The sequence below is a fragment of the Haliotis rufescens genome, unplaced genomic scaffold (assembly GCF_023055435.1).
Source record: "Haliotis rufescens isolate VD_foot unplaced genomic scaffold, xgHalRufe1.0.p SCAF_17, whole genome shotgun sequence".
In the NCBI taxonomy this organism is placed as follows: Eukaryota; Metazoa; Mollusca; class Gastropoda; order Lepetellida; family Haliotidae; genus Haliotis; species Haliotis rufescens.
Genome location: NW_025963857.1, coordinates 23043168 through 23187346, shown reverse-complemented (window position 1 = coordinate 23187346; position 144179 = coordinate 23043168). Strand labels below are relative to the sequence as shown.

The 144179-nt window shown below is 38.6% G+C and overlaps 1 protein-coding gene across 2 annotated transcripts; it reads right to left on the bottom strand.

The window, feature by feature from the left end:
* Positions 1–57080: 57080 nt before the first annotated feature.
* On the bottom strand, positions 57081–107087 carry LOC124133992 (acetylcholine receptor subunit alpha-like 2). 2 transcript variants are annotated; one of them, XM_048397723.1, is made up of 7 exons: positions 107003–107087; positions 105806–106054; positions 70555–70697; positions 69712–69756; positions 66534–66643; positions 65553–66094; positions 57081–60646 (listed from the first exon to the last, which is right to left on the bottom strand). In XM_048397723.1, exons 2-7 carry the CDS (start codon positions 105849–105851, stop codon positions 60162–60164), a joined length of 1371 nt encoding a protein of 456 aa, XP_048253680.1. In that variant the 5' UTR covers positions 105852–106054; positions 107003–107087; the 3' UTR covers positions 57081–60161. The 2 variants fall into 2 exon arrangements, with proteins under 2 accessions (XP_048253680.1, XP_046354560.1); XM_046498604.2 differs by lacking the exons at positions 105806–106054; positions 107003–107087 and having other exon boundaries at positions 70555–70861.
* Between the last annotated feature and the right edge of the window lie 37092 nt (positions 107088–144179).

The window sequence follows — 144179 nt, the reverse complement described above, 5'->3', positions numbered from 1 at the left end:
CACGCCTGAGTAAAGCAGAGAACATTACGTGGATAAAAAAATACATTTACCATTCCTTATCTCAAAATCATTTGAGCACGTCTGACAAATTTCAAAGTGAAAATCAATAGACAATTAAGTTGGAAATAATTTCAGACTGCTATTATCATTAATTATTGATTGGTATTATCATTTATTATTGATTGCAACTGGGAGTAGTCAATGTGAAATGGACAATTTTTGTTTCCTTTTTAGAATGATTTTTACGTTACAATACACTCGTACCACTCAATGCAGGATCAGATACGAACTTATTAAATGCCTTTATTGCATGCAATATCAGTTTCTTTTATCGAATTTACGTACCTCGTTTTCCCCATTTATAATCTCCATAGATTTTTTTTAAACTTTTCACGCTCTCATTTCCCTGTTAAACCTTTATGTAAGTATGCAACAATCGGAAACAGTGATATAAAAGTATGTGTGAATATCGATGTGAATTATATAGATTCGTGGAGCCAGTATTTATGGTATGTCCCAGTAGTAACTGAAAAGATTAATAATGTTGATATAAAAGTGAGAGATTCACAGAGAAAGCCTAATGCAGTTCATATCAGGACATCATCATGAGGAGGAACTAAGACATATATCAGTAAATATGTTAAGCTATTTTAATCACTTATTATATTCATATCTGATTTAAATAAACAAACAGTACCCCGTGAAGATCTGGGCTAGAATTTGTTTTCTGAAACACATGCTTGTTGTAAAAGGCGAGTAACGGGATCGGGTGGACAGGCTCCCTGACTTGGTTGATGCATATCATTGTATCCCAAATGCAAGAATCAATGCTGATGATGTCAATCACTGGATTGTCTGGCCCAGGATAGGTTATTCAAATATTTGAAATATTGCGAAGAGCGGCGTTAAACAATATACAAGCAAACAAACAAAAATATAGCCTAACAGAGTGGAAAATATATTAATAACAAGGAGTATTTTCTAGCTTAACACGATGTATATCATGTAGCTCTTGATGTGACACTTTTGTGAAAAAGATCATATTGTTATTACAAGATTGAAATTCAAATATGTGTTGAGTTTGTTTTCAAGTCCTTCCAAATCATGAATATATCTTTGAGATACTGATCTTGCTGTAGCTCGTGTTTCTTTAAGTTCCTACTGCTTCTATTGCTTTAGTTTCTCATTTACCGTTTCTATTGTTATAGATCCAAATGTACTGCTTCTATCGTTATAGATCCACATGTACTGCTTCTATTGTTATAGATCCACATGTACTGCTTCTATTGTTATAGATCCACATGAACTGCTTCTATTGTTATTGATCCACATGTACTGCTTCTATTGTTATAGATCCACATGTACTGCTTCTATTGTTATTGATCCACATGTACTGCTTCTATTGTTATTGACCCACATGTACTGCTTCTATTGTTATAGATCCACATGAACTGCTTCTATTGTTATAGATCCACATGTACTGCTTCTATTGTTATAGATCCACATGTACTGCTTGTATTGTTATCGATCCACATGTACTGCTTCTATTGTTATAGATCCACATGTACTGCTTCTATCGTTATAGATCCACATGTACTGCTTCTATTGTTATAGATCCACATGTACTGCTTCTATTGTTATAGATCCACATGTACTGCTTCTATTGTTATAGATCCACATGTACTGCTTCTATCGTTATAGATCCACAGGTACTGCTTCTATTGTTATAGATCCACATGTACTGCTTGTATTGTTATCGATCCACATGAACTGCTTCTATTGTTATTGATCCACATGTACTGCTTCTATTGTTATAGATCCACATGTACTGCTTCTATTGTTATAGATCCACATGTACTGCTTCTATTGTTATATATCCACATGTACTGCTTCTATTGTTATAGATCCACATGAACTGCTTCTATTGTTATAGATCCACATGTACTGCTTCTATTGTTATAGATCCACATGAACTGCTTCTATTGTTATAGATCCAAATGTACTGCTTCTATCGTTATAGATCCAAATGTACTGCTTTTATCGTTATAGATCCACATGTACTGCTTCTATCGTTATAGATCCACATGTACTGCTTCTATCGTTATAGATCCACATGTACTGCTTCTATTGTTATAGATCCACATGTACTGCTTCTATTGTTATATATTCACATGTACTGCTTCTATTGTTATATATCCACATGTACTGCTTCTATTGTTATAGATCCACATGTACTGCTTCTATCGTTATAGATCCACAGGTACTGCTTCTATTGTTATAGATCCACATGTACTGCTTCTATTGTTATAGATCCACATGTACTGCTTCTATTGTTATAGATCCACATGTACTGCTTCTATTGTTATAGATCCACATGTACTGCTTCTATTGTTATAGATCCACATGTACTGCTTCTATTGTTATAGATCCACATGTACTGCTTCTATTGTTATATATCCACATGTACTGCTTCTATTGTTATAGATCCACATGTACTGCTTCTATTGTTATTGATCCACATGTACTGGTTCTATTGTTATAGATCCACATGTACTGCTTCTATTGTTATAGATCCACATGTACTGCTTCTCTTGTTATAGATCCACATGTACTGCTTCTATTGTTATATATCCACATGTACTGCTTCTATTGTTATAGATCCACATGTACTTCTTCTATTGTTATTGATCCACATGTACTGCTTCTATTGTTATTGATCCACATGTACTGCTTCTATTGTTATAGATCCACATGTACTGCTTCTATTGTTATTGATTCACATGAACTGCTTCTATTGTTATTGATCCACATGTACTGCTTCTATTGTTATTGATTCACATGAACTGCTTCTCTTGTTATTGATTCACATGTACTGCTTCTATTGTTATTGATCCACATGTACTGCTTCTATTGTTATAGATCCACATGTACTGCTTCTATTGTTATTGATCCACATGTACTGCTTCTATTGTTATAGATCCACATGTACTGCTTCTATTGTTATGGATCCACAGGTACTGCTTCTATTGTTATAGATCCACATGTACTCCTTCTATTGTTATAGATTCACATGTACTGCTTCTATTGTTATAGATTCACATGTACTTCTTCTCTTGTTATAGATTCACATGTACTGCTTCTATTGTTATAGATCCACATGTACTTCTTCTATTGTTATTGATCCACATGTACTGCTTCTATTGTTATATATCCACATGAACTGCTTCTATTGTTATAGATTCACATGTACTGCTTCTATTGTTATTGATCCACATGTACTGCTTCTATTGTTATAGATCCACATGTACTGCTTCTATTGTTATAGATCCACATGTACTGCTTCTATTGTTATAGATCCACATGTACTGCTTCTATTGTTATAGATTCACATGAACTGCTTCTATTGTTATTGATCCACATGTACTGCTTCTATTGTTATTGATCCACATGTACTGCTTCTATTGTTATAGATCCACATGTACTGCTTCTATTGTTATGGATCCACATATACTGCTTCTATTGTTATATATCCACATGTACTGCTTCTATCGTTATATATCCACATGTACTGCTTCTATTGTTATAGATCCACATGTACTTCTTCTATTGTTATTGATCCACATGTACTGCTTCTATTGTTATATATCCACATGTACTGCTTCTATTGTTATAGATCCAAATGTACTGCTTCTATTGTTATAGATCCACATGTACTGCTTCTATTGTTATAGATCCACATGTACTGCTTCTATTGTTATAGATCCAAATGTACTGCTTCTATTGTTATATATCCACATGTACTGCTTCTATTGTTATAGATCCACATATACTGCTTCTATTGTTATTGATCCACATGTACTGCTTCTATTGTTATAGATTCACATGTACTGCTTCTATTGTTATAGATTCACATGTACTTCTTCTCTTGTTATAGATTCACATGAACTGCTTCTATTGTTATAGATCCACATGTACTGCTTCTATTGTTATGGATCCACATGTACTGCTTCTATTGTTATAGATCCACATGTACTGCTTCTATTGTTATAGATCCACATGAACTGCTTCTGTTGTTATAGATTCACATGTACTGCTTCTATTGTTATATATCCACATGTACTGCTTCTATCGTTATAGATCCAAATGTACTGCTTCTATTGTTATTGATCCACATGTACTGCTTCTATTGTTATAGATCCACATCTACTGCTTCTATTGTTATAGATTCACATGTACTTCTTCTATTGTTATTGATCCACATGTACTGCTTCTATTGTTATAGATCCACATGAACTGCTTCTATTGTTATAGATCCACATGTACTGCTTCTATTGTTATAGATCCACATGTACTCCTTCTATTGTTATAGATTCACATGTACTGCTTCTATTGTTATAGATTCACATGTACTTCTTCTCTTGTTATAGATTCACATGAACTGCTTCTATTGTTATAGATCCACATGTACTGCTTCTATTGTTATAGATCCACATGTACTTCTTCTCTTGTTATAGATTCACATGAACTGCTTCTATTGTTATAGATCCACATGTACTCCTTCTATTGTTAAATATTCACATGTACTGCTTCTATTGTAATATATCCACATGTACTGCTTCTATTGTTATAGATTCACATGTACTTCTTCTCTTGTTATAGATTCACATGAACTGCTTCTATTGTTATAGATCCACATGTACTCCTTCTATTGTTAAATATTCACATGTACTGCTTCTATTGTAATATATCCACATGTACTGCTTCTATTGTTATTGATCAACAGGTACTGCTTCTATTGTTATAGATCCACAGGTACTGCTTCTATTGTTATAGATCCACATGTACTGCTTCTATTGTTATAGATCCACATGTACTGCTTCTATTGTTATAGATCCACATGTACTGCTTCTATTGTAATATATCCACATGTACTGCTTCTATTGTTATTGATCAACAGGTACTGCTTCTATTGTTATTGATCAACAGGTACTGCTTCTAATGTTATTGATCCACATGAACTGCTTCTATTGTTATAGATTCACATGTACTGCTTCTATTGTTATTGATCCACATGTACTCCTTCTATTGTTATAGTTTCACATGTACTCCTTCTATTGTTATAGTTTCAGATGTACTGCTTCTATTGTTAGTGAGTGAGTATGGTTTTACGCCGCTTTTAGCAATATTCCAGCAATATCACGGCGGGGGACACCAGAAATGGGCTTCACACATTGTGCCCATGTCGGGAATCGAACCCGGGTCTTCGGCGTGACGAGCGAACGCTTTAACCACTAGGCTACCCGACCGCCCCGCTTCTATTGTTAAATATTCACATGTACTGCTTCTATTGTAATATATCCACATGTACTGCTTCTATTGTTATTGATCAACAGGTACTGCTTCTATTGTTATTGATCAACAGGTACTGCTTCTAATGTTATTGATCCACAGGTACTGCTTCTATTGTTATTGATCCACGGGTACTTTTCTTTTGTTAAAGGATCCACAGGTGCTGCTCCTATTGTTGAAGATCCATGAGCACTTTTTCTAATGCTGTGGCTTCATGTGAACCGTTTCTTTTGTTATAGATCCACGTGTACTGCTTCTTGTTTGATAGTAATTCAAATCGAGCATACATTGATTTTGTTGCCATATGTCTGTTGTTACCGCGTTTATTGTTATACCGCAACGTATCCTTCTTCAAGAGTTCCTGATACCTCTTAGCATTATGACCCATGCTCCATCGTACAGCTTATATTGCTGAAGTGTTAAACGTGTGCAGCTTTTATTGATTAATGTCCATGTGTACTGCTTTTATTTGCTCGAGCTCCATGTTTACCGCCTCCACATGTTGTAGATACTTAACCTGTTGCTGTATATATCTTGCACGTAGGTCCACTTGTACTGCTCTTTTTTCTGCAGCTTCATGTATACAGCTTCTACTTGTTAGGTTCCAGGTATACAGGTATGCAGCTTCTTTTCTCTGCAGCTTGATATATGCAGCTTCTATTGTGGTAGCTCCACGTACACAGCTGCTATCGCAGAAGCTCCATGCATACAGTTGCAATTGATATAGCTCCATCTTTGAAACGATTATTTTGCAGGTCCGTGTAAACAATTTTTGTTTTGGCAGCTCCATGTACACAGCTTCAGTTGTACCAGCTCCATGAATACAGCTTCTTTTGTGGAAGCTCTCTGTGTTAAGCTTCTATTTTGGCAGCTCCATGTATACAAATGCTATTGTACCAGCTCCGCGTATACAGCTGCTTTTGTGGCAGCTCCATGTACACAGCTTATATTGTGGCAGCTCCATGTATACAGCTCATATTGTGGCAGCTCCATGTATGCAGCTTCTATTGTGGCGGCTCCATGATACAGCTACTAATGTGGCAGCCCCATGTACACAGTTTCTATTGTGGCAGCTCCATGGTACAGCTACTATTTTGGCAGCTTAATGTATACATCGTCTATTGGAGTAGCACCATGTATACAGCTTCTGTTATGGCAGCTTCATGTACACAGCTTCAATTGTGGCAGCTTCATGTATACAGATGCTATTGTGGCAGCTCTATGTATACAGCTGTTATTATGGCAGCTCCACGTATACAGCTTCTATTGTCGCAGCTTCACGCGTACAGATGCAATTGTGGCAGCTCCCTGTATACAGCTGATATTGTGGCAGCTCAATGTATACAGATGCTATTGTGACAGCTCAATGTATACAGCTGATATTTTGGCAGCTCAATGTATACAGATGCTTTTGTGGCAGCTCCCATTATACAGCTGATATTGTGGCAGCTCAATGTATACAGATGCTATTGTGGCAGCTCCCTGTATACAGCTGATATTGTGGCAGCTCAATGTATACAGATGCTATTGTGGCAGCTCCATGTACCCAGCTTCTATTGTGGCAGCTCCATGTATACAGCTTCTATCATGGTAGCTCAATCTATACAGCTTCTATTATGATAGCTCCACGTATACAGCTTCAATTGAACAAGCTCCATGAATAGAGATGAGATTGTAGCAGCTCCGTGTATACAGATGCTATTGTGACAGCTCCATGTACCCAGCTTCTATTGTGGCAGCTCCATGTACATAACTGCTTTTGTGACAGCGTCACGTATACTGTTTCTAATGTAGCAGATCTACGTATACAGCTTCTATAACTGTAGCTTCTGTTGAAACTGCTGACGTTCCTAGTATTCTTCTCCTGCTCCTCTCGAGACTTTCCACTTCGTTAATACTGCAACTTTTTTATTGTTACCAAAACTACTTTTCTCAGGCACTTCATTTGCTACTACCAACAGCTCTGCTGCTTCTGCTTTGCCTTCTGTTTCGTCGACAGTAAGTAACGTCCATGTCATTCTATTTGCTTATATATGTACATTGTAACTGTTTATATTAATTTGTGCTGCTACCAGCATTGTCCCTATTGGTTGTGCTGCAGCAGTACCATTCCTCTCATTATCATTACGACTGCTGCAACACCAATAACGACTCCAAACACGCTACCACTGATAGAACTGTTGTCACCACTACTCAACTATGCTAGAAGATTGCAAAAATGTGAATGTGAGGTGTCAGGTGTTTCAATCAGCGTATTGTATTACTTAGTCTAAATTCGCATATCTTGTCAAGCAACCTATTGTACCTAATTGGATACATATGAAGTTATTCTAATACTCAGAACTGACGTCTGTTCCTATTGATTATCTAGTTAGTCCAAATTGGAAGGAAATTGATGTCCAGCCTTGCAGGTCGAAATGGAGTAACGAGATTGGCCTTTCTTGTCAGAATATAGATGTGAGAAAGTTAACAATTATTCTGTCGTATTAATTGCCCTGTTTCTTTTCATCCCCGTGATTCACGAATTTAGGGATTACACCTATCGTTGTTTTGATATAAATATAAGCGACAAAACCCTTTCGATAATCAAAAAGAAATATGGGGTAAAAGCAGACTCTATTATCCATTGTCTATTTCATTTCAAGAGCATATGTTTATGAATCACTATCAAATAGTGATAATACCAGGTGTTCGTGAAAGGTGAACGTATCCTGCCCCACCGGTGGCACCAGTTACAGACACATTTAAAGACAAAGGCAAGGTTCCCGGGATTATGATCCTATATGTTGACTCATGGTTCAACCAATATGGCAGCGTCTCTGGCCTGATTCATGTCGAGATTTCCTCAGACATTATAACTGAGCTCTTTATGCTTGACCCATCAGCGAAGTTATCAAGTCCCAAATCACTCCCTATCCACCACCATGTACTTCACCGTTAACAACTTTACTGCCGGAAAGCGAATATCCAGGTTGTAATCCTTGTCGATTAGCCAGTCATGATCACATGCACAGTATAATCAGTTGTATACTGATAGGCCATATATATGCATCACTACCGTCCATTAGCTAATGGCCCGTACACAATTGGTGAACAGCCTGTATCACAATTTGGTATTAATAAAATGAATTGAATAAACATATGGGAAATGGACTGGCAGAATGATGACACGACTGTTCGATGCACGAAAGGAAGTTCGATTGTGCTATTCGAATAAAGACCAGTTCACTGATCGGGTCAATACCAACATTCATTTTTTGATGTAAATTGTGTGTGGCGAGTGTTACCGGCAGGTCATGATCAGGAGATGCTGACCTTGTTCGCAAACACCAGGTGTCATTACTGATTTTCAGTGATCCATTCATACAAGTTTCATATAACTGTCACCGCAATTTTGCCTTTTACGTCCAATGGAATCGGTTTCGGTAGATAATCTCTGCGTTTGCGTTATATATGCCCGTGTTGTGCGTTTTCAAGCCCCTAAGACGTATTTCTCATTACGTGTCTAATAACAACACAAATACACTAAATTTAAGTCGTACATTTAACACTTGGATGGTCAAATGACCATGTCTTGCTAATTGTATTGTGATAAGGCCTCGCCGAGCGACACGAGTCGATCTGGCGCGATCTTGTTACCGTCACATGATTTCGAGGCCCTCCATTACAGTCAAGTTAAAAATAGATGCACAACGTGATCAGTCACACGATATAACAGACAGGAAGTTTACAAACAGCTGCCAAAACATCATCGGTGCATACGATTGTTCTAGTGCAAAATTATGATCAGATCCAGTTTGCTTAAAATGTGCATTAGTGAAAATAAAGTTTTTAGGCATGTTTTCATAACTGATTGAATATCTTAACTCGTGTAGCTTAATTCGTAACATTTTCAGCGACACGTTGATATCTTCAGTGCCTGGACTTTGAAGCGCCTACCTTGATTACGTTATTGGGAGCGTGGTTACGTGTTGTTTAGGGGCTCGACACCTGTGGCGTGGGGATATTGCCTACTGGTATAAGTTACACAGTTATTAGATAGATAGAAGTGGTGTACTTTCTTGTATTTTAAATATTCACAGCAAAACAGAAATTGATCACTTAAAGTTCTTACGTTACCATTACCGACAGTCAAATGCAACAGAGAATATTACACAATGTGTGTAAGGACTAGAGGAAGAACCATCACAATCAAAAGGAATCAACGAACACTGTGTAAATCAATGATTGTTTGTAATTAATAGTTAAAACAATTATCAAACTGCATGTAAATCCCTTTGTGAATCTTTTAACATGTATAAAGTTATGCCATGCACAACATTTATCACGGTGCATAACAGGCCACACGATCCAGAAACGATAGTTTTGATAGAACTAGGGAATGATATTAAACACTAAGCCCAAAGGCAGATTTGCTGTCTGGGTGAGTACACGTGTAGGCCATGTTATGTTTTATTTGATTCGTATTAACGTCCACACCGACTATATATGACTGTAGCCACTCAGTATGACCTAGCACCAATAGGATAGCCTCCTAGGTTAAAGCATCCGCTGGTCAGGAGGGAAAGGCCTTGTTTTGGATTCCAGACTGAGTTGAAGCCAATTTCCGGTTTCCTCCGCCGTGATGTTGCTGGAATGTTACTGAAAGCAGCGTAAATCCATACCCACTCACACATGCACTCACTCATACACTCGGCAACTTACTATGATGGAGGACTGATTGCGGCTTTAAACAACCAACACACAAAAAGCAATGTTTGTGCAGAAAGTGACAGCAAAGTTCAGATAACCCAAAGTTTTAGAAAAAGAGAGGACATAAATATTTCTTTTCAGTAGATGAGATCGAAATTCAGGAGTCATACATGTATGATTACACATGGACGTTGTTTTAATTTACAATTCAAATATGACAAAGCCTATTCTAATGAAAAACATTTATTTCAGACCATGATTACGCTCAGAGAAAATCTTTCAGACCGTTTCAGACACACGCTCAGAATTCATTGATCATATTAACTTATAAAATCTGTCTTTAGCATTTGTATGCTCGTTCATTTCTTCCTTTGTATGCTTCGTAACCATTCCTCCTCCTTTCCAGTTGCCTCTTCATACTCTATACAGTCGTACTTTTACATTTACTTCGTAAGTACTAAAGTACATTCCCACACATGGCCAAACAATGATCTCAAGCGATAACAAACAGTCTATAACAATGTCCTTCCGGGGTTTCAACAACGATGAAGCCGGCAAGCCAATCCCAACAGACTGCTAACAAGGCCAAATAGACGCGTGTGGAAAACAACCTACGCAGCGCCCAGCTTCTTGTTGAACAGGGATGATCATCCAGATCGCGATGGCCATTTAGTTTCCCAGATTATCAAGCTGCTACTGGTAACAAACGGCTTGAGTATGCAGTGGTGGCTGGATACAATCGGTCATTCTGTTCCTCTGGCGGTGCTAAACAGTTGCGCCCTTTAGTTGGACTCGATCAATAGTCTGAAGACAGCCCACTAGATGGCTCGTCTCTATGACTTGCTTGACCTGGGAGAGTCATCCTTTGTGCCTTCAGACTGGAAACTTGACTCAATGGACTTCTTTCCAAACAGTTGCCGATGTGTTCTCATACTTGATTTGGCGTCATGGCATTGGCTTGTCAGAAGAATTAGCAGCGTAAAATTTGTATCAGATAGGATTACTTCCTTTGGCTAAGTGGAATCCGGTCCATGCCTACATGTGTATGTACGAATAGTCCGACTATTCCAAACATCGCCATGCCTAATATCCCTACTATAATTGTATGAATATTCCCAGTAAACATATATTCCGAAATGTGCCTTCCTGAAAATTCCTCTTAACCTTCATGCACGATAATTTACGTAGAGGGGAATGTCCGAGTGACTCTCCATTCCTTAAAAATAACGGAGCAGACGCCCCGCAGTGTTACGATGATATTCCCCTAGTTAAAACTCATTCCTCCTTTTACACTTTGACAAAATATACTGTTGCTGAAATATTTGAAAAATAAACCAGAACTCTTTGTCGACTGTATTTATACTGCGTGAGTCGCCCTTGCATGATGCACGAGGAATGCGTTCTCTGCCGCTGTTGCACGTGCATCAAGCTCCGTCGCGAACTGACATTTGCAATGCATAGTACACGGCGTGTCATAATTTCGTTGTGTCCTGAACTAGTACTTATTAATCGCTTGCACATTGCCAAATACATGCTGACACATTTTTTCGGAAATAAAATGAACTTATTCACTTGTCAGTAAATGTAAAAAAATAGATCCGTCTATTCCAAGTGGGGGCGGTAGGGTAGCCTAGTGCTTAAAGCGTTCGCTCGTCACGCCGAAGACCCGGGTTCGATTCCCGACATGGGTACAATGTGTGAAGCCCATTTCTGGTGTCCATATTGCTGGAATATTGCTAAAAGCGGCGTAAAACCAAACTCATTCACTCAATCACTATTCCAAGTGGAAATTCATTCAAATGTTGATTGAAGATAATGTATAGTTGACAAGCAACTCTCCATTCCTGAAAAATAATGGAGCGCTCAAACAATGGAATGACTTCACAGATGTGTTTTAATTTACAGTAGTGCAGAGTTGTAAGTTCCCTAGTGTGTACCCGCGTACAACGCCAGAGGATTATCCGTCTCGAAACAGATTCCATTTAGCGTAAATGGCAAGTAAGTGATAAAACATGGATGAATGGATCACAAAATATCCGTAGCACCTGTCATTCACACACATTTCCTGAGAGAGTAAGTGCCAGGGAGTAAGGAGGTGTGAAAACGTCAAGTAAAGGTCATATGATGCCATAACATCGCGCATCATTTTGACACGCGATATGTCATATTTGGTGAATCAGTTTCTCTCAGCCTTCCCTTGTGACTGTGTTCTGAGTCAGAGCCAAGCCAAAGGATGCAACTGCATCTTAATAACTGACACGAAATTTCATCTTTTGAACTTTCCTTTACAGATTTGAGAAATGTTTGCATCCGTTTTGCTTCGTCACTTGTTTCTGTGCTAGAGACCCATGTGTGTAATGAATACCACTGAGGCAATGACGGCTGTCGCAGGCAGAGTTGAGACATAATGCCCATCATCCTGAGTGACTTCTCTGTATTTGAATGAAAACTTTATGTGGACATCCTCGATGGATTAGGAAACTATTGGGCCCTTTACCCATGCGGGCGTTCTCTGGTCAATGTGGTGAACCTCTACGACATTGGCCATGTTGGTCATTCCCCCAACGCAATACCGTTCAGAGCGGCGTTAAACCCAATTCGGCCATGACTTTTACTATCACTAAAAAGGACTTTAAAGTGTTTCTTTCTCAATCATTGTTTGTGGGGAGTTTCAAATAATGAATTTTAAAAATGTACAAATGTGGGTTGTACAAATGTCGCGGTGCGTATCATAGAATGTTATAAGTATCCGTGGCAGTACATTTTGTACAAAAAAAGACAGAAAATTAATTAATGGCGTCACAATGATATCACGCCGAGCCTGAATAACGTTGAGACGTCATCATGGTATTACGCGTGCGGAACTAAACATTGAATGGTGAGCTTTATTGACTTTGCGACTTAATCTTAGTTTACACAGTCGCCGTGCTGAACAGTTTTAATGCGTGTCGTACACAAGAGTGAATAGCATTGAGAGGGAGATATACACATTTTGAATGTAGAATAATATTGTTATGCCAAAATATGTTTGACAAATTTGTTTTTAAATATAACTTTGTGTTCATGACTTACATGTATAAATATTAACTTGTTTTTGTCGCTATATGGCTGAAATAATATCGATGCGACTTTAAATTGTAACTTACTCACTCACTGAATGTGGAGTTACGTGTGTTACTTAACTGAAATATTCACCCATGACGCTGTTGTTTAAATTAGCGTTCAGTGGGTAGAGTGTTCATCGACATTTCTTGAGGCCAGTGTTCGGTGCCCTCTTGTGAGTCAACTGTACTTGACGCTGCTTTCAACAGTATTTCACTTATACCACGGCGTATCATGTGATGTTGGAAATGCAGGCCGGATAGACTTTTACCAGTTACTGAATCCCATAAACATGGATATAGCAACGACAGACCTAGACAAATGATCAGGGCGAAACGGGATTCGAACCACTCTTCATAAGTTCCTGGCATTGCTAAGGGACGCAACTCTTCAGAATAAGTAGCAGACTACTGTGCCACCCGTGCCTCACTGTGAATTGTTGGTTTTAACGTTTTAATGATTTAATCGTAGCCAGACATAAGGCACGATATACGTCATGTGCCATAACGTCGAAGCAATGTCGATATACATGTAGCGATATATTTGATCAAGCACTTCTCATAAGTAATTATTGTTATGTGGTCATATAGTCCCGGTTTCATTACATCGCATACTGGCATGCTGGTAGGTTCAGTGAGTTACATTAATCGAATGTACACGCAGGTGTTTAATATTTCAGTTTTTTAATCTTCTGTTTCAGGTAATTTAGTGTAATGCAGGCAAAACAATGCATATTTCACGGGAAGCTGTAGGTCAATCAGTATATGACATCGCTTCGGTTGTTTGATTTGAATATTTGCTCTTCAATAAACAACTAAATCAATTACCTTTCGGACAAATGGTGTAGAAAATAAAACTTTGTTGAAAGTCCGTAAAGTAGATGAATTATTGGCAAGAGGATTGATGGAATAGTGCGGATTTAATTATTTTTGTCACGTTGAGGGACATCGAACAGAGGCTTCAAACTTTATGACTCAATAATGGAGTATTTTTACCGTAACGTCGTTTTTAGCAATATTGTGGCAATATCACTGCGGGGATTCCGTTATTTTGAAAATCAAGACACCTGTTTCTTTCAAAATCGGGTCTAGTATATGTCCTGTATCAAAGTGAGTTTTACCCCGCTGGTTGCAATATCCCAGCAACATCACGGCAGGAGGCATCAGAAATGGGCCGCACACGCAATACCCCGGACCTTAAGCATGACGGGCGAACCACCAGACTTCCCCAACGTCTCTCATAACACCTTGGCGATCTATCGCTTTTGTGAAAATCAAATATAAAGAATAACAAAGTTATTGTTTAGGTCAGCATGTATTGATGTATATTTATCAATTACTATGTTTCCCGAAATTACTTTTTTTTTCATATTTAGCTTTATTTGTGACCTTTATCTCAAGAACCAAATATGAACTACATGTGTGCATCTATGAAGTCAAGTTAGTACAATGTGCTGTGAGAACAGATTGTTATCGACTGGTACTAACTGGTGACTTTAATTTGATAGGAGCACCATGCCACTGTTCTGAATGAATGTAGTCTATCGGTCATTAATTTCAGTGCTTTAACCGGCTTACCCCTGACCGTGCGGCCTACACTGACATACAACAGGCGACAAATGCAATGAAGGTTGTTCCTTGCGTTCTTGCCACAAACTTTGCCAACAGTTTGTACAAAAAAATATAATACGCTGTATGGATCATACAAGTCATCTGATAAAGAATTATGTGTTTGATACATCGGGTATGATAAGAAAACTGATTATGAAACTTTTGAAAGACATCTCACGGGAAATGCAGAATTTAAATGTATCTCTCAAAGGAGGAGATGCTACAAAAGTCGCGCATATTTAAGAAATCACACGATACTCAAAGGAAATTAACAGACTATTAAACACTGACTGTCAGAACAAATGGAAACAAGCTGTTATTATCAGCGTCTCACAGGCAAACGTTATGAGTGGTGATTAATCGAAATCGTTTTACACTGGTGCTGTTATCGTGCAAAAACATATGTATAGGTCCCAACATATACACAATTTCATACCTCACGTCACATTGAGTTATGTGGTTTCAAGATGACATGTTCCAGATACAATCTGGAGTTTTATGTTCATTTCATCCTTATACAAGTTGAGCGTAGACCATCCTTGGAATTGCGTCTTTCTGGGCACCAATCAGCCAGTTGAGGTTTCGTTTATCAATTAGAACAAAGAATGCTCAGTAATATTTTTGAGGTATAATTACCTGCAAGTTTCAAAAACAGACAACTGAAGTCAAAATGCCAAATAAATTCTGAAATAGAAAAGTAATTTGTTGTTCACTTCAATACCAGTACGATGCTCAAAAGAAGTTGCTTTAATAACACGTTATCTATGTAGAATGTCATTTGGGTGATCAGCTATACCTTGCCAAAGCCACCAAATGATACGTAATGGTGTCTGTCTCAGTAAGATTATCTGTAAATCAGACTGAGCAAAGGCGTAATGTTTTGCACGTAGTCTGTATATATTTGGTAGTAACGTTTCCATAGTTATAAGAAATGTCTGCTACACGCAAAGTCATCTGCCGATTCCGACTACATCAAAACATGTGCTCATGAACCACGATTAAATAGTGATGGTAGCAGGGGTTCGCGAAAAAGTGAGCGTTGCCTGCCCCACTTATGGCACGTGTCACAAATTAAACACATTTGCAAAGGCAGGTCAAGTCAACAATCAAAACATTCACTTTATCATTCTTCCAGCGAGCATTTTTGTCATGAAATCTTTGCAGTACAAAGCGATCATTTTAACCTGAGTCACTTCTCGACATCTGAATCAGTGAGACACCCCCATCTGTCATCCATGGATATCCGTGCCTATAGCCATCGGGTGTGTTATTGACTTGGATGTGGAGGCAGGAAGAGGCAATTCTAGACGTGCTATTCATGGCGTCGATCTGTCATCTGGCATCACATGCACAAGACAAACTTGACCAACATTCACGAAGAGACATAAACGTCATTTTGACCATTTCATCCAATAACTGGGGAGTCTAGGGAGTTCCATGTCACGTTCTGGCATGGGACGAAACAACTTTCACAAGCCTATCTGCAGGAAAATAAATATATGAGACAGTATTGCAGTTCGATAGTATTGTCATCGGTGGTATTCAGAGCATTGTCATGTGTGAATGACAGGTAGATCAGGACATGCGAACCATGCATGCGTGTGATCACTGATTTCAGTGATCCATTCATACAATTGTCATCACAAGTTTACCTTTTACGCCCTGTGAAAAGTGGTTGGGCATATATTCGAGACTGATTAATCTCTAGCGATGACGTTTTGAAGTTGTTAACAGGTCAGGTCAATGTCTTGGACAGGTCAAGTAAAAATATCATTTCGACAATGTAAACTAAATCCGTCGTGGAGGGTTATGCTGTTCTAATGTCAGAGATCGCGTTGACGTTATTGTCATTTTTTTACTTTAAATAACATTTTGTGTTTTATAGGATTTTCACATTTCATTCGGTGTGCGTGTCTCACTGACAATCTCGAGTAATAACTGTGGCGCCAATACAAATAGTTCCTCAAAACCTCACGTGAGGTTGTTTCAACACGCACCCTTACATGACAGAATCAACAGAGGTAGATTTCATATTCAACCGAAATCTCTGCTAAAAGCAGATTATACGATTGCGACTTTATCATGAGCATGTCTTTATGAATCACCATCAAATAATGATGATACCAGGTGTTCTCGAAAAGGTGTGCGTATCCTGCCCCACCGGTGGTATCCGTCACAAACACATGCAAAGGCAAGTGAATTGTTCACCTGAAAGGCACGGGAACAAAGGCACAAGTCGAAATAGGGAATAGCATCGGACATCATTTCTGTCACTGACGCGTCCGGTTTGGAAATGTTCCCCCGAAACATTTCACCTACAAGCCTTCAAAATGTTCGATCAACGCGTTCAAAGTTTTGATTATATCTGTGTGTTAATAAGATGCTAAAGTAAATTCGTTGATCACAGCATTATACTGGTATTGGCCACGACGTGATCGTTTATTGCGTGCATTCCTTCAGTTTGTTATTGGATTGGTTTTAGAGGAAAAAATAATTTCAGGAATATAATCATTATGATCATGAACTTCAAGAAAAATTAAAGAATTCATTATTATTTCAGTCAGTGATCAGGATTTAGTGATCTAAATGGTCGTGAATATGATCGATTGATCCATTATACCGCTGAGGTTAAGTGTGGTTATCACTGTGAAAGTAGTCTCCTTTGATATGTCAGTGCACAAAATATTATTATAAATGATCAAACTGTTAATTCTATGTCAAGGGTTATGATGTTAATGGTGTATTTTTTGGCAATGCAAAGGATCGGTATAGTTCAATGTGAAAGTAATTGGTCCTGTTCCTTTTAAACCCTCATGTGGCGTTTACGTAAGCCATAAATACTTCAAGTTACAAAATTGTTGGAAATGTTCGATCTTATTAAGTACATAGGATGATTTTATGTCGTCCTCCTGGTTGAAATCATATGTCTCCAAACTCTCTCTGATACATATTGGCAATTTTGGAAAGCGGATATTTCAAATTCTGGTAAATGCTCGTCATACCGTATTTCTAAAATCACCAATAAATTTGAAACATATTTAATAACATTCCTCCCCATTTTAAATTGCTATTTTTTAAGACATCTTGTCACCGCCTGCAAATAGAAACCGGAAGACGGAATAAAATTCCTTTGAATGAACGTTCATGCAAGTTGTGTGAAAGTTTTGACATTGGAGAAGAAATCGACTATATCTTCAAATGTAAATATTCCTATACACAAAGGGAGATGTACATCCCAAAACACTATTCAAAAAGTCCAAATATGCTACAACTCCAGCAGCTGTTTAACTGCCATAAGATATCTGTCCAAAGAAACTCGGTACATTTGTTAACATTAAATGAAAAATTGTAAAAGCTCCCGGTTCACCTGTGTCCACCGCAATGTAATTTTAATACTGTTTGTACCTCATGTGCCGATGCACTCGGCCTGAGAGAAGTAAAGAGCTGTTCTGTTCTGGACCTTCAGTGATGCTCACCACAATGTTGAACGGGGCGGTCATAATATAAGCAACCGATGACTGTTCACCGACCCGTGGATCATACTGTATGATTCTGTAATAGAGGAAACGCTCTTTCCAAAACATGTACATGTGTATGCAAAATCACTATTTTCAACGTAAAAATGTTTTAAGCGATCACAACCCACGATTCTTTAGTTAATCCCTTCCGGAATATGGAAAAAGTCAATGTTATAACATATCGTGTATCAAGGCCGTAGTTAACATTTTTTGACAGGGGGGGCAAATATTTGTACAAGTATCACTTGTCCCCAACTTGATTCAAATAAAACTGTTTTCTGTAACATACTCCCCCCCCCCCCCCCCCCCCCCCCCCCGCCGGCTGGCTACGGCACTGTGTTTACTGTCACCTATGTCGTTCTTACGCTTATGGAAGTGTCCGGCTTATCCTCCAATCAAACGCCTGTATTTCCCCAGTATGCATGGTGGCCTACCTCTGGTTGCGGGTAATATATAGCCCACTTTTATATTGTCTTGTCATGAATAGTTATGTAAGTTTTATGGTCATAGTTTTGAACCTATATCCGTGATAATGATCTAGTTCTATTACTATCCTTTGTCGACAGGTTTTTATTCTATATTTATGTATTGTATAATTTGATATAGTCACTGTATGGCTGAAATATTGCCGATGTGACTTTAATATTAACTCACTTACTCATGAGCCAGGAAAATGCGGGGCGAAGGAGACAGATGGTTATAGATTTGCATTAGGTAATGGACCTTATGAAACCTGTTTTTGACGGAGGAGCAATTACCTTCTCACTCTTCTTAGGCTTCTAAACCATTACACGACAATGTTAAAGGAATGCATTTTCTAAGCAGTATGATAAATCCACACCAAGACAAACGACAAATACCTCTTAAAAGCATATACCATAAATATTCATCAAACGAAAATCGTTCCATACAGACGGGTGACTTTGTCCTTCTTGTAAAGTGCTGGACATTCCTCAAAGAGAAAATAATTACATCTTTCCAAATGTTTTCATTATATACGTACAGAAGCTAGACTTCGTGTATGTGTGTGACAAAGGGGCCTATAATTTGACCACTGGTGTGGTGTTTTACTTGGAATTGTGTTATTATCACAGTCATATACTTGCAAGAAGACACCAACCTTTCATTGTTTACGAAACGAGTCACTGTAATTATGTATATGTATGACAAAGGTGACCTTTTATTCTGTCATGGGTATGGCTTTCATACAGAAATATAAAGTTAACAATACGAAAGGCGAAATACATCTTTTATCTTAATGCCTCATATTTGACCCTTATGATGTGTGAGTGAGTTTGATTTTACGCCGCTTTTAGCATTATTCCAGCAATATCACGGCGGGGGACACCAGAAATGGGCTTCACACATTGTACCCATGTCGGGAATCGAACCCGGGTCTTCGGCGTGACGAGCGAACGCTTTAACCACTAGGCTACCCGACCGCCCCTCTTATGATGTGTGACATAAGCATGTTGACGTATTAGAATATCAGAGGCGAAACTTAATCAAATTACCACAAGCATTATTAGCATATGTTTGAACATGGTTTTCGAAATAATGTATTAGAAGGAGAGATGAACCTCAGCATGCATAGACTGGTTTGCGTGACAGCAATCTCCCTGATTATTTTATTATTTATGCTTGTAAGCACCATACGCATGCTCGTGGTTTTCATCAAAGTGATACAATCTAAGATCTGTATCGGATTGGGTTTTAGGATGATGTTAAACCAACTCACTCACTCACGACAGATATATACTCTGACGACTACAATAACAGTTTTATCCAAGGTTATTTTTCTGAATTTAGACATGTGAAACATAGACATCAATGGCGATTTGTCTTGAAATAAAATGCTATTGAATGTGAATCATCGAAACATTTCCGGAATGACAATAAAATGAATTAAGCTATAAATTCAACTCATATCGCTGGCCATTTCTTTTGAAATATCTCTCGATAATACAGTTAAAAGAAATATGATCCAATACATTTGTACAATAGTTGAGCCGCCGGTACTTTCTTTCTCTGAATCCACTAAAATATCAGCAAACCCATTAAATAAAACACATCTGCATGCTGCAGCGTATTTGCGATGACTTAGCAACAAATTGACATGATTGGATGAATGCACTTGAACCACAAGAATAATTCACACATCAGAACTTAAGATTGCATTGGCATGACGGGTACTTCATCAAACAATTCTTAACAAATCATAAACAACTACACAAATGAATGTTAGCATATCTCACCTTACATGAAAGTCGAAGTGACCAAAGTCAGTATCAGAAAAAATGCCACTCTATGGCACTAAAAATAGGTATTTCACAAGAAATTATCTGATGATATTTTCGGAGTGTGGCAAGTCCTTAAGCTAACTTAGCACGTTTGAATTTGTTGATAACCTTTTCCTTAACATAGACAAAGTTTGAATACCCACGACTGTCACATTGATTTGAATGGCAATTAAAGTTCTTATACTCGAAATTTTAACCCAACCCATTTTAAACATGTGGTTTAATTGTGGCCATTGCATATATGTGATTTTCTCACCTCTCGCTTCTGTTAAATGTGGGGCGATGTAACATTGAATACCACCGCAGCATTTGCATTCAGTTTTGTTCCGAATGGTCTCATTTCTACACATTGCTCTTATACAACTCAGCACTCTCAGTTTACAAAGATATCCGCCCACGTGTGTTGCGTGCGTTAGGTTTAACATACACATTGGGTATTGGAGGCCAGTCTAGTGTTCTATTTGAGTATAAGCATACTTTTTGTTAGCATGATACAAAGAAATACTGCATCCATTATTCTTGGAGTACCATTGCTCTTAAGACTTCCAGCAAGTAAGTCGTATCGACAGATCAGATAGAAAATCCTTTCTTCACATTCGTTGACAGCAATTGTTATTGACATTTTTTAAAAATCAAAGACTGTGAGTCGTGATTAGAGATTATTTCCGACTGACAGATATGTCATAAAGAAGTGACTTTCAATAAAATGCTTTGACATTGATAGGATTTATCTTTTGAAGCATTTCTAAGGAAATTATCATTTTTGAGGGCTTAAAAGGAAAAATAAAGATTTTGTAATTGTTTTATGAGCACACATCAAAGGCTGCATCGGACTTGAAAATTAATTTGGCTTTGAAATCGATTAATTGAAATTAGGTGTGCGTTGTATAAAACATAGTTTCATTTCATTTATTTTCATTTGTAGTCATATTAAGACATTGTCAAGTTTGAATGGATAATAAACAAAAACAGATTGGAGTTAAATCTTATTATGGAATTAACTACAAAAGTGAAATGTGTATGTCATCAGTATTTATTGTATTAGATGTGTCAACTTGTGTCCAGGAATGATATCATTGCACCTCTTCTTGTGCGTGAACGTGTTGCTGCTGGTAAAATGAACATGTGCTCATTGCTGTTACAGTTTTTCGTCTTAAAACAAAAAATAGCATATATTGACAGAAGATATTAAGATAGCTTTGATAGAAACACGGACATCCGAGATTTGTTTCTACAAATGAACACTGCCTGTTAACGACCGAAATTCAATATACTTCTTTAACGCTTGAAAAATCCTTGAAAAATTGTCTTTTGCAATAACATCCTTGTAATTTTAGTAAGGAATTTTCTCCATTCATAACAAACCAATAACTAGCCGTACTTTAATGGCATAGATAATCTATTCCTCAATTCCTTATTCCCGAGAGTTAATCCCTTACGCCTTCAAACTCGGATTTAATGCCCAATATTTTTTTAACACTCAGTTATTGCAGAGATATGTCTATTAATGATAAACCTACTTACTTCAGAGAGGTTTAGGTGCTGGAACATGATTGCCTATTTACACCTTATCCTGAATTCTCTATACACAAACGGAGTATAAACACGTGTATAGTTATTATTTTCATCCAGCGTTTATCTTAGGTATCAGCTGAAGTGAAAGTTATTGGATGAAGTATTGATTCGTCCGTCAAGAGTAGGCCAGTGCACAAAAGAACACACACCAGATGGGATGGATTTGGTTGAGTGTGACGCCGTTGAAACTATTCCGAAGACGTTACCGACAGTCAAGACTTAACATTAAGTATGTATGTGTATCAACAACGAGTCACATTTTTGTGATTAAATGTTCTTTATTCTTTAACGCTGCAATAGTAAAGCCATATGAAGGCGGTATGTAAATAATCGAGTCTGGATCATACAATACAGTGGTTGACATCATGAGCATCGATCCACGCAATTGGGATACTATGATATGCAATCAACCAGGTCACTGACCACCCTATCAATTCGCCTCTTACAACAAGTTTAGGCGGATGTGAATCTATCTCCTTACCTGGAATCCATTCGCCTCTTACAACAAGCATAGGTGGATGTGGACCCATATTCTAACCTGGAATACCGGGATAGGGTGGTCAGGCTCGCTGACTTGGTCGATGCATGTTAACCATCCCAATTGCGTGGATCTATGCTCATGATATCAATCACTGGATTGTCTGGTCAAGACTCGATTATTTACAGACCGCCGTCATATAGCTAGAATATTGCTGAGTGCGGCGTATAACAACAAACCAACCAACCAGCCTGGAATCCCCACCGTCTATTAACATGCATTAAAATGGGTGTATGTGGCCTTGTTGCCCTAACCAATGCCGGCACACAAATGTAGTAAACGTAAATGGTCTTCAGGGCTTCCTTGCACGCTGAAATGCATTTCGGATCGGCGTGAAAGCTCACTGGATTGATGTTTGCATTTCATATTCGCTTCTGTGGATGACCATGTACCCAGAACGGTTGGGTAAGCTAGGGTTTGAATGTGGGCTCGTACCGCCGACCCCCCGGGTTCGTTTCCCACATGAGATATCAATATTAATACAGCAAGGTACTTGTTTTATGACAATGCTGTAAGAACACACATACTCCAACATGTATAACAAGCAATTATGTTAAAATTGCTTTTGTTAAACAGCAAAGAAATGTATTATATCTGACACTGTTTGCACCTTAATTCTATTTCGTCTGTACAAAATTACCCGTGGCCTACAAGTACTGAAATAAAAAAAGTGAGTTGAGCATACAATATGTATACTCTATTTCTGGCGTCCCCGGCTGTGATATTCTGCAGTACATATTGACATTAATTGAAAAGACAATTTGAATGTTTCATGCATGCAGACATGTGAAAATATCAAACTTAATTTGTGACCCTGGAATGATGTAATAGGTAGATTATTGACATGATGCTAAACTATATTTTTATAGAATTTTCTTTTCGCCAAATATGTATGTACATGTACATCGAAATGTATCCATTTATTTTAATCAGTGCAATTTCAACTTCAGTAAACCCTCGTTAACTACGCAGAGCAGTCTCTATGTGGTTTATGAAGGGCCCTTCTTGGCCCACTGAAAGATCTAGAAGATAAGAAAAATGGTCGAATTGATGATACCAGTTTGTGATGTCAGTCGTGACAATCACATGCTAATTTCAAGCACATCAAATAATTATCTAGTATACAGGGTTTCCGGGGTCCTCGATAATGTGTTTTTTATCTGTACTTAACACATAATTGTTATGGTCATACAATTCATACATCTGGCAAAATAAAGGAGATACCTCCCCTTGTTTATTGTCATATATCCTAAACATACATGTAACGTTTGGAAACACATGACGTCGACAGTGACAACACTTTTAACAGATGTCAAAGATACCTCCCATACCTGATGAAAATGTGGTGGAGGGACACTACCCTTATAGATGGTTTGTTTGTTGTTTAACGCCGCACTCTGCACTATTCCAGCTATACGACGCCGGTCTGTAAATAATCTAGTCTGGTCAAGACAATCGAGTGATTGACATCAAGAGCATCGATTCATGCAATTGGGTTACGATGACATGCTTCAACCAAGTCAGCGAGCCTGACCACCCGATCCCGTTAGTCGCCTCTTACGACAAGCATAGTCACCTCTTACGACAAGCATAGTCGCCTCTTACGACAAGCATGATTTACTGAAGACCTTATCTCTACCCAGATCTTCACGGGTCAGGAAGTAACAATGAAGGTTCACAAAATGTGTTGCAAAAAATAGTGGAGACAATTGTAAGGGTAATGAAATAACGATTGCCAAGGAACAGCTAAAAATTGTCACAAGAAAATCGATTTCGTTTCCTGAATTTCAAGACAAGTATATAAGTTCGTGAACAAAAACATAATTAAACTTTTCGTCAGAAAATTGATACAGAATATGATTTTTTTAAATGACAAATTTATACGAAAGTAATAAAAAGGTGCTTAACTACTTTCCAGGTTGATAGTTTTATCACTGGTAATACCTTAATGAGATGATCTTGGCAGGGATTCCGATGAAACATAGGTCCCCAGTGCCTTATTCACGAGCAGACTGAAGACAATCGTGTGGTAACGCAAGGGAAATGACTGATTACGTGTCATCGTTGCTCATGTGCGTTTATTCATTGATTTGTCTGTACTCTACTATTTACAGCTCGCAGTGGTATAACTAGCATATAGCTGACTGTGGCGTTCAATATAAAACGTCAATGCCAGAGAATAACCAGTCTCGATTATCGAACAAAACAGATTCCATTGGGTGTAAGTGGCAAAATAGCGATGAAAGTCATGTGAAAGGATTACTGAAAATCAGTGATGACAGCAGGTGTTCGCGAAAAGTATAAGCATGTCTTGCCCTACCAAGAGCACCCGCCACTCACACAAAATGCATACATGGATGTCAACACCATCCATACACTCATGAGAAGACAGACTTTTACAAAAAGTCGATATAATCAAACTCCGACTCCAAGCAAAGCACCATCGGTATGCGTAGTGGGAGTAGGAAACGCAGTCAAATCATTGTCAGTTTACTGGGTAAATATTTCCTAACCTCTTGTAAAAAGCTAACGAACTCTTTCTGTCTACACTTGCCCCAGTTCGACGCAAAAAGGTCACAAAGAATAGATTTTTTGTTGGCCCTTGGCATTTTTTTCAGTAAAATACAATTAGTGTCACTAACAGCTTGGGCATACCATAATCATCGCGATATTTCGAGTCCTCGAAAGGGGTTTTCTTTGCTGTGTATAAACTGCTTACTATTGACTTCCCTTACCCATCTCAGCTAACTGAGATTTTATCAATATTCCTTTCCAAATTATAGGCAGAGGATTTAAGTCATCCTGGCAGAAATAAAGTCAAATTAATTCCTCGTGCCAATTTAAATCTATAAGAAGAGAGAAGTGTTGACTTTTTCACACGCAGAAGTACAATTGAATTACTTTGCGTACTTATTCCGGCACCAACGTTGTTCGGCCCTGTTTACAATCACCGCGTTTGGCGGGTTGATTATTTGACTAAATCCACTACTTCGTTGAGGAGATTAGCCTATCAACGATTTCTGTTAATTCTTGTCAAAAATTATTAACGTTCGCTTACGCCTTGTCTCATATCCTTCATACAGTACATATAGAGAGTCACTATACCCTAGGCTTTCATGTACAATTATCGACTTAATTACGTGTATGATTGCCACATTGTCAATAAGTATATGTGTCCAAACAAGCAAAGTATCCATTATACTAATTAACTAAGCTTCACAGACTGTCATACTGCTTGTCCACTCTGAAGGTCGTTTTTGATCATCTGCTTGATCACCCGCCAGAACTGTAGACAGCCATGTTTGTTGACAGCCTTCCCCATGATGGCCTCTTTCATAGGTTAATATGGACGGGTTGTCCTGATTCTTTTCATCCTAAGAAAATATGAAGGAATGGATTATTTTTCTTGACTTTACATACACTTCTTCAAAGAAAATAAAGAACACCGATTCATTCACATTACTATACTTCATCTGTCGTGGCATGACAGATTAACTATAGTGATATAAAGGAATCGAAAGTGTTTAAACTTATTTTGAGTAGTATACATCATTTGAATTAAGATATTTGAGAAACTTAGAAACCTAACCATGGCGAATGCATGATTCGAACCCAATGTGAATCTGTGGCGTCCTAGATGACTGGGCGACGGGGCCACTGGGCCCCATACTTAGTGAGTGAATGTAGTTTTACAGACACACAGACACACATAAACAAATGTGTATATATTCTAATTAAATGAGTTGAGTAAGCATGAAGACAGTTTCAGTTGGCTAGGGCTCTCAACTCGTACCTTATAAAGATACAAGAAAATAGCGTATATATATATATATATATATATATATATATATATATATATATATATATATATATATGTATGTGTGTATATATATATCACTTAACACGATGCATTTTCCTAGTCCCGCAGAATCCTGATCGAAACTAAAGTTTAACATTGTCACCAACGATGTCGGATAACTCGAAGTATTTGTGTGGTTCACATGACTTAATTTGTTGGCATTATTGACTTCGGGTAAATTATTTACATATTACACAATAACAGTACATAGCAAATATTTCTGATTCGTACGATTCGTACGTTTTGTAGCAGTTTCAGAACGGCGTTAAGTACAGAAGGACACAATTAGACGGAGCCATGTAATCAAAGGATTAATTATTCCTTATTGCTACTGACATCAATAGCATTGCATCAAATGGTTCGTGGTATCACTGGCGATTAATGTAGTGTCAAGTACATCTTAAGGTGGGCTGAGCCAAGAGAATAGAACAAGCCACTAAAGTCTGGAAACTTGCTCCCTAAGATGTGGAAAATTCAATTGAAAGTGTCTTGTAACAAGTTCTCTTCACTGGTTAAGACTGTAATCAGTCACTGCCCATGCGGTGGTCAGCAAAAAGTCTCAGGGGTCGGACGACAAAATCGATTCCCTTCACCTCGAGCTTCTCATCGTGTTTTTTCTGCATTAATGTCAGATCCATTTCTTTTGCATCTGATGGTTCCTTTCAGAATAAGTAAAAAATGTTTTGTAGATTAATGTTTAGATGAATAGTTGAAACGATCTGAAGCAATACAAGTTTTGCAATACGTTGGTGCGCAACAGTACGAAGGGGGGAATAACAAAAACTTCTTAATTTCATATTCTTTAAGTAACGTGTCTGTGTGGATCTTGTACTGATATTCGATGTAATCTCTGAAGTCTGATAATAATCCTTAGTCTGTTAAAACCATTACGGTTCTTCGTAAGAGGTGGCTTAATAGCGTTGATGATAGCTTTAACATCATACCCTGGATCGTTACTCATTATATCATATACTGAACAACAAAAGTTCCTGTGACATTGAATAAGATTTAATGCAAAGTTATTTTTTTCACCAAATCTGATACAATTGCGGTTTGCAACAGATTAAAGACTCTTGTAAGTGTTCAAATGGTTTAATTTGCCCTACTGTTTCAGAAAATGCGTAATTTCATATATAAAAAAAATGAACATGCCAAAATGTCAATTTACAAATCAATAGCGTGTGTGTCCACCTCTGTTTGCGATGCGATCTTCGTCTCATTGAATGGACCAGGCGTCGCACAAAGTCCTGTGGGATATCTGTTCATATCTGCTGGAGCATGTGTCGAAGTTCCTGGAGTGTCTGTGGAACACGTGATTGACGTCGATGGCGCCGATCCATCTCATCCCACATGTGCTCGATTGGTGAGAGATCAGGTGAGCGAGCCGGCCAGGTTGTTTTGTTGAAGAGAATCGTGAACAAGTCGAGCAATATGAGGCCGGGCGTTGTCATGTTGAAAGGTAATGCCTGGGCCATGACGACGCTAAAACGGTAGAACAACAGGGCCGATGATCTTGTCGCGGTAGCGCTGTCCATTGAGATTTCCCTCTCCCACTATCAAACGGGTCCTCTGTCTTGCTGTAATCCCACCCCATACCATAACGCTGCCGCCCCCGAACCGATCTTCTTCCATGACACCATGATTGACGTAACGTTCACCTCGACGTCGGTACACTCGAATCCGAGACTCGTCAGTGAATAGAACGTGTCCTCATTGCATGGCCGTCCAGCGTAGACGCTGTCTGCACCACTGTAGACGTGCTTGACGGTGGTTTCCTGTCAAAATTGGACGTCTGGCGGGTCTTCTGGAGACAATCCCTGCACATCTGAGGCGACGACGTACGGTTTGTGAAGATATTCGTCGAAAGCCTGGGATGCTTCTTGCAGTCACTGTTGCTAACTGGAATCGATTTCGTAGGTGTGTTGTTCGAATCCACTTGTCTTGTCAATTATTGGTTACGCGTGGCCTGCCACTTCGAGGTTGGTCTCTGCCTGCATTCGTCTGTTGCCAACGTTGCCATAAACACCAAATGGTGTTTCTGTGGACGTTAAATTGTCTTGCAACATCAAGTTGACTCGATCCTGAATGGATAGCATACCAATGGCTCGCAGACGCTCATTTTCTGATAGGCGTGGCATTTCATAATGCTGATTAATTGCGTAATTTTGTTGTTGTTTTTCTGAGTGGTTGTTGTCAGCACGTTGCTAAACAATGCATATGGAATCCCGTTGACGCACATGTTTTTTATACCCATGCTTGGGTAGTGAAATGCATGGGGCTTGCATAAAAGTCAACTTTTGCATGGAATGCATGCTTTTCTGCAGCAGTTGCGTTTTTGTGACTTGATTCCACACATGTACTACAATATTGAAAACCAAACTTTTCTTGTTTGAAAAATACACTAAAATATTGGTGTCATAGGAACTTTTGTTGTTCAGTACAATGGATTGTCATGATCTTGAATATTTACGGCGCGCAGTCAGACAGCGTTACTATTGCTGTTTGTTACGTTAAACAACACACACACACACACACACACACACACACACACACACACACACACACACACACACTCACACGCACGCACACACACACTCGCGAGTCACTTTGGATCTATCTCACATTAAGTTGACATGATGTGACACAAATGTAACTCAAAAACACATATTACACCTGCAACCACATTAATCAATCCCATACAATTCCCTCCGGATGCATAATGTCTCTGAACTGCAAATTAACATTGCCATTTAAGAAATTGTCATTCGAAGGATTACACTTATTAGACTCTGCCTTGTTCCCGTAGAAAAGTAAGGAGTGGATTGTAAAAAAGAGTCTATGACCTTTTATACAAACCCAATCCTTACGATAACAATGATTAGTCATCATATCCGAGCTATGCAAGTGTACTATGTACGATGCATTATGTCAAAGTAAATGCAAAGACAATTACGCATTATTTCAATAAGACTTCGTTCAGGACTATGGGGTTAATGGTAAATGCAGGAAGTAAATGGCCATCGAATGAAGGAAGGGCGTCGTGTTGTTGTGTGTCCTAAATAAAGATCAAAGAATGCATTTTTTACCAGGACATCTTTGCAACTATATTACACGTATGAACCTTTTAACTTTAACAAATGAAACCACACAACATGAACTCTCCTTCCATATACGAGTGGCCCAGTCGTCTAAGGCGCCGCTATTCGCTGTGCAGAGTTGCGTCTCTTGGGCACGCCACAAATCTATGATTGTGGGTCCGAATCCGGTTCGCTCGGATTATGTTTCTGGGTTTGCCATACCCGTACTCGTGGGTTTCACCGAAGTGGTCAACGTTTGAGACCTACATCACTTCGGGCTTTCCTCCCACATTAAGCTGACACGCCGACATGCCTTAATGTTACGAAATGACAAACTGAATCTAGTGTTACACTGACATAAATATCATTAATATAACGTACAAATGTCGAATTATACTGTTACTGAATTATAATTGACATAATGAATTGTACTGAAAGCAGTTGAAGGGTGCGCCTATACAGTTACAACGGGGGCAGCTTATTTGTTGACATAAAATATAAATTACGGATCAGAGCACCCTTTGAATTCAGCAATGTTATATTTCCACGTCACATTAACTGCCATCAAATGTATCAGGTAACGAACCTACACGAAATATGAGTTGTCTTCTGTAGTATTAATTAATTTGTCATCGTTATAGACGTTAATATGACAATCATTATTTTTGAATGCATTAACTCTGTCTACAGTTCAACCTAAACACAATTACATCTGATAGACAGTCTTTGTCCTATTCCAATATAAATACAAACGCGTGAACACACTCCAAAACAGCAGAATACCAAATATAAGGAATCTCAAGAATGTCATCAACCATTTGATCCAGTTTCGATGATGGACAGACCGCTAGTGTGTGCATATATGTAATGTTCTGACAGCGGCGTAAAGTAATATTTACTGTGTTCTTCCCTGAAATGCTCTTTAACAAAATTTGAAAAGCGAACAAACATTTGCATAATCATAAGACATGTTACATGTGGCACAAATTAAAATATGGAATTGTATCTGACATCATTTTGGTCACTGATGCGTCAAATATGGAAAAGGTCATGTCTACCACACAATCATGGCAACTGTTGTGTGTTTATATCAATATTTTTTACATGTATTTCAAGTACATGTGTACTCTAATGCCTTTTGTAGCATTTACAATGGAAGAAACAATTTACATATACACCAACATAATTGTTTTCTTTATACAGGTTAACACAGTGTTATAAACTTTAATGAACAACCACAAATATAGTACCGTAACGTCTCATCAAATTGCATTTCCTGTCATCGCTAACAGTGACCCTAGTTTAAGGACATGGTCAGAATAGCATTGTTCTCCTCGGTAATGATCATTGTTAGAACCAATTTCCAAGTCGCCAGAACGGATATCGGCTTAGTTTTGCTGAGGGCAAGTGATTACAAGACCAGCACTGGAACAAATCACACTAACCCGTCTGATTTAAGAATCGAATTAAGGCAACACAATCCAGGATTCTGATCAGCGCCTATGGCCAATCTCAAGACCTTCAAATGATGTGTGCGATTTCTCATTTATACATACTTTTTTCACTATTCTAACACAGATAAATGAAGAGCGATGTCCGAAAAGCAAAACTAAAGCAGTTCCCGTACTTAGTCATGTACTTTGCTTGCTCAATTACTGATTCATTCTTTCTGTAGATTATTTGAATTCATGTATTTCATCGCGCTCTGAAAAGATAAAATATTATGATTCGAATGTTTTTTTAGTTTTTATGTCTCAAAACTGAGTGAGTGTGTGAGTAAATATTTTAATTTACATCCACATTACGCCAAAGAATTTCCGTTACGTATGTATATACAATGGAAGCGACAAAAAAACATTTCCGTGATATATCTTTGCTGAAAGCACAGTCCATAGTATGATTCCAAGTACATCATAAGCATGTGTTTATCAATCACTAGGGAATGATGATACCAGGTGTTTGTAAAAGGGTGAGCGTCTCCTGTCCCACCGGTGGTACCCATCACACGCACAAGCAAGTCAATTGTTCACATGAAAAACACAGGATCAAATAGTGCAAGTCAAATTAGGGTATTGCATCGGACATCATTTGTTTTGTTGACGTGTCAAATTCGGAAATGTCCTCCAAATGCCTCCCATGAAATATTTTGAAAGTTTTACTGAGGACTTGAATTTTGTAACCCTTATCAAACAACTTTTGAGCAGGTCTCGCATGTTGCTCTGTGAATTCATTGTTGACAGAGCATGCTCGATTGTACCTCAAAGTTGTGAAATGTAGATACCAAATGCTGGAGCTGCTGGAATATTGCTCGACATAAAAGCACAGTCATCCCACTTGTCATGCAGTCTTGTGGATTATATTTTGTCCCTCTGAATCTTGGTGCATAAACCTAAATATGAAACAGAGGAGGCGGCATCACTGGTCTCTATTATTTCTATCGCTGATTGGTAAAATAGTGGACGGGAAATGGATCAAGCATGGAATGGTAAAGATGATCAGAATACGATAAGTAAATACAGTAATATTGCGTTCATAATCGACTGTGCCTTCACATGTTGGTTGAATGGCCTTGCATTCGGACCTTCGATGCATTTGGTGGTCAGGCACTGTGACTTCTTTGGTTTGGTGTCATTGTCACCGACCGCTTGGGACGCTGCACAACCATGAAGTATTTACATGCTGCCGCGATGGAGATAGAGTATTGCTTGCGGCAGCAAAAAACAAACATGCAGATTAAATTATCCTTTCGACTGTTCCAAAACTAATGGAAACAGTTACTTAAAGAATTATGTGCGTGGTGTCTCAGATCAAAACAAAGCTTTATGTTCACTCTGCAACCCGGAAAATACGTTACTGTAACAGTCCTCCATCTATAAGCTTCATTATCTCACTTCACATCCTGTAACACGTCACTAATGAAATTTGGCCGGAATGAAGCACCACGGTGTTCACAGTTACCTTGTTGTGATGAATTAAAACGGACTGAGATTCGATAACTGCAATGTTTCATGCAATATCACGTATGTATTCTTTTGGGACGAGAGGTTCCCTCGACATGGAAAGGCAATATATCAAATTATGCATTAGCTGGGCAGCTGCTTTGATAGAATCTTCATGATTGTAATTACAAAAAATTACGTAATGAAATACGTTTGGAGTTAACCACATCCAATACAATTTGTGACTTGAGAATGACAGATATATATTTATTCCATTGTTTACATGCAGGACATGCTTACCATGATCCATTCATTTACTATTCACAGCTATTTCGCCTTTTAGCCTAATGGAATCTGTTTTTGTGGATAATTGAGACTGGTTGGTGTTGAAGTTATTAAGAGGCCAGGTCAAGTATAAGTCAAATAAATATATCATTCCGACAATGTCAAACAAATCCGACTATGAATAATATAAATTAGTTCACAAACACTGTATCATGGTATATGGTACTCCACGTGTAGCCACTAACGTACTACATTGTGGCATTTGGTATGGACAGTCACATAAAAATGTGAAATCGAAAACCAATTTAGGCTACCACAAAGAATCTCCTTTGAGGACACTATTTAAAGGATACGACATTAGTACACAGGACCATCCCTCCCACGTTGGCGTCACATGGTTCGACAGACTATTTAGGTTTTGTACACGCCACGGGTTTGTAATTACGACAGGAATCCAAATACTTCATTATCCACTGGCGATGTGAACGTTAAAACTCGTGGACTACTTCCACAAAAGATTCGAAAGCGTGAAATGGCACATCCAATTCCAGACAAATCGTTTCCGTCTACCGGAAGTGGCCGTCTCCTCTGAGAATTCAGAACATCGGAGCTTTACCAGCCATAAACTGCAAGGTTCTAATATCGAAAACGTATCCCTTGGCAATGTCAATGAGCTTTGGCATTTTTACGCTATTTCACGTTTGCTTTGCTAATGGTCTATGTTATCTATTTGGGATGTTGTTAGTGGAAACGGTTTACTTCAAATATTTGTGAAAACACCTCCTTGAGTGCAACAAGTCCCCCAACCATTACCAATGTTCCTTTAAGACATATTTTATAAAACATGATCACAAGTCAATTCTGATATGTGACATATTTCAGAAACATGTATTAAAATATTTTTCATGAAATTCACAACGTACTGATTACGCAGTTAACGTAATGATGCATTTTCACCACACTGTGATTACCCAGTTAGTTCAGATATAAATAAGTATATTCGTATATTCTTTATAGACGTCTTTTTAGTTTTTTAGGCTCTTGCATGATACTCAGACCTAACACGTGTGCAACGTAAATTATGAACGCTGAAAAGATGTGCTTAACAGAAATTATTCCACTTTAAATGATTCTACTTTTGCCATAACCATGCCTCAGTATTCTCTATTTAGATCCTCTTGCAGAATCATGATCAATTTAGCTAATGACAATGACAGCACTGTTTACGTGTATGGAACTAATAACCAATGACAAATCACATTATTGGGTATAAATTTGATTAACAAGAACAGAAGGTAATTGTATTAGCAGGTAATGTTTAAGTTCAATTAGTTTGTGAATTCACAGTAACACTCTCAAGGAGAATGATGAGTTTCTTGTGTTGAGTTCGTCGAAATCGCTAATACAAGAGAGTAGCGTTTCTCTATAAGGGGCAGGGGTTTATAGGTATTTGCTTAATGACACTGAACATGCGATATACCACAATGACATCCTCAAAGGGGGGTTAATTTGTGTAGGAGTTTTGTCCCCATAAGAGGGTATATAGGACCACGTCTTTCAAAGTGTGTTTATTCTCTATCTAAGTTTTATTTGCAGTATATTTGACTATTTTAAGTATTGGCTAGACGTGCCAACAATCACCAGCAGCTTTTCTTTTCTTAGTTTTAAATATATATCCGAGATATGAACTAATTTTTAAACTGCCCTTTGTCCACGGGTTCTTTTCTGATATAAATCCAATGTGACTTTAAGGAACACGATACATGAATTTCATAAGGGCCCATTTTGGCCCCCATATATGCATAATTGTAAAGATTAAACAAAACATTAAGAAATCTTTATGAAAGTTATCAAATATTGTTCAACACTTGCATGACTGGACATTTTTACAACAATACATGTGTATAGGTAATGCTAAAATGTGTCAACATTGCTGCGTTATGTACTTTATTGTATTTGAACATGTCAGAGGTCCAATATCGCAAGTTTAATAAAGAAAAAAGGTTAGTGTCAGTCGTTTGAACATACCAATATTTCACTTTTCCCGCAATTTGACATTTCCAGTGGTCAAAAAGTGTCCCAATTCTACCATGGCCTTTTACCGGGAAAAAATGAGTGAGTGAGTGAGTTGGGTTTAACGCCATTATTCCAGTTATATCACGGCGTGTCAGCCTAATGTGGGAGGAAAGCCCGAAGTGATGCAGGTCTCGAACGTTTACCACTTCGGTGAATCCAACGAGCACGGGTATGGTGCTGACAAACCTAGAACCATAATCGGGGCGAACCGGGATTCGAACCAACTATCATAGGTTTCTGGCGTACCCAGGGGACGCAACTCTGCACAGCGAATTGCGGCGCCTCAGACGCCTGGGCCACCCGTGCCCCCTTACCCGAAAAAACAAATTATAGTCGGAAAAGCATGACATTGGTTCAGTTGTTGAACAGCAACGTTCGATATCTCGGTTATCTACACGATGTTTGGAAAGAACCAGACAGTTGCGTCCTAAACATCCGACTAAAATGAGTGAGTGAGTGAATGAGTTTGGTTTTACGCCGCTTTTAGCAATATTCCAGCTATATCACGGCGGAGGACACCAGAAATGGGCTTCACACATTGTACTCATGTCGGGAATCGAACCCGGGTCTTCGGCGTGACGAGCGAACGCTTTAACCACTAGGCTACCCGACCGCCCCTACGACTAAAGTGGGAAAGGAAGATTTGGGGCAATGAGATGCAGGAGAAATCTTATTGTTTTATGAAAATAATGTAACGTTATTTATATTTCCTTGTGGACTAGGCCCCCAAATATATTTTAAAACATCGGTTGAAAATTGCAAGTCAGTTTATAAGCACACATAAGTGTCAAAATTGAAATCAATATATAGATAAAAACATCCAGAGATCTCTTTTATTTTCTGAGTGGAAATAACGTCATATCTGGATCAATATCCCACATAGCTGAAAGCCGCCTCCTTGGTCCGGAAAGCGGAATGTGGGGGTTCGATCCCCGGCCGCGTCTTACCAAAAGACGTGAAAAGATAGTACTTGTTACCTTGCCTAGCGCTCGGCGTTAAGGGCCTAAGGATAGGATGGGTCGGCTCGGAGTTCGGTATGCTGTGTCTCAGTGGCGTATCGATGTTAAACTGAGGCATGTTATATCAGAGGGCTCGCACAAGTGAGTTAGTGTGTATGGTTTTACGCCACTTTTAGCAATATTCCAGCAATATCACGTCGGGGGAGAGAGAGAGAGAGAGAAACACACGTGCATGCGCGTCGCTATGTAAATGCAATATTCTTGAACGCGACGTTAACGCCAATTTCACCTCACCATATATGGTTGTAAATCGGTAAATATTAGTTTGTTATATGCATTTTGACTGTGCGAAATCTTGGATCAAGTCACGTGATCGTATCATGTTACTAGATATATAATAAAAGTGTGCACAGTATATTACTACGTTTATTCATAAAGATACTGTCTTCATCTGCAATTTCTTTCTTTGCGTTCTTTCCAACATCGACAGCAGAGACGCTTGAAACTAAGCGTCGATGATTAAAGCTTTACGCTTGCGGGGTGTGTCTGCCATCGTAATTTTATCAATACTGAATTTTTAATATCTTGCCTTCAATTGTTTATTGCAGCTTTGAACAGCCGCCCGTGGATACGAATGACTTTATAGGCTGATTGGCGACACGTGCGCAGCTCAGAGAGTAACAGTCGGCTATAATCATTAAGATTGTCGTTGACAGACAACACACGGGACCGACCACATAGTGAGTGTCCGTTGTGTCCGTTATTTCGTAATAAGCATGGTCGTTATATCCATCAATTTCTTATGATAAAATATACAGCAAATGGCCGGAACAAACAGTTCGATATATCCGTCAGTTCGTTCTAAGCGTGTTCGTTATAAACGTAGTTTACTGTACCATAAGGAGTGGGATATGCATGTATCCCCTTTATCTTTTGTGGACTCTTGTTTTCTTGTAAAAGACAGAACTAGATCATCGAGTGTTATCGTATCCTAACGTTGTGGGTCCATGTTCATGATATCAACCATTTGTACAGAATGAAAATGGAAGTCCGACTGTGTGTTGATAACTTTCGGCTATGGGAGCCGTGCCAATTTACACTTGTCAGAGGGGTACACAAAGTACGTGATCTAGACTACCAGTTGTCGGCCAGGCCACGCGTGACACACTCATTTCAGAGGGAATAAATCTTAAAGCAAAGGAAGACCGATGTTAAGCTAAAATTGGAGGTAGAAACAAGGAGAGCTATTTCTTATAATAATCCTGACGAAAATTGTTAAAACATTTTTTTATGATATGTACTTGCTGATGTCTCCTTTTTAGATGTGGTTTTTGAGGAAAATATGAGTACTGTTGAGATAAATATGATCCATCTTATTCATACGACAAATTGGTTCTACAAGTTCTTTTGGATGGTGTCAAAATGTCAACGTCAGAGAACAACCAAGTACGACCATCTGCCGAAAAAAACTCCATCGGGAGCAGAAGTTAAAGAGTACGCACTCTTGCCAAGAGAACATTTGAGAGAGTCATTTCAAAACTTCATTCACAGGATTCACAGTCAAAGTACATGATTACGAACATATGTCAACAACAAACCTTCACGGATAAGCTTCAGATTTGGGCTCAGTTTTGAGATGCTATACGTATTCAGTATCTCCCTCCAATGCACTAGGGTTCCTGCTAGAGGTGCACCATCGATAGGGATTTTCATTAGAGAAGAATTCGCCTTTTTATTGCAATCAGCAGTTTTCCTGTAAAGAGGGTCATATGGCTGAGTCTTCCACATTCCACTGTCTGTTTTCAACAGCATCTCTTCTCTTGTATTGATTTTCAAAACTACGTGTTTTTTATATATTTCTAATGACTTTTTGTAGAACTTAAATAAAAAATATACTGTCGATAAAAGTATCGTCTGTAAAGAGAAAAATACCAATAAGGGATATAAAGGAAGATAAAGAACTTGAAATTAAAGACTGAGAAATTGAAAAGAATGCTAAATTTAATTTCGCATTCAGCGAGGGCATATAATCAAATAAGATGTTTTATAACTTATTATTTACTGTGGCACAATTGAATTTAAATCTCACTTTATTGTCGGAATCATTCTGCAAAGGTGATTAGTAATCTAATGTCTGCCTAATAACTTATGTTTTATGTAACAGGCAATGTCAGTATCTTAGTAATTAACTATTGTCCATAACCGTGGTGTTGGTGTTAATTCTCAAATTGTTCAGTTTGGACAGGAATTAAAATGGTCGTAGTCACCATTCTTTGAATTTTCCACTTTTTAATTTTGATGTAAATAATCATAATGACAATATTTATTATCATGAAGTCATCTACATCTGCTGTGAGTCATGGGTTCGAATCCTAGATTCTTGCCGATTAAGAACCTTGGTCTGTCTGTACTATGGATTGTGAGTAGTAATAAAGAATATCCTTTTTAGATATTGACTCGGACACACATAGATAATACAAGCTGTCGGTGATAAAAATATATGGGACAAAACCCTTTCCATATTCACTAGAAATCTCTGCTTAAACAAAAGTCGGTTGTACTATTCCGACTTTGCCATGAGTATGTGAGGAATCACCATCAAACAGTGATGATACCAGGTGTTATCGTAAAGGTGACCGTATCCTGCCCAAACGGTGGCACCCCTCACAAACACATGCAGGAACAAGGCAATTGTTCACCTGAAAAACAAAAAACAAACGGTGGCACCCCTCACAAACACATGCAGGAACAAGGCAATTGTTCACCTGAAAAACAAAAAACAAACGGTGGCACCCCTCACAAACACATGCAGGAACAAGGCAATTGTTGACCTGAAAAACAAAAAACAAACGGTGGCACCCCTCACAAACACATGCAGGAACAAGGCAATTGTTGACCTGAAAAACAAAAAACAAACACGGGAACATATGGTACAAGTCAAAATAGGAATCCCATCGGACATAATTTTGGTCACTGATGCTTTTCAATTGGATATGTCCTCCACGTGTCAACCATACAACTTTTTTAAAGCTTTACTGAGGCCTTAAATGTTGTAACCTTGGTGCAACTATTGAGGAAGAGTCTTATGACACTCTTTGAAATCTTTGTAGAAAGAGCATGCTTGATTGTACTTCAAAAGTTGTGAAATGTAAACACCAATTACTGGAGTTGCTGGAATACTGCTCGACATAAAGGGAAAGTTGACTGTTGAAAGAAAGTTGAAGTAATCCCTCTTGTCATTAGGTCTTATGGGGAGTTTTTTGTCACTCTGAAAATTTATGAATGGACCTGACTGTGAAACAGATGAGGCTGTCTCACTGGTCTTTCTTGTCAAAAAAAAAAGAAAAAAAGGTTCAAGCAACATGTTCTCATTTGTGCATATTGGAATGGTATGCCAGTTTAACTAGAAAACCTAAACTTCAAAATTTAAATTAACATTGGAAGGGGAACCTTACTTCAAGTATATTGATTAAATCGTTTTTGCAGGCCCAAACCAGATTCCCGGTGTCACGCTCTAACAGTAGTAATGTGATGAAGAACATGTAAAGATGAGGAACAACGGCTGTGTCCTGGCTGTGTCAGATTTAGACTTGATCATCTCGAAAACTAGTATCACTTTCGTTTGGTTTGTCAAGCATATTCATCGTTAAGGAGGGGCGTCCTGGAAAGACAATAGAATAATAGTAGCCCATCATCTAATAAGTTTATAATCTGATATATTCAACCTTTAAACGCACCATCGTTCAGCTTTCTAATTATGTGCACCATACAATTTGAGTCATGTGATTTATGACATTTTATATTCTTTGATAGTTCCACATATTGTACCTCTTTGGACTGGTTATAATGTTATGTTCCGTGGGCTTGTACAATCCTATAAACCATGAAGAAATTGCTTACTTTACACAAATATGCAATTTGCGTAAAAAATGCTGAATTCCATAAGAGCAGACCCTTATCAAAAAGGCCTCACGACTCGTAAGTTCGATCCCCATATTCTCCCTGATTATGGTTCTTGGTTTGTCAGCATCATATCCGAGCTTGCGGTAATGGTCATAGTAATGACGATCTTTTGGACCTTATCATGTACCACTTTGGGCTTTCCTCTCACATGTCGCTGACAAAGCAGAATATAACTGAAACACTGCTCAAAGTGGCGTCAGATAATCCACCTGACACTCTATGGAAGCAGCGTTTCCAAGGCAAAGCAGGACATGGGTACCCTTTTCACAATTATCTGGTGTCACAGATTTTCAGTGATCTATTCATATAATTTCCATCATTATTTTACCTTTTACGGGGTATTGAATCTGCTTCGGCAGATATACGAGACTGGTTATTCTCTCACGTTGACGTTTGCCATTTGCAATGTCTAGAGCATCATGATCAGACCACAGAGGATAGCCTCCCTTAAAGAATATGTAACATCAACATCCGCCCACTGGAAAATCAAAGTACCACAACGTACTTGCAAACAACTATCATTTATCCACGTAAAAGCAGATATCATTACCAGTTCTCTTGAAGTAATGACGCTCCCAGCCTGTATTGAGTGTGAACTTCTATACAGTAATTTGGATAACTGCAAATAGAAGTAATTGGTCCGACTGATGGCAGATACCTTCCCCTCGCCGCTGTATCATTACCTGAAGGTGAGATATAATGTTCTGTTAAACAAAAGGAGTAGCGCGCAATTAGTATCTGGGTGTACTGAAGGGTGTTAATTTGTACATCAGAAAGAGTCCAGTAATTGAAGACAACATCCAGTTCCGTTCCGAAAAGGCCTTGTTGTGATCAGACACATCGATGTGTAAACGTCTATTTAACAGTTTTTAGACCCTGCCAATAGTAATGCATTGTCAATGGTGTTCTATCAGTGTATATATGGACAGTTACACTGAACGAAAGAATATTTGTGATTCAAAGTAAACATCGATATGAAAAAATTTGAGATGCAAGTGGATATGTAAAGTATTCAAAGGACGATGTATGATAAGGACTCTTTTGTCCGGTGAAAATTTAGAAATTTACAAGTTTGAAAATAAAACCTTCAGGTACCAGTGATTGACAAATGTTCCTTATTTTAACGTGTGCTGGATACCACATTTTTCCTAGTGTCACTTAAATATCTTCAGAACAGCTGACTTTGAGCAAATCTGCTACCCAAGAAAACATTCATTCTACATGTATGTCTGAACAGTAGTTCCATCAATGATAATCAGTATGGTTCAAGGTTAAATAAAATCTTTCACCAAAATGGCTGATAGCATCAAATACAGATCTTTCATATATTTCATTCACATTTCTAGATATAACAAGGGGTTTTTTTAAATAGCAATTTAATGCATATGGACACGTTCAATTAATTTCCTAACACTTGCTTTGTCTTTACTTACAACGAATAATTAAATTTTCGTTGTGTTCATTGTAATTCTTGCATTCTGATTAGCTGAGTTGGTCACGGGTTATTGCATTCATTTCCCAAAGAATGTAAAAAAATAAAAGACACACCCACTGATGTCGACTCTATTACTACGCAATGTCGGGCAATCCCAATATCACAGTCGAGGGAATTCCCTTTCTGCTTACGTGAATTGTCATGCACAGGACATTTAGCGAAATTCATGCATATTTATTGTCCAAACTGCCCTTTGAGACCGAAGGCCGAGAAGGAATGAAACAGCAAACGTGCAGGCTCACGTGGCTGTTTTATATTCCTGTCGCCTGGGTTCCACAAATATCATGTCTTCGGGTTTCATTTCTAACCCGCATTTTTCCAACTGTGTCTTCCCGTCCAAAGGGAAGTAATGTTTGAATCTAGCGGTAACAGACCATGTCAATTGAAACAGCCTTCTCCCGGACATATTTGTTCCGGTTCGTTACAGTCTGACTGTTGCAGTTCTTCTCCTATGAACTTTGTTTTGGTCCTACTCTCCGTTGATTGGCTACTGACTTTGAGGGCGTGTCAAGTTATGTGCATAAATTCAACAATCACATGATTCATGTCACGCCACAGTATGTATTCCTACACCTGGAATGTTTATCAATCGCGTTTCGTCTGCTTTGATATATGCAACATGTTTTGGTTAAACTATTGCAGAGAATACATGCTTTCGTTGTCGAAATTAATTATAAGGATTACCTGTGTATCGTTTTCGGTTTATTGAAGTACGAATCGAAAAAGATACATAGTCAATCCTCAAATGTAAACATTTGAAGCGGGAGTTGAACATTGATTTGTTTGCACATACACGTCTATCTTAATATAACATAAAAAAATTAACGCCAGAGATTCCATTGGGCGTATAAGGGTAAATAATAATGAAAATTATATGAATAGATCACTGAATATCAGTGTCGAAAAGGGTAAGCATATCCTGCTGTACCATTAACACAATGTTCATCCAAAAGTGTTACCCCACGCCGCATTGCAGTAGTACAAGTCCTGCTATCGATACCTGCTGTAAACAGTTTGACCTTTACCTAACCCAAAATAAGTCTAAGAATAAGTATAAATGCCCATCAATTCAATGTATACATATTTTCCAAACTGTCTGGTGAAGCTGGGCAGGAAGTATCAAAGATGAGCTGAAACACGTCGTGGATAACACTGTTAACATCAAATGTAAGGTCATTAGTTTCAGCGTCGTGTAGAACTGGGTCTCACACAACAATTTTATTTGTCAAAAGTGAGCAGTAATACTTTTCATCATATAACTTTTGAATTCCACAGTTAAAGTCTGTATTTAAGAAAAGAACGAGACATTGAATGGGTTAGGCTCTTTTGGGAAACATGATATTTCCAACATGGATTATCCTATTTATATTTTTGGGTAGCTGCCTGCCGGTCAATTACATTTTTTCATTACACACGCAAAGCCTTGAAACGTAATTCCCCCTACCGAACGCGCAGGGACGTTTCACCAGCCCTTGTAATTGAGACTTAAAAAGTAGATCCATGTTTACAAAGTCTTTTAAAATGTAGACAAAAGTAACAAAGAAATATTTGAGGTCACTAAATTCGTTATCATACATTTGGATATGATAACATACAAAATCAACTCTATATATGTTCTTGAAAGCAACGAGACCGATGGTGGAAGCGAAAGAATTACAAGCTGGTCACTTAACAAAAATGTCGCTTTGCGAAACGAATAGTCTACATCGACGAGTTAAAAGAGAAATTTACAGTTTATTACGAATTATTTTCAAGAGAATATCAAACAGCAAGAAGCGATATTAACCCCATAAATGACCATCTGTCATTATTTTCCTTTGTCAATATGGAACTAACGTAAAAAGAAAGTCAACACTTTATGTACGGACTAGACACCTACGATAAAGGGAGACAATTTGCAAGGACGTGACACTTGTAAGACAATATTTCCGCCAGAGTGTCATGTTCAATGCAGTGAAATATCAAGAGTTATGTTCACTGCAATGGAATATCATGTGTGATGATCACTGCAATGAAAATATCACTTTTCCCAACTTCACACTGATGTAAATAATAAAAGTCTTTATATACAATCTTAAAAATATATAGCAAACCATATTATCAATTATATATGATGTACAAAAAGCATATGTCTGACCAAGTGTCATAAAATATAAAGATGTAATTGAAGAATGACTTATTACACCTTCAAAGACAAGACGTGGCTACATCAGGCGGGCAGTCGAGTTGACAAAGGATTCGATAGTTTAAGTGTAAGGCTATGTATTATTCAGTCTTCCCAGATCTCTGTCTGGAAATATAGTCATCAGTATAGCCACACGACAGTCCAAATACGTCTGGCGAGTTGCAAGCATTATTGACACAACTGGTAACGTATTTGGGACTCTTATCGTCTTCGTAAAGATATCATTTTTTAGGCTTTTAAAAAGCACTAGCATTAACCGAATCTGTCAACACCTCAAATGAATCTTTATGTTTAATAACAGTGTCCAACACAGCGTAACTTTACGTCTACATATCTTAACAGCACAAGAGGTATATCTCCCTTTAATAAGCTCGAGTGTAGCTGGAAATGCAAAAGTTCACAACATCCCATTCATGAGAAGTATGCGTGTCTGCATAAGTTTTATTTAAAAAGATTCTATGAAAACTGTAAGATGACTGGTATGTCTAAATTGCATATATCCATATTACAAAAAGGTATTTACATTTACCTGATGCTAAATAGCTAAACGTCCTCAACATGCTATTTGAAGTTAACGTTTTTCGTAGGAAATCCTAGTTTTTTAGCAACTTTGTTTATGTTTAAGGCTAAATTTCAACATTCACCTCGGAAATAACCAAGTAGGATGATGAAGATAGATGACCTTGACCACGCAAGTCCTCACTCTACAGATGATGATGATGACGACGACGACGACGACGACGACGATGATGATGATGATGACGACGACGACGACGACGACGACGATGATGATGATGATAAAAATATTATAGGTGACTTAAAGAACACAAAACCTTGCTATACGGAAAGGCTGTTCTCAAATCTTGTGATATGATCATCAAAATCCACAGATTAGTGTGCATTCCAACTTCAGTCGCTCCCTACAACCAAAAACGCTCGCCCATACGGTTCGCAAAAAGGATTGCAGTCTTATCCTACCCGTTACCCATTCACAGCTGGGTGAACAGAAGCAACTACCGAACAAAATCACTTGCCTCAGGAGACACCAGCTGTAACATGATTGTTCTCGGCAGGACCAATGTCATAGAAACTGTCTTGAGTCATGCCTGCGGAACGCTGTCATCCATCGAACTACTCTCCGCCACCGGGGTTGCTAAACATTTCGCCCGATGTGAGACACACGCGCTATCCACAGGACCACAACATCGAGTAACGGGCTGGTCCTTGGAGTTCGATACACCCGGAGCAGGGTTCTCGTGCATTAACACTTTAAATAGGCTGGAGCCTCTCATGTGGTTTTGTTATTTATCATACAATTCCAATGGTCCTGGTGTCATCGGATAACATGTAGAGATAGTTTTCCTTTATAATGCATGTACTGTATCGATTTCCCCTACATACTCCACTTACTTCATAAACTATCTAACTGACGGGGATATGTTTCAGAAACCTGCCAAATGTTATAGGATATATTTTTCAGTTTCAGAGAAAATACCGACTGCTTGGAGTCAAGGGTGCTTTGGAGAATGAACAGGCGCCAACCCAAGGTCATAAAAGTGTTAGCAATTGGTCAGACTTCAATCGAAATTTGGTAAAGAGTAAGCGTCTGAAATGTTTATTAAAAAGGAAACTCACGGTGTCATATTCATTTCCTAACTTTATCACTCTAGGTAATTTTGAAGCCAACATGTCTTTCTTAAATTGACTTTGAGATTAAAATCAATATACTGGCTTTTAAATTCACACTTTTAAGTACAGTTATTCACATTGCGGTTATTCAATCTTTGAATTATGTTTTAAATGTTTAAAATGGACATTTACTAAGTGGGTAAAACTAGTTGTTAGGTAGAGTAATAACGTTACTATCTGGTAGTTCAAAAAGTCCGGTTTTCTGATGCAACGAATTTGTTCATAAACGATATGACCAGTCCAAGGAATTGTTTTTAGTTCGAGTCAATATAAGATTAACATAATATCATTTGACCATTTATTAATGTTTTTTCCATTGATATTATTTCAGAACCATTATTTTAATGCAGTTAATATCAAATTACCACCAAGAACGTTTGTACAGACAGAAATGTACAACAATAGCAATTCACATCATTGAATGTATGCTTGAAATACACCTAATCTGTGCTAAATGCAACCAAGAGAGCGGCCTTCATTTGCTGTCTTTGTATGCTCATTAAATGAAATATCCTAGTGTCGATCATGCGAATGAGACAAGCTTTTAACTATTGTCAGTCATTAAAATGCACCAATGTTCGTGGAACCACAAGCATGACCCTGTAGCTAACTATTCGATATTGGTAGTAGCCCTGAAAAATAACATCATTTACTTAAATGGCAGATCTTTCGGGTAAGTGAACAGATTTTAGTGATAGAGGGCAATCGTAGGGCGGGGAATGAATGGTTCTTTCCTTGTAAGACACTGAGCGATAGTGGTGGTGGCTGCAATGTGACATAAGCATGATTGATACTTTCTTGATATTCCCCATTTACTTGGATACGGTCGCAGGAGAATTCTTCAATAACACGGACACCGGGAGGAATGCACCAGTATTGTTCGTAGCAGCCGTTTATGCCAAAAGTCTAACACATCACTGGTAGAAAAAGTTTTTGAATGCCACAGAAAAAAGTCATAAACAGTATGAGTTCTCTAAGTGCGCTGCTGAAAATGTCGAGTGTTTCATTGGCAAATTTGCATTACCCATTATTGAACCATACGAAAGACAAACTTTAACATGCTTGGTCATGTTTCGATGATGTGTAGTCTTGAGTTTGGGTTTTACACTGTGATGGCAAACTTTGATAAATAGTAGCAGATCCACTCTTTTGCAAAACCATGACGGATGAAAAACAAAACAAAGCATCGGACATCAAAACACGTTCTATCGATTTTCAGACAGTTTTTCAGAAATTTAATCTGGTTGTCAGAATTAACGTTCATTCACGAAACTGCTCAGAAGTCGATTCCATTTTTCAATATATACTTTTCCCAGATGATCAGTAGTGACGTCATGACAAACCTGTTCTTGTATATTCAAGGATGAGAACAGCTATATGTGTTTAATGATATAAAACACATGAAACTGTTTTAACAAACTAGTGGTGGAAATTATATGAATGGATCACTGAAAATCAGTGATGACACCAGGTGTTTGCGAAAAGGGTAAACCATATATAATACCATTCATTCAGATGCAAAGGTTAAATGTTGAGGCGCCATTCTAATATATATATATTCAGTGATCCATTCACATAATTTTCACACACACACACACACACACACACACACACACACACACACACACATATATATATATATTATATATATATATATATATATAATTGGAAAGGCGTCTCAAAATTTAAGCTTTTCATCTGAATGGTTGAGTCATATAATTTCCAAAACTAGTCTGCCTAATGCGTACAATGGAATTTAATTCGGCAGACTCGAGACAGATTATTCTATTCATGAATTCAAGAAAAATAATATGAAGTTAAGAAGCGATGAATTATGAAACAGTTTGTCGGTTTGGTTCTTCCTGTAGGCTTTTCATGGTTACACGGCAAACATATCTGTTCTTATGATGTTCAACTCCGTAATACGAACACTTACGTAGCATTTACAGACTGATAGTAGGTGTATGGTCTAGTTACTACCATTCCCCATATTTATAACGCTTTTGTCACAATGCGCTGACTACTTCAGGCAACGATTATGGTTTCATTACGACTACATCCCACAGTGTAAAGAGGGAAACTGTTTAATCAATACTTAAGTGCAGTGACTAACGAGTAGTTCCTATGAGTGTCCAGCGCGTTATAGCAGGGTACCCAATGTCCAGTTAGAGGCCAGACATGACCAGCACCTCGTAAATTGCTGGATTAGAGTATGACTGAATGGCCAAGATTTCCCATGACACTCTTTCGCAGACTCCGACGTGAGGAGATACTGTAAGATAAGCAAGTAAATCACGTAGTAATTACGACCGTTACTATCACAATATGGCTACGACGCATCGTAGTATGGAGAATACTGATATAAAAGGTACACTGCCGATGCGCAGTTGCTAAGAACGTACGGATATGAGAGATCAGTCTGTGTCTGGATAGTTTTTTCGAATATAATGATTTTAAACCGAGAGTGATGTTTGAAGCTCTATACCATGCTCCAAAGCCGTAACTATGGTTTTAAACGACTGACTTCCCTCACCCGAACCACAACAGGAAGCTTAAAAGGGTTATGCACCTTTGCCGGAGGAGCCTTATCGTGTCTGATCGTCAATCCAGTCAGCTTACAGTGTTCTTCGTTAGGGATATCTTTGAAATATGTTTGTATATTGATCTCATTGTTTGTAGTAATTAAGTCATGTCTAACAGACAGGCTTTCTTTAATCGATACTTGAGACTGTAGGCAAGATTAAAATCGTTGGGGTATTGTAATTTGCTGAACTTCGGAGTCATTGTTTTGATGATTAATTTGCATGATGTAATATGTCTGTTCACTGTGCTAGATATTGATAACTGGGCCTAAATTGTGCATTATCTTAGCCCATGGAGAAATCTGCCATGACGTCACAAGAATCGATTTTATGGATCCTTTTATCGTAGTGATTAGCGTTTACGGTCAATGCCTTAAAAATATTTCATGCCCAAAATGCTAGTAATTTATTTGATGTTTTCTTTGATGTTTTTTTTTACATCAAACCAAAGTAATATTTTTTTTTCTTAAATGGTATTATCGCAGGATATCTAAATGGTGAATGATCGACTGTGAAAAAAAGTTGTAAATTATATGAACAAGTTATTTAAACATACTATTTGCAGTCAAGGAGCAAATTAAAGATCAGCTTGATAACTAGAAAGTGTTATAGTATGACGACTATCCAAATAAGGGAGCCACCATTTGATAGTCCATGTGGTTGGGGTTGGGATGGGTGGGGTTTGTTGTGATTTTGTATTTAGACGAGATATATTTTCGGAGACAGTCATTTTTCGATAACACCAACAACCCCCCCCCCCCCCCCCCCCCACCACCACCACCCCCCCCCCCCCACCCCCCCACCCCCCACCCCCGCCCGAATACAAAATGGTCGGTCCCTCCAATTGGTAGTAGTAGAGCAGTCTCATTTCAGTCAAACTAGGATATATGTAAATGTAGGTACAAGGCAGTTTGCATACATGTATAAAGTATGCATCCAAGCGTGCACAGATTCCTTTATGTAACACGATTACATGCGTTATCCATTTAAATCCACTTATCTTTTAACAAAGGACCTCATCACATATACATCAACCACCTTCTGATCACAACTAGGCTTTCTCCTTTGACGTAAAAGTTAGAACTCTCAAAGGATTACAATACATGTTTTAAAAATTGATGGAGTTTCTATGCGTAATTCAACGTTTTTGTCTTCCTGTAGTTCATTGTCATTGTCTTATTTTCGCACTCTGGTTTTTCGACATAAACTGTTGATGGATTTTTCGAGTTCTTATAAGAAATGGAATCATGTTAATGACAACATCAAAAGTACACACGTACTTTAACATGGTGTTCATGACACTCTGGAAGATTACTGACCTTGGTTGGAGCGAGGTGTACACGTTATGGCTTTTGCGAACACAAATTATAAGAACCTTAAATATTGGTTGTCTTAGAAATAATGTGTATGCCTTATTAGTTGTCTTCTGTGGACTGCAATTAGTCATCACATGGATAGAGGGTAGGAAACTGTGAAATTCTTTTCGATTATGTCATTCTTTAAATGAGCATTTTTTCTTACCATTTAACTCTTTTATTTTACCCAGATCACAAGCCAATAATGCATTTTCATGTTGCGGGATTTAATCTTGTAATCAGATAACTTTGTTAGCACTCAACAATGTAATGCACTGTCAAATGTTATAATATTTACCGATCGCATCTTCATTCATCTCGAACTCGTTATTTGGGCATGCACTTGAACACATATGTATGCATTTGAACACCAATTCATGAAACTGAACGCTTATGTTTAATATATAACTCCTATCCACGTTAGTACGGTACTCGGTGGAACTGGTAGCCCAGTCGGCTGAGGCGCCGCTATTCGCTGTGCAGAGTTGCGTCCCTAGGGCACGCCAGAAACCTGTGATTGTGAGTTCGAAACCCGGTTCGCCCCGATTATGTTTCTAGGTTTGTCAGCACCATACCCGTTCTCGTGGGTTTCACCGAAGTGGTAAACGTTTGAGACCTGCATCATTTCGGGCTTTCCTCCCATATTAAGTTGAACCTTTACATATTATATTCAACTTTCTCGGAAAGACACATTTTGCTTACGTCTAAATATTCAAATCAATGTTTTACCATCAAATGCCTGGCAAATGTTATGGCATTTATTAAATATGTTGCTTACTCAATGCTAACCGTACTATTATTATCTTTACATTGAGTTCGTCACGCAGCGCAGAGTTGCTCCCCTTAGCCGCACCATGCTAAGTTTATCACTGGTTCGAATTCCAGTCTATTTGGTCTTCCAGCACCTTCATTATGAACTGCGCTTCACAAAAGTGATAAGCATCGACAATCCTTTTGTTTTTCTTCAGCATATTAACACAGAAAATATTGAAATATTGTTAAAATTCAACTCACTCGATCTCTCATTAATCTGCGGCGGTACATTTTGAGATTTTTCTCGATATTATCTTGGATATAGCCATGTCTTGATTGCTTCGTTTTGATGAGCAAACACCAAGAGATCAACTGTTTCTTATCCAAGTAAGACACTCATATACTGCAATATTTCTTCGTTCAAATTGCCTTGCATTTGCTATGTTTTTATTTATCTCATGTTTATATTATTAACAAACATCCACATGTCACGAGTCATGGAATGACACGAACATCACGTCTTCCACAGCGAACGTTATTGCGATAAAGTAGTATTTTATGTACGGTTCATTGGGATTAACAGTACATTTGCAATGGCCTTTCGTAAATTTTACATGTAATATTAACGATGAAATACGCAAAAGGGTACACGTATGCGCATCATTTATTTAATATTAGACTATATGGTTTAAGTATAGAAGTTCTGCACATATAGCGAGAAGAGGATTGTATCTGATGCTTATTCACCGCTTGCTGCATTAACTGCACTTAGCATACATTGCCGGAAATTGCTTAATATTGTTCAACTTATATCAAATACTTATTGTCTGACATGTAATATGCATATTATGTAAAAATGTTTGATTAGGTTCAGTTTTTAGGAACCACTTGGTTACTGAATGACTTGTGAAATATGTCTTGTCATGTTTGTCGACCAAGGGTAATATTGTTACATATACCATTCCACAGGAGCACGACCAGTTTCCATTTTCTATTCCATACATATGTGTTTGAATAAGGTTTTACGATTAATCAATGATGCCAATATTTTGAAAAAAATATGGGTGTACCCTCTAAAAGACGTTTTCTTGTGAGCCACATTAGTTTTATTACACCAATTTTATGCATATATCACTACTAACAACTTGAAAAAGACGCTGAGCGATTCATCAATTTCTGGATATAACGATTTATTACAGAACATGTTAGCTGTGATCACTTTGCCAAGAATGAAGCTCGGAAGCTCACATTCTCCGGCGATATTTCGTAAGATAAAATCAGGGAGAGCTTCGGTGGAAATCAATGTTGAAATAATATATGGTATCTTTCTTGCTTAGAATAACTGCCGTTTTGGCATTCATAGAATACAGAAATGATGTCGGCTGCGATATTTGCAATGTGGTGTTATTGATAACCTGGTACACGACCTGTAATTTGAAATGGTCCATTCACATCATTTTCATCATTAATTTGAAATTTTTAAATTGCCTCTTGTGGCAGATAATCGAGACTGATTATGCTCGAGTAAAGATTTAAAAATGTCAAAGTTATCATATACAACGGTTCTGTTTTATTACTCTACGGAAGTGCCAGTAGTTTAGCCACAAATGTGGAAGTAGTCGGTCATTATTTACTTCATAACGAGTGTCTTTCATATCCAGTTTCGTGGTCATGTGTCTGGTTTCTTGTTCAGTTGAAAAGTCATATATCATGTCAACAGAACAGTAAATAGATATCAGTACATATATACAACACGTATATGGCCATTATGTATCACACTATCCAAACAGAAGGCGGTCATACTGTCCTTCGACCCGTGAAGATCCGGGGTAGAATAGGTCATCAGTAACCCATTCCTGCTGTGAAAGGCAACTCTGCTTGTTGTAAGAGGCGACTAACGGGATGCTTGTCATCGTATCCCAATTGCATGGATAGATGCCCATGATGTCAGTCACTGGATTGTCTGGTCCGGACTCGATTATTTACAGACCTCCGTCATCTGGGATATTGCTGAGTGCGGCGTTAAAAACAAACAAACAAACAAACAAACCATACTATCTTTCACATCTGATGCACATCGTTTATTTGATTTCCATATAGAAGAAAATAACACATCTACTGTAGTTGTCGCCTATGTTATTTTCCCACCAGATCCAGTTCCTGTTGCTCAGAACACCTGGTGTCATCACTATTTGACTGATTCATAAAAATATGCTCGTGATAATGTCGGTCTCGTAGAATGCGCTCTGCTTTTAGTGAGATTTCTTTTGATTATGGAAATGTTTTTTGTCGCTTTTAATCATACAATAGCTTATTGCGACATGTTATTTTCATGGGATCGACAATGCTCAAACCAATGGCTGGCAGAAGGGGATTATGTTTTCAAAGATGTCCTTTAACTGGGCCTTTTGGGGCCACCGTTTACATCTTCATATCAATCAGAAGTGGAAAACTCTCGACGATGTCTTGTATTCAAGTGACAGGAAACATATTTGGTTTTTACATTCAATCCTAATGTATATGGGGTCATTAGGAAATTATATTAACCTTTTCATTCTACCGCTTGTCCTTGATGAACAACCAACATTATGTTGACATGACCTGTGATGCACTTTTGGGTATTTTGTTAAAACTACTTTTGCCATTCTATTGCAATAGTTGTACCACTATTACAGATTATTATTCTGTGCAACATCTCCTGCTTCATTCGCCACACCCACCACGTTCTAGGTTGTGTAGTTTGCTAGGGAAATTGTTGCAAATGCAAAGTATCTTTTGTATAAATAGACTGGTATGTTCTGACTAAAGGTCAAAGGTAAATGGAACAGAGAAATATATACGGAGTAAATATTGATGTTGGAACAGATGAAAAATGCATAAAAGATTTCCCTACTTTGACGAACGAATTAAACAAAGCGCTACAAACACCCGTATACGTCTAATTAAAGACATCTTATTGAATACTTGGAAGTGTGCAACAGAGATTTCTCATGATGGAAACTAGACACTTTACAGCAGTGAAGATGAGGGTGATATTTCAGTGCAGTAGCTGTACCGAGATCCGCTTCTCTGCATCTGAATTACTTCCCCTTCAACGTCAAGCACAATCTCATTAAAATCAGACCTTAGTTCTCGCTACCGCTAAACAAAGATCTGAAGACATCCCATTCGTGGTAACGTCAGAACGACCTTTCATCCGACCAATCAGAGCGTTGCTTACCAGATCATGAAAGTGACAGTCGGAATGTGAATTCTAATCGTACAACCTCGAAAACTTTAACACGGGATATTCCGATCAATAGTTACGGGTTTAATGACTGAATCCATACAATCTAGACCATCTATTAGCCATTCCAGAATGTTCTTTTGTTTAGGTTTCAAATTTGCAACCGGGAATTTGTCAAAATATGTTTCGAAGCGTTGTCGCCAATTTGAAATTTGCACGAGAAAGCTGCCTTCATTCCATTGGTCGGTCAAAGTTCGCGCAAGGTCGGTCTGACGTGACCCGTAACGGGATGTCCTCAGATCTTTGTTTAGCCGTAGCGAGAACTAAGATCTGATTTTAATGAGATTGACGTCAAGCACGACATAGTTATCTTTCTGGCACAATAAAAAAGTGTCTACCAGCAGCAGATTGTATTTTTTTTATATTAAAGCTATTCGCGATGAATAGTATTTCACCATAACTGAATCACATGGCGATTTGCCAAGCAAATGGGAGAGCTCATGGCAAGTTTCTGGTTACAAAAGCGGATAAGAAGACGATCTCAGGCACAAATTCGAGATATGATGAGTGTTGCTTCATACCATATCCTTTATCTAAAGTTAATCGTTCGATTTAATTTCAAATGAATAGTTGATATTTTGTAATGGTTTCGAATTCTGATTTTGTGAGGATATTCAATGTTATAACGTGGCAAGTGGTGTATATTCTATTGATTACTAGCTTCCACAGTGGGATATTTGTTTCTCCAAAATGAAACAGATATCAGAAATTGGTGTATGTCAGCATTGAATGGGTTAGTGTAAAACGAATCGGAATGTGTGACAATCTGACAAGTTGAAAACCGTTATTAAATGAGATTTGACGTCCAGAGGTCTCCTGGATTTGTCATTAGAATGCTCTTCTTGAAATGTACCTTACTTCTCTCAATTCCAAATTTGAAACAAACGTGCCATTCGGCTTCGCGACATGTAGCAGGCGTTCACTTGTCACAGAAATATGTGACGTCAAACTTTGTATCAAGGGGTCGTCGCATTCCAGGATGACGTCATAACATTTACACAGAGAGAGAGAGAGCGCGAGAGAGAGAGACACACAGAGAGAGAGAGAGAGAGAGAGAGAGAGAGAGAGAGAGAGAGAGAGAGAGAGAGAGAATCTGTGTGCCAATGAAATTTCCTAGAAACGTATACTCAGTAAAACCCTCAAATGCGAAAACAAATATTTTATAGACTGAATTGCCAGGATTCAGCTTTCCTTTAATCTCGTATGTTTTAAGTAATTGCAAGAAAATTTCCAAGAAGTTCTATATATACCAGAACTGTTCATTAATTTGACAAGAGGGGACATTTCCAAAGCATGGGGAAAAAGCATTTTGCGATTCATATGCTGGTCCCTTTATGTGTATTCAAAAGCATGAAAAAATGTTTTTTAATAATAAATTGCGTATGTAGAATATTTTCGGAAATACGTGTGAATGATTTGCCAGTTTTACAAGATCAGGGCTAAATACAGTACAAGAATTGTTTCGGGCAGTCATGCTCAATGTCTGTCTTCATACAGTTGGCCTGCACCGCAAGCACTCACTGATTCAGCGTTGTTGGTGGTTTTAGAATAATCATGTTTTTTGCTATCTCTCTTTGTGTGTTCTTGCGTCGTATGTGTTCATTCACGGTATGTTGCTTCTGTACGTCCGATTGGTGTTGTAGGGGAAGATACATGTGTTGTTGAGGTCCCCGACATTTGTCTAAGTCGCTGTGGTTAGTCAAAGCTTGATTGCCATATTGATAAACACAACCATATATCACAAAGTTGTTTTCCGCATCTTAGATATGCGGCAAAGCTTGCTTACCCGTTATTTGCACAACCGTCATTAAAAGGCATTTTTAGAATATGGTTAACATGTTTACAGTACGGAACAAAAGCAAAACGTTGAATATGTGACTGAGTGAGTAGCTATAGGTTAATATTTCAAATCACATCGGCAGTATTTCAGCCATATCGTGACTAGTGTATGTGTTTGTGAGTATGTGAGTGTCTGTGTCTGCATGTGTGTGTGCGTGTGCGCGTGTGTGTGCGTGTGTGTGTGTGTGTGTGTGTGGTTTTCGTTGATTTATATTTTGTTTTTTGTGTGTGTGTATGTGTTTGTCTGTATGCGAGAATATGTATTTTGTAGGTTTTGTTGTGTGTGTGTGTGAGCGTGTGTGTAATTGTTGAGTATCATAAACAACATCAATATTAGTAATTGTGAATGTCGTTTATCTCGTAAAGGATAATCATAATTTATATACAGAATGGATCAACAGTGCAATCTTTAAGAAAAACCGTGTTTCTAATAGTGTAAAATATACACGTAATTATACTGTGTGAAATATCATCAAATATTTCCTAATGCTGAAATGTACAGATAGACACCATCTGGAGATAAAAAACAAACTCTTTATATATGTACAGATATAATACACAAGAAAACAATCGCGAATGTCACACAGCAAATTACATGCAATAACTTCCACAAATAAAAAACATCTAAACAAACCAAAGTTTTGTGTATCACCATTCTAGTCGTCAAATATCTCCCTGACTCTGTGGTCACATTGAGTTTTATGCCATACGTGATTATAAAAATAGCTAAAAATGGTTCCGCGTGGTGCTCATCGATATTACCTTTGGAAGTGGGGCAAGTCGCGTCAGAGATAAATAACAGCAAATAGATGTAAGTTATACGGAATATAAGATAAACATACTGTGTTTTCAATGTAAGGTTATATCTGCAGTGTTAGTCGTGCCAAATTCAATTTGAACCGAGCGCGCACCTTCAGAATTGTCTATAGAAAAGTACCCCTATCCCTAAAATGCACACTTAGTTGATATTGTCGTGTTTTCTGTATGTATTGTGACACATACGTTGAATATTGTAGTTACCGCAATTCTACATTTTGGAACCAGTATTTCTACACTGTACAATTATTTTAAAGCCCTACTGACAAAGAATGAGAATTACATATCTACAAATATTAGCTTCAGCGGTGGTGCGTGCATCAAATCGGCTGTTTCAATCAGAGGTGGTTACTGTGGTTTGATACCTCTGACTGACCCATTAGAATAGTTTATACTACTAGCTACTGATGATGAATCTAAATTCAGAATGCTATTATTGAACTCATTACAAAGTGAACGGTTTGTGCCTCAATCAGTTTATCTCTTTTTAAAGATGTTGACTGAAATCTAGTAACACCTGACTGAGGATGATTCCAAGTGACCGTCCGCAATATTAAAGATGCATCACCGCCGTCTGTAAATGGTCATGTTTGGACCAGGATTCCAGAGACTGAAACTATTGTAGGATTTTTCATAACGCAGAGCCTAACCACCCAATCCATTTCAGCCGACTCAGTGACAAGTTATTATTTAATGAGAGCTACTTTTGATCTCGCACGTGCACTGGCAAATGTTTATGCTTAAGTATACAAAATTTAGAACATAAGCACAGTGATCCCTCAGACAACCAATTACACTCAGAACCCCAGAGGTATATCCAGAGACGGGACAATCGAATTGTTTGATAACATATTGACATGTTTTCTATACTAAAATATACAATGCGATTGCAAACACCTGGTGTCTATTCTCTGGCGTTTTGAATTTACCTAAAAGTAGCATGTGCTATAATGTGTCCGGATAACTAATGTTCAACTAGGCTATTACGTAACTTGTACATCACATGACAATACTGAGTATATACATGTTCATGTTTGTCTCAAATATCTAATCGCATCGTAAGATATTACTTGCGGTAGATATTAACGCTAAGTAACAGCAGTATATACAAGACAAAAATGATCTTACTCAAATCACAGGAGTCCGTATCTAAAAATAGACACCCTCATGCATATTCATGACCATCTCCACACGCGAGTTCGGGCTCGCGTGTGGAGATGGTCATGAATATGCATGAGGGTGTCTATTTTTAGATACGGACTCCTGTGCTCAAATACATGTTTCAGATCTACAAGCGTGCAGTCGATTAAACATTTTGTACTGGCGCACAACATACACGGGCCAGGGAAAAACATCAGGTGAGCACACGACAAAAATGCATACACTTGTTTTTAAGAAATATCTTCACATTTAACCTAACTCATATATTATAGTGAATTCTATCAGACCCTGTCCAAATGAATATATTCGATGATGATGATTAGGAACTAACCGGTTATGCGTTTTGAGTGTACAATACCATAATCCGTTTAGAATTCGTTTTTGTCATTAGTACACGAAACTCTTGATAAAACGAGATCCGTCTTTTTCTTCAGTGTAAACAACCCTTTACGTAACGACATCGTCTTTGTCATTAATATAATCGAACCCTTGGTAAACCGAGGTAGTCTTTGCCATCAGTACATTCAGCCATTGAGATTGTCCTTGATATTAATACATGTAATCATTAACAGTACGAGTTCGTCTTCGTCATTAATCGAATCACCACTTTACCTAACGAGGTCGTCTTTGCCATTAATGCAATCAACCCTTGATATTACGAGACCGTCTTTGTCATTAGTACAAACAACCCTTTACATAATGCGATCGTCTTCGTCATTGGTACAATCAGCCCTTGGTATTACAAGATCGGATTTGTCATTAGTACAAACAACCCTTTACACACGAGATCGTCCTTGTCAATAGTACAGTCATACCTTGAGATTGCGAGATCGTCTTTGTCATTTGTACAGTCAACCCTTTACATAACGCGATCGCCTTTGTGATTGTTACAAACAGTCCTTGGTATTAAAGTGAGTGAGTGAGTATGGTTTTACGCCGCTTGTAGCAATATTCCAGCAATATCACGGCGGGGGACACCAGAAATGGGCTTCACACATTGTATCCATGTCGGGAATCGAACCCGACTTCCGAACACATTAACCACTAGGCTACCCGACCGCCCACCTTTATATTAAAAGATTGGATTTGTCACTAGTACAATCAACCCATAATAATACGAGGTCGTCTTTGTCATAACAACATTCAACATTTTACATAACGATATCGTCTTTGTCATTAAAACAACCAACCCTTGATTATACGAGATCGTCTTTGTCATTAAAACGTTCAACCGTTGATAATACTTGGTCGTCTTTGTCATTGGTACAACCAAGACTGGTTTGCTAAATGAAATATTAGCATTCACATATTTAATGTATTCATGTGTTCATCATTCATGTGAAATCGCATTACAATAAATTGGTACTTTGAACTTGGTCTAGTGTTATTTGCAAATAGTGTTTTTTCGGACATCATTGGAGAAGAACATCTCCCACAAACGTTTAAGTGTAACGTTTAAATCATTCTGTGCCTGGATTAGTCAGTTTAATATCCAACCACCCATTTCATAAAATGTGAAAAATAATTTCTGATCACACCCCCGTGTCATTTATATGCAATATTTGTGTAAATGCGTAAGTGACACTTTTACCTATAATCCTTTAATTGGGGACGAGACACAAAATACACATTTATAATCATCATTTTGTTCCAACCAAAACCTGTTATGCGTACATTCATAAAGAACTAAATACCCAGCGTTTAAAATTGTATACAATCTCGTAATTAAGGGCAGGGCAGATAGTAACCACATTGTTAGAATTACCATAAGTACATGCACTTATATAAAATGTATATACAGTCAACGTAACAAACTTTGACAAATGAAAAATAATTTATGTCATATAATGTATATGTACATGTATACTTCTCACATGATACTGCCGTGTAAATCTTTTGAATTTAACTAAACAATTTCAATGTTAGTGCATTGGGACACAATGGGGTTTTTTCACCCGCAAATGTTACAAAGAGTATTATTGCATTGTTGCATTAGATTTCCAACATGTACATTATGATGAAATTGTATCTACTTTATCGATGTACACTGAGTGAAATACAGACTAGTTTTATGTATTTGAAGACGTCAGATGATCAAGTATTATAAGACAGATTAGGTAAAAACAATTAAATTGAACATTAATACCTTGAACCTATTTTTATGCCTGCATATAACATATTCCTTAGATAATTAATAACGTCACATTTGACATTCGGGTCGCATAGCTAAATCTTTCATTGAGAATCATCTAGTAATGTTCTGTTTAAGGGGACTGTTAAGCGTTGCATATGCAGTAACTATATTTGACAATTCAAAGCAAAGATATTCTTTCATCCGTCATACTTTGAATGCCAAGTTAGTTAGACCCCTACTGCATTTCTTGTCAACGTTTAACAATCCCATCTGTAATCTACTGGTGCTATGTTTCATGGAGGAGCTTACGGTAGCTTCTTCAATTATATGATGTCCTGATAAGTTAATACGTGTTACACACCAATGCTAGATACATCACATTATTCAGAAGTAAGGTTCAACGTTAAATATAAACCAGAATAATTTAAAGATAAAATTTGAAACAACACAGGTAGAATGTTATCCTAACGTTCAACATCTTCAATACTGCACGGTCGTGTATATCTGTTACAGTAAACGTGTAAAATGTGATTCATTTAGGCAATTTACATAATGCCTAAATATTTCTACCATTTTACAAATTGATGAAAACTCTGTCCATGTATTTGCCAGATCTACTCAAAATCAGTAGGGAGTTCAAGCTCAAGTTAAAAAAATGTGCTTGAATATAAGTTGACTTTCGCTTTCTTTTAATCCTATTCATATTCAGTGGTAGTGAAACATCTAAATGTTTGGAATTCGTCATCATAATAAAATAAATGGACACTGAATGAAATATTTAGGCAGTCTTTGAATTGCTTAAGTGAAAATTTCAGTCATTGTACACACTGACTGCAACAAATGCAAAACGTTCTTCTATGATAAGGGACGTTGTGTACTCAATATTTACGATGAATGCTTGAATGAATGACATTAAATAGCTTATCAATTTCAGAAGTAACATTTGTAAATTAACGTTATATCACACATGTCAAATTGAACAATCGGTATACTACATACTACAAGTATTTACAGGATGATTTATTTAAAACGAAAACATGAGGAATACAACTGACGTTGAGGCCAGTGTTAACATGAGGAAAACCCAGAAAAGAAGGTTGTCCACCGCATCCCCCACCTCTATCCATGTTATGTCCTGGAGTGGATCATACTTGTTAAAATCAAATTCAGTCTCATCATACAACACAGAGAACTCGTGTCCAATTGTTCCTTCTTTGTCCGTCTTTGGATCCATGAGAGACATATTTTCCGGGTATATTTTCGAATCTGAATCCGAGTGTCGTCGTTTCGCATCGCCGTTTTCGTAGCGACGTAGTGTGGAGCTTTGCTGTTTGTCGGTCTCGACCTGTTTTCGCTTCTCCGCCCTCAGTTCTCGGAGTCGACAACACAGGAGACAGTTGACCCATTTTGGTATTGGTCGATCTGGCTTCTGATGGATCATATTCATAACAACGCCCGAGGATAAGACGGACATTGTGCTAAGGGACAGCAGGACAGTCAGGTAGACGGCTGAAATTGAATAAGCATGTAACATGTAATTGGATAAGCATGTGACATGTAATTGAATAAGCATGAAACATGTAATTGAATATACACGTAATATGTAATTGGATAAGCATGAAACATGTAAATGATAAAGCATGTCATATGTAAATGATAAAGCATGTCACATGTAATTGAGTAAAAATGTAATATGTAAGTGGGTTAGCATGTAACACGTAATTGAATAAGCATGTAACATGTAATTGGAGAAGCTAGTAACATGTTATTGAATAAGCATGTAACATGTAATTGAATATACACGTAATATGTAATTGGATAAGCATGTAACATGTAAATGATAAAGCATGTCACATGTAATTGAGTAAAAATGTAATATGTAAGTGGGTTAGCATGTAACACGTAATTGAATACGCATGTAACATGTAATGGGATAAGCATGTAACATGTAATTGGAGAAGCATGTAACATGTAATGGGATAAGCATGTAACAAGTAATTGAATAAGCATGTAACATGTAATTGGATAAGCATGTAACATGTAATGGGATAAGCATGTTACATGTAAATGATAAAGCATGTCACATGTAATGGGATAAGCATGTAACATGTAATTGGATAAGCATGTAACATGTAATTGGATAAGCATGTAACGTGTAATTGAATAAGCATGTCACATGTAATTGGATAAGCATGTAACATGTAATTGGATAAGCATATAACGTGTAATTGAATAAGCATGTAACATGTTATTGGATAAGCATGTAGCATGTAATGGGATAAGCATGCAACATGTAAATGATAAAACATGTCACATGTAATTGGGTAAAAATGTAATATTTAAGTGGGTTAGCATGTGACACGTAATTGAATAAGCATGTAACATGTAATGGGATAAGCCTGTAACATGTAATTGGATAAGCATGTCACATGTAATGGGATAAGCATGTAACATGTAATTGGATAAGCATGTCACATATAATTGAGTAAAAATGTAATATGTAAGTGGGTTAGCATGTAACACGTAATTGAATAAGCATGTAACATGTAATTGGATAAGCATGTAACATGTAATGGGATAAGCATGTAACACGTAATGGGATAAGCATGTAACATGTAATTGGATAAGCATGTAACATGTAATGGGATAAACATGTAACATGTAATTGGATAAGCATGTAACATGTAATTGGATAAGCATGTAACGTGTAATTAAATAAGCATGTAACATGTAATTGGATAAGCATGTAACATGAAACTGGATAAGCATGTAACGTGTACTTGTATAAGGACGAAATGGATATGCATGTAACGCTGAGTGAGGTTTATTTACATTTTGGTTCATCAGCTAAAGAAGTTATTTTACCCTTGTTGAACCCTGTTGCTAAGATAAGGAACCTGTTGCTAAGGAGGTAAATGGAACTGTTTATGTGTCAGCGCGAAACAAGAGTAGACATATGTGTTGTCTTGAATATTCCAGATGATTAAGATAATATATCTGTGATATATAGAATATTTTAGTGTGTGAGTGAGTGAGTTAGGTTTTTCGCCGCTTTTTAGTAATATTTCGTCAATATCACGGTGGGGCAGGATATGTTTACTTTTTTTTTGCGAACTCCTGGTGTATTCACCGATTTTCAGTGAACCATCAATATACATGTAGTTTTACCACTGTTTTGCCTTTTTTGACCAATTTGTGTCAGATAATCGAGATTGGTTATCTCTGCTGTTGACGTTTCAGGTTCACTTATAATACTCATGTGGGGAATCGAGCCCGGGCCGTCGGCGTGACGAGCTAAGGCTTTATCCACTTTGCTACCCACCGCCCGATGGTCTCAGTGATGTACATGTAGGTAGAGATTGTTATTCCATAATTTTATCATTATTCCTTATTTTGCTAAATATAATTTTATATAAAGTGCCGTCAGTTTTCTTGTGTGTGTCTGTCTTCAAGTTTCTTTTTTTGGTCTATTATGGTCATGATTAATGCATTTCAAGGTCATACACAATGTTTGATTACTGTTACGGCTCGTATCTATCTTTTGGAGATATATTATGTACATTTGCCTCGAAATTGGGTAGGTATCATATATTGTGAAGAGAGTCGAAGTCAAACTATTCACATGGAAATAAAGACTGGTTGCATTCACCTTTCCTGCCATTTAGAATGTTTAGTTTTATTGCACATGCTAATTAACGCATGTAGCATTTCAAGAGAAAGGAATCTTCCTTTTCCCACAGTGTGAGTGAGTGAGTTGGGTTTAAAGCCGCTTTAAACGGTATTCCAGTTATATCGCGGCGTGTCAGCTTAATGTGGGAGGAAAGCCCGAAGTGATGCGGGTCTCAGACGTTTACCAGTTCGGTGAAACGAACATGGGTATGGTGCTGAAAAAACTTAGAAATATAATCGGGGCGAACCGGGATTCGAACCCACCCACAGTGTGCTATCACGAGGGTACTTATCGCTGATTTTCAGTGATCCATTTATATGATGTCCATCCATATCTTGCATTTTACGTCCAATGGAACTGTTTCGGCAGATAATTGATGCTGATCATTCAATGATGTTGACATTTTATATTCACATGTTGGCTCGAAATAACGGGTGTAAGTTTCATGAAACGAAGAGGCGATTTTAAATTTAGTTTCAAACTTTTGTTCAATGATCCAATGACGTGTAGGAATTGAAACTGTCTGATCTAGTTGCGCTAAACATACGGCACTTCATTTAAGTTGTGTTCACGGTTTTTTTGTTTAACACTTTTCAAATGGTCAGGGCAGTGGGGTAGCCCAGTGGTTACACCGTTCGCTTGTCCAAAGAAGGCCTTGTTCGATTCCCGGAATGGGTAGAATATTTGAAGCACATTTTTGGTGTCACCCACATGCTTGTTGTAACATTTCGTAAAGCGGCGTAAAATTCAACCCACTCGTTTGCTATTAAAGGGTCAGCATCTTGAGGCGAAATACAAAAGTATGGACGTGAGAAGCGACAGTAAAATGCAAGGCACAGTTCCCTTTGCTGAATGATTCCAAATGTTCCAAATATGCCGTAATGTAACAATTAGCTTTAAACCCTACACATACAAAAGCCATGTAGGGTTTAGGAACCTGCGATACATGAAAGGCACATTCACATTTTTGAAAGTTTTTTTTATAGTCACTAACGTAACTGTTTCTCTACTTCAATATGATGACAATGGTCCAAGACGCCGCCCTTCGCTGTACAGAGTTGCGTCCCTTAATCACACCAGGATCCCTTGATCTTTTTACGTGCAGACTATGATCCTTGGTTTATGAAAATCATACTCGTGATGGGGTGTTTTATCAAAGTGGAAAACGCCCAAGACCAGCATCACTTCGAGTTTTCCACCCAAATCCAGGTCACGCCACTATATAGAATGACATTGTTGGTTAGACCGAACTACATCGTATGTCTACTCGTCTACATCTACGGCCGTATCGATTCTTCCCGATTATAATGCTTTATCTCTCAGCACAAGCTCCTTCTTGTTTGTTGATAAACATCAAGAACTTGCCTCACTTCGGGTTACATCTCACATTAAGCTGACAGCCCGTGAAATAACTGAACTTCGTAAAACAGAAACCACTCAGTTCAGTACCAAGCACTGGGATATGTATATTGAATTGATGAAAACACCCTTGAACGTGAATAGAAATCTCGGTTCCCCGCCAAAGCCAGCTTTATATAGATTTATTTTGCTACAGTTTCCTCTTACGTTGTGTTATGATCTCATGCGTACTTCAAAGAAGTAAACTGTTATTGACGTATATATATTACACTACTTCAACGCTTGAAAATAATTCTCTTTTCTGTATAGCCAGTATGTATATGCTTAAAAAACTTCATAAAAGCGTGAACAAATCTCCCACAAAGACCACGTCTCATATTATTCCATTTTATGATCGCTTCAATGCTGATATCATTTGCACGGTTGCAAATATCCGGGAGCAATGATGCAATATCATATTAGATCTCTTTTCGACACACATTGATAACTACTACTATACGACTTGTATACTGAACAAAATTGGGAATCATAAATATTTTAGGGGATATTTTGTGTACATATTTGTAGACTGAACACATACTTTCATGAAACATTTCCCCCAAAATGTTCATCATCCCTTTTTTCAGTATATGACTTTATTACGATGCGGACATGGTGTCTGTATTCTGAACGGAAGGTTATACCATGACTTTAATTTTGCTTCCAATAATACTTCATTATACAATTTCATATTGTCACCTGGGATATTAAAAGCGACGTGTCATCGATTGGTTTTCGTCTACAGGAACTATCAGACCTAAAGTCTTAATGATTCTCTCTGGTTACTGTTATGAAATCACCTTTCTATGAACCGTTTAATAAGCGGGATGTTTAAGTCAACACCTGGTGTCATCATTGACTTTCAATGATCCATTGATAGAATTTTCACGGCTATTTCGCCTTTTACGCATAATGGAATCTTGTAGCTAATCGAGACTGGTTGTTCTCTGGCGTTGACGTTTTATGTTATACTGTATATCTCAAATTACCGTATAAGTTCGTTGCCCTTTCGCACTCATGGTAATGCATGTCGTTATGTAGTCAACCGCTTCTTAAAACTCTTCACTTTATAATGGCATTAACCTTCAATTTGCATTTGTGTCGTACTTTGATAAGATGAGAGTACGGTTGTCGCAAATTAAATACCAATAATGGCACAGAAACGCTGACTATCAGCCGTCTAACGTCATCGGGGCGTGAAAACATCGCGCCACATCCGCATCACAGTCGCGTCGCGGTCGCCTCAATGATCATAAAAGAAATGAACATTCACAACACTTTTCTCACTGACTCCGTTTTCGTCAAGAGAGACACTGTAGTCGAATGAGCGTATATCCGTATACCTACCAAGTATGGAGATACTCTCTGAAGTTTTCGGCATAACTTCACTGATTATACTAAGGTACACTGTGAAGGAGAGCAGCACCGTGACAGCCAGCGCCATCTTCTCACCGGAACTAGCCGGAAGTAGAAACACAAGCACGTTAAGAAGGGAGAGCATCACTACCGGTACAATAGTATTGAGCACGTAAAAAGTCCTTTTTCTTTGAAGGTGTATCCTGAACGTTACTCCAGTGTGTTTCGTTCCGGGTCTGTAAGTCGAAGGGTAAAAATAAGACTCTGCTTCTGTCGCTGTAATGTCCCATTCACCGTTGGGGATGCACGCGTCTAAACTTACTTCTCCTGTCCCAGGAAACACCTCTAATGTCCTGTTTGTGTGCATCCAGGTCAGGAACTTAATCTCACACAACTGATAGTCAAAGGGGTACTTTCCAATATTAACCTCACATATAGTCTTAGCCACAAATCCTGGTTCCCAGAATATTTTCCCATCGTAATCGATGCTCACTAACATTGCTGAATTTCCAAGTTCAGCAAAATTTTGTGCTCTGAAAGTATAAAAGGAACTGGAATTAATGATTGTTCAAAATGTACATCACTCCTTTTTATGCAAATTAGATAAATATGAATTCTCACCCGTGAAGATCCGAGTTAGAATAGATCTTCAGCAACCTATGAAAGGCGGTTATGCCTGTCGTAAGAGGCAACTAGCAGAGTTTGGTGGTCAGGCTCGCTGACTTGGTTGATGCATGTCGCCGTATCCCAACTGCGTGGGTCGATGCTTATGATGTCAATCACTGTAATGTCTGGTCCAGTCTCAATTATTTAAAGACCGTCGTTATGTAGCTGGAATACTGCTGAGTGCGGCGTTAAACAAAACCAAACAAACAAACATAAATTTGAATTCTAAGTATTAAAATGTCCTCCTCTTTTTCACCAATAAATCCTGGTTATATGCTTAAAATATACCAAACTATCATATCTTACGTGTTTTCTATAAGCAAATCTGGGAGCCAAATCTTTTTCTGCGACACTGAGATATCCTCCACTCCTCCGTAATCGCTTTTGTTCCACTTGAGGAATTCGTCTTCCCATTGCTGTAAAATTCAGACATATTATATAAAATCTACAACTGAGGCAACTGTCATCTTAACGTGCCCCTGAAGCCACGGAGCCTGATACATGTTTATCATCAGTTCGTCATTAAGGTGCCGCCAGCTTGGTGTTCACTTTGTTCCATAACCAAAACTAAAATCTCTGTAGCAATAACAACATGGAACTGCTTCTTTAAGTGGCATTTAGAAGTTGGTGTGATGAAGTAAGACAAGTTCTATGGATGAACAACTTCTTTATTACAATTAGTGCGACGTTTCGGTGTAGATCCTAACACAATTTACTGTATAAACATTGATGTTAATAAGTATATATACCTATGTAGTTTAGCACTATCCATCACTTGCTTGATAAAGGTGTTAGGATCTACACCGAAACGTCGCACTAATTGTTATAAAGAAGTTGTTCATCCATAGAACTTGTCTTACTTCAACATGGAACTGGCCTTGACATTCATCTACAGAACGACATGTAAATGATAGTGCTTAAATAAACGCCCTGTAAGGTATTGACCACGTTCCGGTGTTCGATGAATTCCAAGAGGAACACAATGACTTTATAAATGTCAGCTCATCTCGCAACTACCTTGATTAGTTAATATAAATTCGCCTAACCACGAGGAAAAGTGAAAAGAAGCAATTAAAATGGTAAAACAAATCGATGTAACAATATCAAGAACTAAACAGGATAATTCGTGTCGAGTTTCCAGTGTGAGCAGAATGACCTCGAGGCTATGATTAAAAACTGATGTTAATATGCAAAATAAATGAATTATTAGACATAGAAATGAGAAATAGTATGCTTTACTGGCACTTTTAGGTTATATGATATATCAACATTCAACACACACGGCATTATATACAACAAGAACTTTGACATTTGAAAAACACGACTTAAATCAACAATTAACGTGTAAAAACATGTCCTTACATCTTCATCATGTTCATCTAATAAAACAGGTTTTGTCGCTGAATGAAACCAATAGTACCATTCATCAAAAGTGCATTTACCACTTGTTCTGTTTTATTGAGTATTAATGCCATTAACTGCAATACCACGGTATCAAATTTCTGTTAAATTACACTACGTCTGCTTTTCCTTAGCACATTGACATTTGAGGTGTCAGCACATTGCAAGAAATAAAATCTGGTCGGATTCACCTGACTTACTGAAGTTAATTTATATACCCCGGGGGTTCACGTAAGGAAACAGCTGACGATACTTTCACTAACATTACTCACCGGGGATCCTTTCAAGGCATCCAATTCCTTTGATATTTCACACATATCACCACAATGGCCATGTTAATAGTATCCATGTATAGTCAAATACAAAAGTAACTGTGAACATTTCTGTTTATCAAATCATGAGATTTTTGAGAAAGAACATAATTCAAAATGTCCCTCGTGTACTTTAAAGATCCAAAATGTACTGCTTTAATTAAATTGGCGTTCTTTCCTATTTAGTTCTATTATATTTATTTTACTAACTTTAAAGAAATTTGATATTTCAGTTCTGTAGTACTGGGTTTACACAGTGGTAGTGCATCCCATGTTACAGCCGGAAATTTCAATTCTGGTTCCGTGATTTCGGATTAGACCCGACAAGATCCGGGTAGAATAGGTCTTCAGCAACCCATGCTTGCCGTAAAAGGCGATTATGCTTGTCGTAAGAGGCGACTAACGGGATCGGGTGGTCAGGCTCGCTGACCTGGTTGATGCATGTCATCGTATCCCAATTGCGCGATGTCAATCCCTGGATTGTCTGGTCCAGACTCGATTATTTACAGACCGCCGTCATAAAGCTGGAATATTGCTGAGTGAGGCGTTAAACAACAAACAAACAAAAACATTCCGTCCAAAGTCCTTTGGCACCCCGACAGTGTGTAAGCAGTCACCAGATTTCGGATTATGTGGAAATTTAAGGAGAACCAGCGATTTTCAGTGATCAATCCATATTCTTTTCTTTACGTTTATGCCTTTTCCGCTCTGTGGAGTCTCTTTCGAAAAATTCGAGACTGCTGTTTCTCTGGCATTGATGTTTTCAATCATCGTACATTGTCGTACATTAATTATCGTACCTGCTACTCGTTCCAACTTGTGTGTTGGATGAGGTTTATTATAATTCAAAGAGTCCCACTACGCTGAAAAAATGAGTGATTGAGTTAGTGAGTGAGTTGGATTTAACGCCACGGTTACCACATTGGTCAAGCCAACGAGGACGTATATGGTGCTGACAAGCCTAGAAGGAAAATCGTGGGCGAACTGGGATTCCAATCATAGGTATCAGACGTGTATTCAGAAAAATGTCCCCCAAAAACGTACTCTATCCCTCTCCTTATAACCACAAGCCATTGCGCCCATGGGACTGCTCTGTTCAAAGGGCGCATAATGAACCACATGAGTACCTCGTTGATTGACCCCAACTGTCACCTCCAGTAGGAACTCTTCTGGCTCATTTATTTTGAAAACCCTTGCGTATAACATGAATAGGACATCGAAAACTGCAGAGGCGAACTTTGGTGTTACTGAGGAAATATTTAGCTATGTTGAAGTTCTACGAGGATTGACATATACACCTTTTAGATATTCAATATTGTATGGTTAGGCTACAGCAATTGACATGTCCTGATGGATTAATTTCAGGGACGGTATATTTTCGCAAGAGCGATTCTGAGTACAAGTTGTTTTCCATAGTGGCAGCTAAAATGCCTTCGTTCCAGTCTCGGCCACCTTGATAGGAAAATATTCATACTATATTTATGTTTCCTTCTGTTTTGGTCATGTTTATTTCCTGCTGCCACCGATTGAATGTTGATAAAACCTTTTCCATGTTCATAAGAAACCTCTGTTAAAAGCATAGTCCACAGTGCGATTCCGTTCGTATTATTACCATCATAATGTATCACACATCAAAAGCGAAGATATATGTATACCAAACTGCTTCAAATTTCAAACTGTGCATACAATCCGACAATTCTGTAGTGTATTCCAACCTTGAGGGCATTAACCTGAGAAACTAGTTCATATATGAGGTGGTCGGTCATACTCACTATATTCAACCACCCGCTTGTTGTTAACACTTGGTTTTTCATATCCTGAAATGGAAATATATGGAAATAATATTTAAACACGAAAACTGAAAGTGATAATTGACGGACAATTAGACTGAATAATTAGAGGTGAGGTTGGATGAAATAGGGTTTAACATCGCGTCAAACATTATTGCATATATGTAGCGACGTGCATGCACGTATATCTGTGTGTGTGGCTGCCGATTTTATAGTGCTAGCCCACTGAGATATGATGCCGCAGCTTTAACATGATCAAGTATAGTATACTGACTCCGAGCCGACCAGTCCTTGATTAACCCCTTAATGCCGAAGCGCCAGGCAGGGTAATAACAAGTTTCATCTCTTAACATCTTTAGGTATGACGCGCACGGTGATCGAACCCCTCAACTTGTATAATTTGAAACAGTAACAAAACTATAGGTCCCTCAAGTTTACCGAAAGTAAATCCATAAAGTAGGAGCCATTTGTATATCAATCCATGTGATTACACTTATGATAATCAATTATATCATCGTAGTGGCATGAGTGATTGAGTGAGTATGGTTTTACGCCGCTTGTAGCAATATTCCAGCAATATCACGGCGGGAATATCAGAAATGGGCTTCACACATTGTACCCATGTCGGGTATCGAACTCGGGTCTAAGACGTGACGATCGAACGCTTAAACCACTTGGCTACCCGACCTCCCCTCGTAGTAGCATGCAAAAGCCACTATTTGTACGTACGTATTTTCATTAGTAACTCCATTAGTAATACTTAATAGCGTTTCTCCCACTGTAATGTAAACAATGCCATATGTCCCTTAAGCCAGATATACTTACCAAATCGTGTATCATGAGAAGGAACAGTGACAGGTTGACGCTAACACTGTGTGACTGATTATACACAGGAGGGATAACTCTATTGTATTTATGGAAGATAGTTCTGTGGAGTCTGGCAACGTCGTCAACGGAGGCTGTGATCACTGAAAAAAGGTATACATTGTTTGAAAATCGAAAACTTAAGGCACCAACTCTACACAGTTCTATACAAAATGTGTTTTTATAGTAGCTCCAACAACTCACAAATAGTTCATGATGATGTGTTTTCCTGACACGTTTTTTTACCATATCTTCATTCTGAAAATTAAACAAATGAAATCACGTTACAATGTACACTTATGATACCAGATTGCCACCCTCGTGCTGCAATGGAAAAAAACATCATTGTACAGATTTGATAAATAACACAATCAAACATAAATGTTATGTCAAATTGTTAAATAGCTTCACATAATAAACGAAATAGAAGGTGTTTGAAACATTGTGTAATATTGAAGAACAATTTGCAACAATATTGGTACGAGGATTCTATATGTTTCACAAATGAAGTAAGATTGATGCGAACTCCAAAATAGTTTATACATTATAAATTTGAAATTTAGGAATGCCAAAGATTTTTATCTTCATTGCTAATATTTAATGTGAACGTTCTTAAAACCAAGAAACACGAAACCAAGCCACTCCTTACTGCTCTTCCCTTTGTCCTGTTATCAAGTATTGCAATTTCTGTTAACATATGGAGGTATCAACCAAGCTTTTTGAAATAAAACAAGGAAGACATGTCTCCTGTTATCACCAACACGGGTATATACTTGCAATATGTAATCTAAGTAAACATCCTTGAGATAGTAGGTCTTTTAAGAGTATTCACAGCAAAGTAAGGAGCGCCATAGGTCTTAATGTAGATTCACGAAAGAAACATGATTATACGCATACGTATTTCTTTTATAATGTCATTTTTAATTGTTGTACTATTTCAATACTACCAATGGACTGATATATCTATTTCTACATTAAAATTGTTTTTCACTCTACCATGCTTGTATGACTTTGGCAGCTCTATTGATAATAGAATGCTTTTTCTTCATACTGTAAAAAAACTGTAAAGCAAAGGTCAAAGACAGAACATGAAATGGGATAGTGCTAAATGATAACTCCAAGTCACTTGATAACCTGAAAGCAACAATCTTTAATAAAAAGGGGGAAAACGATCTGCTTACAGCGATGGTTTTGTATCTACAAAGCCTGGTATTTCAAAATCCACTAATGTGAAGGCTTTGACTAGGGGATCAATGCCTAGCTTAAAGGTTTAAAGAAACGTAAAGCAGAGTCAAGGGATAGAGTAGTTATGAGGAAAACATTCATGCATAAACATGCTTGTATGTTGGATATTGCAGTAGATGTATGATTTATATAAAGTCATAATTTGAAACATTTATGTTATGATTGCTGGGATCAGTATTGCGCTGAATTCAATAAACTGTGTTACAAGCTGCGTTTTACTTTGTGGTGCCATTTTACTCTAAAACACCGTTAACGTGAATCATAATGATTCCTATGCTTGGCTCGACTATCCCATGATAGTTGCCTTTCTAACAGCAATAATTACAACATAACGAGTATTTTATGCCATAATCTTTCATATCCACTGATTGGGGACTTGCTTTCAATCGAAATGGCGAAAAAGGGGAATCGCAGTCTTTTCAAATTTTCTTCTACCGGCTAAGGAAACAATTGACAAAAAAATCAATCTAAGGGTAATAACGTAACTGGGAAAGGAAATAACTAGCTTCCAATCAATTTTCCTACAGCTAATGTCTTCTCAATTTGCTTCAAGGTTAGTAAGGAGCCATCGTTTATTATGACTACTTATTTTCGCGCACATGTGCTGAAAGATTACATGGGTTTATGCGTTTTGCCGTGTAAAAGATAGAAATGTAAATCAAAATTCTGGAATATTTGTAGGTTTTATTAACCTTCTATTTGGCGTTCTGGCTGCGACAATCAGCGTGTTAGTCAGGGTAACAACTCTCACTTCATCTGTCTTCAGTTAGTTGATTGGAGGGGAAAAAGTAAGTCACATCGCTTGTCAGTTGCTGAATGTGTTGGTGACTATGTGTTTCCTATGATGAATATTGATTTTATCAATTGACTTTTGATTACTTGCAGGCTTAAATAGATTTGCGATTTTCAATAGAATCGGTTATGTTAACAAAGTTTTCTTAATAAACAAATCACATTTGCAATCAACGGAGGAGTCATACTTTGGCGATAATAGTCACGAATTAGCTATATTAGTTTCAATAAATTAAAAAATAGCAAAATAATGAATGTCATGTCAATACGTTGAATTTTGCACTATGTATGATGAATTACCCAATTTGAAACCGCAATGATCTAGCTATCGAAGACATCATAGCTTAATGATGTAGACATACAATAATTGTTGAATGATACGTTAATGTTTACGTAAATTATTTTCACCGATATTCTGGAAAGCTCTCAATGCATTGACAGAATGTATGCTGTTCTTGATAGTTGGTGTACTTTCGTTGTCAATGTGTACTGCATGCACATTAATGAAAATGTATTATCACCAATATACTGGAAATGCATTGACAGAATGTATGTTGTTGTTGAAAGTTGGTGTATCAAGTTTCCTTATCAATGTGTATTGTATGTACATTAATGTATGCAAAGTTCATGCAAGAAAGGAAGACATAGATGACGCAACTGAAATACTGTGAATGTTATTCACAAAGAAAACCTTCTCAAGTGGCACTATGTCTGCTATACGAGTATGCGTATAGCAAATGTAGGTCACTATGCTGCGGAGGTTATTGGACAAAGGGTAATCTGGTTAGTAATGTGCAGCCACAATTGGTTACTTACATGACCCAGAACACCACAAATCTGAAATCAAGAAATGTCATGTTCGCTTTTAATCGTTAATAAAGTTAGTACCATCTATTGTCCCTACTTGTGGCATTGTCACCTTCGGACGTTCAATGTATGAGGTATCTTTTAGTTTTAAGGTTGAAATTGAGCGGCATTTTATACACGGCTTGGGTGTGGTTTGTGTAAGAGTTAGTGAGTGAAATTTTACATCGTGTCGGCAATATTTCAGCCAAATTGACAGTTTCCTCAGTTAATTGTTTGTTATTCGAGATTATTTTAATTAGGATGTTCCATCGTGTGCGAAAGGGAATATTTTTGCGTCATATTTAGGTCACATGATACTTTAGGCCTTCTAGCCGTCAAATATTACTCGATGACTATCTTTAAGTAAAGTGTGGTGGTAATATAGGTAGGTGGTTTACCCAAATAATACTGGTTCAATACTTGTTAACATGTTGGTTTGTTTGAGGTTTGTATGCTGTAGGTTTCCCATCAAGATGTAGTGGTATATTAGTCTTGAATTTCAGTTTTATACCATACACACGAAGATGGAAATTGTTTGCAATGGCCGAAATACTGGTAGACTCATCCATAACTTTATCGCACTCGTCTATAACTTTATCAACAGTAAATATTGATCTTATATTGCGATACAAGAATAACCTTTCTGATCCTTTCAAGAATGGTGACATGTAATGTTCAGAGGTTGCAGAGTAAGTACTCAAATTGCGATCGGGCAAATACGATTCGTTACGTTCATTAACGACATACAAAAAAGACATTTGATACTTGAAAGTATGGATGTTTTGATGTTTTTGTTGATCAAACAATGTGAGTCAGGTATCTTATACATAAACATGATAAACATGTATGCTCATAAAAAAAGTCTGAACAATGAAAGGTATATTTTTACTGGTGTGTTTTCCAAGTGACGGCGCCTGTACATAATTGAGTCTAGGCCAGACAAGCAATGCAAGTGATTGATATTATGAACAACGATCCACGTACGGTGGTACCCAATCAATCAAGTAACCGAGCCTGACCACCCGATCTCTTAAGTCTCCTCATACGACCAGCATTGGCTGTTTGGGGTCTATTAGAACCCGGACACCCTATAAGGGATTATATGACACGAGGTGAGGTGAGGTGAAATGGGGTTTAACGTCGCGTCCAAGATTATTGCACTTATATAGCGACGTGCATGTACTTGTTTGTGTGTGTGTGGCTGCTTGTACTAGTCCGGACTGATGCCGATTTATAGTGCTAGCTCACTGAGATACCATGCCGCAGTTTAACATGAATACCCCACTCTGACACAGTATACTGACTTCGAGCCGACCAGTCCTTGTTTTAGCCCCTAAATGCCGAGCGCCAGACAGGGTAACAACAAGTACCATCTTTTAACGTCTTTTGGTATGACGCGGCCGGGGATCGAACCCCGGACCTTCCGCACTCCGGGCGGACGCTCTACCACTAGACCACGGAGGCGGTCCTTATATGACACGAAAGTGATTAATTTGATGTGACATGATGATACACGTGTACTGTTGAGGTGTAAGATTTTGAATACACATTTCCATGTGGTAGCCCTTAATTGCCAACCAACAGATCAACAACATTGACCCCACCAAAACGTTTTAAGAAATCCCGTAATATTATAACTAAAGCAGCAATGTCAACACCTAGGGATGCCAGTACCATAATAACAATGAGGTGAATTAATGATAGAACTGAAAGAATGTCCCCGGAACCAGACAATCAGTATGACACAACCGAGAATTCGACAGAGTAAGACACTGTAAATACCTTGAATGTACGTTTTAATGCCAAGGCCCTAAAAACGGGTTTTATCACCTTTCAGAGGCACATGTTTCATCCACAATTATACCCTAGGCTTAAATACGGATATATGCAAACAAGACTCCACTTAATTGAATCTATTGAAAGCTACAATTGACAAAAAAACATTTGCTAAATCACAATAATAAAAGTAAAAAAAACCTTTCCATATGTACAAGAAATCTTTGCAAAAATCAGAGTCGATTGTATGATTCTGGCTATATCATGAGCATGTGTTTATGAATTACTATGGCCAGGTGCTCGCGAAAAGGTAAGCGTATCCTATTCACCGGTGGCACCTGTCACAAACACATGCAAAGGCAAGTCAAAAGATCGCCTGAAAAGGCATGGCAACATATTGTGCGAATTAAACATCATTTGTGTCACTGGTGTGCACATTTGGGAATATGCTCCACATGTCTCCCACAAAACCTTTTTTCAAAACCTTTAAGTTGTGAGGGCCTTGAATGTTGAAAACCCTGATGAAACACCTTTCGAGCAAAAGTCGTGTGCACGACGCTCTTGGATGACTTTTTTGAAAGAAGAGCATGCTCGACTGTACCTTAAAAGCTGCTAGAATATTGCTCGACATAAAGAGAAAGTTGAAGTCATCAGAAACATTTCGGAAAGAACACACATTGTTTGGATAGATTATTGTCATTCTAAATCGTTATGCATACATCTAAATATATGAGGCGGTTTCACTGGAATCTTTTATTTCTAGTTCTGATGGATAAATCAGTGAAGGAAATTGGCTATTTGTCCGTTGAATGAGCTCTTATTGAATCAACAATTTTTTCAAATTCAACCACTTAAACACCAAACATCATGAATTACAATTGAGGACTAATATAATGTGCGCTATAAATATGAAAGCCCAGTGCAAACAGTCTGAAATAGTAACACTTTTACGTAATGAGTCAAAGGCAAAGAGTCATATGCAAGGGGCCAATAGCTAAATACTGTAAATCTTGAAATTAATGCGAGAGTGAAGTTAATGCGAAAATGCGAACATATTGTATTCTTCTCGTTTTAATCAAACTTTCGATCGTTAAATGGAATGGCAAGTAGAATGAATGATTCCAAGTTGTTGTTTGTTTGTTTGTTGATTAACGCTGAACTCTGCAATATTCCAGCTATGTAACGGCGGTCTGTAAATAATCGAGTCTGGACCAGACAGTCCAGTGATTGACATCATGAGCATCAATCCACGCAATCTTACGACAAGCATTGTCGCCTTTACGGCAAGCATGGGTTGCTGAAGACCTATTCTACCCTAGATCTTCACGGGTCTTCATCCTCCATGATGAATACGGAAGTTACCAACCTGATACATAGGTTCGGGCATTCTTGTCCTTCCGCCAATTATAAAATGAAAAGCGCCATTTCTTAACTAAATTGGAGTGCCTTAAATATACTCGGGATGCTTTGTCTCTCTTAAATGTATTTTTATGGATGCCATGAAGCTTGTGATGTTAAACTGCATGTATGATGTAAACTACAATGAAGATCAGAATGCACTTACACATACATGTATGATGAGTCAGCCTGAAGCCAGATTCATGTCTAGTTGGGATGGCCTTTCTGATATTTACGCCTCTGCGAGTACTGCTCTTCAGCCAGATATATTCATCTTGGGTTTCAGTATTTAAGCTCCATATTTGTACTGCTTGAAGAAATTACAATTATCTTTTCATCTCGAATATTGAAACCTAGTTTGTCAGACTACATATCAATAATCGGAACACTGACGCAGAAGTTGATATTGGATATTTTACCAAGCGTGCATTGAAGAAATACATGTAACGTTTATCTGGGAATAGGGTATTTTGCAAAACGTTCTAGTTTCCATTTGAATTAGTCCGATATTTTCATTTATATTTCTCCTTATGCTGGTTCATCCGAAAGAAGATCTATGTTGCTATTATCCTCTTCTGCGATAGGACTTAATAAAACATATGTATTTAGTGGTGACATTAAACACACATTTATCATCCGGAGGATGGCTATATACGTGGCTATTTTGATATGATACATGCTTGATAGTAGTGAACAGAACAAACCTGTCTATTAACTCGAAATGGAATCCAATAAAAGTGAATAAGAAACATGTCTTTAAGGACAAATGTGATGTGGCACTCATCTGTGATGTTTTGTTAAAAATGCAATGTAATCACGATTGCACTCTCACAAATATAATGTCGTATATGTCCGTGGCTCGGGAAAGTTGTCATTTTCCCACTGATTTGTAACTCGAATACTGAAGACATATATAGGCAACAACATGAAGAATAGGAAAATATTTGTGACATACGCTTTCAACATACTTGTATACTGAGGTATTCACGTGGTCTTTTAGTTTAGTTAACAAAACTTACTTTGCTTGGAAAAGACTATGAGACCATGTTAAAGATGGATTGGCTACTGGTTAGCAAACCTGGAACTGCCAACAATTAAGATAGCCTACCCCTTCGGTTCGCGACTCAATGGCCATCGAGGGTTTATTTGTTTTCAACAGTTATGAAACATTCTAAAGGTTTCTCTTCTCTACTGGTCAATACATTAGTAGTTCACTCAATTGTAAATTGTAAAAAAGCAAGCGCCAAAACCCTTTGCATATTCATAAGAAAAACCTGCTTGGAGTCGATTGTATGGTTCCGATTCTATCATGAGCATCTGTATATGAATCACTATCAAATAGTGATATCACAGCTGTTCCCAAAAAGGTCACAAGGTCACAAATACATCCAACCCCCCCCCCCCCCCCACACACACACACAAATATAGTTCTGACGGCGTAAATTGAATCGGCTAAAACATAAGGCGTGTGTATTTCCGTACGCATGGTTCCTGAGCTGTTCAAACCTTACTCTGAATTGTGCTCATACAATCATGTTTACTTCGACCGTTAAAAGTTGTTAAAGTTCGCAACTTGACGGACGATGTGATGAGATACATAAATTGTATCACGTTACAATATATTGCTGTCCATGAAATAATTGTTTTTCCCGGAATATCATTCAAAGCACACAGTATAGCACCCCAAGGCATTACTTGTTAATTCAATAACCCCTTCTCCTTCACAACACGACGTCTTATCGATGCACAGAATGTTCAATTTGCATGCCCTGAGAGATATATTAGTATGTAACGTTGAGATTCATTTGAGATAAAAACTCCGTCCCGATGGACGTCAATACAGTGTCCGTCTTTGCTACATCATTATCAGCAAAATAATTGCGTTTAGTCAATAAAGTAGTCATTGCTGAACATGTTGTTAGATTGATATACATATATATGTGTAGTAATGAACGCATACTGGGTTTCTAATGGACGCCTGGTGGCAGTAATAATGAGAAGTATGGGGAGAGTATATATTTCAAATTAGAATATATTGTAACCTCGGCCATTACATGACGAAACCTTTGATTACTGACATTTGTTTCATACTGGAACTATACGTCAATTTTAGATATCGTCGCCTTCCAATAGACTATAATTATAAATAGAGATTTCTTATGGTTATGGCAAGGTTTAAATGTCCCATCCTCTTTGCTGGTATCTAACGTTGGGTTACTATAATTTCATGTACATGTACGTTAAGCGTTATAGGCAATAAACGTGTAAGATGTAACAAATATAGGTTACTTTTTTCATGTTGTTTGTTGTTTAACGCCGCACTCAGCTATATTCCTGCTATGTGACAGCGGTCTGTAAGTACTCGAGTCTAGACCAGATAATCCAGTGATTGACATCATGGGCACCGATCTACACAATTGGGATACGATGACATCTATCAACCATCAAGTCAGCAAGCCAGACAACCGATACCGTTAGTCGCCACTTACGACAAGCATGGGTTGCTGAAGACTAATTCTAACCCTGATTTTCAAGGGTACTTTTTCATGTAATGGGATTGATAAATCAAGCAAATTCAAGATCAGTGAGTAGGGATTTAAGATATGATAGCAATATATCGGTGGGGGATACCGAAAATGGGCATGCAGTTGAGAATTATTATGTTCCCGTGTTTGTGAGGTGAACATTTGACTTGCCTTTGCATGTGTTTATACATCTTCCTGAGGCAAGAGAGTTAACTGACTATAAAAGTGCAGTCTCCACCCTTGCCGAACTAGGCTGGTATAATGGAGTAACTGTTAGATTCTGGTTGGACTAACGAGTCTATGCATAGTCCAATCAAAATCGCGCAACGAAATCGAAATCGGGTTCGTAAACTGTCGCGCAGATTTCGGTCGATTGCAGGATTTGCAAAGCATGTGCACCGCCAACTCGTTGTCAACAAATATTTTCCAAACCTTTTACTGTTTTTGATAAAGGTGCTCGCGTGATTCGCAGGGGTCGTGTTAGGCGCTGCAATTCGCTGAGCAGAGTTGCTTCGCTTGGGCACACCAGAAACCTGTGAAAGCTTCGAATCCCGGTTCGCTCCGATAATGTTTCTACACGTAGGTGTGTCGGCATGCATGAAAGAATGCATTCTCATCTAGCAATATACTGTACTGATCGTTCTTAACGGACTACACAACTTGTTCTTTCGTTTGTTTAGTAACACCGCACTATTAGCAATACTCCATGTCTTTAACACAGCATACAAGTCCACTTAAAAGACATAATGTATAGGAATGAGTTAATGTTGTTTGACGCCGCAGATCTCATATACGTCAAGACGGCCTATGACATAATCGATACAGGACCAGCAAACCAGTGAATGAAAGCATGAGCAACCAGCTGCGCCAACAGGGAAAGATCACATAAACTGACGGGTAAAAGAAAGTATACACCCATGTTTGATGGTGTTCAAAGTGAAATAAACAAGAAATGGTTATTCGATGGTGATGTATTTGATACGGGTGTCAAATGCTTTTTTTTGTCTCAAGTTTACAATGATTCCGCGACTATTTTTAGCCTTGAAACGTTTTGATCCATGAATACATGACACTTTTTATGGATAGCATCTTATTCTATACCTTGTCACGACGTTTCAGAGCTACTTCTTGTTCCTCCCGATGAAAAAGCAAAACGTAGCCCTGAAACGTCGTGACAAAGAATACAAGAAGACACGACATTAAAAAAGTGTCAACATGATGCGCGATGCTACATGACCTTGGCATGGTGTTTCACACCTCCTGTCTCACTGACACTTTCATATTTAATGACAACTGTGTGAGATGGGGAGTTGCCGGAAGAACAGGACATGTTTCCCTTTTCGCGAACACCTGGTATCATCACTGATTTCAGTTAACCATTTATATATTTTTCATCACAATTGTGACTTTTACGCCGTATGGAATCTGTTTCGGCAGATAATCCAGACTGGTTATTATCAGGCGTTGGTGTTTTGGCTTCCGTTTGTCAGAGCGAGAACACTCTATACGCACAATACTTTCTGGTTAATGCGAAATTCAATTTTAATATGGTGGAAATACATCTCAGAATCGTATTGTGGTTTGGGGTTTTGTTTGGCAGCTTGGCAACTTAAATTTTAAATGCGGCCAAGTAGGCCTGTTTTGATTAGATATATGCCTAGTGATTTAAAGGTTTGTAACTCATTTAGGGGGTTTAGTACCGTTGCTAGAGTCATTTGATTGTTGCAATTTAGTGTGGATTGGAGTGTTGTTCTGTGTTGCTGGTTATGTGTGCAATATAGTATTACGTGTTCAGGCGTTTCTTTTAAGTTGCAGTGGGGGCATTTGTAAACCGGTTTGGTGTTCTTTTAATTTGGTGTGGGTGGGAGTTTAACTTAGTGAGGCCTGTTTGTAGTTTAGTCATTACTTTGTCAATTTTTTGGCTTTATGATGGATTTTTGTTTTTTTGAGTGGCTTTTGTAGCATGTGTTTTAGTTTGCAATCAGATTTCTGATAGTTATTTTGCCACTTTTGGAAGATTTTCTCCTTTGTGATACTTTTAATTTCGTTTTTTTTTATATTGGTAGGTTGATGCTTACTTCTCCTAATTTTAGTGCTGATTTGGCTGCTTTGTCTGCGTGTTCGTTGCCAAACACTCCAACGTGGGCAGGGATCCAAACTATTTCTCCCTAGTTTACGTAGATTATTGGCGCTTTTAATTCTCTTTTGTACTAGTTTTGGGCGTTGTTTTGTTTGGTGTTTTTGTTTTTTATGGCCTAGAGCCCACTAAATGAGTCAAAGGATTTTTGTTGGTGTCTATTTATTTGATCGCTGTGCAGGGCTGTTAATATCCCCATTGATTCGACTGTGAGAATTGATTGATTATTTGGGAGCCCATATGATTGTTTTTCTTTTTGGGGTTTGTTGATATGGATGCCGAATCCTGTGCGTTTTGAGCCCGGGTCAAAGGGCCCATCTGTGTAAATGTGACACCAATTTGGCCATTTTTCGTGAATGTATGCTAGTGTGATGGATTTAGCGGTATTTGGATGAGTTTCTTTATTTTGTCTGGTGGAGAGAGATATGTCAATTTTGGAGTTTGGGAGTGAAGGTGTTATTTGGGGCTGTGATTAACTGTAAATTATTTAGGTTGTGTGTATTTAGGTAATTTATTATGCGTTGAGAGATTGGTGTTAATTGAGGGGTTTTGCGGGCTAGAGCTCGGAGTCTGGGGCTTATGTTAGTTTTAAGGATCTGTTGGATTTGTTGGTTTTGTTGGGTTGAGGTCCCTCAAGCATCAGTGGTTTTATATCTAAACAAAATGTCCTCTGTCAGGTATACAGGAGAATCCTCACATTAATCCAATCACACACCAAATAGCACCGCTTATTAGCGCTGAGTAGAGTTCTTCCGCTAAAACAATACATGCGCGCTGGCTCGTGTCGGCCTTTGAAGCAGTCGCAAAGAACAAAGACACCGTGTTGCGTGGTTAGCGTCTGTCTGGACTTACAGGTGTGATCAGTGATGACATAAGTAAGTAGAACTCTTGTCTTGACCCCCAGCAGTTACAATTCACAGGATGTAATTAGTGTTTGATTGACATTGTTTATATACTAGTTACAAGTGCTGCTCAATAAACAGTGGTGTGGAATACATATTTGTTTGTTTTCAGCGTATGTCTAAGTTGGTATTTCTGCCACCATCTGCCTGTATCCAAAATGTCTTATTGTTGATATAAATGCGATGTTTAATAATGCGAGCAAAGACCACTCGCAATTTCGCATTTAATTCATGCTCGCGTTAGTTCAATATATTGAATATTTACAGTATTATTACAGTATTCTAAGCAGCAGTCAGACGTCGGTAGTTTAAGAGACCTTTAAGTCAGAGACTCCTGGTGGCTATTGCCAGATACTATCACATTTACGTGTAATGTATTTAACTGAAGTAAAAAGCGACAAAAAGCATTCCCATAAGCAAATGAAATCGCCGCTAAAATCAGATTCTACCGTATGATTTCTACTATTTGTATGTATTAAGCATGTATTACGCTACCCTTTTACAACTGGTATCATAGTATCTTGGTAATGATTCACTGACACATGCTCATGATATAGTCCGAGGCGTACAATCGAAGAGATATTTTATGAATATGGAAATGGTTTGTCGCTTTTATTATGAACCACAATCACATGGTAATGGTACCAGGTGTTCGATTTAAGCCGCGTTTTATTGATCTTCAGATCTTCTGATTTTTTATATATCATTTGTTTACTTATCGCACACGCACTTTTATTCAAGGACATTAGCTACCTGCTATGACTATATTCTTCTATAATAGAACTATTTTTCAAGTGTCCTTCAAGGCTGCCAATACATCATTGTCTACTCTGCATGTCGTTAGGTGTCCATCAACAATCTCAATGTAATCACAGCGTGCCTCTGCGATATACCACGGGGATATCATCCGTCCCATGGGTAATGTAGCTGTTTTCGCCTGAACGTGTTGACAAAGGAGGCGGAATAAACAGTCCTAATTGTGTGTCCTCTATGTCCTTTGTGTACAGGAGTGTCGGGTCTGTGCGTGATCAGTGTCATGGTCAATGAATATTTTCACACAACAAGAACGCGATATGTATTAGTCCATGGAACATTCGTCACTGAGTTGATCACAACCCCCCCCAAATTTTTTTTTTCTTTTTAATAAAATCCAATTATCGACTATAAATCATTTTTCTACCTTAGCAGTCGTCATCATTGTCTATGTTCCTAAAACGGATTTAATTTTAAAACCTTTTGCATTTGTTTTCTCCGACTTGTATTTTGCCAACATCTCGTGTCATACGAGTAATTTTGCAACGATACGAGTGAAAGCAAAAACATGTCTTCCTCCCTTTAAGCATAATCTTGTCAAATGATTTGGTCGAATTGGATTCAGGTTATAGTTTTGTCGCGTAACTGGTCGCTTTTTCGACATCCTTTCACAATAACCAATGTGGCAGTATAATCTTGTTTACCATTGCTGTAAGTGTAATGAATTTTGACGTAGCCATTTAAAATTGTTGCAACGGAGCTGACATTCCAGACATTTCGTATTAAGATTATCTTCCTATTACGATAGGGCTGTCATTCATTTGACATGTCAGTGACTCTGCATAACAATCCATCAACGTGGATTCACTGTATGCCTTGGGGTGTCAATGGCATGCTCATTTCAAGCTGACCTGTTCTCCATCAATCACGGACCAATTTGAATACGAATGGTTCATTTTCAGAGGACGATTGATCACATTATCCATGCTAAGGAATCTATAGCTGACGGTTGGGAAATCAATGGGTTTATGTGTGTTCTTGTAGTTGAAAGGTGGTGAGGTAGCCTAATAGTTAAAGCGTTCGCTCTTCACGCCGAAAGCCGGGTCGATTCCTAATATGTGTATAAAGGTGTGAAGCCCATTTCTGGCGTTCCCTGATGTGATATGAACCATACTCACTCTCTCACGCACTCTTGTAGCTGAAAGGTAGGAAACTGAAAGATCAGCCCAGGTATGAGCATCTCCAGAAGCAAATATATGATAAACAAGCAATTCACCATAACATTTATACATTGTTGTATGCCATGTTTATGCTGTCGGAGAAAATTGTGAAGTCGGTGGACTGTATACAAAAACATTTCTCAGAAAATGGCATTAGCTTAGTCATATTGTGACGAGAATTATAGACAAATGATAACATGGACAGTCTACTGACAGGTTATTATGATGGTAATGAATACTTAAATTTAATCTATTATAACGTCATGATTCTTCTTTTCATTGTTATTACAAAACGTCAATTTGATAAAATATTATGTTAAATACCCAGCAAAAATGAATTCTAACCTCAAGTTCCTCGGTATTCTCTTACTTTTCTCCTTGATACAAAATTACCTACCTTTTCCTATTAAAGCTCTCAGTAACCACAAGCGACGTGTCATGAACGAATCCTTTGGTCATCGTTGTCTTACATCATAATACCTTTCATGAAGCGCGCGTGAACAGTTCATGATATTTACTGTCGGATAGTTACTTTAATACCACGCTTCATAATATAGTTGCATGAGAAAGACAACAAGAAGTCCAATATGCATTTTGTCTATGAAGGGGATCGTTATCATACGCAAGAGTGCATTTGTCTGTGCAATGTGTTCAAAATGATTGATCAAAGCATTCAGTCGCAATTGTCGGGATATTCTCATTCGTTTTATAATGAATACGAAATACAGCAAGTCTGTTCTTTTATCGTTGAAGGTATATATGTTTGTCTTTATTGAATGCTTTTGTGTCGGGCTTCGTCTGGGTTCTCAAGAATCTATGAACAGAGTACTACATTGTAAGTGAAGTATTCAATCTCGGCGTCTCTAAGATATTGATTCAAATGTCTGAGACTCAGTACATTTGAGCAATTATTGAGATTTAGGGAAACCATATGACGTGGAGAAGACAGCATTAGTCACAGATGTCATGTTCTTTGACGACTAAGGACAAGCAAACAGTGGGCGTCTTCTTCAACAATTTACTTGACACTATGAAACTAATGCAATTATCATCTCGGGAAAGTATCGTAGGTTGGTGATCACAGCCATACATATTTCATTTGGCCATAAATGCCCTTATTTGATGTCGATGTTAGGACTGGGGTTTCGGCTCAGCGTGATGTAGGGCTGGATCTGTTACTGGAGCGTCTTTAATGGCTATTAAGACATGGTGTGAAGTAGACAGTTATCTTGCTGCATGTATGGGTGTCATTAAATGGAATGGTCCCGCCATGGAAATTAATTTTCTGAGCTCGGCAACAGACGTTGTAGTGACAAGTTCTTTGGGATGACTGATAATCTCTTAATCAAGAAAACTAATTTCAATATGCTGTGCACTTACAACAACAGCTATTCTAACATCCTTCAAGTCATGGATCCGGTCGTAGAATACATTGTGTGTGATTATGCTATTATCATCTCTTAATACGTTAGTGGGTCTCAAACATATACTCGCATGATGTAAAACGTTTAATCACCAGTATCAGGAGCATTCAGCCTAAATCCGTCAGCCTTCAGACTTGTTAATGGTTAAGACATGTTATTGGTTACATACTTAATACAAAAATAACAGAAGAGTCTAGCGGGCTTAAACTGTGATAACCGCGAATGGGACCTAATACTTTGTATAATGAGCTGTCGATTTTACCATCTACCTTCGTTAGTAGCCTTGGTAATAACAATAATAATGATAAGAAGAAGAAGTTTATGTGCAGTGTGTTGAGAAGACCCTAAACCATGCAGAGTCCTTCCCTTGGATGAAGTTGGCTGGCCTGAAAAGTGAAACAAGGCTTTCTGATTGCTGATCAGGACCAGTAACTTCTAACTCGAAACCGTCCAAGTTTGATTTTGCATGAAAATTTAAATTTGATGAAGAAATTAAGATAACGCAATGGATTTAATGATAATGCCCAACATATTGTCAGTGGATGCCTAGCTTTGGCACAAACACACTTTCTTAAGCGACATGATGGCGAAGCTCGATCCCTTTATTGCCGTCTTCGCCATGCTTGCAGTGTTGATCCATGGGTCTATCCATGGTACGACCCACGGGGATGTACATGTAGAGAAAAATGTATGGAAAAAGATAATTATATGATTATTTGGAATAGTCCCGTATACTGCCTCAGACCTATCCACACCAACAGTTTGACCTTGTCCTTTTTTTTATAAATCCATTGAAATCATTCATATCATTGAATTCTCATTGACATTAATGTGATTGACAGGATTCCGGGAAAACATGGCAAACATGCGGACCTCGCTTACGAAAAGTCCTGCTTGCATTCCATGTACCAAACTGACCAACTTCCCATTGTTCTCGGTGCCTTAGGTTTGGTACCTCTCCATCTACTGACTGACATGAGGAGAGTACCCAGGTTTGCTGCCAGGAATACAGCCCTTCTGACAATCTAGGTGATACAGATGTCTCATTCGCTGTCTGGACTGCGTGTAGAGGAGGCAAGGGCCCTGAGCCGATGATGAGCCTCACCAGCCTGACTGCGCCAGGACACCTAAACCCTCTTTGCTGCACAACACGATGACGCATAAAACCAGATAAAAGCTACAAAGGCAGTGTTTTTCGTATTACCGTATTGTTCTTAAAAAAATATCTGATTTTTTGCCTTATATGCAGTGTCTACTAAGATTGTCTCTACGGTTCTTATTGTTTAACATATTGTATGACCATGAACAATTGTTTTGTTGTAAATATGAAAGTTTGTATTTGGTAGAATAAATACATAGTGCTTTTCAGATTTTCCTTCTTCCAACTACCAGTACTCATATTTCCAGTGTCAAATTGGTTGAATCAAAAGAAACTATTTTTAAGACCTCTCGCCAATAAAGTCCCCATCGTAACTATGCCATTATATACTTGTAATCGTTATGATGACCCCAATAGTAACCTCTAAAAGATGCCATAAGGAAGTGCCAGTCTTCGTCATTTAAACATGCATGGGCACAAGGTAGGACCATAGAAACGAGTAGTGAATTTGTTTCGGATAAAATATCATGAGGGAAAGGACACAATTGTACATACATATGCAAAACTCTTGACCATAACAAAACGTAAATCCAAATATCCGATGCACAGGTTTCTATCTGCTGTTAGTATCTTTGAGCAGAACAAGTACCACTGGGGTGGAGTTGTCTAATTTTAGGGATCGAGTGGTGTAAAAGGCTCGATATATTGAGCTATACATCTATAGTTCAATATAATCAATAACAGGTTAAAATCAACCATGATTGAAATATTTATAATGATATGGCATACCAGTGAAATATAATAAATGGAAATGCCACAGAGTTAGTCGTAGTTATATTTCTTTCAAATTTCAAACGAACCTACACCACTCGCTGACGTCTATATCATTCATTCAGATGTCTAGGATTATTTTGCACACGTCTTGTGCTGAAACTGTATCTGAGCTGCAATGATGGTCAGATTGTTCTTTTCACTGTCACTCGCGTAGATGCCACAAAAGGACAAACGTTTATCACGAGATAACCTGTTTCATGGCAGCTTTCTAAAAGAGGATTAAAAGGACGAGAACCTACCAACAGGAAGCACGCATTCAGGAAGGCAGATAATCGCATGAAATGAATAATTCTATGTGTTAAACTAAGACCTTTGAAGCGAAATCTCACTTTCATGTCCAGTAGTACAAAAACACGTCGGAGACGAGAAAAGTTGTTGGGAGAAGATCAATAATGTCCTTTGAACGTCCAAATGTTTATTTCTAAATCACTGACAGATTCAGTACATTGTGTGAATGCTCATCAACACAGTTTTTAGCGTCGTGTCTTATCTGGACACATTAAAGCTATGAATAAGCTCTGTTGCTTTTGAGAAACAATATTTTGAAATGTAAAAAGAGTCAATATTTTTTAAGAATGCGACACATCTTCTTCATAAAATTATGATTAAGCCATAAAGATGAGGACAGGATGAACATAATTGATGTTGATTTTCAAAATAAATGTCTTTTTATTATTGTGTCATGGACTCAAGTTACCACTATACATTTTTACACAGTGCCTTTCTTGGTAATCTTGGGAGCAACGTTAAACCAAATTTCACCTCACCTCCCCTTTTCTGGTGGCGGTCGGGTAGCCTCGTGGTTAAAGCGTTCGCACGTCACGCCGAAACCCGGGTTTGATTCCCGACATAGGTACAATATGTGAAGCCCGTTTCTTGGGTTCCCCCGCCGTGATATTGCTGGAATATTGATAAAGGCGGCGTAAGACCTCACTCACTCACTCACTCACTCACTCACTCACTCACTCACTCAATGAACATGTAAAGATCGTTACATCAAAATAATAACCACTATAAGAGTGATATTGCTGGAATAATGCTAAAACCATACTCACTCACTCACTCACTCACTCACTCACTTTTTTGGTGGGGTGGAATGGGGTTTAACGTCGTGTTCGAGATAAATGTGCTTGCCCACAGAGATGCTATGCCACATGTTAACATGGGTACCAACTCAGACACAATATACTGACTCCGAACCGACCAGTACTGTATCCTCTTAATGCTAGGCGCCAGGCAGGGTAGAAACACATACAATCTTTTAACGTATTCTCCGAGCGGACGCTCTATCCTCTACACCACGGTGTTTGAAATGCACAGCGAGCGCCATGTACTTAGTCGAGATTGCATTTGTCAACATGGATAACTCAGATTAACTAAATAAGTAATTAAATGAAGGGTACAAGGCCAAATAGGTACCCTGCAAACTGAAATTAAAATTAAAATCGACAGTACCGGCGTAGATACATTATGTTGTAGCTCTTTCAGGATCAGCTGAGCTGATTGTTATCAGCTGCTATTGAAGTACACGTATGTATTTTGTATTAATGGAGAATTAGAAACATGACTACATATTCAATTTGCCATCTTAGCAACAAGTAGTGCTCGTATGGCGGTCGGGTAGCCTAGTGGTTAAAGCGTTCGATCGTCACGATAAGGACCCGGGTTCGATTCCCGACATGGGTACAATGTGTGAAGCCCATTTCTGGTGTCCCCCGCCGTGATATTGCTGGAATATTGCTAAAAGCGGCGTAAAATCAAACTCACTCACACACTCACTCACTCAATGTTTACATGTAAGCGTACAGCACTGGTCCGAATGAACTGGTCATGTATAATCTCCTTGCTGGAATATTGCTAAAAGCGGCGTAAAATCAAACTCACTCACTCACTCACTCACTCAATCAATGTATACAAGTAAGCGTACGGCACTGGTCCGAATGATCTGGTCATATATAATCTCCTTGCTGGAATATTGCTAAAAGCGGCGTGAAATCAAACTTACTCACTCTCTCACTCAATGTATACATGTAAGCGTACGGCACTGGTCCGAATGTACTGGTCATGTATAATCTCCTTGCTGGAATATTACTAAAAGCGGCGTAAAATCAAACTCACTCACTCACTCAATGTATACATGTAAGCGTACGGCACTGGTCCGAATGCACTGGTCATGTATAATCTCCTTCAAACGTACAGGGGACGGTAAAGTAGCCGGTGGTTAAATCGTTCGCTCGTTGCTCTGAAGGCTCAGGATCGATTCCCCACACTGAAATAATATTCCATTTGATATTCCTGGAGTGATATTGCTGGAGTATTGCTAAAAGCGGCGTAAAACCATACTCGCTCATTGAAACATACAAATTATTCGGTACATAGAACATATATAGGGATAGAGTAAACGAGCGCATTAGCTGTATGTGTCAGACGTTTGCAGAGAACTCACCAAACTCATACGGCTAGTCCAGTGTACAGAGAACTGACCATCATCAGTTTGTGTGACACAGTTAACTGACCACCACCAATTGATGGAACGTGGTCGATCCGAAGTGCACGTAACTGACCCGCATCATTTGGTCGGACACCCCCTACTCGGCCAACGATGTAAGAGGACATTCACACAAAACATTTGATCACACAGAATAATGCTTCTGGGTCGTGTCCTCCAACTAGTGATCGACCAAAATATTATCATTTTGCATCAGATTTTCTCGAGAATGTTTTTAGGGCTGTTCAATAAAAGAAATTCACCAGATTCCTGGAAACGTTTTGTACTGTTCTATACAATATGTGTTGGTGCAAATGTCCATGTACATATAGAGAAGGGAAGTTCTCATTGTATTTCTATATTACAGTGGAAACTACGTGTCTGGACTAATGCCAGTTTTATAATCCACCGAGCTACCATGACACTGTTTAACGTATATACCCAACCCATGATCTGACACATTATACTGACTCCGAGCCGAATAGTTCTTGTCTTATACCCTTCATGCCGAGCACCAGCCAGGGTAACAACAAGGACCATTTTTTACATATCTTTTGCTCTCTTCACTCTGTCATGGAGGAGTGTGAATAATTATTGTTCTCACAGACAAAGAGTAAATATTAAGGAAAAATATGAAACGTAAACGCCAGAGAATAATACGTCTCGATTATCCGAATAAACAGATTCCAGTTGGCCTGGAAGAAAAGCAAGAAAGCGGTGAAAATTATACGAGTGATGACACCACGTATTCGCGAAAAGGGTGACCATGTCCTGTACTACGGGTAGCCCCCACCATTCACACTATTTGTACAAGGCGTATGTTACCTGACATCGAGCAGCAGTATTCCTGTCGAGCGAGGGCGGCATATAAACAAACAAGACGCTCAAGTGATGGACCAGAACTCCACCCATACGAAAGCGCATTTGCTGATTTTGTTGAAATAATTTCTGAGAATCCAATTACCTCACTGTCATAATGCAATAAGAAAACGATTTTGAAACTGTTCACTCTGATCAGCAAAACTACTTCTAATAGTTACTTTTGAAGTTATATAAATGCATACAAGCATTATCGACATGACAATGACAAGGCTTGGTATACACTCATTACAGATTGGTTAGAAAATAATAAGCTAAAGTTCAAAACCAGCATTATACAAGATTACAATTACCAACGTTAAATGAACCCAGGGGGACTCTGCACATAAAGACTGTCCCCATCAGTCCTAAGTGCACTATCTGTCATCAATCTTGTTGGATGTCTTTGGGGCAATTGGTCTTCGGGCAGACATACTGCTGGAACCCTCTCATACCAATTTCAGTCCAAGCCAGATATTACAGCTTGGAGTCATACAGACTAGACTTAATATATTTCACGAGTTCATAGTATGGCATCCTGTTGTTCTATGAGATTGGGATTAATCGACGTGTATGACACGCATGACTCTGGGTTTTCAACCAAAATAATATTGAAGCTGAAACGCCTCGATATAACTGAATACTGTCCAAAGCCGTCAAACCCATATCACTTATTGTGTATACGTTAACGATACACGTAAACGGAATCTACCATTAGTTTATCTCTGTTGTTTACAGTGTACATCCACAACACAAAGCTTGCGGGAGAGGTGATCACGGGATATTTTAAGTATCGTTTAAATTATTGGGATGCCAGCCATGCCTTAACTCTCTCACGTCCCCTCATCTCGAATGTAGTTGAACCTGTCAGGCAATAACGAAGATAAATATCAGTTTGATGGTCCCCATCATTTGTATTCTGTAAACATAGCTGACGGTACTCGTGACAAATTACACAGTGACGGCGTCTAGGTCTAGACAACCAAATACGGGACCGAACAGCTGGTCCCGAATAGGGCAAGGGGCACAATACTGTAACAATGAAACATTTTGGCGACAACCTTCACCACACATTTGAATATTAACTAATAGCTGAAAACCCCATCAAGAATCCTGGCACAGATGTGGCATTATCTTGGAGGGAACCATCTGCGACCCTATCAGATGCTGAAAGGCCAATAGGAAAGGGTCGGAGCTTATATTGTCCTGTTGATAAAGGCGTTCTAATTTGCTATTTTCAGCGGGTCAAGGCGAATCCTGAACTTCCTGTGACACTTTGATGCTCAGTTGTGAAAGTTGGAAAGTCATCGATTTTAGGATGCGTGACTTCCGGCAAAAACACATCGGCTGTTTGTGTGTTGAGAAAACGTTACCATTTAAATTACATTACAGCGACCACCTGTCCCTTGTGATCGCATTCTAAAGTTGCAATGGAAGAGATCATTTCAATCTGTTTTATGTAAGCTGCATCTTATAATTTATGAAAACAAACAACGAAATGGGTCTGTGGTATGTATGATTGTCTAAACATATCAGCTTGTTCTTATCAACCATCCGCCCCATGAGAGATTGGAGACCAGAATAGTAAGTGAGTATGGTTTTACGCCGCTTTTAGCAATATTCCAGCAATATCACGGCCTAGAAATGGGCTTCACATATTGTACCCATGTCGGGAATCGAACTTTGGTCTTCGGCGCGACGAGCGAACGCTTTAACCACTAGGCTTCCCGACCGCCCTGAGACTTATCTCAGGCTTGTCGTAAAAAGCAGACTTAATGAGGATCAGGTAGGCATAACTTGTGACTTGGCTGATTGTGAAACTTACCGGGTGTAGAGTGACAGGGTGTTTTTTCCATGGCACTATCATAACTCTGTTTTAGTCACGGGTGTAGAGTAACCAGATGAAACTTGTCCAAGTCAATATCATAGCTCTGTTTTAGTCACGGGTGTAGAGTACTACGGTGAAACCTGTCCATGTGCTCTATCATAACTCTGTCTTAGTCACGGGTGTAGGGTAACCAGATGACACCTGTCCATGTTTATACCTTAGCTCTGTTTTAGTCACGGGTGTAGAGTAACCAGATGAAACTTGTCCATGTCAACATCATAGCTCTGTTTTAGTCACGGGTGTAGAGTAACCAGATGAAACTTGTCCAAGTCAATATCATAGCTCTGTTTTAGTCACGGGTGTAGAGTACTTGGGTGAAACCTGTCCATGTGCTCTATCATAACTCTGTTTTAGTCACGGGTGTAGAGTAACCAGATGAAACTTGTCCAAGTCAATATCATAGCTCTGTTTTAGTCAGGGGTGTAGAGTACTTGGGTGAAACCTGTCCATGTGCTCTATCATAACTCTGTTTTAGTCAAGGGTGTAGAGTAACCAGATGAAACTTGCCCAAGTCAATATCATAGCTCTGTTTTAGTCAATGGTGTAGAGTAACCAGGTGAAACTTGTCCATGTCAATATCATTACTCTGTTTTAGTCACGGGTGTAGAGTAACCAGATGAAACTTGTCCATGTCAACATCATAGCTCTGTTTTAGTCACGGGTGTAGAGTAACCAGATGAAACTTGTCCATGTCAATATCATTACTCTGTTTTAATCACGGGTGTAGGGTAACCAGATGACACCTGTCCATGTCTATACCTTAGCTCTGTTTTAGTCAAGGGTGTCGAGTAACCAGATGAAACTTGTCCATGTCAATATCTTAGCTCTGTTTTAGTCAAGGTTGTCGAGTAACCAGATAAAACTTATGTATGTCAATATCATTGCTCTGTTTTGATTACAGGTGTAGACAGGTGACTTGGTGAAACCTGTTGATGACACTATTATAGCTCTGTTTTAGTCATGGGTGTCGAGTACCCGTGTGAAACTTGTCCATGCTGCTATCATTGCTCTGTTTTAGTCCCGGGTGTCGAGTTAGTGGGTGAAACTTGTCCATGTCAATGATGTAGCTCTGTTGTAGTCACGGTGTTGAGTAGCAACGCGAAACGCGTCTATGGCTCTATCACAGCTCTGTTAAAGTCATGGTGGTAGAGTAACTAGCTTATACTTTTGTTTATAAATCACTATCAATTAGTGATGATACAACGTGTCCACGAAAAGATAAGCGTGTACTGCCCAACCGGTGGCACACGTCACAAACACATACAAAATCGAATCAACTGTTCATCTGTACAAGGCAAAACAAGGCCTTGCATCGGACATGAATTTGCAGACTGTTGCGCCAATTTTGAACATTTCCTCAACGTGTCTAGCACAACATATTTTGAAAGCCCTACTAAGGCCTTGAGAAACCCTGATCAAACAATATATGAGCAAAAGTCGTACGACACTCTTTGAAATCTCTCTTGGAAAGAGAATGCTTGAGTCTATCTCAAACATTGTGAAACCGTAGACATATGATGACAAACCAAAGATCAGCTGCTGAATTGGGTAAACAGGCCATAGTGTAATAGTGTTAGTATCGCTTTGAAAAAGATTTGTTTATAACGTCATTTTGAACCCAGCCGTAACATTTTTTAAATCAATGTTATTATATAATTCCCCTAGGAACCTGGTCAAAAGACTTAAAGGATCGATTCGTCAAGTTCGGTGAACATGATTGCGTGTCATCGTACCCAGACGGCGTGGGACGTTGTTCATAATATCAATCACTGGTTTGTCAGTTTAAGACTCGATTATGAGCTGTCATATAACTGGAATAGTTCGGTGATAAACAACAAGCATACCAACTAAAAACATATATCATTATTATTTGTATACTCCTCGGGGAGCTGAGAATGAAAATCGAGTGCATTCTGATCCAATGACCGGAGTAAACATGCAGCGCTTTGAACACGCTTTAGATCATGGATTTGATGCATTGAAAATGTGCACAATTTTATTGTAACTAGTGGTGTGATGTATCGCTGTCCCATCACCCGACAGTATATATCATATCAACCTCTGAACATGCATTTAAAGCAAATTTATGGTTACAAACAGTCTCGAATAGCGATGAATAGCTCTGTAAACTGGCCCTTGTCAGCACTGGATATTGAAACGAAGCTCACTTTGTGGTCTTGATTAGGCTACAGAAATTTACAAGTGCATACTTAACCTCTTCCTGCATTGGTGAACACAAATTAACCTCTAAAACTGCGCCGCAGATATGCCTTGAAATTAGCGGCTGGCATGAAAACATACTCCGTCATGTTACACAATGACTGTGTTTGCAAAGTACCCACTTTAACCGTCCAATTAACTGTCCCTGCACAACAACCCGCTATCACATTCAGCGTGTACATATAGTGTGCATCATATCTCTCTCTGGTCATGAACTTAGCCATACTTAGCATGCTAAGACTCCCAATCAACGCCGGAGCATGTTGGATTTGAACAGGACAAGTGCTGTGGATAATGGAATAAATAGGATGAATATATTAAGATGAAATATTTGTTTGACAAGGGTCCTTTTTTGGAATGTTGAAATTTTTTAAGAAGTTTCATTGATTGTGTCACCAGGATCACAGCTGCCGTTTTATATTTGACGCTTTCTCAGTGGTACATACTTTGCAGCCCCAGTTCACCGATTTACCATAATGATTGACATGTTTTATGTCCTGGTTCACAGATGTACTGTCTAGGTTCACTGATGTACTGTCCTGGTTCACATGTTTACTGTCTTTGTTCACATGTTTAGTGTCCAGATTTACAGATGTACTGTTTTGGTTCACTGATGTACTGTCCTGGTTCACATGTTTACTGTCCTTGTTCACACGTTTACCGCCAGGTTTACAGATGTACTGTTTTGGTTCACTGATGTACTGTCCTGGTTCACATGTTTACTGTCTTTGTTCACATGTTTACTGTCCAGGTTTACAGATGTCCTGTTCTAGTTCACATTTGTGCTGTTCTGGTTCACATGTTTACTGTCCTTGTTCACATGTTTACTGTCCAGGTTTACAGATGTACTGTCTAGGTTCACAGATGTGCTGTTCTGGTTCACAAGTTTACTGTACTTGCTCACATGTTTAGTTTCCAGGTTTACAGATGTACTGTCTAGGTTCACAGATGTGCTGTTCTGGTTCACATGTTTACTGTCCTTGTTCACATGTTTACTGTCCAGGTTTAAAGATGTATTGTTCTGGTTCACAGATGTATTGTTCTGGTTCACAGATGTACTGTTCTGGTTCACTGATGTGCTGTCCTGGTTTACTGATCTACTGTGCTGTTTCACATATTTACTGTCTAAACTCACAGATGCACTTACCTGGTTCACTGATTTACTTTCCTGGTACACAGATGCACTTACCTGGTTCACTGATTTACTGTCCTGGTTCACTGATTAGCTGTGCTGCTTCACATGTTTACTGTCCTAGGTCACTGATTTACTGTCCTGGGTCACTGATGTACTGTGCTGTTGCACATATTTACTGTCCTGGTTCACATATGTACTGTCCTGGTTCACTGATTTACTATGCTGCTTCACATATTTTCTGTCCTGGTTCACGGATTTACTGGCATGGATCACATGTTTACTTCCCTGGCGGATTCACTGATTTACTGCCCTGGTTCATGGATTTGTTGTCCAAGGTCACTGATTTTCATGTTCTAGGTCACTTATTTGTTGTCATTGTCACTGATGTACTGTCCTAGGTCAATGATTCACTGTCCTAGCTAGGTCATTGATTTACTGCCCTAGCTAGGTCATTTGATTTACTGTCTAGGTCAATGATTTGCTGTCCTAGGTCACTGATTTACTGTCCTAGCTAGATCATTGATTTACTGTCCTAGGTCACTGATTTGCTGTCCTTGTCACTGATTTACTGTCCTAACTAGGTCATTGATTTACTGTCCTAGCTAGGTCATTGATTTACTGTCCTAGGTCAATGATTTCCAGTCCTTGGTCACTGATTTACAGTCTAGGGTCACTGATTTTCTGTCCAGGGTCACTGGTTTTCTGTCCTAGGTCACTGATTTACTGTTTAACGGTTCACAGGTTTACAGCCCTGGTTCACTGATTTACTGTCATGTGTAACATATTTGCTGATCTTGGTCACAGATGTACTGTACAGGGTCACATATTAACTTCGAATGTCACTGATTTACTGTCAGTGGTCACATATTTCCTGGTTTCTGGTACACACGTAAAAAATACGTTTATGTACCATAATCACAATTTCAAAAATGTATCCAATTCGTCAGACCAGGTAAAAAACTTGTCTCATCTTACAACTGTAAATATAATTATATAAAGTATTGCAATTGCATGTTGCAGAGGCGAGCATTTCCTCAAGCATACAAAACGTCTGTCGCATACAAGGGGATTTTTTACGGTTAGAAAACGTTCACATAAATCGATTTGTACTCGTGGTTAATTTGCTCCTCTGGATTATTCGTCTCGTCAAACAATAAACCAACCGTTTAATGAACAAAAATCTATAGTTTCTTTTATATTCAAGTTCTCCTGATCCAAAGAACAGGCTTCGTCAGGTGTCCATGGCTATGTCACGCATGTAAATGGTCTTTCATGTATTGAGGTGATGTCCATATCAATACCAACCTTGAAACCAAAATAAAAAGTTGGATGTTCTAGTTTTTTAGCAAATCATATTTCGTAAGACATTTTGAAGATTTCACAGAGTTACAGAAATACTTTTGTTTTTATTACACTCAGAAGTATCTATTCAACAAATAAATAATTTTGGAAATCCTTAATGATGGGGATTGTGTACCAGGAAAGATTTATTATCTCCTTGACTTAAACTGTGGTAGAACTATTTCTATGACCAGATGAATCGTGACATTGTCCTCTGATGTTTCACGAACACCTGGTGTCGTCACTGAGCTCAAGGTGCACTATGTTCTTGAACTTGTGGAGTGTATTTTTAAAAATCAATCTTGTGACAGACATACAAATATGAATTTGACAAGTTTGATAATACCTTACATTATTGCGCGTAGAAAATATAGTTCTGTAGAAATCAGATATAACCTAAAACCGTTTGCTAGTCACGCAGATGTGCTGGGTTCGTTTCCACACACAATGACATCACTTGTGACTCATCACTCATTCCTGGTGTCCGCCGCAGTAATTGTTAGCAGTATCACACAATAACTTTACTCATTTATTCACTAAACAAGGGTATCTACATTCTGTACCGATAGAAGTGGTACCGATAGAAGCGGTGAGGTGAAATGGGGTTTAACGTCGCGTCCTAGATTATTGCACTTATATAGCGACGTGCATGCACGTGTATGTGTGTGTGTGGCTGCTTGTACTAGTCCGGACTGATGCCGATTTATAGTGCTAGCACACTGAGATACCATGCCGCAGTTTAACATGAATACCCCACTCAGACACAGTATACTGACTCCGAGCTGACCAGTCCTTGTTTTAGCCCCTTAATGCCGAGCGCCAGACAGGGTAACAACAAGTACCATCTTTAAACGTCTTTTGGTATGACGCGGCTGGGGATCGAACCCCGGACCTTCCGCTCTCCGGGCGGACGCTCTACCATTAGACCACGGAGGCGGTCCCCGAAAGAAGTAATTGCATTGGATATGTCCGTGTGAATATGCATTCCGGGTAATAAAAAAGGGCTGACATTTTGTAGGCTTGACAGAAACCTATCCATTCCTAAGAAAGCGCTTGCAGCTCATATGACTTTGAATTGAACTGACTTAATTAGGTTTCACAGCACATTCCAGACAGACTAGTCTTTCTGAGCAACTATATCAGAATAGCACTGTGTATTATATAACGTTGGGCTAGCCAATCAGGATCATGCACTGACTCCCGTCCCGTCTGTATCGTCTCACAGAGTCTATTGATAGTTATAATCGATCTCTTAATCCCGCTAAGAAATGATTAATTTCCAATGAATTATTCATGTAAATCCCAAACAGAGTCTTTTATTAGAATGGGGGAAATAATGGCATTTTTACTGCAGGAGCTACACCATAAATATGAACTGTGCATGATCAAGTTAGCTTATCTTCCCGTAAAGTTCCTACAATCAGAGACACCATACCTTGTTGTCTATCTGTGATAATGGTAAAGGATATTATGTAAGATCTACATTAACTAAGCCCTGTGTATTGCATTTGAACAGTGGATTTACTCAATGACTTTGAATTAGTTAACGAGGGTTAATTAACTGACATCAAACATGTAGCCATGTCATGGCTATTCGGTAATATTGAAATCCCAAAGACTCAGTTCCCATTAGAAATGACTGTTCCACAGCTGACAAAAAGTCATCCTAGTGGTATATGAATAGCATATAAAGTGTAAGAATTCCGTTAGGTCTACAGTTACATTATAATCAACCGCGTTACGTTAATGCGATAGAACCGATATATGCACGGCACTCTTTGGCGAACACCTGTTGTCATCACTATTTGAGAGTGATTCATAAACACATGCTCATGATATAGTCGGAATCGTACAATCGAGCTTTCTGTTGAATATGGAAATGATTTTGCCGCTTATATATATATATATATATATATATATATATATATATATATATGGAAATGATGTTGCCGCTTATATATTGTGTGTATATATATAAATATATATATATACATACATACAAAAATGAGGTAAATGTTCACTCGGTGTACATGTAATATATAATAAAATAATAAAGTCCACGTTAGTCCATCATCTTCTTTATATCAGTTTCATACATATATATATATATATATATATATATATATATATATAGATATATAGATATATATATATAGATATATGTATATATAATTATTGAGAGTGATTCATAAACACATGCTCATGATAAAGTCGGAATCGTACAAATATATATATATATATATTATATATATTATATATATATATATAATATTGAAATCTCAAAGACTCAGTTCTCATTAGAAATGACTGTTCCACAGCTGACAAAAAGTCATCCTATTGGTATATGAATAGCATATAAAGTGTAAGAATTTCATACATAGTACTTTCGCTGTCTCATGACAGCTCTTCAGTGTAACTTATATATATATATAAGAGCACTGACAATCACGTGATAACGATAAGTAGTTCTTAAGCTTCCCGAGGCTTCTTTTACAATGAAGCAAAGCAGGGAAATAATGTAAAAAATGCGTACAAATTGGATTATTAATAGTTGTCATATCGTTTAAAATGAAATGCCATCTCAGATATTTTATATACGGGTAGTGATGTCACGATAACTGCTCATCTCCGTATCATAATTGTTTCCTACAATATAGTGCTGTTCACTGCAGTAGCATAACGACACACTACAATAGCCATGGTGAGGTGAGGCGAAATGGGGTTTAGCGTCGCGTCCGAGAGTATTGCACTTATATAGCGACGTGCATGACCCTGTGTGTGTGTGGCTGCTTGTACTAGTCCGGACTGATTTATAATGCTAGCGCACTGAGATACCATGCCGCAGTTTAACATGAATATCCCACTCAGACACAGTATACTTGCTCCTAGCCGACCAATCCTTATTTTAGCCAAGTACCATATTTTAACATCTTTTGGTATGACGCGGCCGAGGATCGAACCCCGGACTTTCTGCTCTCCACTGCTCTCCGGGGGCTCTACCACTAGACCACGGAGGCGGTCTACAATACCATGACTGTTCAACCTAACACCATAAAGCATAACCACTTTATCATATTTGATTGGCCCACATCCTCAATAATATCCCAATCTTATAATAATTGATGGCTTGACACAATATCATACCTATCATTACTCATTACTACAATAGCATGACTACCTAGCAATATAAAAAGGCTTCGCTTCAATATCATGGCTGTTCACCAATGTAAGGTTGTTTTCTACAATGTTATAATGGTTCACTCCAGTACCATTGCCTTTGAGTTCAGTTTCATAATGACACTTCGATGTCCTTATTGTTCAACCCAATACCATGGCTGTTTCATACAATTTCATACCAATATCATAACTGTTCAACCTAATACCATGGCTGTTTCATACAATTTCATACCAACAGCATAACTGTTCAACCTAATACCATGGCTGTTTCATACAAGACCACACCAATATCATAACTGTTCAACCTCATACCTTGACTGTTTCATACAATTTCATACCAATATCATAACTGTTCAACCTCATACCTTGACTGTTTCATACAATTTCATACCAATATCATAACTGTTCAACCTTTTACCATGGCTGTTTCATACAAATCCATACCAATATCATTACAGTTCAACCGAATACCATGGCTGTTTCATACAATTTCATACCAATATCATAACTGTTCAACCTCATACCAAGGCTGTTTCATACAAATCCATACCAAGTTCATAAATGTTCAACCTCATACCAAGGCTGTTTCATACAAATCCATACCAATATCATAACTGTTCAACCTCATACCATGGCTGTTTCATACAATTTCATACCAATATCATAACTGGTCAACCTAATACAATGACTGTTTCATACATTTAATACCTCAAAAGCATAACTACCCACATAGATATTTCTCCTATACCACACGCTCTTTTCCACCCCCTTTCACCCCTCTTACATTTTCTCTACCTCCTCCCCTTATTTGTAACAGTTCTCTCTCTCTCTCTCTCTCTCACACACACACACACACACACACTTCCTCTCTCCCTCACCCTCCCTCTCTTCCCCCCCTCTCCTCCCCCCCCCCCTCTCCTCCCCCCCCCCCCCCCCCCCCCCCCCCCCCCCTCTCCTCTCTCGCTCTTTTATACGAGCCATATACATAATTGATGTGACAGTTACACCTGCTGTTGTATCCCCGTGGCTCGCACACTACTGTTGACATAAACCATCTTCCAGTATACAATGTAAGTCGATCCTGTTGCATTTGTTCAGGTTTTAGCTTTACAGGCTTTGCGTCTGAGTGAGTGCCCCAGGGATGTCTTGTCAAGCCTCCAGCACTTACGTTTCATTACCATTCAAATGTGAGCCTACTGCTTCAGCGCGCTGCCTGAAACATTGGCCTACGCAGTTGTGGACATGCAGAAAATCTCCATTAATCCCGCGACAAGTGAGATGAGTACAAAAGCTCTATGTGTCAAGGAGGAGCAATGAAATGCGATGACTTCTACTGGCATGTTTCCCATTGTGTGGGAACAGACATGATCCGATATTGCAGCACAACAACTGTCAAAGCAGAACCTTATTCAAACGATAGTTTTGCCGCTCAGCACAACTACTGAAGGGTCACCGACTTGATTTCTGATGTGAGAACACAGGAGAATGACAACTGAATAATAAGTAAACATGTGCATATACGGCGTCAGCTGGACTTAGTGTTAATGTTATAATATTCTATATTATATATTTATTCATATTATATTAATATTATAATTATTATCATTATTCCACCCGTGCTAACTCCATCATGTCGCTTAAGATTCTGTGTTTGTGCCAAAGCAGGGCTTACACTTACAATGTGTTTGACAGTCTCGGTAAAGTCCTTGCATTATCTACATTTTATAGTTACATTTTGATGCAAAAATCACACATTGACGGTTTTGATAGGGTTGGTTGGTTGGTTTGTTTGTTGTTTAACGCCGCACTCAGCAATATTACAGCTATATGACGGCGGTCTGTAAATAATCGAGACTGGACCAGACAATCAAGTGATTCATATAATGAGCATCGATCCACGCAATTGGGATCAATGACATGCATCAACCAAGTCAGCGAGCCTGACCACCCGATCCCGTTAGTCGCCTCTTCCGACAAGCATAGTCGCCTTTTACGGCAAGCATGGGTTGCTGAAGACCTATTCTACCCCGGATTTTCACAGGTCTTTTAAAAAGGAAGTGACTGGTATTGAGGAGCAAACAGAAAGCCTTCTGTTTCACTTTTCAGGCCAGCCATCCAAAAGAGGACTCGGCAGGGTTGCTGGACTTCTCAACACACTGCACATAAAATCGATTAAGTGGTCGTTCAGAAAGGCTCTCATGAAAAACTGAGTCTGGGCCGATTTGATATGGGCACTTCGCTCGGTTGACACTCATATCTGTACTGTCCAGCAGTACAGAACCTTTATTGCTGTTCTTGTTATATACTTAAAAGGTTAAAGTTGGAGGTCGTTTTTGTGTAGCTAGTATAAGGTAAAATATACAACAGCTGATTACCTACCTATACCATGACAAGATATAAATTTCAATTAATGAAGTACTTGCTTATTTGAAATTGCTGGCTACGCATTTAGGTTTTGCCGATGCCAAACCAATCAATCACTTTTGACGGAAAAAGTCATCAAAGAATTTAATCATATAAGATCCCTGACATCATCGTCAAATTAAATGTAACAAGAAATAAAGCATTTGGGAACGATCCATGAATATTCACAAATATATTGGCCTTATCAGCGATAGGGTCATATCGACTTTTGTCTCTGAAAGGCTATCCTTGTAATCTTTTGATTTTTGTTTTATCCACAACCTTATATGTCCACATCGAAATATTGATCACGATATGCAATTATTATTTTATTAACATATCAACTCTTTCTGCAGAACATGTTATATTTGACATTTCACTAGCTATTTGTAGGTGGAAACGGTAAGTGTAAAATCCGAAAGAAGTATGACAAAAACATAGCATGTTCAGTGTTACGTCTTCGCCTTGGTGGCGACAGAACGTGTTGGATTCGACCTCACCAAATCGCCAAACGCAGAAGGTGTGCGTTTAGTTATGCTGACCTTATCCACTGAAGAAAATCTCAAACAAAATGTTACCTTCCTCCTTGTGTACTGTTGTGAGGAAAGTTAGCCATGGCCAGCTACAGCCAGGATATCCAATTACAAGAAATTCCAATTACAAGGTTTCCCTTGTAAATAAACGGCTTCAGCAAACATTGTTCTCAGTAATTTAAGTTTCAAGTTTCTTATATCATCAACATATTCATCATGGAACCCAGACCGACTGTTTGTTGTAGTTGTGTAAAGTTTCATTTATTACGGTTCCATTCCGCTTAACACGAGTGACCCCGTGAGACTTGAATATTGACAAATACTTTCACAATCCAATAACATGAACAGCGATAAAATTAACAACGTTGATTTCGTATCCTTCACTCTCCGGATTTGTTTGATGTGGGCATTTTCTGGTAATAATGCCAGCCAAGAAGACTCTTAGGAAAGAATTAATGGTTCCAGAATGGTTTCATTAGAGGAGCAATAGGTTCTTTCTGGTCCGGCTTATCGCAGTTGATAGATAATGATCATTGTTTTTAAAAAATATGCTTGAGCTCAAGGAATTGAGGACGGGTGATCTAAGGTACACTGAGGGGTGTGGAAGGCCTACGGTTTAATATGGATCAAAAGAGGTTAGAAAAGTAAATACATAGGAGAGCATACTACGTAAAACATAATTTTATATTTAAAGCGTATTGGTCTTTGCAAAGGGTAACTAGAATCTATTACAATATTGATTAAACTATGAAACTATTTATACAAGAAACAATAACTTAAAATATTATCCAAGCATACAGCTTCACCTTTGTCAATTACCAAGGTCCATTGATGTGAATGACTAAACAAAGGCTTGTGGTATTTTATTATCATATTATTCAGTTAATTAGAGTGAGTCAGTTGGGTTTATCGCCGCTTGAGCAGTATTCCAGTTATATCACGGCGTGTCAGCTTCATGTGGGATATCACCTGAAAGTGATGCAGGTCTCAGACGTTTACCACTTGGGTGAAATCCCACGAGCACGGGTACGGTGCTGACAAACCTAGAAACATCATCAGGGCGAACTGGTGTTAATGAGAAGAGGTGGTGAGGTGAAATTGGGTTTAACATCGCGTCCTAGATTATTGCACTTATATAGCCACGTGCATGCACGTGTGTGTGCGTGGCTGTTTGTACTAGTCCGGACTGATGCCGATTTATAGTGCTAGCTCACCGAGGTACATGCCGCAGTTTAAGCATAAATACCCGACTTAGCCACACTATATTGACTCCGAGTCGGCCATTCCTTGTTTTAGACTCTTAATGCCGAGCGCTAGCTAAGTAACAACAAGTACCATCTTTTGACTTCTATTGGTATGACCACGGACCCTCAGCTCTACCACTAGACCACGGAGGCGGTCGTTAATGAGAAGAAATGACTGTGACCTATAATACGTAATTAACGTAAGCCTTTTAAGGCTTTTTAACTATGAACATGTATATTGAGATTACAAAAAGTAAGTGGAGATCCTGAACTATTACATTTGTCAGGTGTACTTCTTTTTACATACATGTAATTGTAAATAAATGTCTTCAAAGGTATTTTAGAGGATGCAAATACACCCGATACAGCATATACATTGTACCACAAGACGTGAGTTATAAGATTTCATGAGATCGTACATTCCATTTATTGTTGTTGGGTATCGTTTCATGTTATTTTTCGGCGGTTTCCATGACAATCATTTTCTGCACTTAACGACCTCATCTCTATTCTACCATTACCATGTACGAGGTACAACGTGACGTCATTATGTTTTCAATTTCGTCATTTTTTTTTCGACAAAGGTGCTTACACATTTTCAAGATGATTTCTGTTTAATCTAAAAAGGTGTATGAGTTATTCATTCGTTGACTAGTAATATATATGTTTCGGAATGTGTTGATAACATTGTTTTCACATTCCGTTCGTTTTTGTAACTTGTCCATGTTTAACTACACACTTTCTAAACCTCACACATCAATACGTTTGTTATATAAACAACACATTCAAACAACACTTAAACCTATTATCAAAGTACGTCTCTACCGAAAACGTTATAAAACCGTTTTAAGTGACAACAGAGATTACAAATGATTAGTATCAAGACTGACTAGTTCACGTGTTAGTAATGCAGATATCGTATCAATGCCACAACATCATAAGTAAGAACAGCAATGAAAACATTCAAAACTCACCTTCCTTCAATAAGACAAAAAAATAAAACAACTGAAGAAAAAACATTTTGTATCCTCAAGTCCTCTTCATAAATATTCCAATTCCTTCTGGTAAGTCCAATTAAGGCGATAACATTTGGAACCGACGGGTTAATTCCTCATGCCCACCGACTCCCAAGTCCGAAGAAGCTGGACAATCAACCACCTATATTCCGCATTATTCCTTGTGTGAGTCCAACGCTGATGTTATCCTGTTCCACGCGAATACTTCTGAAAGATAGTCAAGTGAGTGTAAGAAGGGCAGGGTAAGGTTAGAATCGGTCAACTCCATACACAATCGAAAAATGAGGAGTATGTTATACTTTATTGCACGAAAATGAGGATCATGCACGGGCCAATAAGTGATTAGATGTTGATGACGTATTGGATATCTGTCGCGCATGCGTGTTGCTGGTGTGTGGAGTTTGCCAAGATATCAATGAGCTTGCTTCTAGTTGGCGTTTTTGAAATTTGATATTCTCGCCGAGATGGCGTTTTGATAATAGGAGTGGGTTATTGAATTGATATTTCCATATAAGAAGAACCTTCTTTTTCTGTTTGTCTGGAGAATATATCAGCATTCTGTCTATTCTTTGAAAAAAGCTTATACAATTGAACAAATTTCATACAATTCAAATGACTGGGTTCAATAATTCACAAACTTCTATGAATTTAAGAAAACAGGATGAAAGGTTTAGATCAATCGTAATAGTTCAAAGCAACGGTAATTAGTTACATGTAATATATATCACCATCATATATCTCAATAGTAACAGTTACAAATGTCCACAGGTAATTACAACCATTATCATATACAGCTCAGTTGAACATACAGTATTTCAAAGAAAAGGTAAATATAGATATATGTAATTTAAACCATCGTCATATACAGCTCAATTGTAATAGTTAAAAAACTGTATATGTTTACAGGTAATTATAACCATGATCACATACATCTCAATTGTAGCAGTTCCAAGAATCGATAAGTATCTACAGGTAATCAAAACCATTATTCTACACAGTTCAAATGTAATACTTCAAAGATCCGGTAACTATTTATTGGTAATTACCACCATTATCACACACCGCTCATTCCACACACAAAACAACAGCATGCAGTACATGGTGTTAAGGTCATTTTCCACAAATTACGCCTCCAGTTCAATAATTGCTTCTTACCGTCAACGTTCCGAGCACCATCTCGTTGAAAATCCATTCCTTCATAAGCCGTGCTTTCTGCGACGCCCCGGCACCATGGTAGCACCTCTGTAAATGGTCCACTCACTGCTGTACCAGGTGGATTGACTGCCGCAACCGTGGCTGAATACTGAAGCGTGGGAGATTTCCCTTAGAAATTATTACTGTCAAGCAACACACTACCGCTGATTTTAGTCGTCAGTCTCACCAACACATATGGATTAGACCCATTTCCATAATTTGCTGATATTTGTTCTGGTATTATCTGCCGGAAGATTCCCTCTTTTTCTATCATTATTTATTGGATACTTTTCCAGGGTGTCTGTTTTGTTGCTGCTGAGGTTGATACAGGTAATTAGCCAATGTATTTATTTCTTTTTCCGTTGTGTTTTATCGTCTTTGCCACAGCTTGATTCCTAGTAACAATGTTGATCGATGAATCCCTTGGCGGAGTCTGGTAATAACCCATAGAGACGGCATTAGGAGCATGTCCAACGACATGTCCTGCAAAGATGTACTACTTCTACATCGTTGGAGTTGTAGGCAGCATACAGTCTTAACCTTGGGACTGAACTTTTGGTATCAAAATACTATCACCAGCTCGCGTTCCCAATGACTTGGGTGATGCTTTATTTCTTCACGTTTTTCTATTCTGGTGTATAAACTGTGAATCCGACCCTGCAATATATCCGAACAACGATAGCTGAGTGATATGATAACATTATTCAAATGAAACATTTGTGTGGCGTCTTATATCAAGGTAAACGTATGTATCTTTTTGGGGGCTCACTTAACGGCTTAATGTCTTAGTTACATGATTCTAAATGTCACTTGTCGCTTACAAATACTTAGTATCCAATAAATTTAGAAGAAATAACTTCTTGCCGACATACGGAAATATGGGAATTCATATTATATTTCTTGCCTAGTCCACAAGCGTCAATAAATTACAAGAAAGAAGCCAAATATGTATTGACAAATTTCTTTTTGCAATATGTATTATTTTATGTTTTGCTACTTCTTTTCAGATTTAAAACAAAATTGTGTTTAATTGAAATCAAGATATAAAGGTTATTAGCCAAGTGTGTTTCCGTTTCGTAAACAGCAAATATTAGGAATAGAATTGTACTGAGCGAGCCTGTGGCGAGCATAATACATACTTTTTTTATTCCTATTTCAGATTGGTTATTTTTTTATTAGATTGGTTATTAAGAAACCAAGATACAGAGATTACTGGACGAGTAGGTTTCTGTATCATAAGTATCCTATTTTAGGAATGGAAATTGTGGCGGGCCTTTGACGAGTATAATAATACAAAGACCTGCATCATTTTGAGACTCTAATGCCTCAGTAGTGTGCGTGAGTGAGTGAGTTGGGTTAAACGCCGCTTTTAACAGTATTCCAGTTATATCACGGCGTTAATAATACTTTATATTGCTGATATACGACATTAGTTATTCGGAACACTCGGGGGAATCATCTCGTTATCATATAATGTCATATTTAAAATAATGGATTGAAAGACAATAATTTCACTCAATATGGTTCCAATTGGTGTGCGGCCATGTTTGTCTACAGAAACACGGATACACGTTAGGAAATCCCCGTCAATGGATGTTAGGAACATTAGTCAAAAGTTTATTGAGAAAGAAGGCAATGCATCGCTGTATGGAGATTGAAAGTAGTTCCTGCTAGGCGACATCATTTGCATATTTATCGAATCGTGACCTCGTGCTTATGGGATTTATGGCATCGCTAACACTATCCATTATGTTAAAATTGTATACACACAACCTTCTTTATAAAGGATACACAGGCAATATGTAAGAGGGTATTTATGTGTGCATGGTAACCGTTACGAGATACAATGAAACCCCGTTAATCCGGACTGTCGATTTCCCTTTGAAATCGTCTGGATTGAAAAGTTTCCGGATTAACGAATCATTGTTACGATTTATAAAAAATTGTCTCCATGTAAGTGTTCCAAACAGTATTCATGGGGGATCCCAAATGATGGGGGACCGGAGTGCTGACAACGCGTTTCGCATCCTGAATCGCTGATAATTGGTATGGCGTATCTGCAGCTGTGTGAGGAGACTTCTCACTGAGCGTTTGTAAACAGCTTCATACTTTTATCGAGCCATGCAGATGCTTACAAAAACGAACAACATGACCTTTACATGGTTTAAAGTTGTTTCATAAAACTCAAATATTGTGCATTCAGGTGAATGTAACAAAATTATATCAATCTGGTAATCATCGTATTCAAGACGGGATGCTTGCGAACACATTGGAACGTTAACAAGTACTTTTCAGGATGTAAAAATGTTTATCCCAAAACTTTTAAAATGACGTTAAGGTCTGTCGCTGATATACCAGTGGTTAACAGCATGAGGTACGATGACGTACAATCAACAAGGATCCTATTATGACCAGCTTGAGTGAGGTGGGTTTTAACGCCGCTATGATCAGAAATTCAGATATACCGCTGTGCGTTGCGTCGCTTCATGATCATTGTGTGTTCGAATCCCGGTTCGCCCCAATTACGTTTCTACATTCGTAAGCACAAAACCCGTACTCGTGGGATTATCCAATGTGGCAAACGTCTCAGACCTGCATCACTTAAGGCTTTCCTCCCACATAAAACTGACCCGTGATATAACTGGAATACTGTTAAAAACGCTGTTAAAATCAATTCACTCACTCACGCACCGAGTACTGAGGCATTAGAGCCTCAAAATGATGCAGGTCTTAGGCGCTGACCCCCTACAGGAGAGAATTTGTTGCTGACAATCACAATCAGATGAGAATCACTGGATTCCGGCACACCTAAGGGACGCAACTCTGCACATCGACATATGGGCCACCCACGCCAACTCTTTGGATACTGAAAATCCCAACGGCGAATGGAAGACATTTTAATATCAATTATGGAGAGGTAAAGAAATAAATTAATATCTTTACAAACACAACTCACTTTGAGTATTGTTAAGGGGCGGACTGGTGGCATAGTGGTTAAAGCGTTCGCTCGTCACGCCGAAGACCCGGGTTCGATTCCCGACATGGGTACAATGTGTGAAGCCCATTTCTGGTGTCCCCCGCCGTGATATTGCTGGAATATTGCTAAAAGCGGCGTAAAAATCATAATCACTCACTCGAGTATTGTTAAAGTTACACAGACTAATAACCTCTTTTCCGCGTCCCTATATATTTGTTTGTTTGTTTGTTTGTTTGTTGTTTAACCAAAATTCAAGCTATATAACGATGGACTGTAAATATTCAAGTCTGGACCAGATAATCCTGTGATTGACATCATGAGCATCGATCTTCGACATTATGATACGATGACATGCATCAACCAAACCAGCGAACCTGATCACCCGATCCCGATAGTCGCCTCTCACAAGCATGGGTTGCAGAAGATCATTTTATGTTGGTACATGTGTACACAAACAGTGTTAAGGTGCATGCGCTCCGTGAAACATGCTGATATCCTGATCTGTGGTCTTAATGACTTTATATCGCGGCTGGGATATTTACGAGACATTTTCCAATAATGAATGTAAGAGGTCAACAACACCTAACCACACTTTTATGAGCTCAGAATTTATTAGTAAGGAAGCGTTGTTATTTATGAGATTGATTGTTCGAGAAGGTTTTAGTTGAGCAGCAGCGGCCTTAAAAGTGGCTTAGTTTTTGAGATACCCAATCCAGCATAACCATACTGTCTAATGTGGTTAGAATTGATGCTCTATCACTACTGTTAATAAAAAAACAACGATGACGATCCAAAAATGATGGCGTTTTAAGAAAATGCTACTTTATTACCACTACCCCCAAGCAGATTACGCGTTTAAGTGTGTGTTCCGACACGAAACTATAGGGATGTATTTGTCTCCACAGAATATTTAACCTTTGCTGATACTACGCAATAAATTTAACAAAATGTCTCGATCATGATGACACTAAGATGTGAGTTTTAGGCTGATGGAAGTATTACATAGCGGTGAGGACGTATGCATGTTACAGTTCATTAAGCATAATCTAGACATGCTTACCCTTTTCGCTAACACCTGGTGATTCATCACTGATTTTCAGTGATCCATTCATATAGTTACACGCTATTTAGCCTTTTACGCCCAAATGGAATCTGTTTCGGCAGATAATCCACACTGAGTATTCTCTGACGTTGACGTTTTATATCTACAATATGACAATATGAGATCACTCGTAAGGAAGTTACTATATTTAGATGCCAGTGTGGTGTGTAAACTTTCGGTCCGGTATATACCGCGGACGGTGATACAATGTTACCGAAATTTATGTAATGTTGTGAGGGCACTATGTGCAACTTTCCAGTAGGTGGTAAGACTATTTAAGGGGACAAGAGCGTATTTACGTATCTCTCATTGTCATGACATCGGAACCAGCGTTCAGGTGAGGATCGCTCATCATTCTTGATTCCCTGCCTAGTCCATCTCGAAAGCTTGACCACTGTCTCCGCTGGGTGAATATATATTATTATCAATGACGTTTGCTATCACCACTGTATTCTTTGTATTTGATACTGACCACTGCCTCATTGTCCTACCACTCTATTGTGTACTGCCATTGTAATTGTCGTGCAGAATTGTGTGTTGATTTGTAAACCTAGTTAATTTTGAAATACAATTGTTAATTTTATATCATTTGTTGGTTGTTTGTTAGATTCAAACTTTCAGGTACATATTTCTGTGTTAACATTGTTTCAATTTGGGAATCGACACGTAAAAAATTGACAGGGTGGTCAGACACGATGACTTGGTAACAAAACTGATAGGGTGGTCAGACACGATGACTTGGTAACAAAACTGATAGGGTGGTCAGACACGATGACTTGGTAACAAAACTGATAGGGTGGTCAGACACGATGACTTGGTAACAAAACTGATAGATTGGTCAGACACGATGACTTGGTAACAAAACTGATAGGGTGGTCAGACACGATGACTTGGTAACAAAACTGATAGGGTGGTCAGACACGATGACTTGGTAACAAAACTGATAGGGTGGTCAGACACGATGACTTGGTAACAAAACTGATAGGGTGGTCAGACACGATGGCTTGGTAACAAAACTGATAGGGTGGTTAGACACGATGACTTGGTAACAAAACTGATAGGGTGGTCAGACACGATGACTTGGTAACAAAACTGATAGGGTGGTCAGACACGATGACTTGGTAACAAAACTGATAGGGTGGTTAGACACGATGACTTGGTAACAAAACTGATAGGGTGGTCAGACACGATGACTTGGTAACAAAACTGATAGGGTGGTCAGACACGATGACTTGGTTGATTGCGTGTCATCGTACCCCGACGGTGTGGATCGTTGCTAGTAATAAATGTTCTGCTCCAAACTCGATTATTTACAACCATTAGCTTCACTTCGGGCTCTCCTCCCACATCAAGCTGACAAGCCATGATACAACAGAAATACTTATTAAAGTAAACGTCTAAGACCTGCATCACTTCGGGCTTTCCTCCCACATTAAGCTGACACGCCGTGATATAACTGGAATAATGTTAAAAGCGGCGTTAAACCCAACTCACTCACTCACCATTAAAGTGACATTAAACAACCCTCCCTTACTTAGATAACAATGATATGAAATATTAACAAAGAATGTCATTTTCATGGTTGCGATATGCTATATAAGGTCCACACATGTGTTGTTTGGCTAACATCAACGACAAGTGGACATCATCTACGACAACAAATGGACAACATCTTTCCGAACAAAATAATCCGACTCGCCGTGAATGTATTGTACAATAAAAGCCAAAAAACAATTCCATAATCATAAGAAATCTCTGCTAAAAGCAGTCTATTGTACGATTCTGACTATCAAAATCCCGGTAAACACACATTTATTACTCCAACATGTAAATCAGAAAGTGCTCGCCAGGAAGACCAAAGCACACGATTATCCACCCTAACAGATTTGTTGCCTGCTGATTGTGCAGTCCATTCGGTTATAGGCCATATCATTCTCTCATTGGGAATGTCATCTCCTTGATACATGTACATGTTATTTGAATCACGATTTTTCATTCGTTAGGCTTTAAAATGCACATAAATAACCAAGATAACAAGCTTTAAGGTGGATTCATGTACAATTGACGTGATCCCCTGATTTAATACAAAGTTTTTATTTGAAATTCGGAATAATTATTGCAAAAACCTTACACCTGCCACGTTTAAGTGTGTTCATGTGAAATATGATTGTAATTCCTGCCAAGATATGGAGTCATACTTTTCCACAGCAAATAATACAACTGTAAGGTGCAATTATTGAATCTCGTGTATTTGTGAAATTATTGAGTGGGTATAGTTTTACGCCGCTTTTGGCAATAATCTAGCAATATCACAGCGGGAACACCAGAAATGGGCTTCACACCTTGTACCCATGTGGAGAATCGAACCAAGGAATTGGGCGTGACGGCGGACGCATTAACCTTTAGGCTACCCCTCCGCCCTGTGGAATTATTGAGCCATACTGCCAAATACATGTACACGCTGATAATAATGGGGTGCTGTCACACAGTGTATTAAATGTGGACATAGTACCTGAATTTGCCAATCCTGACACGCAACCTTATCGATGCGACATGATGGTTGGTTTGTTGTTTAACGCCGCACTCAGCAATATTCCAGCTTTATGACGGCGGTCTGTAAATAATCGAGTCTGTACCAGACAATCCAGTGATTGATATCATGAGCATCAATCCACGCAATTGGGATTGATGACGTGCATCAACCAAGTCAGCGAGCCTGACCACCCGATCCAGTTAGTCGCCTTTTACGACAAGCATAGTCGCTTTTACGGTAAGCATGGGTTGCTGAAGACCTATTCTACCCCGGATCTTCACGGGTCTGATGCGACATGTAATACATACATGTAGGGGGTATTTTTCTTTTCCATGTACAATGTGTAATAACATTAACGAGAGACCTGACAAAAATGATATTTTCACGAGCGGCCTTTTTGAGGTAACGAGAAGGTATAAACAATTTTTTTGACAAAAAAAATGTTCTATATATTATGTATATTCGTGATCCTTCATGTATTCCGACACCCGTTGTGTCAATGAGGAAGAATAAGAGCAACTTCGACATGTCAAATGTCAACTTTTTCAGGTCACGAGTAATAAACACTTTATGTGTAAAAATTAAGAGTAAATCAGTTGCTCTGTCACTCGAGTGAAATAACACTCAATAACTATATGTACTTTGATCTGGGGTTGGATCTAGGAACATATGCTTTTGATATAGTCATGTTGGTACAAATATTTTGTTTGTTTGTAGTTTAACGCCTCACGAACACTCAGCAATAACAAGACGGTCTGTAAATAATCAAGTCTGGACCAGACAATCCAGTGATTGAAATCATGAGCCTGATCCACGCATTTGGGATACGATGACATGCATCAACCAAGTCAGCGAGCCGGACCACCCGATCCCGTTAGTCGCCTCCTATTACGACAAGCACGGGTTGCTGAAGACCTATTCTCATCCGGATTTTCACGGGTTACAACTCTTTTGACCGAGATTTCTTATGATAATGGAAAAAGATTTTTCGTTTACATTTACGTCAACAAACCCATAGCGCATTAATAATTAATCCGTAATCCAGGAGATTAAGTATGGACACAGTGTACCAATGTTTGGAATAGAACCCAGGTCTTATGCGTGACGAACTGATCAACGCATTAACCACCAGGCTACCTCATCGGCTCCTCTATTCTGAACCAGATTTCTTTAAAACTTCGTATTCCACTCGTATTCCTTTTACGACAAGCATAGTCACCTTTCACGGCAAGCATGGGTTGCTGAAGACCTATTCTATCCCGGAATCTTACAGAACCAGACCGTGTCACCAGGAGGAATCTCAGAGGCTCTTGTCAATGTACTAAAGACTCTTCAGTGGACTAGATCTGTCCAGTCGTCTCATCGTTTCAGTCGTCTCTCAAGAGTTTCTTCCGGCTTTCCGACGCGAATACGTATTTTACAATCAGGATAAAATATTTATTTATTTTCTTTAATTTTTTTTATTGTTCCTGGTAGAAGTACATCATGTTTTGGTAGAAATCATTATACATGACCAGGATCGTGAAACTTGTTCGCAATGCAAAATTGATGTTTTGGTCAGCGGGATTTGACCCCATTATTTTTAAAGATATGAAGAAACGCGAAAAGACCCGAGAAACATTTGAGACAACGGTGATTCAATAGTTCGCATTGACAGCGTATAAGGTTAATATAAAAGTTACAGTTAGGATAATGTACAACATACTCTGAACGACGGTCTGGTTGTCCTACGTTTCCTGTACGTGTGGTGCCACAGACTGCTCTTTGAATTGATTTGTGAGACTCAGCTATATTCGACATGGACTTATGCTTTGACCATGGACGATAGCCAGATAGTAATTTTATGAAAATATCATAAAAGATAAGTGGCCTTAGTTTATCTTGACCATCCGTACTCGATGATGGTTACGTCAAAATAAGCAGCGAACGTCTTTGATAGGTTAAGATCACAAGGACGTGGAAAACATGTAATGGTAAATATACTATTAGATACGATCTAAACTATCTCACACAACGCTCGATAATTGAGATACTTTCTTTGAAATCCTGGTTTTGTTTCCTTGCATACAAAATGAGAGCTCACAATCAAAGGGAAATCGTATTGCCCCCCGCTTAGACCTGTAGTAATATAAAGCAAAACAATTTGCGTGTAAACGCAACATGACCATACATAGAAAACAAATTGTCCAGAAGTTTCACTCTGATTAAATGTGTGACGAGAACGAAATGATGAAAGATGATAAGAGAAATTTCTCTGAACAAGTCTAGACTTCTGTTAAACCAATTAATATTGTTTATTATTGTACATCATGGTTATCTTCAGACATGGGTGCAATTAGTTTAATGTGTTCTGTCTTGTTTGATCTCCGATTAGTGCAGATATGAGATAAGTAATCATCTGAGCCTTCTTATCTCAGTCGGGTCTCACACAAGTGAAAATGTTGGCGGACCGAGTTCAACTCCCCACAAGGACACAGAATGTTTTGGTTAATGATATCCTTCCGACGGGACTATACCAGGCGTAATAATGTAGAGAATCATTTGGTTTCTGAGGCGTTTGCCGTAAGATCTAGGTTTGTTTGGTTTTGTTTAAAGCCGCAATAATCTAGATATATGACGACGGCCTGTAAATGATCTTGTCTGGACCAAACAATTCAGTGATTATGATATTATGATCAAAGATTTATGCTGACAGGCCATTTACCGTTAGTAGCCTCTGACGACCAGCATTGGGTCCGAGGGACCAATTCTAACCCGAAATCCCTACGTGTTCCCGATTTAGTTCGCTCTTATGACTGGCAATGGGGTGCGTGACATCCATTCTACCCCGGTAGTCCACGGGGGTGAGATATGGGTTTTGACCTTATAAAGAAAGCGTCATTTCTAATAATTTTCTATTACATGCCAGGATTCACAAGCGATCGGGGGATTTAAATCTTTAAAACATTATTACAAGTTCTGGAATCGACGTCTCGACAGAAAGGGTAGATATTGTATAAGATGAAAATATGAGCGACAAAAACTCTTTCCATAATCATAAGAAATCTATGCTATAAGCAGTCCATTATACGATCCCGACTACATCGTAAGCATGACTGTGTTTTATGAATAACCATCAAATATTGACAATGCCAAGTGATCGCGAAAAGGTGAGCGTATCCTGTCCCATCGGTGGCCAAAACCTCTAAGGAGCCGCAATTCACTGTGCAGAGTTGCGTCCCTATGATTGTGGGTTCGAATCCCCGTTTGTCCCGATTATTTTTCTAGGCTTGTGAGGAACATACCCGTGCTCGTGGATGTCACCAAAGTGTTAAACGTCTGAGACCTGTATCACTTCGGGCTTTCCTCCAACATTTAGCTGACACGCCGTGATGTATCTGGAATATTTGTCTAAGCGGTGTTAAAACCCAACTCACTCATTCACAAACACATGCAAACTTAAGCCAAGAAACATCACGGGAAAATTCAAAATGTTCGTCAAAATAGGGAATTTCAACTGACATCATTTTTGTCACTGACAGATGAACATCTTCTTAGCATGAGTCGTGTGATGCTCTTTCAAATATTCGTTGTAAGAGCAAGCTCGATTGTACGCAACAAGTTGTGAAATGTAGACACCGAAAGCTGGAGCTTGAGTCATCCCTAGGCCTCTTCTCATACAGTCTTGTAGATTGTTTTTTGTCACTGAATCTTTATGCATGATCTAAATATGAAACAGATGAGGTGATTTAACTGGTCTCTTTCATTTCTACTTCAGGTGGGTAAAAAGGAGAAGGGGATTAGCTATTTGACCTTTATTGAACGATATCAGATCATCGACATACGTGCACCAGAAACTTAAAAGATACATCTTGGCCAAATGTCTGTGCTTCGACTTTGCCAATTCAAGCAGAGATCCCAATTCATTAACATAAAGAAACAGATCAGCAAGAGGGGAACACTATTGCTCTTAGTGTTCATTACGGAAGCCTTTTAGGGCCACTTGGTTTTTTATTTTTCCCCGATACTATCTTGAAATTTCAAGATACTAAGTTGAAATTTCAAGAAACTAAGTTGAAATTTCAAGATACTAAGTTGAAATTTCAAGAAACTAAGTTGAAATTTCAAGATACTATCTTGAAATTTCAAGATACAGAAGTTGAAATTTCAAGATACTATATTGAAATTTCAAGATATTAAGTTGAAATTTCAAGATACTAAGTTGAAATTTCAAGATATTAAGTTGAAATTTCAAGATACTAAGTTGAAATTTCAAGAAAATAAGTAAACAACCTAAGATGTAAAAATACGTTTGAAGTGCATAATCTTGAAATTTCAACTTAGTATCTTGAAATTTCAAGATAGTTTCTTGAAATTTCAAGATAGTATCTTGAAACTTCAACTTAGTATCTTGAAATTTCAAGATAGTATCTTGAAATTTCAACTTAGTATCTTGAATTTTCAACTTAGTATCTTGAAATTTCAACTTCTCTATCTTGAAATTTCAACTTAGTATCTTGAAATTTCAAGATAGTATCTTGAAATTTCAAGATAGAATCTTGAAATTTCAAGATATTATCGAAAAAATTAAAAAAAACAAATGGCCCTAAAAGGCTTCCGTAGTTCATGGTGCCGATCCCTAGATTTCACATACACTATTGTATATAATATTTATCCAGTTTTCACATGTTGTTTTCTCAGAATATTTTTTTGACAATTTTTTTTGAACCTTTGAAGACAACGTTTTTGTTTCGGATGCCCCATGATTCAAGAAACGAGTTTTTCATGGGATTGTCGTGTATTGCGTGAAAAGGCAATCGTTTCACATCATTGAACTTGGTTTCTTATTTTAGATTATTTCAGTAAATCCTTTTAGTTGTTGAGAATCCAATGGTATTAATTCCATTTGTCTCAGGAAAATTCTGTGAATATGGCAGTCCTTCCTTGATTGTATTCAGGATTATGCTGAATCTATGGGACATGGATTTGGTGGTAAAGTTTTTTGTTGACCCAGGAACATATCTATATCTCACTTTGTACGGATTTTAAAACACTGTTTGAACGATATTCCCCCAGTCGATAATTGATACTAATTGCCATTGCGTTGCATGTATGAATTCATAGCCCGTAAAATATATCTACCAATTGGTTGGTTGGTTGGTTGGTTGGTTTGTTGTTTAACGCCGCAACTCAGCAATATTCCAGCTTTATGACCGCGGTCTGTAAATAATCGAGTCTGGACCAGACAATCCAGTGATTCATATCATGAGCATCCATCCACGCAATTGGGATCGATGATATGCATCAACCAAGTCAGCGAGCCTGACCGCCCGATCCCGTTAGTCGCCTTTTACGACAAGCATAGTCACCTTTTACGGCAAGCATGGGTTGCTGAAGTCCTATTCTAGCCCGGATCTTCACGGGTCATCTACCAATTGGAAAAAGCGTGCGGCATTGGTCCAAATGAACTGGTCATGTATAATATCCTTCAAAGAGGAGGCGGTGGTGTAGCTTAGTGGTTTAAAGCGTTCGCTCGTCACCGGGACAAAAACCCGGGTTCGATTCCCTACCAGGGTGCTATGTGTGAAACCCATTTCTGGCTGTAATGTTGTTAAAAGTGGCGTAAAACCATGCTCGCTCACTCACATGTTCCCTCAATTACGATAACACGAGGCACCTGATATCAGTCCACAGGCAATTTTTAAAATATATGTTTTCTAGTGCACTCATATCAGCATTGCATTTCTTGAATACTGTTTTAAATTAGGTAACTTACCATTCATAAATATTTATCAAATGTAAATTTAACAAATTATATGAGGCTAACACATACTTCATGCACAGGAGACTTCCAGAAATGAAAACTCACACGAATCATCTGCCTCTGGACATCAATTCTCAGCAACATCATTTCCGTAATGAAATACGTCCATCAATATTGACTCTTTGACGAAAGGTTACTTCGGAGATGTCTGTGCCAGCAAGGGGCATGTCAAGTCCAAAACTGCGGAGTATGTGTCTGTGTCGGCCATGACGTTTACAACCACAACCGGCTCCTCGTTTCGTAACCTTTTTCCTAATTGGATTAAGTGATGACCGGTTATAACATTTTTGAAGATGTTATGGAGTATACTGATATATATCACAAATGTTGTAAGCATTCTATCATTGATCAGTGTATTCAATACATAAACCAACGCGATTACTCCCTGAAATGGTATACACTTAAATTAGTAACTTATTTTATCTTCTTTTCGTTTTCATTTTTGAATTTGATCGGAATTTATCCTTCATGTAACATAGGGTGCCATTCCCCAGTTGATTGGATTTTGTTGAGTTGTTGATTTGAGTTTTTTATTAGCGGCTCATGATACAGATTCAAAGGTTGCAAAACATTTTCATACAGACGCGTACATGAAGTTGCAGTCAAATATAATACCACATAGTGACAACCACAATAATTTAACAATGATAAAAAGTATATTAAATACAGTGCAGAGAACACAAAATTTAATATATTCCTACGTATACTTTGTATCCATAAAGTAATTATCTCTCTTTTTAAGCAATATATACTTTGATGTTTCTAGTAAGGGAGAGTTACAACATAGTAACTCTCTGAATTTCTCATGGTTAGGGAGTTCACGATAATATAAGGGTAGAATAATATGACTCAGATCAGAATAGAAGGTGTCTAGATATCCACGCTGAACCCTTTGTGGTAAGAACATATTAGGTAATTCGTATATTGAATAGTTGATATCCATTATGGTCTTGGTGATATTTGAAAGTAAAATTCCAAAGTGGAGGTTAACATTTTCGTACGTACAAATATGATCAACCATCATGTCTTGATGACCTCGTGGCATGGTTGGTTGGTTGGTTGGTTTGTTGTTTAACTCCGCACTCAGCAATATTCCAGCTACATGACGGCGGTCTGTAAATAATCGAGTCTGGACCATACAATCCAGTGATTAATATAATGAGCATCGATCCAGGCAATTGGGATCGATGACATGTATCAACCAAGTCAGCGAGCCTGACCACCCGATCCCGTTAGTCGCCTTTTACGACAAGCATAGTCGCCTTTTACGGCAAGTATGGGTTGCTGAAGACCTATTCTACCCCGGATTTTCACGGGTCCCGGCATGGTCAGTGTCTTCATTTACAACCATGTTTCAATTTCTCACATCGGGGAGTATCCGTATTTGGCTGGGATTTTATATGGAGATATTTTTCCAGCTACGGCTGCAAACCCAGGTATTTTTTCAGTTAGAACAATGGACCTAATATAAATATTTGATTAAAAAGCCATCTGGCAACAATGTATTTTTTGAGCAGACAATATAATTTTTTTAAACAGTCTGAAGAATACTTTTTTCAAGCTGATATCTATTTTTTTCGACAAAATCCCACCGAAATTGTAGATTATTAGGTTACAGGTGAGCCCGATTTCCTGCTTTAACAAGTCATAATGTATTTAACTGAAAAGAGACACAATAATGCAGAAGAAAATCAATTTTTTATGTTGACATTGTATTCTGTTCAACCTATATATTTCACGTACAATGAACATGCACATATACTTATAATGCCTGTTAATACAATTGATTGATGCTGACATTTTTGTACACTCGCGTAAAATTTATTTTCCAGTTAATTAGGTTTGACCTAAGTTTTCTTAACAATGCATGGAATACCGTACGATACAAAGTCAAGCGACATACCCATAATGCATGATTAAATAACGAATTTAAATTTATGACAAGCAGCATTTGCTGAAACTGTAGCCAGTCATCAAAACTTCAAAACGCTGCACTCAGCAATATTCCGGCTATATGACGGCGGTCTGTAAAATAATCGAGTGATTGACATCGTGAGCAACGATCCACGCAATTTTGATCGATGACATGCATCAACCAAGTCAGCGAGCCTGACCACCCGATCCCGTTAGTCGCCTTTTACGACAAGCATAGTCGCCTTTTAGGACAATTATGGGTTGCTGAAGACCTATTCTACCCCGGAATATTCACGGGTCTTGAGAGGTTGGTAACAAAAAGGTGAATCTGTTGTTGATGGAAGCAACATGCGAAATACTGGTTTGTATTCATATATTTCGTTTTTATTGACCAACACAGGATGATTTTTTTTCAATGACATATTTCATTGACCAAACCAGATACAATCTCCGTTCAACGATCAGACAAAGTTCGTGGTTCTGTCTTTATTAAGTTGGTTTATTTCTGGAATGGTATATTAATGCTATGTCAAAGATGACATCCGAAACGCATGGATTTCTATGAGTTGAAAGAAATTGCCTTGACAAAAACAGGGAAGACCATCATGTCAGCAGCCTTCTGTTGAAGCCTGCCATAATTGACTCTGATGGGAATACTGAGGATATAATACCCCCCCGGACAAAATAAAGTACACATCCATGTTTGATGGTGGCTAAAAAGAAACGGTTACTTGATGGTGATGTATTCGACACTGGTATCAAAGTTTTGTTTTGGAACTTAAAATAGCCGAGTTTCGGCGACCTTTCAGCCAAGTAACATTTTAATAACGTGTGTAACTTGTTGGTCACTTCATCAACTGTTCAAATGTACTGTATACTTTGTTTTGTCCGGTAGTTTAGTATTGAGAGCAACCCGGTGGTGACGTTCTGTCTAAGTTACCTTATAGGATTTTGTTTGTTTGTTGTTTTACGATGCACTCAGCAATATTCCAGCTATATGACGGCGGTCTGTAAAATAATCGAGTCTGGACCAGACAATCAAGTGATTGACATCATGAGCATCGATCTACGCAATTGGGATCGATGACATGTATCAACCAGGTCAGCGAGCCTGTCCACCCGATCCCGTTAGTCGCCTCTTACGACAAGCATAGTCGCCTTTACGGCAAGCATGGGTTGCTGAAGACCTATTCTCCACCGGATTGTGTTTGGTCATGCGTCTTAACATGTGAATGTAACATGTCTGTTATATCGATTTTGAAGTGTGACTATGATGGTTTCGTTATTGATCTTTGTGCGCATTGTTACGTTTGGATTTTGCGACGAACGGAAATTATCAGCATCGGTTTCTTTACAATAGCTTTATGTTTTCTATTGGTTCAAGAGGTCATAATCGAGTCACACTCCCTTGATTGGACAGCATGATTGGTCCACGGTGACTGTGACATTCAATTCAAGGTCACACATTTAATCATCCGATTTTTGTCCGGTTTGTCATAACCATACACATCCTCGTTTGCCTCACAGAGGAGGGTAAACGTCTAAGATTTCGTCACCTGGGACGATGATCCAACATTAAGCTGACACACATGATTTGATTGAGTTAATGTTCAAACCGCGTAAAATAAAACCCACTCAAATTATCACTCAAACAGGAAACCCAGAGGGAGTTCGCCTTGAAGGAACACCACAACATCCTGTCACCAATCACAATAACAGATTTGTTTCCTCGACATGGTGGATAATATTCCCACCACCAATGCCATTCACACATTCTCTATGGGGGTTAAATAAACTAATATATGAGCATAAATGAACATTTTCGACATTCCAGGCCTTTTACCGTTCACTCAAACAGGTAAGTCAGAACGCGATCGCCTTTCAGGAGCACCACATTATACACCCCCGGTCGACCCGTGAAGATTCCGGGGTAGAATAGGTCTTCAGCAACCCATGCTTGCCGTAAAAGGTGACTATGCTTGTCGTAAAAGGCGACTAACGGGATCGGGTGGTCAGGCTTGCTGACTTTGATGATGCATGTCATCGATCCCAATTGCAATTGCGTTGATCGATGCTCATGATATTAATACACTGGATTGTCTGGTCCAGACTCGATTATTCACAGACCGCCGTCATATAGCTGGAATATGCAGTCTTACATAGAGAGCTGTCGTATCGCTACATAACATAAAATACACTTGTGATTGTAAACAGAATGAAAAATAATTTTGATCGCGCCTTGGTAGTTTTTGCAGATACGTTTCACCCAATATATTTTGGTATTGATTCGCTTGTTTGTGACAGTGTGTAGCCCTTACTTCAGGGCAGGACATGCTTACCCTTTTCGCGAACACCTGGTGTCATCACAGATTTTCAGTGATCCATTCATATACATTCCGCCGTTAGTTTGCCTTTTACGGAATCTGTTTCGTCGGATATTCAAGATTGGATATTCTTTGTCGTTGACGTTTTTTTTATCATATCATTGACAGTGCAAATAACATATGACATGACGGTGGTTGTACAGTCCCCGTACATAAGCAAAGTCAACACGTAAATACACAGATATAACTGCATGAATGTGCGTTATATGTTCATGAATGTGTAGCTTTCATTTTGTTTACACTCATTATCTTCTGACACAGACACTCATATGAATAACACTAATTAATTGACGTTTTTAGTTAACGTAGGTGAGGTGGAATGGGGTTTAACGTCGCGTTGAAGAATATTACTTCTATAGCGACGTGCATGCACGTGTGTGTGTGTGTATGTGTATGTGTATGTGTATGTGTATGTGATTGTGTGTGTGGTGGCTTGGTATAATGCCGATTTTATAGCGTTAGCCTACTGAATTACCTTGTCGCAGTTTAACATGAATACCTCACTCAGACACAGTATTCTGACTCCGAGTCGACCAGTCCTTGTTGAGCCTCTTAATGCTGAGCGTCAGGCAGGGTAATAACAAGTACCTGGTCCATCTTTTAACGTCTTTTGGTATGACGCAGCCGGGGATCAAACACCCGACCTTCTGCTCTCTTGGCGGACGCTCTACCGACATCAGACATCAGACAAGTTCTTATCAATTATATCATTTGCTAAAGATTATACGATTCACTAAATCTGTCCAGCCGTCTCACTGTCGCCGGAGAGTTGCTTGTGTTTTTTTCCGACTTTCCAACGCCAATAAGTAGGATAACGCGTTGATGCGCCAAATGAACCTTTTGGAACAATAACAGAATTACTGCCTTCCTTGTGTCATGTGTATACAGGTCGTGATTGTGTTTCTGGATTGATATTCTGGGCAGCATTATCTGACGTCACTCACATAACTAGAGGAAGTATGCCCAAAAGACGACGACAGATTCATATTTCGTATTAATGAGATATTTAGATGTGATGAATTAGGTACGCTTTGATAATTAAACATCCCGTGAATATTCTGGGTTAGAATTGGTCTTTAGCAATCCATGCTTGTCGTAAGAGGCGACTAACGGGATCGGGTGGTTAAGCTCGCTGTTGGTTGATGCAAGTCATCGAATCCCAATAGCGTGGATCGATGCTCGTGACGTCAATCGCTGGATTGGCTGGCCCAGATTCGGATATTTACAGACCGCCGTCATGTAGCTGGAGTGCGGCGTTAAACAACAAACAAACAAACAAACAAATGTTAAGGAAACAAATTTGTGTTCTTTACAACACTATTTTATCTGTGACTCTGGGCCCCAGAATCCGAGTGAGTGAGTGAGTTGGGTTTGACGCCGCTTTTAACAGTATTCCAGTTACATCACGGCGTGTCAGCTGAATGTGGGAGGAAAGCCCGAAGTGATGCAGGTCTCAGACGTTTACCACTTCGGTGAAACCCACGAGCACGGGTATGGTGCTGACAACCTAGAAACATATTCGGGGCGAAACGGGATTATCATAGGTTTCTGGCGTGCCCAAGGGACGCAACTCTGCACAGCGAATCGCGGCGCCTTAAACGACTTGGCCACCCGCGCCCCCTCCAAAGAATCCGAAGGAGTAAGGACACAATGTTGATGTGATGCAGACACGCTTGAATTCCTGGTGGAATATCATAAAAGAATTTAGATGTTCTTTTGGTAAGATGTACTATCGAATGTCGTGACAAGATAAGATGATGGATTCTGTCAAATTGAAAAAAATTAGATGTGTTCTGTTATGTTGGCTTTTGCGGGGATATTATAAATAATGAAAGAACGGCTTATGATATTTTACATCAGGAGGTATTACAGGAACTCATGTTGGGTATAAGATGTACATGAAACGCGTATGTAGTTTATAATTAAGAGTTCAAATATTGTCCTGCAATAACCCCGTGTTGACGGAAAGAGCAACAGACTGCTCCTTGGGTTGGTTTGTGTGACTCAGCTACGCTTGAAACTGAATAACTCTGAGATCAAAATGTACATTCTTGTTAAATCAACATTGCTTTAAAAAGGAACTAAAGCATATAAACCATCGTGATTTTTTTGGTTAAAATTTATCGCCAGCGATTGAAACATTCGGCGTTATGATGGCGCAAGGATTTTCAACTGTCCCAGAAGTGCTGTTTCAGCATTACGTTCTTGAACACAATTGACAAACATAACGATTGTGTTATTCCATTGTCTTTCGTTTATTCTCAATCTTTAGAAAATATTATTTCAAGTAGATTTATATTGATTACCCGGGACTTTATTGCTGATAAAGATCGCGATTGGAATTAGGGACATTAACTTGTGGAAACTGTTCTCCAAAGGCTGCTACTAAGGGAGCGCTTTCTTTTGCATTTTCCATGAACGCATTCTTCTTATGGAATATTTATAATGTGGGTAAAAGTTTTTTGAATTCGTATTTATCATCCTACATATCTCGATGAGAAAGGTGATTAAAATACATTAATTATAACTTAGTCACCATGTGTAAAAGATAATCACTTTTTTATGATATCCTTCCAAACATGTACATTTACGTAAATATTTCTTTTTTGATTCAATATTTGTTCTTTTTTTTTGGTATTCTTAAATGCAACCTTTTCAGTTGGTTGAATATGAAGGGATGAAACATATTTTATGGACCACAGCTTCTTAATTGTTTTTAAAGACGATCAATAGGCCGAGGCAAGGGAGTTAACCGACTATAAAAGGCCAGTTTCCACCCTTGCCCAACTAGGCTGGAATTATTGAGGGTTTTATGGCTGGATTAACGAGTCTATGCATAGTCAAATCAAAATTGAGTAACGAAATCGACATCCGGTTCGTAAACTGCCGTGCAGATTTCGGTCGACTGCAGAATTTGCAAAGCATGTGTGCCGCCATCTCGGCGTTAACAAATATATTCCAAAATCTGTTCATCACATGATTTGATGCACCGAAGTAAGACCCGTTTTATCACAATATAGGTTTTGATTATCGGGTGGAATCTGGACTTTTACAGTCAGTTAACTTCTTGCCTCGGGAAGATGAATAGGAATAGATGTAATACATCTGGTGAGTTCATCCGCTAATATAATATATGTATAAGACTGTACAATGACGCTTACTGTCCATCGTGAAATGCTACATGAACTGTGACAGTATCATGCATAACACCAGGACAACTAGTATCCGTTGTCGTTACACTGCCTTATAAGATTATTTTGTGTTGAGATCTGTGTCATGTGTACTCTGATTGATGTTGGGGGGGGGGGGGGGGGGGGGGGGGGGGGGTGAGCACGGGTGTCCCAGTCGTCGTTACTAGGTTTGTCAGCACCATACCAGTGCTCGTGGGTTTCACCGAAGTGGTGAACGTCTGAGACCTGCATCACTTTGGGCTTTCCTCCCACATTAAGCTGACACGCCGCGATATAACTGGAATACTGTTAAAAGCGACGTTAAACCCAACTCACTCACTCACTGATGTTAGGACAATTTCAGTTAGAGTGCCCGTACGTGTATCAGAAGGGGACAGCTTAAGACATTGGAAATGTGTTTCGTGGTACACGAACAACTACTGACACCTTCACATATCGACCGTGTTGTCGACACACGTATGATGATGGCCCACAGTATCCGTAGTGACAGTGGGACGATATGTTGGATAAATTAGTGAACCAACACAAAAGGCCCGGAATAGCTAAAGCCTTTTGGAAAACACACGCACTAAAGCACTACCTCACCCCCATAATAAACAAAACAAAAAAACATACAAAGCGAAACAAAACAAAACACCGCACTCAGCAATATTCCAGCTGTATGAAGGCGATCTCTACATAATTGAGTATGGACCAGCCATGAACATGAGCATCGATCCACGCAATTGGGATACGATGACATGCACCAACCAAGTCAGCGAGCCTGACCACCCGGTCCCATTAGTCGCCTTTTACGACAAGCATAGTCGCCTTTCACGGCAAGCTTAAGACCTATTCTAACCCGGATCTTCAGGGGTCCCCAAATATAAGAAATAACTAACTAACCTTCAACTTTGCATTATATTAAAGGAAGTAATTGATTTATGACTTATAGATCTAGATAGAAAATTGTATAAATAAGTTCTGGCATCATGAAAAAGTAAACCGAAATGTTAATTGAAAGAACTTACAAACCTATTATATCGAGATAAGCAAATGTGGGTTGAATAAATGTTTGTGTAGTCATATTATCATCGTCAATAAAGGCAGAGTTAAAACATGGTATTATTGTTGTTTCTGTGCTTTTATATTTCGTGGACAATATTAAAGAATTATGTTTATAAATTATCTAATTAGGGTCATTTATGGAATACACGTACATTTACGGAGAAGCGCTGTTTAAGTATGATCTGTTTAAATCTGTACATGTATACATGTATTCAATTAAACTCACCAAGACAGAACGTCACAGTCTTGTTTCTCCCAGTCATATTAGGGACGTTCGGGTAGCCTAGTGGTTAAAGCGTTCGCTCGTAATGCCGAAGACCCGCGGGTTCGATTCCCGACATGGGTACCATGTGTGAAGACCATTTTTGGTGTCCCACGCCGTGATATTGCTGGAATATTGCTAAACGCGGCGTAAAACCATACTTACACACTCACCCAATCCTATTAAATCATCAGTATTCCCATAAGAAACCTTTGAGGCAGAGGCGTGTCGATCCTCAGTGTCATTGTTTAGTTCATTTTTTTTAAGTGATAGAGGTAATCACGCGAGTGGGTTTTAGAAGAAAACATTGTATTTAGCGAACTTTCTTGCTAAATACTATGTTTATTCCTAATACAGGGTATTTCCCATGCCAAATAACCTCTTCATCACATAATGGCATTCTTTATGTCTCACAAAAGGTATCTAAAACACTGCAAGTTCTCCACATTAATTACTCTAGACTATGGAAGGTCACGACTGATTATCGGGTGGAATCTGGACTTTTACAGTCAGTTAACTTCTTGCCTCGGGAAGATGAATAGGAATAGATGTAATACATCTGGTGAGTTCATCCGCTAATATTATATATGTATAAGACTGTACAATGACGCTTACTGTCCATCGTGAAATGCTACATGAACTGTGACAGTATCATGCATAACACCAGGACAACTAGTATCCCTTGTCGTTACACTGCCTTATAAGATTATTTTGTGTTTTGAGACCTGTGTCATGTGTACTCTGATTGATGTGTGTGTGTGTGTGTGGGTGGGGGGGGGGGGGGGGGGGTGAGCACGGGTGTCCCAGTCGTCGTTACTAGGTTTGTCAGCACCATACCCGTGCTCGTGGGTTTCACCGAAGTGGTGAACGTCTGAGACCTGCATCACTTTGGGCTTTCCTCCCACATTAAGCTGATCATGACACGCCGCGATATAACTGGAATACTGTTAAAAGCGACGTTAAACCCAACTCACTCACTCACTGATGTTAGGACAATTTCTGTGAGAGTGCCCGTACGTGTATCAGAAGGGGACAGCTTAAGACATTGGAAATGTGTTTCGTGGTACACGAACAACTACTGACACCTTCACATATCGACCGTGTTGTCGACACACGTATGATGATGGCCCACAGTATCCGTAGTGACAGTGGGACGATATGTTGGATAAATTAGTGAACCAACACAAAAGGCCCGGAATAGCTAAAGCCTTTTGGAAAACACACGCACTAAAGCACTACCTCACCCCCATAATAAACAAAACAAAAAAACATACAAAGCGAAACAAAACAAAACACCGCACTCAGCAATATTCCAGCTGTATGAAGGCGATCTCTACATAATTGAGTATGGACCAGCCATGAACATGAGCATCGATCCACGCAATTGGGATACGATGACATGCACCAACCAAGTCAGCGAGCCTGACCACCCGGTCCCATTAGTCGCCTTTTACGACAAGCATAGTCGCCTTTCACGGCAAGCTTAAGACCTATTCTAACCCGGATCTTCAGGGGTCCCCAAATATAAGAAATAACTAACTAACCTTCAACTTTGCATTATATTAAAGGAAGTAATTGATTTATGACTTATAGATCTAGATAGAAAATTGTATAAATAAGTTCTGGCATCATGAAAAAGTAAACCGAAATGTTAATTGAAAGAACTTACAAACCTATTATATCGAGATAAGCAAATGTGGGTTGAATAAATGTTTGTGTAGTCATATTATCATCGTCAATAAAGGCAGAGTTAAAACATGGTATTATTGTTGTTTCTGTGCTTTTATATTTCGTGGACAATATTAAAGAATTATGTTTATAAATTATCTAATTAGGGTCATTTATGGAATACACGTACATTTACGGAGAAGCGCTGTTTAAGTATGATCTGTTTAAATCTGTACATGTATACATGTATTCAATTAAACTCACCAAGACAGAACGTCACAGTCTTGTTTCTCCCAGTCATATTAGGGACGTTCGGGTAGCCTAGTGGTTAAAGCGTTCGCTCGTAATGCCGAAGACCCGCGGGTTCGATTCCCGACATGGGTACCATGTGTGAAGACCATTTTTGGTGTCCCACGCCGTGATATTGCTGGAATATTGCTAAACGCGGCGTAAAACCATACTTACACACTCACCCAATCCTATTAAATCATCAGTATTCCCATAAGAAACCTTTGAGGCAGAGGCGTGTCGATCCTCAGTGTCATTGTTTAGTTCATTTTTTTTAAGTGATAGAGGTAATCACGCGAGTGGGTTTTAGAAGAAAACATTGTATTTAGCGAACTTTCTTGCTAAATACTATGTTTATTCCTAATACAGGGTATTTCCCATGCCAAATAACCTCTTCATCACATAATGGCATTCTTTATGTCTCACAAAAGGTATCTAAAACACTGCAAGTTCTCCACATTAATTACTCTAGACTATGGAAGGTCACGACTGATTATCGGGTGGAATCTGGACTTTTACAGTCAGTTAACTTCTTGCCTCGGGAAGATGAATAGGAATAGATGTAATACATCTGGTGAGTTCATCCGCTAATATTATATATGTATAAGACTGTACAATGACGCTTACTGTCCATCGTGAAATGCTACATGAACTGTGACAGTATCATGCATAACACCAGGACAACTAGTATCCCTTGTCGTTACACTGCCTTATAAGATTATTTTGTGTTTTGAGACCTGTGTCATGTGTACTCTGATTGATGTGTGTGTGTGTGTGTGGGTGGGGGGGGGGGGGGGGGGGTGAGCACGGGTGTCCCAGTCGTCGTTACTAGGTTTGTCAGCACCATACCCGTGCTCGTGGGTTTCACCGAAGTGGTGAACGTCTGAGACCTGCATCACTTTGGGCTTTCCTCCCACATTAAGCTGATCATGACACGCCGCGATATAACTGGAATACTGTTAAAAGCGACGTTAAACCCAACTCACTCACTCACTGATGTTAGGACAATTTCTGTGAGAGTGCCCGTACGTGTATCAGAAGGGGACAGCTTAAGACATTGGAAATGTGTTTCGTGGTACACGAACAACTACTGACACCTTCACATATCGACCGTGTTGTCGACACACGTATGATGATGGCCCACAGTATCCGTAGTGACAGTGGGACGATATGTTGGATAAATTAGTGAACCAACACAAAAGGCCCGGAATAGCTAAAGCCTTTTGGAAAACACACGCACTAAAGCACTACCTCACCCCCATAATAAACAAAACAAAAAAACATACAAAGCGAAACAAAACAAAACACCGCACTCAGCAATATTCCAGCTGTATGAAGGCGATCTCTACATAATTGAGTATGGACCAGCCATGAACATGAGCATCGATCCACGCAATTGGGATACGATGACATGCACCAACCAAGTCAGCGAGCCTGACCACCCGGTCCCATTAGTCGCCTTTTACGACAAGCATAGTCGCCTTTCACGGCAAGCTTAAGACCTATTCTAACCCGGATCTTCAGGGGTCCCCAAATATAAGAAATAACTAACTAACCTTCAACTTTGCATTATATTAAAGGAAGTAATTGATTTATGACTTATAGATCTAGATAGAAAATTGTATAAATAAGTTCTGGCATCATGAAAAAGTAAACCGAAATGTTAATTGAAAGAACTTACAAACCTATTATATCGAGATAAGCAAATGTGGGTTGAATAAATGTTTGTGTAGTCATATTATCATCGTCAATAAAGGCAGAGTTAAAACATGGTATTATTGTTGTTTCTGTGCTTTTATATTTCGTGGACAATATTAAAGAATTATGTTTATAAATTATCTAATTAGGGTCATTTATGGAATACACGTACATTTACGGAGAAGCGCTGTTTCAGTATGATCTGTTTAAATCTGTACATGTATACATGTATTCAATTAAACTCACCAAGACAGAACGTCACAGTCTTGTTTCTCCCAGTCATATTAGGGACGTTCGGGTAGCCTAGTGGTTAAAGCGTTCGCTCGTAATGCCGAAGACCCGCGGGTTCGATTCCCGACATGGGTACCATGTGTGAAGACCATTTTTGGTGTCCCACGCCGTGATATTGCTGGAATATTGCTAAAAGCGGCGTAAAACCATACTTACACACTCACCCAATCCTATTAAATCATCAGTATTCCCATAAGAAACCTTTGAGGCAGAGGCGTGTCGATCCTCAGTGTCATTGTTTAGTTCATTTTTTTTAAGTGATAGAGGTAATCACGCGAGTGGGTTTTAGAAGAAAACATTGTATTTAGCGAACTTTCTTGCTAAATACTATGTTTATTCCTAATACAGGGTATTTCCCATGCCAAATAACCTCTTCATCACATAATGGCATTCTTTATGTCTCACAAAAGGTATCTAAAACACTGCAAGTTCTCCACATTAATTACTCTAGACTATGGAAGGTCACGTCTGTTTAAAGTCTGACTGGCCTGTCATCAAGTTTCGTAACGGGATTACGAAATGCAGTCAGATATCGATCTCAGCGACAAAATTATACAAGGTACAAATGCTCCTATATCTAAATGTTTTTTAATTCGAGAAAACAAAACGCTTCGAAGGCTAACGAGCAAGATATTGAAACTGGTATCCCGACAGTCCACTCCACTGTTCTTCGCAATTCTTATGTCCAAACTTGCCTACACTTGTGAAAAGCCACGGTTCCGATTTTCAGTTCCTTAGACTATTAATTTGATAATGATAACAATTATCCCTGTGTTGTCCAGCACCCAGATCGTCAATTTTGACTCGATGGCCTCCGCCATATTTGTTGAAATCTGCACGGCAGTTTACGAACGGGGCTGTCGATTTCGTTGCACGAGTTTGATTTGACTACGCATAGACTCGTTAGTCCTGCCAAAATACAACTCAATAATTCCAGCCTCGATCTGCAAGGGTGGAAACTGGTCAGTTAACTCCCTTGTCTCGGGATGATGCTAACAGTGGGTGAGTGAGATAGTGCCGTGACATTGCTGGACCGTGTAACCTATTTTCATTTGGACAGAGAAGTATCTTTAGTTTAGTCTCCATCAATTCGAAATTTAGAAGGTCCTGGTTATTATGTAGGCCAGTTTTAGGCCCATCAAACACAGACGGCGTGTCAATTACGTAGAATTACAATCTCCTACCTATTACTATATAAATAAGTTCGACTTTGTGGACAATATTGCTTCTTGTTTCGATTATGTTCAAAAGAAGACAGTTGATCTGCTATTTTATTAAGAGGAAGTTTACAGCGAGCTGCCCTGTTAAACTTATTAAACAATTCCAGTCCAGTGCATAATTGTTTCATGCTGTTTCACTTCCTATTTGTATATTATGTGTCGTCGGTGTCACTGATAATTCCTATTTGTATATTGTGTGATTGTAATGTCATTGTTGATATATAGAGGATAATATATTCGTGTTCATGTCATACTATGTTTACGACACGAGTGACTAAATGCTGGTAAATCCCGAACGAGTCTAGTAACCATAGTAGGACATGAACACGAATATTATGTACTGTTTATTAGTGAAGAAGATGTCTACAAAACAGACGAATGTTAGACGTGACGTGATGTGACCCCAGGGCATCTAGATAGAAAATTGTATAAATAAGTTCTGGCATCATGAAAAAGTAAACCGAAATGTTAATTGAAAGAACTTACAAACCTATTATATCGAGATAAGCAAATGTGGGTTGAATAAATGTTTGTGTAGTCATATTATCATCGTCAATGAAGGCAGAGTTAAAACATGGTATTATTGTTGTTTCTGTGCTTTTATATTTCGTGGACAATATTGAAGAATTATGTTTATGAATTATCTAATTAGGGTCATTTATGGAATACACGTACATTTACGGAGAAGCGCTGTTTCAGTATGATCTGTTTAAATCTGTACATGTATACATGTATTCAATTAAACTCACCAAGACAGAACGTCACAGTCTTGTTCCTCCCAGTCCTATAAGGGACGTTCGGATAGCCTAGTGGTTAAAGCGTTCGCTCGTAATGCCGAAGACCCGCGGGTTCGATTCCCGACATGGGTACCATGTGTGAAGACCATTTTTGGTGTCCCACGCCGTGATGTTGCTGGAATATTGCTAAAAGCGGCGTAAAACCATACTCACTCACTCACCCAATCCTATTAAATCATCAGTATTCCCATATGAAACCTTTGAGGCAGAGGCGTGTCGATCCTCAGTGTCATTGTTTAGTTCATTATTTATAAGTGACAGAGGTAATCACGCGAGTGGGTTTTAGAAGTAAACATTGTATTTAGCGAGCTTTCTTGCTAAATACTATGTTTATTCCTAATACAGGGTATTTCCCATGCCAAATAACCTCTTCATCACATAATGGCATTCTTTATGTCTCACAAAAGGTATCTAAAACACTGCAAGTTCTCCACATTAATTACTCTAGACTATGGAAGGTCACGTCTGTTTAAAGTCTGACTGGCCTGTCATCAAGTTTCGTAACGGGATTACGAAATGCAGTCAGATATCGAACACAGCGACAAAATTATACAAGGTAAAAATACTCCCATATCTAAATGTTTTTTAATTCGAGAAAACAAAACGCTTCGAAGGTCAACGAGCAAGATATTGAAACTGATATCCCGACAGTCCACTCCACTGTTCTTCGCAATTCCTATGTCCAAACTTGCCTACACTTGTGAAAAGCCACGGTTCCGATTTTCAGTTCCTTAGACTATTAATTTGATAATGATAACAATTATCCCTGTATTGTCCAGCACCCCGATCGTCAATTTTGACTCGATGGCTCCCGCCATATTTGTTGAAATCTGCACGGCAGTTTACGAACCGGATGTCGATTTCGTTGCACGAGTTTGATTTGACTACGCATAGACTCGTTAGTCCTTCAAAAATACAACTCAATAATTCCAGCCTCGTTCTGCAAGGGTGGAAACTGGTCTTTTATAGTCATTTAACTCCCTTGTCTCGGGATGATGCTTACAGTGGGTGAGTGAGATAGGGTTTAACGCCGCTTTGAACAGTATTAAAAAGCCCACCACGGTGTGTCAGCTGCATTTCTACGGGAAGCATGAGATGGCGAAGGGCCAACTTTTCGAGCACCGATATGGAGAGGACAAACCAAGATCATGAGAATACCCTATTGGATTCTGGCAGGCTTAAAGGACGCAGCTCTCCACATCGACGTCTTAAAAGACTGGAAACTCCCTGCACCAGGAACTAACAAAGGAAACAGCCAGTCAGTGTTAATCACCACGAAATATCCAATCAACATGATGCTTATGTTTCGTGTGATCTAGTATGATGAAATATATCAGCATCAGCCGATCAATAGTGTACTATCACTCTAGACTGTCACTTTGGTCAACATCCACACCATGACATATTGCCGTGACATTGCTGGACCGTATAACCTAGTTGATAAAGCATGGCTGGCGACTTCTCGTTTCTGGGTCATTGGGATGGGTTCAAGATGGCCACCATAAATGCTCACAGAAAAACTTGAAACATCATTTTTCTTTGTGAGTTTACCATTTTGGTGTTTTTAAGCATTGTTGCAATTATCCCACTCATCCACTACACCAACATAATCTACCACCATATCTCAATAAGCAATTTTCGTCACAATTGGTTTTGTTTTTGTTTTTTGGGTTTTTTTTGTTTTTTTTGTTGTTTTTTTTTTTGGGGGGGGGGGGGGGGGGGGGTTTGGGGGGGGGGGGGGGGGGGTAACATTGTATACACTATCTAAGCCCCTATGTAATATATTTTCATTTGTTTTTTTTGTAAAGGATAGTTCAATGGTTCAGGCAGATTTTAAAACCCAGTTATAGTGGTTTTATTGTCACAATTCAATGGAATTAGTGTTTTACCTACTCTCAAGATTTGAAAATGAAGTTAAAAAAAACATGATTTTTACCAATGTTTCCACTGAGAATTAGAATAACAGTTATATGAAACAAAATGTTTGCCAAATTCAGATAACCGAACACATTACCTGTAATCAAAGACATAATTTGGATAGTTTAATGTCTTAATAAACATGTTACAGCCAATTTTGTCAAATTATGCATTTTTCCTTCAATTTATGCAATTTTGACACCCTGAAAATACCCCCAGATACCCCCTTTATGCAATAGAAAAGGTTTAAGGTATACAGGAAAATGTGGGAACGAAAATCTAAACTAAGCCTCTTTTCCGCCGGTGGCCAACAGACCATATAAATAAGTTCGACTTTGTGGACAATATTCAACTTGCCCCTCTGTTTCGATTATGTTCAAAAGAAGACCGTTGATCGGCTATTGTATTAAGAGGCAGTTTACAGCGAGCTGCCCTGTTAAACTTGTTTAAGCAATTCCAGTCCAGTGCATAACTGTTTCATGCTGTTGTCGGTGTCACTGGTAATTCCTATTTGTATATTGTGTGAGTGTAATGTCATTGTTGATATATAGAGGATATAATATTCGTGTTCTTGTCATGCTATGTTTAAGACACGAGTGACTAAATGCTGGTATTTCCCGAGCGAGTGTCGTAAACATAGTATGACATAGTATAGTAAGAAGATGTCTACAAAACAGACGAATGTTAGACGTGACGTGATGTGACCCCAGGGCACATATGATTTTTATGAACCCCGATATGTTTGCCCTCGTAGGTAATACAATGCAGAATTCATGCTGACGCCATGATATATATCTTTGAAGCATACGTTATTCCATGACTGTACTATCTTACGAAATGTATACCGATCTCTAGTCTTAGAGAGACAGACATTAACGCGAGTAGTCCACATAAAGTTGTTTCTGATCTGGTGTACTTCTATTTAGTTAAAAAACACATGATCTGCTGTAAATCTTTCTTCAAGAAACTTGGCACATAGATGAGTCTAGTGGTGAACTGATACAGACATATACACTGTTGTGTTAGACGTGACATGCCTACACTGATACATGCATATACACCGTTGTGTTAGACGTGACATGCCTACACTGATACAGATATATACACCGTTGTGTTAGACGTGACATGCCTACACTGATACAGACATATACACTTTGGTATTAGACGTGACATGCCTACACTGATACAGACATATACACTGTTGTGTTAGACGTGACATGCCTACACTGATACAGACATATACACTTTGGTATTAGACGTGACATGCCTACACTGATACAGACATATACACTGTTGTGTTAGACGTGACATGCCTACACTGATACAGACATATACACCGTTGTGTTAGACGTGACATGCCTACACTGATACAGACATATACACTGTTGTGTTAGACGTGACATGCCTACACTGATACAGACATATACACTGTTGTGTTAGACGTGACATGCCTACACTGAAACAGGCATATACACCGTTGTTAGACGTGACATGCCTACACTGAAACAGGCATATATACACCGTTGTTAGACGTGACATGCCTACACTGATACAGACATATACACCGTTGTGTTAGACGTGACATGCCTACACTGATACAGATATATACACCGTTGTGTTAGACGTGACATGCCTACACTGATACAGACATATACACCGTTGTCTTATGCAGACATATACACGATGGTGTAGGAGGTGACCTGCCTATACTCATACAGATATATACAGTGGGGTGTTAAACGAGACGTGCCATATACAGATACAGACATATAGTACACCGTGGTGTTAAACGTGGCATTCCCGTACTGATACAGGCATTTGTCAACATTCAATAGTGATTGACGAACGTTGCTGAAAAGTGATGCCCAAAGGCAGATGAATCGTGGACGTTTTCATTTATTGAATATCTACTACACATTAAGTATATGTGTTCGTGTCAAATAATTGTTGAGCAAAGCATTCCTAGTTGGCTCTGTAAAACATACACCTCAAGATGTTTGTTTGTTTGTTGTTTAACGCCGCACTCATCAAGGTTCCAGCTATATGACGGCGGTCTGTAAATAATCAAGTCTGGACCAGGGAATCCAGTGATTGACATCATGAGCATCGATCCACGCAATTGGGACCTGTGACATGCATCAACCAAGTCAGCGAGCCTGACCACCCGATCCCGTTAGTCGCCTTTTACCACAAGCATAGTCGCCTTTAAAGGCAAGCATGGGTTGCTGAAGACCTATTCTACCCCGGAATCTTCACACCTCAAGAGGCGAAATTGGCAAAATAGTGAAAGTTATATCAGTGGATCACTGAAAATCATGATGCCACCCAGTTCAAATGGAAAGCACATCCTGCTCTCCTGGCAGCATCGACCACTCACACAAATGTTATGAAAATTGTAATTGTTTGTTTGTTGCTCAATGCCCCCAATCTACCAGCTGTTGACGTACTGTAAACAATCGAGTCTGACCCAACCGAGACTACACTGCTCGCTGCACGTATAACAATGTAAGTTCATATGGTGGTTTACATATTCTTAACACACATGCAAATCTAGCAAAGAACATATAGTTCATATTTGTCATTTACATAATCAAAAAGCAATTCGACCAACTTATAGATATTCCAATAGGATGAGTATCATTATTTTTCGCAATTTATGAGACACAAGTAAACAATTCTCAATCGTCTATGTGCTTACCCCACAAAATAATCTCAGCTGATAACTTAATGTTTCTTTCTGGCATAAACTGATATATAAGACTGCCACGTTGTACTTCTCAAACAGACAAGGTCCGTAATGTTCTCGCTATCTGCTATTCTCATTCTTCTTGCTTCGTTCATCGGACCTATAATACTTCTTGAAGTGAAATGATTAGCGGCAATACGTACGTCAAACCATCAGCTTTTATAACGAGAAACCTACTTACAAGAATATTAAGACATAGTGTTCATCGGACGCTCTTCCCACATATTTTCGGTTACTGGTTCAATGAGTGCTTTTGGGAGACTGCCACATTTGTTGCACATCAAAGAAGTAATCCCCTTTTCTGACAAAGTACCAGTATGGGTCGGGAAAATCGTCAGCATGAAATCCTTCCGACGGGACTATCCCAGGCGTAATAATGTAGTGGGTCATTTGGCTCCCGTAGCGTGTGGCACAAGATCTAGGTGGTGACCTTATAGAGAAGGCGTCATTTCTATTAAATTTGTCAGAATAGTGGGACTGACAAGAGATCAGGGGAGTTGAATCTTTAAAAAATGATTACAGAAAAATGGGCTGGAATGGACGTCTTGTCAGAAAACTGATCATGTAGTTTGATATCGTAAGATGAAAAACTAGCGCAGCTTTGATGTGTCAGTGGGTCAATGTTGGGACAGTGTTCCCATTTCTTTATATATTTCCCTTGTCGATAATTAATACTACTCGCCATTGTGGGTAAATTATTATTGAAATGTCGATGAAATCAAGATAATCAGGAGCGGTTGGGTAGCCCAGTGTTTAAAGCGTTCGCTCATCACGCCGAAGACACGGGTTTGATTCCCGACATCGGTACAATGTGTGAAGCCCATTTAAGGTGTCCCCGGCTGTGATATTGCTGGAATATTGTCAAAAGCGGCGTAAAACCATACTCACTCACTCAAGATAATCAAAATTTTATCTGTTCCGATACAGCCCAGCATCTTCCGGACCCGTTAAGATCCGGGGTAGAATAGGTCTTCTGCAACCCATGCTTGCCGTAAAAGGTGACTATGCTTGTCGTAAAAGGCGACTAACGGGATCGCTGACTTGGTTGATGCATGTCATCGATCCCAAATGCGCGGATTGATGCTCATGATATTAATCACTGGATTGTCTGGTCCAGACTCGATTATTTACAGACCGCCGTCTTATAGCTGGAATATTGCTGAGTGCGGCGTTAAACAACAAACCAACCAACCAAGCAACCCAGCATCTTCCTAACGAAGTGAAGATTGTCCCCAAAATTACTTAGAAAAGATCCAATTCTTTGATTTTGACGTTTGTAAAATGTTAGGTTCCAGAGGTATAGTGACCTTAACATGTATGGGATTAGCGTTACGCAAGATGCGGTCATCATTCTTGTCACGTGTAATACGTCAATTGTTGGGGATATTTACACTTGTGTGCCTGTTGCATGAAATGCATATGTCGCAACACATGTATACTGTGACGTAAGTTGTTCAACTGACTTTGATTTCGTCGCTTCCGTGCAGTGTAACTGTCAGATTGCAATACATTTTGATTGAGTGGACACTGACTCTAGACAGAGCGAGTGAGTGAGTTGGGTTTAACTCCGCTTTTAACATTATTCCAGCGTGTTAGCTTAATGTGGGAGGAAAGCCCGAAGTGATGCAGGTCTCAGACGTTTACCACTTTGGGTATGGTGCTGACAAACCTAGAAACATAATCGGGGCGAACCGGGATTCGAACCTACATTCATAGGATTCTGGCGTGCCCAAGGGAGCAACTCTGCACAGCGAATCGCGGCGCGTTAGACGACTGGGCCACCCGTGCCCCCTTGACTCTAGAAGTGTATTACACAATATAAACGTACTACCAATACTGATTACCTCTTGAGGAGATCTGCCGTTGGTGAATATGAATCGAATAACCAGTCTCGATAATCAGCCGAAACAGATTCAATAGGGCGTAAAAGGCAAAACAGCAGGGAGAAAAATTATATGAATGGATCACTGAAAATCAGTGATGACACCAGGTGTTCACGAAAAGGGTACGTATGTCCTGCCCTACCGGTAACATCTGGTCACTCACACCATTTGCATTGGAAAGTAAGTGTTGTTTTTTAGCCTGCAGCCGCGAGTATATGTTAATTTACGTAAAAGCACATCTCTACTATATCACGGGGCTATATATTATCGAGTCTAGAAAGTTAGACATGTCGTGGACAGCTTACAAAGTGATCCCTGTGCTCAATCTGGTCTTACATTGTGAAACCTCGATCCCTAAACTAATACATCACAGCGGAGACTAAATAAATAAGAGAATCGTTTAATATGCATTCGAATTTGAAATATTTGAATTTTCATTGTCCTGTCCTCACCTGAAAAGAAACTGTTACCATTATATGGCACTAACTATCGGACTATAAATACTCTAAGCTATTGGGGGCTTTAATTTCCACCAATCCTCATTTGGGAATAAATCAATTTCTGATAGCAATATGTAACTCCTTAGGGTAATCAACATTGCTTTAAATAAGTTCTAAATCGCCCTAAAGTAAATATATCCATGCTGATTATTTCTGTTAAAAGTTTTCGTCAACGATTGGAAATATTTTAGATTTATGATATCAGGGGGTTTAAATTTCCCTGAAGAGCCGTTTCACCGTTTCGTTATTAAACAAATACGACAATCGCAACAAAAACGTTATTCTGTTATGTCCCAAGTATTTAAATTCTGTTGCAGTATTCATTCAGGGCAATTAGCGAATAACTGATCATCCACTAATGGTTGTTTCTTTTCAATTGCCATTCATTTATTGCTCATGTCTTGCTATTATTGCTAACAACCCGTGAAGATCTGGGGTAGAATAGGTCTTCAGCAACCCATGCGTGCCGTAAAAGGCGACTATGCTTGTCGTAAAAGGCGACTAACGGGATCGGGTGGTCAGGCTCGCTGACTTGGGTCATGCATGTCATCGATCCCAATTGCGTGGATCGATGCTCATGATATCAATCACTGGATTATCTGGTCCACACTCGACTATTTACAGACCGTCGTCATATAGCTGGAATATTGCTGAGTGCGGCGTGTAACAACAAACCAACCAACAAAGCTAACAAGATTGTGATTGGATACAAGTGGCAATGACCCGTATGAAGTATTCTCAGAAGGCTACCAGTGAAGGAACGTTGTCTATCGTATTTTAAATGCACACATTCCAAAATGCTTGTTTTTGAAGGTTATAATATTAGACAACCCAGTTTTGAATTCGTATATATCGGACTACAGACGTAGAATAAAAGAAAAAATGCATTCAGAACACATGTAAGTGAGTCACCATTTTGAAAAAGAAGATTTGGCTTTAAGGATTACCTTCCTGAAATACTTGCCAGCCCTAACCAAAACCTGCCTGCCCACTATAATCATATGTTTCTCAGGATAATTTAATTAAAACTTTAAATTGAATTCATTGAACATGAAGTTATGCAAGAAAAGAAATAGTAAACACTTTTAGGTCAGATTTGTATTTAATATCCTAGAATACATCATGTAAATAATGCTTATCATCGGAAAACATTTAAAAAAAATTTACATATGAATTATAACCCGACCGTCGGGCAGGGAGATTTGAAAATCTGGCAGCCCGAGTTGAAATCAACCCGTCTCGGGCGGTCGGGCAGGCAGGTATTTCGAACACTGATACTATATTCCAACATAACACGTAGGTACCGCACCAATTGGGAATTCTTTGTACTACTTTGCAAAACCAATCATTCATAAATACCTATGAAATGTACACGCAGTAAGTAGTTGACATACACATCTACTTAACGAAGATGAGAGCAAATGAAAATGATTATGATTTATACGCCTTCGGACATCAAATCACGGCAACTTCTTTTTCGTAATGAAATACGTCCATCAATATTGACTCTTTGACGAAAGGTAGCTTTAGCGATGTCTGTATCAGTAAAGGGCATGTCACGTCTAGAACCCGGTGTACGTGTCTGTAACTGTCATGCAGTATACAACTACAACTTGCTCCTCGTTTTTGAGTGAGTGAATGAGTTTGGTTTTACGCCGCTTTTAGCAATATTCCAGCAAAATCACAGCGGGGAACACAAGAAAAGGGCTTCACAAATTGTACCTATGTCGGGATTCGAACCCGGTTCTTCGGCGTGACAAGCAAACGCTTTAACCAACAGGCTACCATCCCTCTAGTTTTTTAACCCTAAAGTGATATACACATTCCTTGTATAGGGGAGTATCTGCAGCCATCCCGCCTTGATGTCGCCATTGATATTCTGAAAGCAACGACAACTCCAACTCAATCGATGAAACCTTTTTGACGATATGTTATGTATAATAGTGCTGCAAGTCATTTAAAACAATAGCACTTGAATCTTTGGGCTGTCGGTAATAAGAAAATACAAGCAACAAAACCCTTTCCATATTCATAAACAAGAGTCATCAGGAGATGACTCATCTCCCCCGGCCCCAACAATTGCAACAGACACCACAACAGCCCCTGGTTATAAATTAATACATGTTGGTTGGTTGGTTGGTTTATTGTTTAACGCCGCACTAAGCAAAATTCCAGCTATATGACGGCGGTCTGTAAATAATCGAGTCTGGACCAGACAAGCCAGTGATTAATATCATGAGCATCGATCCACGCAATTGGGATCGATGACTTGCATCAACCAAGTCAGCGAGCCTGACCACCCGATCCCGTTAGTCGCCTTTTACGACAAGCATAGTCGCCTTTTACGGCAAACATGGGTTGCTGAAGACCTGTTCTATCCCGGAATCTTCACGGGTCGGTTAATACATGTACCAAGTTTGGATGAAAGTATTTTCACGGTTTTCAAGGTATGCTTCGGAAACGAAATACGGTCGGACAGACCGGCCAGATGATGACTCTATAAAAAAAACACATTCTCTATTGCATGATTCCGACAATATCATGTGTATGTGTTTATGAATCCCTATCAAATACTAGTAGTTATGATACCAGATGTTAGCGAAACACATCAAAGGCGAGTCAGTTGTTCACCTGAAATTAACACAGGAACATATATGTTACGAGTCAAAATAAGGACTTACATACGACATCGGTTTTGTCACTGATGCGTCAGATTTTGAAATGTTTCCCCATGTCTACTTTAAAACGTTTCGAAAGCTTCACTGTGGCCTTGAAAGTTGTAACCTTGATCAAACAACATTTGAACAAGGGTCGAAAGACGCTCTTTGAAATCTTCGTGAGTGTGAGTGAGTGAGTTTAATTAAAGTCACGTCGGCAATATTTCAGCCATAATGTGACTTGAACAAGTTATACAATA

What these genes read in the sequence shown, in the direction of transcription:
- LOC124133992 (XM_046498604.2), bottom strand. Translation starts at nt 70,842, where the DNA reads ATGGTAAAAAAACGTGTCAGGAAAACACATCATCATGAACTATTTGTG. An exon ending in TTCTCATGATACACGATTTG is followed by an intron (nt 69,757 to 70,554) that starts GTAAGTATATCT and finishes TTTCCATTTCAG; the next exon opens with GATATGAAAAACCAAGTGTT. An exon ending in GATTTGCTTATAGAAAACAC is followed by an intron (nt 66,095 to 66,533) that starts GTAAGATATGAT and finishes TTATACTTTCAG; the next exon opens with AGCACAAAATTTTGCTGAAC.